The sequence below is a fragment of the Nomascus leucogenys genome, chromosome 23 (assembly GCF_006542625.1).
Source record: "Nomascus leucogenys isolate Asia chromosome 23, Asia_NLE_v1, whole genome shotgun sequence".
Lineage (NCBI taxonomy): Eukaryota > Metazoa > Chordata > Mammalia > Primates > Hylobatidae > Nomascus > Nomascus leucogenys.
In genome coordinates this window covers 12,458,783-12,580,678 of record NC_044403.1, presented here as the reverse complement: position 1 = coordinate 12,580,678, position 121,896 = coordinate 12,458,783, and the positions used below count along the sequence as shown (strand labels likewise).

At 38.3% G+C, this 121,896-nt stretch overlaps 4 protein-coding genes across 5 annotated transcripts in view; 1 reads left to right on the top strand and 3 right to left on the bottom strand.

Moving 5' to 3' along the window:
* Window positions 1-4,474: 4,474 nt before the first annotated feature.
* Window positions 4,475-10,231, top strand: SPX (spexin hormone). The gene is made up of 5 exons (XM_030804442.1): window positions 4,475-4,648; window positions 4,818-4,875; window positions 5,410-5,472; window positions 6,689-6,772; window positions 8,836-10,231. The coding sequence occupies exons 2-5, from the start codon at window positions 4,854-4,856 to the stop codon at window positions 8,892-8,894; spliced, it is 228 nt and encodes a 75-aa protein (XP_030660302.1). The 5' UTR covers window positions 4,475-4,648; window positions 4,818-4,853; the 3' UTR covers window positions 8,895-10,231.
* Window positions 10,232-14,701: 4,470 nt separating this feature from the next.
* Window positions 14,702-74,651, bottom strand: GYS2 (glycogen synthase 2). The gene is made up of 16 exons (XM_030804441.1): window positions 74,276-74,651; window positions 58,821-59,002; window positions 54,791-54,982; window positions 53,070-53,252; window positions 46,883-47,027; window positions 41,241-41,358; window positions 40,935-41,055; window positions 38,414-38,520; window positions 37,685-37,744; window positions 37,124-37,202; window positions 36,231-36,344; window positions 24,676-24,802; window positions 20,509-20,604; window positions 18,422-18,585; window positions 17,270-17,350; window positions 14,702-15,157 (listed from the first exon to the last, which is right to left on the bottom strand). Exons 1-16 carry the CDS (start codon window positions 74,394-74,396, stop codon window positions 14,936-14,938), a joined length of 2,112 nt encoding a protein of 703 aa, XP_030660301.1. The 5' UTR covers window positions 74,397-74,651; the 3' UTR covers window positions 14,702-14,935.
* Window positions 49,120-50,061, bottom strand: LOC100587510 (peroxiredoxin-4). The gene has a single exon (XM_012502448.2). The coding sequence runs from the start codon at window positions 50,001-50,003 to the stop codon at window positions 49,188-49,190; it is 816 nt and encodes a 271-aa protein (XP_012357902.1). The 5' UTR covers window positions 50,004-50,061; the 3' UTR covers window positions 49,120-49,187.
* Window positions 74,652-108,134: 33,483 nt separating the features above from the next.
* LDHB (lactate dehydrogenase B) overlaps window positions 108,135-121,896 on the bottom strand; it is a 21,710-nt gene continuing 7,948 nt past the window's right edge. Inside the window, exons 3-8 of one of the 2 annotated variants that reach the window (XM_012502371.2) lie at window positions 118,744-118,861; window positions 115,518-115,691; window positions 113,516-113,689; window positions 111,035-111,152; window positions 110,030-110,153; window positions 108,135-108,503 (exon numbers count right to left, since the gene is read on the bottom strand). In XM_012502371.2, the coding sequence (XP_012357825.2) occupies window positions 108,336-108,503; window positions 110,030-110,153; window positions 111,035-111,152; window positions 113,516-113,689; window positions 115,518-115,691; window positions 118,744-118,861 (876 nt within the window). In that variant the 3' untranslated portion in view covers window positions 108,135-108,335. Of the gene's footprint in view, window positions 108,504-109,194; window positions 109,777-109,920; window positions 110,154-111,034; window positions 111,153-113,515; window positions 113,690-115,517; window positions 115,692-118,743; window positions 118,862-121,896 lie in introns of those variants that run through there. The other variant, XM_030804605.1, reaches the window with a different exon arrangement.

Below are 121,896 nucleotides of genomic sequence, written 5' to 3'. Positions count from 1 at the left end.
AACCTAGTAATCAGATTTCACATGTGACTATTTAAAATATAAACACAGCATATTTCACTTCTTTTATCACTCTTTTTTGAAGGAAATTGCTACAATCCTTAGAAATGAAAATCCTAAAATCTCACATTTGAAGCATTATTATAATAGCATCCAGATAACCTTTTAGTCAGTTTTTATCTTTCTCCTCTCCTACGACAGTGGAAATAGAAAATTACACTAATGCCTCTAGCTTTTTCCTGCTTTGCTTTTTTCCTTGAAGACAGTAAATAGTTCTCAAGTTTCTACTCACATACTACTTTCTATATTCCATTCTCATTTACTAACCAAACCTCAGTTTTCCTGTCTGCATATCAGTGTCAAGTCTAAATATCAGTGCCCGAACTCCAATCTCTTTTCCAAGTATTTGCAAGTAGATAGCATCAGCCCTTTAAACTTCAATCCCAAATGAAACTTACCAGTTCTCTCCTCAGAGTCCCTGCTATTTCTGTCTAGCCATTCTTCCAGCCACACAAACTCTGAGGTTTAGTTTTCATCACTTCTTATACCCCTAAATCTTTGTTACTCAAAACGTCCAAGGGTCAATAGCATCTATCACCAACACCTGGGAGTTTACTAGAAATGCAGAATTTTGGGCCCCACCCCAGGTATACTGAATCAGAATCTGCGTTTTAACAAATTCCCCAGGTGATTCCCATGCACATTAATATCCGAAAACCACTGCCCTAACTGAGAAGGAACTGCTATGACCTAAATGTTTCTGTCCTACCAAAATTCACATGCTAAAATCCTAAACCTCAATGTGATGGTAGCGCATTTGTGAGATAACTAGGTCATAATGGTGGAGCCCTCATAAATGGGATTAATGTCCTTATAAAAGCATTCCAAGGAGTTTGTTTTCCCCTCCCACCCATGTAAGAACACAGCAGAGAAGACAACAGTCTGCAACCCAGAAAAGGGCCCTCACCAGAACCCAACCGTGCTGACTGGACTTTGATCTTGGACTTCCCAGCTTTCAGAGTTGAGTAAGGAATTTCCATTGTTTATAAGCTACCCAGTTTGTTGCATTTTGCTATAGCAGCCTGAATGGACTAAGAGAGGGACCATCTCTTTCTTTCATGGTAACTTAGTATGTGGTGGATACTCAGGTCCTTGTTCAATCTCTGCCTATGTATATAGATCTTTTAACTGAATATTGATATACTTGGAATCTTATCCCTCTTGCCTTCTAAGAATTTCCTTTTGCTGTTATCCTCCCTTTCTTCTACATCATGAATTTCTCCTTCCCTACTGATCATCCCCATCAATATACATGTCTTACAAATGGTTTCTTAGTTGTCACATCAATAGAAACCAACAAACATGGCTGATTTGGGCAAAACAAAGATTTTATTAAAAGGACACTGCAGCTGGCATCACCACTGCTGGAGCACTGGATGCTGGAACTTGCCACTAGCACTGTAGCTAAGACTACTCCAGAAACTCAATCTACTCCAGAAACTACAACCCCCGCTTCACCCGAGCACTTCTTCCATCCTGGCGTGAGATTCCCCATCTGAGCATGCTCATCTGATTGGTGAAGCCCGTGTCATATGCCCACATTCTCCCTGATAGGGAGGCTAGAAAAGTGACTATCTGGCATTTTCAGTTTGTACAACAGAAGAAACACTCTGCTTCCCAAAAAGATTCATAATTTCATAATTCATAATTCAGGGAATTTTAGGAATTTCCTAGAAATGAAAGGATTTGGATGTTACCTTAAGCCCAAAAAGTATAACAAATCTTCCATCTTATCTTTAAAAAAAAAAAAAGATTTCACAGGCCAAGTGTTCCTATAATCCCAGAGGTTTGGGAGGCTGAGGTGGGAGGACTACTTGAGGACAGGATTTTCAGCCCAGCCTGAACAACATAGTGAGACCCTGTCTTTAAAATAACAATAACAATAATAATAACAGTAAAAAAAAATTCTCATTTTTTTCCTTTCCCTTCTTTTGTGACATCTCTAAAAGAGATTGTTTATTCTTGGCTTTAATTTATCATATCTTATTCACTATTCAACCAACTCCAATCTTGCTTCTATCCTCAAAACCATCATATTCCAAATCCAGTGGGTATTTCTTGGAGCTCACGTTGCTTGACCTCCCAATACTACTGGATCTTCACTTGGCTTCCATGGCATCAGGGTCCCCTGGAATTTCTCCTTTCTTTCGACTCTACCTCAACCTCCTTTTCTGGCTCTTCCTCTGCTCATTCTCTGTGCATTTGTTTTCATAGCTCTGTTCCTGCCACTCTTCTTTAGCCCCATTCACTCTAAGTGTTGTGTTTAATCTCATCCCTTTACTGGTTTTAAAATTCTTAGAATTCTTAAAATTCTTAAAGCTAATCATTTCTGCCCCCCACCAAAAAGAAAATCTGTAGGCTGGTGACCTCTTTGCTGACCTCTATTGAGTTTTGCATTTCCAACCTCCTATTTTGTACTTGTACTTGGATATTTTTAATATACATTTTAATTTTAATATGCCTATATGGCAAGTGTTAATTTCCCTCTCTTAACTTGCTTCTTAAGAAGTTTCTCTAATTTCAGTAAATTACTTCATAATTTACCCACAGTTTTATCCATAAACCTAAGAATCATTCTTCATTTATTTTTTCTCACACTCTCATATCCCTTTTATATACAAGTTCTATATTTTCTACCTCCACAACATGCATTCCAAATTCATTTACAGCTCTTCTTTCCCTGTGTGTACCATCCCAGTGTAGGTCATCATCATCTTTTGCTTATAATCATATTTCCACATCAACTGGCCCATTTCTTCTTTTCAAATCTCATTTCAAAGCACCTCCCCTGTCACTCACACAACTCTGCCTCCATTGGCCTCTTTCCTAGTCCCCAAGCAAGCCATGCTCTTTGCTGTCCATAGATTTTGCTTTTCTTTCTTCTATTGAGAATGCCTGGAATACTAATTCCTGTCCCAGCTTCTCCCATTGCTTCACCTTATCCTTCAAGACTACCCTCTGTTTTTAACCTTCCCTAAAGTAGCCCACCACTTATCCTATCACATCACCTTGCTTACTTTTACTTAACAATTTAAAATATTCTGAAGTTACAGTAGTCCCTGCTTATCCGTGGTTTCACTTTCCATGGTTTCAGTTACCCATGGTCAACTACAGTCTGAAAATATTAAATGGGAAATTCCAGAATTCATAAGTTTTAAATTGTGAGTTTTAAATCTGAGTAGGGTGTTGAAATGTCTCACTGTCCGGCTCCAGCCCACCCAAGACATGAACCATCTTTTTGTCCAGCATGTCCATATGTAAACACCACTCTCCTATTAATCAATTAGTAACCATCTTGGTGAACAGATTTAAAAAAAGTATAATAAGGCATATACATATCAGTGGTTTCAGGCATCCACTGTGGGTCTTGAAACATGCTCCCCCACCCCACACACACACACCTGTGATTAAGGGGTAACACCTGTGTCTTATTTATCTATTCATCAGTTTACTGTGTACCTTAACTAGTAGGTAACTTAGATCAAAGCAGAGACCATGTCTTTTCAGTGCATGGATGTGACCCTTGAAATAAAAGGATTGTGTGTCTCATAGTAGGCACTCAATAAATATTTGCTAAACAACAGAATGAATTGATAATTAAGTGAATGACTGATGTCAAATTCCATTGAGATTCCCAAACCTTTTCGTACATCTTTAGCCATCAGTGATAGACTGATAGCTAGTTACCCAAGACAAGTTTTCTTACTTATTCTTTTACTTTTGATTCTGCCTTGGACTATTGATTGTTTTCATTAATAATAATAATAATAACACACTACTTTGGGCAGCTAGTAGGAAAAGCAAGGCCAATGATGCTGACACATTCTGAATGTCTCCTGGGTGATGCAATCAGTATTTAAACAAATAATTTCTGCCCATCGATCATTCCTCTACTTCCTGCAATGAAGCTCCCTGGAGGAGTCATCAGATTCTCAATCTTGCTTGAAGACTGACAAGATGTCCCTGTGGACTCCCAGACTCTACTCCAGATGGGGAGATGTCCTTAACACCAAGATTTTAAAAGCTCCAATTTCAGAGTAAGAGTCGAAAACTCACAGATAAAATTATAGTTATTTCAGGGTTCTGAAAAGATGCAGAACATGAAGGTAAGCAAAGGCTTTATTAACTTGAGACTTCTTAGCTATTTTTTAAAACGCTTCATAGCATTTTACCTATTTCATGTTTAATAAGGATTTTAGAGTTTAAAGGATATTTGAACGATATGCCTTTAGAATAACAGAATCATTTGATTTTACTAAGAAAAAAATTCACATATTTACTTATTCTTCATTTGGGTGAAGTAATACAAATAATATGTTTCTAAATGTTTTTTCAAGTGGACTCTTTGTGAATTAACTAGAAGGTAGAAGGGAAACACCTCCAGAAAACTGAGTATTAAAACAGAATATTGCGAGAAGTAAGGGGTCTGTAATTGTCCAGGCGTCAAGGAAGGAAGCAGAAGATCCTATTGGCAGAGAAATGACCCTTTCTGGTTGATCGCTTCATATAGGGACTCAGAAGTCTGGCAGCAACAACCTTGGCTCTTTTCCTGGTGTTTGTTTTCCTGGGAAACTCCAGCTGCGCTCCGCAGGTAATCAAATGCAAACTAAAAAAATTTAAAACAATGCGCACTGTGTGTCCACTCTGCTCTTTCTTTATTCCTTCTTGTTTTATTCTCTTCTTTTTTTCTTTATTTTGCTGTAATAGAGGACTGAGCTGCAATGTTTTATTAACTGCTCTTCCCTTCTCCCTGGCTATAGAGACTGTTGGAGAGAAGGAACTGGACTCCTCAAGCTATGCTCTACCTGAAAGGGGCACGTAAGTTCCAAATATTTTGCTCTTCCTACAATAACGGAAGACCCTTAGGAGTCATGAACAGATAGATGGAGAGTTACGGAGAGAGAATAATGTCGAGTTTATTCCCTTAAATCATCGAGGCCATCAAAGAGACTGGTAGGTGAGGGAGGGGTGGGGGAGGGGAAGAGTCCCTGATTACTGGAAATCCTCCATCCTTATTAGAAATTATCCATCCAAAACTGGAGGGTTGCTTGTCTTGGTCCAAATGGGGACTCGGGTTGCCTGGGAAATATCGCACTAACCCGACCTCCGCGCCAAAGCGCCCTTGCGGCGTCCGGTCAGGCGCGGGGCTTTCCTCCAGGTCTGCAGGGCTCCTGGCTCAGCCCGGGGTTGCGCTGGGAGCGCTGGAAACTTGGCAGCCCCGCGCGACCCTAACCTGCAGCAACCTGCCCCCTCCCCACGACCGGGGACTGCGCTGTGCCGGGAGGAGCAGAGGTTTAAGCCCGGGTTGTCCCGGGCCGGGCGGACGCTGAGCCCCGGGTCTCGTTTTCGCAGAGGGTCGCCGCTTCATCTCCGACCAGAGCCGGAGAAAGGACCTCTCCGACAGGCCACTGCCGGGTGAGTGACCAAGGGTGAAGGGCGCTAGTCCCGCGTTTTTGGAATAGGATGGGGCGGGCAGGGCTTCCTCCGCGCTGGTGCCGAAAGAAAGCGTCTCCTCACCGGAAAGACGCGGCTCTGAGGAGCCCTCAGATACAGTCCGCGCGAGCGCAGCCCGGGTTGGCAGCAGCGGCTCAATGCCGAGCTCCGGAGCTGGGAGCTTGCGCGTCCAGCCCCGCGCCAATGGTGGCAAGGGCGGCCGAGGCTGGCGCTGCGGCTCCCCAAGCCTTATTGGCTTGCGGCTGTTCAGCCAGCCCTCTGGCTGCCAGGGTGTGCAGAGGTCCCCAGGGAGTTAGGGCCTGAGGTTCAGCTCAGAGGGGTAAGGCGAGATAGGAAGAACTATGCAAATGCTTCTAGAAATGTATCTGCGCGTTTATGCAGCAACTTTACTCAGCCTCCTCTTAAACGCTGTTATTATTAAAATAAGAACTTACCTAGGAACTTCAAATGTATGCTTCTGTTGTACTAGAAAGAACTATCAAAGGTTCAAAATCAAAAGTAACATGCGGGCAGTTAAGGATGGGACCAGGGATTGTTCTTTTTCATGATAAACCTTTCCATTGTATTGTATTAACAAATAACAATACAATTCAATGAAATTGTAAAGATTGAAATGCTAAAATTAAAAAGTATACTTACTTGGAAAAATACCAAACACTGTTGAACACATAGTAGGTGCTTAAATTTTTGTTTAGGCTCTTCAAACATGCTGTGTAATTGAGCTTATTTATTTTATGAGGTTAAGATTCGTTTCTCAACTTCAGTTGCCCAAAATTAGAAATCGTGTTTTGTGCTGAATCAGAACAATTTTGTCTTTTTTCCAACTTAGATCTGAAATAACTTTGAATTCTTGGCAGATACTCCTTCAGTCAAATAATTACCTTATATTCGGCCACAAGGGTTAAATTATTATCTGAAATTCTCTTTGGCGTATAGTTTAAAATTCTCTTCCATACCCTGTTTGCAAACTTGACGTAACCAATTGTAAGTCATTTCCAAGGCAATTGTGACATGTTTCCATTTATAAAAAGTTAGTCTTCTGCGTAAGTAGTCCTTTGTTGAGGGGTCAAAATCTATTTCACAGAGGTTTTTCTAGTATTGCTGCATGTTAGAATAGGACTTATCTACATGAATATATAAATGCTAACAGAATCTGTATACATTTTTGTTTCTGCAGAAAGACGAAGCCCAAATCCCCGACTACTAACTATGCCAGAGGCAGCAACCATCTTACTGGCGTCCCTTCAGAAATCACCAGAAGGTACTAGCATAGTGGCCTCTTTCACCTGCATAACAGAAGAGCTTTGCTTACTTTCGGGATTCTGTGTTGAGTGCGACACCCCTCCCCCAGAATTTCTTGGCATTTGGCCCAGAGATTCTAACTCTGTACTGCTTGAGTGAGGCCCAAGAATCTCTGTCCTTAAGAAGTTCTTCCACATTATTCTGATGATTGGTCAAGTTTGAAAACAGGAACTTCAGAGCCAGTTAATAAAAGTTGAAATCATGAGAATGGAGATACCTTCCAGGGCTTAGATATAGTGGGAAAAGGGAAGACAATAAAACACCCAAAAATCAAGAGAAATGGGGGGAAGCAGTACCAGTGAAGGGACATTAAAAGGAGCAAGCAGAAAGGTAAGAGGAAAATCAGAATAAGAGAGTATCCCAGAATTCATTCAGTAGTTGATGCTACTGATCATTCTCCTCTTGAAACTTTCCAGGGATGGAAACCATCAGAATGTTTACTATAGCAGAATGGTTAGTGAGAATACAGAACTCAGGGGACATTAAACAGTGTGTCACAGGCCTTCCCCCCACCTCCTGCCCAGTGACACAGCTTGCTGCTGCTATTCCATATCTGAAACTTTGTTTACAGAATGTGATACAAGAAAGTAAACTGCAAAGTTAAGAGAAAGAAGGTCTGAGGCTCTGGAGAGCTGGCATGACTCTCAAAACTCTTGCAGTGAAAAGGTGTGAAATAGTTGAATAATGGGTAGAGGATGCTGTATCCAAGGTGTTTTTTTTAAAACCCAAGACATGGAACCCAGCGATTTTTGAAGTCAGTACGAAAAGAGCTCTGATGGAGATTGGTTAATAGTGACATTTTAGATTTGATTATTGGGAAGATGTGCAGAGCCAGAAAGGAAAGTGACCTATAATGGACAAGAAAGAGCTAAATTTAAAGAGGAGAGGTATCTTCATTAGCAATTCGAGGAAAGGATGTGATAAAAGGTCCCCATCTCAAGTCTTTTTTGGAAAATAAATATATATATTTTTTAATTATTGAAGCTTTCTAAGTGGATTGTCTCTGAAGACGAAATCACTAATTTTATTAGTCTAAATTGATAGAAAAGTTTTTGATTCCCATATGATTTATCAGATACTGATAAATCACTAGTCTTCTTTAGTATTTTTATTCTATACTACCTCAATATTATTTAGAAGGCTCTTATTTAGTGAATTACGGTTTCAGTGGAATTTATACAGGGATGCAGTTCTGGTTTTGTTTTGTTTTGCTTTGCTTTCTTCCTTCCCTTTAAAGAGAAGCCCATTTTCTGCAATAGTTTAAAGTGTGCTAGAAATTCAGGTTAAGATGTAACCCAAACATTCAAATTATATTGCAACTAACTGAAAGAATGTGCTTTTATCTGGAGGTGATCTTAGAAGAAATTAGTAGATGCACTTTGCCCCTGGCCGCTCCTTCTCCCTACCTTATTGTAACTTTTAGTCATTCTAGCCTATTTTTAGAGTCCCAGGAACCTGCTATTGTCTAACTCTTTAAGTATCCTCACCTCAGATGTGATACCTCATGCTCTAAATTTTCGCAATTCCACCCAGCAAACGAGTGCCTCTTCTTTTTATCTCATTTCCTCCCCAGAACTCTAGCTCCCCTAATAAAAGAACATTTGCAAATGTGTTCCCATGTCATCTTTCCCGAGTAAGATCCATTTTAACAGGAAATATAAAGAGACAGTCCTTTGATGCAAGTGAATTATTTTTATGGTGGGCATTTTAGACATAAGTCGATCTGTGAGAGCAAGACACATGGCTTTTGAGATTTTTACCAGATATACCATACTGTAGTTTCAGTCATTATAGAGGTTCAGATGTAAAATATGAATTCCGCAATGTGTCCCAAGCTGAGAAGAAAAGATTTTAAACTGAACAAATCAAAAGCCATATTGTTTAAATTTTCAGTAGCAGAGTCCATGAGTTAACATAGCTTAGAAGGCTTAATGTTTATTTCCTGAGATTCTCTTTGTCTTACCTTTTCCTCTATTAAAACACAGAGTGTATATTTATTTTAAACAATTTTTTTTCTTACAGATGAAGAAAAAAACTTTGATCAAACCAGATTCCTGGAAGACAGTCTGCTTAACTGGTGAAAATATACTAGATTATGTTTAATTATAGTTCTATTCTCTTTGAAAACATGAACCATGTGAATAAAACCTTTGGACCCTTTTATTCTGTTTATAATCTTAAGAACACACACAGATAGTTTTATTCTTTCAGAAACAAAATATATATATAGGATGCTTAGCTGAGAACAACGTCTTCTTCTTTCATTGCTTCAGGTCCTGTTTAGATGGCCAAAAATGTTTTTAGATCACTTTGTGTCTTACTCTTGAGTTTCTTAGAATATTTATAATTATAAGGCTGAAGACTAAAGTGTTCTTTCCTTTTAACTATAGCCAGTACCTGTCTTGATCTTAGTTGTGTGTGTGTTTTTTTTTCATTTTGTTACCCACTTGCATTTTGTTTTCACTCAGCAGAAATTCTCCTTCTCTGTTTTCCTTTTATCCCATCCCCAAGAAGGTGGGAGGAAGGTGAGAAACGTGGCAGCATGCGAAATAGGAGAGTACGACTCTCTATAGCTCATCCAGGAGTGATCAATTAAGAAGAGAAATTGGATGACTGGGGAGAAGCCCTGTAACAGGAACACTTCAGTGTGGTTGCTGAGAGGAGACAGTCATTGAGGTAGAAGGTTTGCCAAAAATCCAGAGCTCAGAGCTCCCTTTGTGCTCTTTGGGAATTACCTTGCATTCAGTTTAGAAATCTAAAAGTTACTGGGAAATAAGCAGATGGAGACACACTCTGTTGTTTACGTATTGGAAGAAGGGAACAAGCCAGTTTTGTTAAAGGTAACTCATTTTCCATGACCAAACAGACTCAACAGATTCAAGTACTCTGCTTACTCTAATTGACTAGACTCTAGGTTTTATTTGACATCATAGCATTACATAAATCACTCTGATAATGTAAGTGCACAGTAATATGCCTGATCTTCTCCTTTTTAAAAGCCAACTTGAGTTCAGTACCATCTGAATACACACACACGCACATACACCCACACACGCATGCACACATACTCCTGTGGCAAACATAATAATGTATTTATTTAGAATTATAATATGACCATCATGTTAATTGTTTTTTACCTAATCAGAGTTGTTATTGACAAATGTCATAAGTGGAAAGTACTAATTCTTATTGTCATCAGTATTTAGCCATTATTTAGTAGCTCAAGAATATCTTTATGTGAATGTCTCTGTAACTTGGAATTGCAATTTCACTGTGTTAAGTAATCAGAACTCTGCTTATAAGATTTATCTGTATCTTGTTTCATAATTTAATAATGAAACTAAATTCAAGTTAATGTAATGTTGATCTCTGTCAAAAAATGACTTGTGAGCATTAAAATATCTGTATGGCATTATAATAGGCACCTGTCATTAATTATGATTTGATTTGAAAGTAGACTTACTAGGTAGTGCTTACATCCGATTTAGTGAAAATTCTTTCCAAAAGCATTGTTCTTTATTTATACAGAGTCCTAACCACTTCACCATTAGGAGGGGTGGGACATTAAAAATTATTTACCCATCAGACATAAACTTGTACAAACTGACTATTCAAATAGTATGTGTATTCGAAGAACACTTTTAACATCTATCTTATGAAATAATTCTTCCTACAACTAACCAGAACAATCTCAAAAATGTCATACTAACCATTGTTTTAAAAGCTATCTCAATGATCAATAGCTGTTAAAATATAGCTCCAAGTATTCTAAGTACTCAAATTCCTTGAATGTTCTTATGTACAAATATGCTGATTAATTAAAAGGTCCCTATTCCCAATTTTCTATAACTTTCCAACTCTCTTATGGTGTCTATATTCTGTTTATTTCTAGATTTTTAAAGAACCAAAATGAACAAGTGATCATAGATCATAAAACCTTCACATTATATGGCTTACGTTTTAAAATTGGGAATTTTCTGCCTTCAGCAGATACATGCACTAGAATACCTCGATCTGCAGGGAGGGCTTTCAGCCAGTTTCTGCACAGTTCTCATTGCCCTTCTCTTTTTTGCCTCTATAGCCTACCTCGGCTATCTGGCCTCCATCCTGGGCTCCTAATTATTCTTTGTTTTCCAGTAGTTGCCTTCGCTCCCCCAATACCATCATTGTGTTCCTAAGAGAGGAGAGAAGAAGGTGAAGTGGAGCTGGCTTGTTCAGATTAGCCTCCAGCTTGCATTTCTTCTTTACCTGGTTATGATAAATGAAAATGTGTATCTTACAACCTTGAATTACATCATTTTATCTTGACCACAAAGAAAGGGAAGTTGGGAATGTAACTTCATTCTGTTCAGTCGCTTCATACTGGGCTGTAAATTCCTTTAGAAAGAGCTCATTTTTAATTTGATTTGATCCTCACAACCACTGTGTGAAATGGGCCATTTTATCGCCCATATTACTCATAGACATTTGGGCTCATTCAGTGAAGACTCTTTGGACCTCCCTAAGTAGACTTAAGTAGTCCCTCTCCTGAGTCTTCCTTGTACCCTGGAAAACTATTAGTATAATGCCTGTAACATTTATGTTCTCATCTGCATATGTAAAACCAGTTCTGTTCACTCTAACTCCTACCATGGAAGAGACGGTAGTGTCTTGATCAGTTCAGGCTGCTAAAACAAAATACCACAAACCGTGTGGCCTATAAACAACAGAAATTTATTTCTCACAATTCTGGAGCCTGAGAAGTTCAAGATCAAGGTGTCAACAGAATCAGTGTCTGGTAGAAGGCCCATTTCTCATGGATGGCCCTTTATTGCTGTGTCCTCATGTGGTGGAAAGGGCAAGGCAGCTCTCTGGGACCTCTTTTATAAGGGCAGTAATCCTATTCATGAGGGCTCTGCCCACATGATCTAATCACTTCCGAAAGGCTCTGCCTCCTTTGTGGATACCATCACATTGGGGATTAGGATTTCAATACAGACAGGCCCAACTTACGACGGTTCGATTTATGATTTTTCAACTTTATGATTGGATGAAGGCAATACACAGTACACTCCTTGACTTACCATGGATTTATATTCTGATAGGCCCATTATAAATTAAAAATATCAGTGGGTTGGCCAGGCAAGGTGGCTCATGCCTGTAATCCCAGCACTTTCGGAGGCCAAGGTGGGCACATCACTTGAGGCCAGAAGTTCAAAGACCACCCTGACCAATATGCCGACACCCTGTCTCTACTAAAAAGAAAATACAAAAATTAGCTAGGTGTGGTGGCACATGCCTGTGGTCTGAGCTACTTGGGAGGCTGCTGCACCAGAATTGCTTGAGCCTGGGAAGTGGAGGTTGCAGTGAGCCAAGATCACACCACTGCACTCCAGCCTGGGTGACAGAGCAAGACTATGTCAAAAAATAAAAAAGAAGAAGAAAGAAAAACAAAGAAAGAGAGAGAGAGAGAGAGAAAGGAAAGAAAGAGAAAGAAAGAAGAAAGAAAGAGGAAGGAAGGAAATAAGAAAATATCGGTGGGTTTATCCAAACACCATCCCACTGTAAGTTGAGGAGCACCTATATATGAATTTGGGGGGGCACACAAACATTCAAACCATAGAAGGTGGTACAATCCATAAAACGGGTCTTTCTCTCAGCTGATCAGGCACCACACACTTTTTCTATCATTCCTGTCCTTCAACTTATAAATAAATACATTCTTTAAAAGCAACAATTTTTTGAACTTCTATGTCTCCCAATAAGACCATTTATCTATGCAACTATTATGCACAAGGCACTGTACTAGACAAGAGCCTTCTAGTAACAATCATATTTGCTTCTCCTCACCAGCTTTTGTCAGTCTTGGGGAAAAGGATGAAGAAATGACTAGAGTGGAGGGATGGAGTCACCTGGCAGCAGCTGTCTAAACAGGGGACCAAGTACAGGATAGAAGGTGATTCCTACACACACTGTCAAAGCCAGGTGTTTGCAAGTCAGTTAAATTCCATGTGCCCTATCATTTGTACACACATTATCATCAAATTATTATTTCATTGAACAAAAAGCACTTACATCTTCAGGTATTTTACTGTGTAGGCATGTTTTCAATAACAGTCAAGCAACCAGTTACCAATCAAGAGTATCATTTGAATAGACACGTTAAGCTAGTTTACTGGGGATACATTTTCATGGTTATTGTAACAATGAATCCTCATTTATCACAAGATCTTTCTGGTACTTCAGCGAATGAGCCTACAATATAATTCCATCTCATATTTTTTCTACTCTCCAGTACAGAGCATTTCAAACTGCTTTGCAGATGCTCGGTTAATTGGCATCCACAGGGCATTTGTCAAAGTTTAGATTTTAGGTCAATTATTTCTCTTCTTTCTGGACATCTAAGTAAAGCAAATTTCCAGCTATCTTCCATTTTGGTCTGATTTGCTGCTTGTATCCAACAGTTTTCTACTTTTTTCTAGTTAATGGAGCAATAGGAGGGCTGGATTACAGTTTTCCAATGGTCTTGAACCATCTGACACCTTGTCATTGCTGCTACTCCATTTTTGTGATCAATAATCCAGCACTGAGAAGACCAAAACATTTTTAGAGCCTCTTCAGAACAAGGCCAATTGATATGTCAATAAAGGAACTCACTGTGAGTTAAATGGAACTCACAGTGAACAACTACTTAGTTAGAAAAAAAGCAATCCAAGAGTGTGATTTTTGTTTTTGTTTTGTTGCCAATTTAGACTTAATTACACTTAAAATATAAATCGGCTAAATTAATAATCATTCAACTGTGGCTCTATGCACATCACAGAATATGTTAAGAGACATTGTCATTATTACAACTGAATAGATGTTCTATTTTTTTCTAAATATTTTTTAAAACGATAGCTTCCCTAGGAATTATTCATAACAGCTGCTTCCCACGTTATTCAAATGTCTAAACAATTTTTAAGCAAGGCGTTATCAGTGAAAGTTGTTATTAAATATTAATGTATTTATTTACTTAGATTTAACAACTTATCTATGAAGAAACAGGGCATTATCAGTGAAAGTTAAGTTATTAAATATTAATGTATTTATTTACTTGGATTTAACAACTTATCATCTATGAAGATTGACCAAATTTTAAAAAAGACTTTCTAGGTCGGGCGCGGTGGCTCACACTTGTAATCCCAGCACTGTGGGAGGCCGAGGCAGGCGGATCACGAGGTCAGGAGATCGAGACCACGGTGAAACCCTGTCTCTACTAAAAATACAAAAAAAAAATTAGCCGGGCGTGGTGGCGGGCGCCTGTAGTCCCAGCTACTCGGAGAGGCTGAGACAGGAGAATGGCGTGAACCCAGGAGGCGGAGCTTGCAGTGAGCCAAGATTGCATCACTGCACTCCAGCCTGGGCGACAGAGCGAGACTCCGTCTCAAAAAAAAAAAAAAAAAAAAAAAAAAAAAAAGACTTTCTATTTAAACAATAGAAAAAATGTTACAGTAAGATGGTGGTACCATGCACATGGTAATATCTTACATTAATTACAACATCAATTCTAGATTTCAAAAGTGACATAAATGTGCATTAATATGCATCAAAATATGGACTTAGGATAGCTATGCACTCATGGATTTTGTCTCTGCAAAACTACATCTAAATCATGGTTCTGATGAATGTGAAAAATGAAAATAATCAGTAAAAACCTAGCTATTTAAAATATGTAGGTAGTGCACATTCATGGGTAAGATCAAGGTTTTCAAGGGGGGAAATGGGAAATTTGTGTGGTGGGGTAGAGAAGCTGCATAAATAGTAAGCAAAGGATTCTGATGATAATTTAAAAATAAACAGAGTAAGAGAAAATCCTTACCACTTAAATTCACCATTTTAAAAACACTTTTCCATCTTCTGCCTTTAATGAGTGCTCCTCCTCATGCCTAACTTTATGGGGGAAACAAGAGTTGGCGAAAATAACTTGGATCTTATTCTAGATTACAAAATTGTCATTCACTCAATTTCTTCCACTTTTTAGGCAGAGAATAAACTCCATTGTAATACTGAGAAGGAGAAAATGAAATTTGTGGCATTTTTATTTTAAATAATTAGTCTTACTTTGCTTTTTTAAATTAGCTCTTCTCAGCACATGTAGAATTCAGTTCTTATATTCACCATGCAGCTTTTTCTTCCCATGAGGAACGTGGCTCAGTGAAAATGGTGACTTGATATTTAACCGATCCCTTTCAGCCTCCTCTTCCTCATCGTATCTCTCATCCTCCACTTCGTCTTCCACATCACTGCTCTGAGGACTGGAGGACTGAGACCCTGAAGGAGAAGGTGGTACTGAGGAAGGCCTGGGATATTTAAATCCTTCTGTCTGCCAAAGACAAAAATAAGACATAAACATCATAACAATTTCTTGGTTTTCAATGATGTAAATACTATGCATGCACTATCAATTTTTTAAGTAGTTATCTATCTTTTGTAGTCTGGGTGCTATTAAACTTTGATTCATTTTGATTTTGATACCACCAATCTCAAGAGGGATTCATTCAATATATAGCTATAGCTCTTCTTTATTAAGTACTGAAATGTGCTAAGTGTTATACACATATTATTATCATCTCATATTTTAACAACACTCTGATAAATATGTTTCTTTCAGTACAGAAGAAAATGGAGGGTTAGAGGGGTCAAGTAACTTGCCCAACATCCACCGCACATAAATGGCAGAGCAAAGATTTGTACCAGGTCTGTGATGACTCCAGAAACTTTAATGTCAACTGCCACCTTACACTGCTGATACTGTTAGTCTCTAAGTCTCAAATTTGTTCAACAAAGCTTTTGGGTGTGCATAGCCTGGAAATGCCATGGATGGCCACCACTGGAAGGCATCCTGGAAGTCAGGTCACTTAATTGACCCTACAATTCCACCAGGTGCTGTTATTTCAGTTAATGAGAAAATATCACTAGACTTTAATTAATTTGCCCTTCTACTTGAGATACTGAGATAATTTATTGGATAAACACACACTGAGCACTAATTATGTATCAGGCACAACGATGCCACTAAAGAAACCAGATGAAAAAACATGATTGGAGTGCATGTGATTGAATGGGGAGACAGATGTGTAAAAGTGCTATAGCACTCGTCACTCTGTATTTCAATTACTTTATACATTATTATCGTGTCATGCATGTACAGTCATTTTAAGGTTCAAATACTTTACCTGTTAGCAACACAACAAAAGAACTGAGTTCTGCACTTCAGACCTAGCTTGAAGTAGGTGCTCAATGCTTATTAGATATAATAACTGGATAAATAAGTAGATAAGAAGATAAATGGATGAATATTGCTGAATTATCATTAAGTGGAATGACCACCTCTGAATAAGCTAAGCAATCAACTCTGAATGCTAGAATCATAAACATGAAAGTCAGAATTTGTAGCCTTAGGGTTTAAGAAAAATTTATCACCTTTTTTATGGGCAAATTTTACTTCAGGTTAACTTTCTAGATCTGTTCCTGTGGAAACCTGATATAGGTGGAATATAAGTCATGTTATTAGGGATAGTTGCTTATGGTAACAGTGACCCCTGATTGAGAAATTATATCTGAACTGAAAGATCTATAAATACTTGATGAGGAGCCAGAGTGTTTGGGAATCTCTGAATGACTCTTATAAGATGACTCATAATTGGGCATATTCCTTGCAGGGAGCATGAAAGCTGGTTTGCAGGGATTTACATGAGATAGAGGCTCCTGTGGGGCATGGAGCTACTAAGCTAAGGTGATCTCATTTGCAATGGTATGGGTCTTATCTTCTTGCACCTAAGCTGTCACCTAATATGTAGCGGGCCAAAGATGTTTAGCTCTTGGATCGCTATGTAGACTACTGCAAGGACTAATCCCACTAAAGAGAAATGCTTGACGCTACCCTGCTTCAAGTGGCACCTCATATCTTCTTCCTGCTAAGTGAATCTGATGACAAAAGTGGCCTATAGCAGTCTTATGAACATAAATGTCTAGTTGGATTTTAGAAGAAGACACCCTGGTGGGCATTGATGAATGGAACATAAATGCTCATCTAGTTCAATTCCTCCTGGGGTGCTGAACTCACTCTATTTTACTCTTGCCAAGCGGTCACCCTATATTTAAACACTTCCTTGGACAGCAAATTCACTTTCGATTAAAGCAGTCCAGTTTGTTTTTGAACAACTCCCCAAAGAATAAATGTCCATCATAACCATTTTAAGCATTAAGGCAGAGAAAGTTTTAATTCAGAGATGCGTCTCCAATGAGATGAATTAACTGTCTTGAGAGCTTTAAGACAGTCTGATTTGTGAGTTCCTCTCTCTCTCCTTTGGTTTGATTCAACATTATGAAAAAGTATCATAGCTTGTGTGCATAGCTGCTTCCAAATTTAAATGTATTATTTAAGCTTATAAAAAGAAATATAGCTTTCAAAAAAAATACATTGAATATTTACCGTTGGTGGTGATGCTGGTTCCACATGGAATTTATCTGGAAAAGCTCTGCTTAATGTCAGGTGCCTGGCATGCTGGTAATACTATTGATAGAAAGCCAAATCACAGGTGAATAAAAACCCTTAGATATCTCAATAATCAAGTTATTAAATAAGGCCTTATTCTCCTAGTTCTGAAACATATGTATTTTTTAAAGTGACAGAATCTATGCACTCTAAGTTTGAGACTCAGGAAAAAAATTACAGTTTATAGTTTTACTGTTTTTCAACCCATAGGCAAAGTAATACTATAAAATGCTGGGGAAGAATGCCCATACTGGTCATATTGGGCTCTGAATTGAGCATTAAGGTGACTGAAAACACTGGTTTCATTCCACAGAGAAGCAGTGTGGCATGGAAAAAAGATAGGACCTGAATCTTCAGATAAATTGGGTGTAAATCCTGCTTCAGACCTTAGGCAAGAAACATCACTTCTAAAAGCCTAGTGTATCTATCTTCATTGCAAGATGGAGATAGTAAAATTAATCATCCAGGTTGTAATGAGCACTGGCATTTGTGTGTGCAGATACTCAGCAAATGGCAGCATCTATCATTCAGCCAGGAGTGTTCAGCACTGGGCAAACAGACACATTATGTGAAGGCAGAGTCAATTCATTTATTATCAAATCACCACTGCTAAGCTATGTGAGCATCGAGGTGTTTATAAACCTATTGCATGATTGAGAGGAGGTATTTCCTGTACTCATCATTTTGAAAAACCGTATTATTCCCATTACTCACTACAGTTGAGAAATATGATTACCCTATTTCTCTAGAGAGAAACAAAGTAGGGACTTTTCTCTTGATGTTTTCTTCAACTTCATAAAATGTTTCCTTATACCAGTAAGACATCAAGTGAGGCAGTGACAATGGAATAGCTAGTAAGATCAGTGCTACATCCTGATGGACTTGCTATTATGAATAGACTCAAACTAAACATGAAGAAATACGTTTAGGACTTTGTAAACTCATTAAATTTTAAAAAGTACATGGAGACACTGAGATTTTAACAATTACAATATTGGATTAACGTTAGAGATTATGACTAGAATCAACATGTTTATAGTCCAGTGGAATTTTTTAAGTGGTCTGCTGTGTGTATCAAAACTTGCTTACTCTGCCTAAGTATCTCCAATCCAGAAGATCTGAGAGCCTCTCAGTTCTGTTCCTCTGGATAATCCTTTGGCGGCGTGACTGTTTGCAAAATCCATAGAGAAACTTAGTCAGCTGATTGCAAGAATCATCTGGAGAACGGAACCGCCTGTCAACGATGTAAATACCTGAAGAACACAAAAGCCAAAGCACAAGTAAGAGTAGGACTAACCTTAAACATTTGTTCTCCTGTGATTTACTAACTCTTTGGTTCCATCAAAAACCTATGCATTATCTAGTCCGACTCAGGAATTACCCCCACTTTATTCTTTTCTCAGGCCCTAATTCCCTTCTAATGGTTTACAACCATCACCGACATACAGCCAACAAAGTGGATCTTGCTGAAAAAAACTCTGGCAGTCTAGGGATATGCTGGACCAGTGATCCTCCATGGGGTTGCTCACTAACCAGAACTTCCAGGGCGGGGCCTGCATATCTGTGCCTTTTAGGTTCCCCAGTGTTCCCACTGTGCAGCTGAGGCTGAAAACCCCAGATCTAGCCTGAGGAAAGAGCAGCAGTACACCTATAAAAGAACGAGGGAAGGCCGAGGCTTGGTAGCTCACACTTGTAATCCCAGCAGTTTGGGAGGTAGAGGTGGGTGGATTCCTGGAGCCCAGGAGTTCAAGACCAACCTGGGCAACCTGGGGAAATCCCATCTCTACATACAAAATTTAGCCAGGTGTGGTGGTGTTCGCCTGTAGCCCCAGCTACTCGGGAGGTTGAGGCAGGAGAATCACCTGAGCCAGAAATGTGGAGACTGCAGTGAGCCAGGATCAGGCCACTGCACGCCAGCCTGGGCAACAGAGTGAGACCGTGTTTCCAAACAAACAAACGGAAGAATATATGACCCAGGGAATTGGCAATGTATAGGCAGAGAATATATCCCATTCTAACTTTTCTTGCTGCTAGGGAATATGAGCAGACAGATAATGGTATGCAAATTATTCTGCCATCTTAAACAATTTAGGTGAACTTTGCTAACTTGGCATGGGTCTTTAAAATATTAACAATAACAATAATAATAATAATAATAATAATATATGTACTAGCTAATGACCAATATATGCACTCTAAGACCATGGTTATTGTAATATCATTTCTAGGCAGTAGAAGGGATCAAAATTCAGGGGGGAAAAAAGATAAAGGACAAAGTTTGTCCAAGTTTTGCACTCTTTTTGCAGTTTGTCTCATGGGCAATATATTAATATTAATAGCATTCTTATGTTATCTGTGGGCCACATATTTAAAGCTACTTTTTTTTCTCCACTTTTAGTTTAGGTTCTGGGGTACACGTGCACATTTGTTAGATGGGTACATGTCATATTGCTGAGGCTTGGTATACAAATGATCCCATCGCCTAGGTGATTAACATGGTGCCTGGTAGGTAGTCTTTCAACCCACGCCCCTTCCCCCACTCCCCATTCAAGCAGTCCCCAGATGTCTATTGTTCGCATCTTTGTGTCTATGTGTATTCAGTGTTTAGCTCCCACTTATAAGTGGGAACATGCGGTATTTGGTTATCTGTTCCCGCATTAATTCACTTAAGATAATGACCTCCAGCTGCATCCATGTTGCTGCAAAGGACATAATTCTATTTATAAATCTACTTTTTTTTTTTTTTGAGATAGCCTGAGGCTCTGTCACCCAGGCAGGAGTGCAGCGGCATGATCTCAGCTCACTGCCTCCTCCGCCTCCCAGGTTCAAGTGACTATCGTGCCTCAGCCTCCGGAGTAGCTGGAATTACAGGTGTGTGCCACCGTACTTGGCTAATTTTTTTGTATTTTTAGTAGAGATGGGATTTTGCCATGTTGGCCATGCTGGTCTCGAACCCCTGACCTCAAGTGATCCACCCACCTCAGCCTCCCAAAGTGCTGGGATTACAGGCATGAGCCACTGTGCCCAGCCTAAATTGACTTTTAATTAAACAAGAAATATAAAAACATTAGTGTAATTATCAGGATAACTTTAGAGTTAGGCTCTGTAAAGACCCTGTGCTTTGTTTGGTTAGAGGTCATGTCTTCCCAGGATGGGTTAATGATGAAAAACCTCACCGTAAGCAGTAGGATCAGCCACGTGCTCTTGCATGAAACAGCCAAACCCGGAGAGATTCGTGGTCACACTGGGGATACCCATCACAGTGCATTCAGCTGCCAGGGGAAATAGACCAAAGCTTGGCTTCAGACCAGCACCTATATCCTTGTATGCACTCAGAGGAGGAAAAGGCCCTAGTCCTCCTAATAATAGCAATGTTCATGTTGTGTCAGTCACAACACTAAACTCTTAACATGTCTCACTAACTTATTTAATCTCTCAACAACCCTGTAAAGTGGGGCCATCATTATCCCCATCTTACAGCTGAAGAAATTGAGGCACAGAGAAATTAATAACTTTCCCACCTTCACAAAGCCAGAGTTCGTGGTATAGCTGGGATTTGAAGTCAAGCACCTGGCTGCAGAACCCTTGTGCAGAACTGCCAGGCTCCACTGCAGCTTCAATCCCAGCTGGGTTTTTTTTGCTTCTTTCTAGCCTGTGTTTCTAAGTACTTGCCAAGTTTATGGGGTAGGTTAAATGTGATTTGGATGCGACCAGCTTCTTCCCCCATTTAAATCTCCTTGGCACATATTCCTTCCACTGTCTCAGGAGCTCAATAAATGGATGATCTCTTTCGGTCCTCCCTCACCTTTTAATCAAAATCTGTTTTCAAGGAAATAACTGGTATGTCCTAAAAATTTTACTAGTCTCAAGGATGTCTGCATTTTTAGGAATTTATATTTGATAATGGAATTACCCTTGGTTGGTGAGTGGAGATGGATGAAAAAAAGATCTTCCCATTACCCATGAAGTAATACAATTTAGACAGCAACCTTATCTCTTGCTCTGCAAATATTTCCTCTTGGTTTAGCTGTATAGCTATGGAGTTGTGGTTTTCTAATTTTAGTGGTGGGTGGTGCAGAGGAGGAAAGTGGGATGGGGACTATCAGCCCTTTTGAGAGTCTGATGAACATTTTGGAACTCCTCTTCAGAAATATTCTTCTTTTTTTTCTTTTTACACAGTTTTATTTCCTCAGATTTCCTCCTGGACTCAGCTCCACCTTCTATGGGAGTTGGGAGTTGGAGAGCATCTCTTATTTTGTTTTTTAAAAAATTTTACCTTAAGTTCTGGGACACGTGCTGAACATGCAGGTTTGTTACATAGGTATACACGTGCCATTGTGGTTTGCTGCACGTATCAACTCATCGTCTAGGTTTTAAGCCCTGCATGCATTGGGTATTTGTCCTAATGCTCTCCCTCACCTCGCCCCACAACCCGACAGGCCCTGGTGTGTAATGTTCCCCTCCCCGTGTCCATGTGTTCTCATTCTTCAACTCCCACTTATGAGTGAGAACATGCGGTGTTTGGTTTTCTGTTCCTGTGTTAGTTTGCTGAGGATGATGAAGAGAAATATTCTTATACACATATGTATACAAAATTTTGTCTACAATGCCATGAAAGTTCACAGACCCTTAATGTTTATTAAATGGCCATCTATTCACTATGTAGTAAAATTCCAGGCTCCCATGAAGTTTAGTATATGTTCATTGAATTAATTTAATGAAATAAGTGCTTATATTTATTTGGCTCTCTGAAAACACATTTTGATGAATACTTTCTAGACTGAGTTAGATCTAGTAACACGTAAAAAGATTATTCTAAAAATATTAGGGAGTTATCTAATATGCTAATGTTAAATGTATACCACCAGAAGTCGCATTCTTTCTGTAACTATAGGTTAGGGGAAGAGTGACCAGCTCCCTTTGGTTAATGTAAAACACAGCATGACTCATTCACTATGGACTATTCCACAAACTCCCTTATTTGTCTATTCATAATATCCTTTGTAACATCTTCTTTGGCCTTTATCTTAAAACAGTAGATACATCTCTTCTATCATTTTGGGTTGTTAAGTTTAACTTTGCTCTATAAAATGACACTTTGGTGGACAGTCAGCTGTTAGTTCTATAACATTTTCTTGACCTGACAGAAAGGACTTCCCATATTGCCTCAGTCACTCATGCATTTGGCTGTATGCTCCTCTATCCATGATACTTCCAACAGTAAATTGTTTTACTGGAAATAAGAACAAAGTCAAAAACAAAGTGTTAAGTTCATCAGTGAAATGTGTGCTTTATGTATCTCAAAAGATAGATAGTATATTGCAAGCAATTTGAGATATTTATGTGGACATTTCATAAGTAAGAAGACACCATCTTCACAAAAGTAGGCCATTTTTAGATCTGCAAGAGAGATACCTGGAGGAGTTAGATACAAATATTTTCTATGTCATGTTTCAAGACAATCCTTTGTCTATTTTCCCCAAGAGAATTTAAAGTTTTTATAGCTGCTGGCAAATTATGCTTGGTGAAGCTAGAACAATAGAATAGGACCTTATGACCAAACATACCCAGCCCTCATGTTGTTCCTGCTGTAAATAATACAGGATCCTATTTTTGTAGAATTTTAAATTCTGTATTTTAATTCTAGGATAAAGATGCAAATAATAGAAAAAATTCTTCCTTTTCATAATTCAGCCTATTATTCCCCCCCAACCTTGGCCTCTGCTGCTCCTCACTTGAGCTTTATATCAATGATAACATTGAGATACAAAAGGCAACATTTACTATCTCAATTATAAATAAAAATGTTTTCTGAACTTTTTAAAAATCACAAGTGAAGAGGCCGGGTGTGATGGCTCATGCCTATAATCCCAGCACTTTGGAAAGCCGAGGCAGGTGGATCAGTTGAGGCCAACAGTTTGAGACCAGCCTGGCCAACATGATGAAACCCGTCTCTAATAAAAACACAAAAATTAGCCAAGTGTGTTGGCGTGTGACTGTAATCCCAGCTACTCAGGAGGCTGAGGCACGAGAATCTCTTGAACCCAGGAGGCGGAGGTTGCAGTGAGCCGGGATCGTGCCACTGCACTCCAGCCTGGGCGACAGAGTGAGATTCTGTCTCAAATAAATAATAATAAAATATAATAATAAAATAAAATAAATAAAATCACAAGTGAAATTTTATTTACATTGGGCAGAAAAATCTCTGATTATTAATAAGCGATGGAAAAGTTATTATTGTATTCTTTGCATTGGCATGTATTTAAAGTATTTGTGGCCGGACGTGGTGGCTCACGCCTATCCTAGCACCGGCCGAGGCAGGTGGATCACAAGGTCAGGAGATCGAGACCATCCTGGCTAACACGGTGAAACCCCGTCTCTACTAAAACACACAAAAAAATTAGCCGGGCATGGTGGCAGGCGCCTGTAGTCCCAGCTACTCGGGAGGCTGAGACAGGAGAATGGCGTGAACCCGGGAGGCAGAGTTTGCAGTAAGCTGAGATCGCACCACTGCACTCCAGCCTGGGCAACAGAGCGAGACTCCGTCTCAAAAGAAAAAAAAAAAAAGAAGTATTGGTTTCCCTTTTAATTAGACATTTCAGTACAAATACAAATTGATCGCTCTTGATGCTAATGGCAACCATGCCAGTTCGGTCCAGAAAAAAAAAATACATAGTAAACCTGAGAATCTACCATCTGTTAAAAAATAAAATAAAATAACAAAGGAGGGTGAAGAAGGAGGAGTTTCTGAATGGAACGATGTCATTGTTGACAATACCACTGAATTGCTAATCTCTCTTAGTACCTTTTATTTTGAGGCACAAGAATGTGAAGAAGACTTTTCACTGTACACCTTTTTATATTTGTTTCCCTAACCATGTGACTGTGTTACCTATTACATATTAAATACGTTCATTAAATTTTAAAAAGAACTATTCTAAAATAATTTTTAAAGAACAACATTGCTAGACTATTATTTGTTAATCCTACTTACAGTCAATTTCTCCTTCACACTAATAAATGGGGCAGATAGAGATAGCTAAATAACATACAACCTTTATAACACATTCCTTTTTCTTTGGAATTCAATGAGGCAATATCTCACATACCTCCTAAAATGTGCCCAAACAGTGGTATACTTATATAATCTTCATCCTTATTCTTATGTAATCATCTACAAACCATAAATTAATCCCTGCGATAAATCCAACCAAACTTTTTTAAAACTGAAGAATTGAAATCTTGTTAGAAATTTCATATCAACTTTGCATATTATATATATGCACATAAAATAATATACTAGCAAAATCCAAAACATTCCACACTCTATACATGACACATACCTGGAGTATAACCCCAGGGTTCATAGTATGATGGAAATACTCCAAGATGACAACCTCTAACAAACTCTTCATAGTCCATGGGTAGTAAGGGACTGGTGGAGGATAGAAACTCTGGGTGCAAAATCACCTACAAAAGGAAAATTCTAATTTTAAAAAAAAGAAAAAGAAGCAAGTGAAAAATCTCCTACAATTTGGTTATTTCAGTACTGTACTATAGAATCCTTATGTTCTAGATTCAGAAAGAAAAAAGAGATAAGACAAAAGAAAAAGAAAAAAGCCTTGGTGGTTTGTTCTCCTCTCTCCATTCTGTAAAAGTGTCTACGCTGCATATTTAACTTTCCCTCAGGTTCCAAGGCTTAGATTGAAGGATAAGGAGTTAGCGTGCTCATTTTTGCTCTCACACTAAACTATATCCTCCAGTCCAGCTTTGACACGCAATAAACATTATATTTGGCTATCTAATTGCTCTTGTCTTTTTACCAATTTGTTCCCAACTGGAGCAGGGAAGAGGGGCCTATGTAACAGATCACTCTTACATGCCTTAAGCATGAGTTATTCAAGTGAAATGGAGCTAAGGGACAGGGAAGATGTTCTAGGAATGCCATCTAGATTAAATCATGCTAGAGGACTTCATGCAAACCACCATCCTCTATCAACTAGAGGCCATCACCTCCTAACATACTTGCCTGCTTCCTTCTGTTCCACTAGGGTCTCTATTCAACACAACTGGATTGATCCTTTAAAAATGTCAGTCATTCCTTTGCTCAAAGTTGTTCAGTGGCTTCCCATTTTACTCAGAGTAAAAGCCAAAGTGTTTACCACGGCTTCTAAGCAGTAGAGTGCTGGTAAATATTTAAGAACCCAGACAGTGAAGTATAAATATATATTAGTACATAAATTTGTTGTAATTTTTAATGAGATAATATGATGTGTATACAGTTACCAAATGACAAAAGATGTTATAACATGTAGATGTTTATAACAACTTTATTCATAATTGCCAAAACTTGGAAGCAACACAGATGTCCTTCAGTAGGTGAATGAATACATAAATTGTGGTACATCCAGACAATGGAGTATTATTTAGTGCTAAAAAGAAATGAGCTATCAAGCCATGAAAATAAATAGAGGAAACGTAAATGCATACTACTAAGTGAAAGCAGCTCATCTGAAAATGCTACATGATGTATGATTTCAACTGTGTGACAATCTGGGAAAAGTAAAACTATGGAACCAGTAAAAAGATCAGTGGTTTCCAGGCGTCAGGGGTGAGGGAGGGATGAATAGGCAGAGTATAGACAATTTTTAGGGCAGTGAAACTATTCTGTATCACACTATGATGATGAATACATTTGTCAAAACCCATAGAATGTATAACACCAAGAGTGAATCCTAATGTAAACTATGGATCTTGGGTGGTAATTATGTGTCAGTGTAGGTTCATCTATTGGAACAAATATACCACTTTGGGGGATGTTGATAATGGGGGAGTCTATGCATGCAAAGGGGCAGAGAGCAAATGGACACTGCACTTTCTGTTCGATTTTGCTGTGAACCTAAAACTGTTCTAAAACGCAAACTCTATTAAAAGTGGATATATACAATACTCCTTATTGTGAATTCTATATAGTCAATTAATTCTCACAATTTGCTATTTTTATTTTTCCAAAATTTTGTATTCATAACCAATTTATGGTTTCAATTGATGGCTGAATGTAGCTCTGACATAAATGTTGGTTGATTTCCTTTGCTAATGAGTTGAAGGAGCTGAAATAACAGAGACATTTGTTGAAACTTCACGAGTTCATCAATAATGCAAGTGAATTCTTTGCTGGGTCAGATATTAGTTTTTGAACATGGAGAAAATATTTTTTTTGCCACTCACAATGTACAGTCTACAGATCCAGAAATCAATACGCAGCAAATGAAGCCATGATTTGTAGTGCTTGCCTATTTTCATTCTATAAATACTCCCACTACCACCAAGGCCATTTTTAAGCTACCAATATGATGCTGCTGAATTCAGAGACGGGGAAAGCAGTAGCACATCATTATAAAGCATTTGCACCACAAAGATCTGACAGATATAAAGAGACTCAAGTGCATAGGTCATAGTAATATGCAGTAAATAATTAGGATGTGATGAATTTTGAGCATTACCTTTCATTTAATATAGTTGACTTATTTTTAAATTTATATAATTTAATTTTAGCAATAGCTGTATTTAAAATTGGCTCACAAAGCTTCTGAACATTTAACTACTGGCTCTTGTGCACTTGTATGAGCCAGTTCTTGGCCCATACTGGAAAGGCAGAAACAAGGGCATGGACATTCTGTACTTTCTGTTCAATTTTGCTGTGAACCTAAAACTGCTCTAAAAATAAAGTCTATTAAAAATGTGTATATACAATACTCCTTATTGTGAATTCTATATAGTCCATTAATTTGCACAATGTGCTATGTTGCCCAGCACTTTTTTGGGGGGAGGGGCACATATTTTGCCCAACATGCTATTGTATCCTTCTGTTTCCTACTATTTTCTCCGTCTTTTAATTCAGTGACATCGCATTGGTAGCTTGACAATGGCCTTGGTGGCAGTGAGAGTTTTCTTAGAATGAAAATACGCAAATAACTACAAATCATGGCTTGATTTACCGTGTATTGATTTCTGGACTCAAGAAAGTAATGGAAAAATATTAATAGTTCAGGTTTAGCCTTAAAATGTGTTGTATCTATAGCCATTACATTGTGAGTGGCACAAAATATTACTAATGATGAGAACAGGGCTATAATTGGAAAGTTGTGACTAGACTGGCTATTTAACTTGCTAACTGTGTGAATGAATTATCCCATTTCTCCCACTTACTACAGTTATCACTGAGCTATTTTAATCTCTCAGCCTCACCCATACCTAAGGGGTTATTGAAAATAAGTGATATCTGATATAAAAGTATTGAGAATCCCACATTTACAGAAAGTTCCAAGTACAATATGAAGGGAATTCATATATTTTCAGAACCATTCATAAACTGTATTGTGGGAAATACACAAACAACAACATTCTTACATAATCTTACACAAAAATAAAAGTCAGGAAATTAACATTGATCCATCACTACCGTATAATTCTTAAACCTCATTTAAGTTTTTCTGATGATTCAAACAGTGATTTTTAAACCAAAGGATCCAGTTCAGAATTACATATTACATTTAGTTGTCACATCCCTCTAGAGTCCTTCAATTTGGGAAAGTTCATGGGCTTTTTGGCTTTTCTGATTTTGGTATTTTTGAAGACTATAATCTATTTATTTTGACGTATGTCCCTCAATGCGGGTTTGTCTTATGCTTCTTCATAATTAGATTTAGTTTACACATCTTTGGCAGATGTATCACAGAAGTGGCGCTGTGTTGTTTTCATTGCATTTTAATCAGGTGGTAAAGGTTTTCTATTTTTTTCATTAATGATGATGTTTATTTTGATCTCTTGATTAAGGCCAAGCCTTTTGGGCTTCTCCACTATAAAGTTATTCTTTTTACTCTTTGTTATTAACAAGTATTGAGGCAGTTATTTTGAAGCTGTGTAAATCTCTCATTCCTAATTAAACTTTTAATTAATATTTGTATTGGACTTCTGGTTCCTTATGTTATTCAATGCATCCTAATTCTTTACTATCTTTATTTATTTTGACACTCAAATTGTCCATGATTTGGCCAGTGGGAGCTCCTTCAAGTTTGTTTCTGTATACATTTAACAAGGCTTCATTGTTCCTTGAGCATTTCTTTGATTTTTGACACAAGAAGTTCCAGGCTCATTTTGTACTTTGCCTGTCACAGTTCTAAAATCAGCCAATTCTAAAGGCAGCCCTGGTTCCCTTTAGTAGCAAATGGTATTTAGCAATCAAGACCTGGCTACTAGGTGTGCTCATTGTCATTGGCCTATTACTTCCCGCAGGTGCTCTGAGTAGACAGAGATAAAGAACACACACACACACACACACCCCTGGTTTTTGCTACCTTTAATTTGCTACTTATTAGGTCAATCTTCTTCTGTGTAACTAATCTCTCTCCATACACTCCCTCACATGCACAGATGCCCTCCTCTCTCTGTTCTGGCTCTGACACTGCTTTAGGCTGCTCCTCTTTGTGTAGACATTTCTCAAACTGCTTGGACTCTGATGCCTTTCTCTGGACTTCCACAGCACCCTCCCTGTTCTAGTGCAGATACCTACCTTGTGTTGCCCACCAAATGGCTTTAGAACTGAATTGTTCTGGAAGGAAAAGGAAAGATAAAGGAAAAGAAGACAGGCCGGGTGCCGTGGCTCTCTCCTGTAATCCCAGCACTTTGGGAGGCCAAGGCAGGTAGATCACCTGAGGTCAGGAGTTCGAGACCAGCCTGGCAAACATGATGAAACCCCATCTCTACTAAAAATACAAAATTCAGCCAGGGGTGGTGTGCACCTGTAGTCCCAGCTACTCAGGAGGCTGGAGCAGGAGAATCGCCTTGAACCTGGGAGGCAGAGGTTGCAGTGAGTGGAGATCGTGCCACTGCACCCCAGCCTGGGCGAGAAAGTGAGACTCCATTTAAAAAAAAAGAAAAAAAAAAGACAGAGAAGACAAACTATTTTTACACAAGCACACTACGCTTCTCTTGTTTATTCATGAAATAATAAGTATACATTCCTCAGAAGAGATTACGTTGAAGAAAAACCCTAACTTGGATATGTAACAATTACTGTTATATTTGTATAATATTTTATATATTATAAATATACATATTCCTCATTTAATCTTAGTGGCATTGTGCAATTGGTAAAGAAGATAAGACATAAAGAAGGCCATTGAATTATCAATTTTAAATTGATTTTATCACTTTATAATCTTATCATATGCCAAGGATTAAAGTTAAAAAAAAGTCTGAAATCTCGTTTTATTGGAGAGATTTACCCCTTGGATCCTCAAGGACATTGCAAACATTAATTATATCTCAGCAGATCCGTAAGTAGGAGATAAGTTAAACTTAAGAATAAAATGATATGCAAACCCCAGTACTTAAGAATTCAATCACAGAAATTACAAAATGGCAAAGTAAAAGTGAATACAATATTTTCATTCATAGAACATGATTTGAGTTCCTATTATGTGCAAAGTAGCTCATTACAAAAAAAGACAAAAGACACAGATACTGTATCTGGGCAATCATCAAATTGGCAACCCGTTGTACTCTCTTGGCAAAGAACAAGAAAGGGGGATTTGAAAAGCATTGTGTCTACTTTAGCGTTTCCAAGCTTAGGAAAAGTTGCACTCTCCAAAGCCCATTTTGGAACATGAAAACACCATGGTTCATTTGTTTTGCTCCCAGCCAAACAGAATGACAGCATAACTAAAATAAGAAAACAGCTGCTCTGGCCCTAAACCAGCCAATTGCAGAAGCCCAGGGATGAGGAAGGGATATTAGAGGTCAGCTGAAGGTTATAAAGAGGATTAAATGAGATCCTGTATACAAAAGCCCCCAAGAAAGCTCCTGGCTCACAGCAGGCCCTACCTAGATCAGTAGGAAAAACAAAACAAGAAACAGAGACAAAGACTTGTCTGACTCTTTATTTATTCCAGGACAGAAGTAAGTTCTCAGGAAGTTAGTTTATTTTTACACCATGGCAGCCCAGAGCTGAGACATGAAATTTTCAGCCTGGGCTTTCCTCACCACACTACGTAGCTAAGGCAAAATGATAAATAAATTCAAATTCAAAATGATCTGCAATGTTTGCTGAATCAAATGACATTCATATCAAAAACTAATCAATGCACTCTGAGAGTTTAGAACCACTCTACAGAGTTCTTTAAGCAGGTGATTAAATAGGTACTTAAATCAGCACAGGCCTAAGTTATTGCCAAATTTTTAAAGAATTGTTAATAAAATATATACCTAATTCTTCATTGATGGGAGTTTCTCTCAGTGCTCTGAGTATATAGTAAATGTCAGGAAGGTGCTGTACATTTATTTTGTGTGTGTGTCTGTGACTGCCTTATGATAATAAATGAACATCTCAAAATATTCATGAGTTTAACTGTGTAGACATAAATTATGAGACAAACTTTCATCTCCACTCACCCTATGAACATCATGTGCTTTGATATCTCTGTGCCTTCTCCTCTACTTTTTTTCTCTGCCTGGTGAGTCCCCTTTCCTGTTATTTGCATGACGAATTCCAGATCATTAATCAAGATCTAGCTAACATGTCATCTCTTTTATAAAACGTCTTACCAAATCCTGCAGGAGAAGATAAATCCACTTTCTTCACCTCTCACCAAACTCTATTCACATCTGTCTTCTAAAAATAATGAGTTGCTGTCGTGTGTCAGATACTGGGCTAAGAACTAAAAGAAGCGAATACTTATTATATATTTACTATGTGCAAAGCTGTTCAATGCAGCACCTATTTATGATTGTTTTTGAGATAGGGTCCCACTCTGTTGCTCAGGCTAGAGTGCAGTGGCACATTCATAGGTCATTGCATCCTCAAACTCCTGGCCTCAAGTGATCCCCCCACCTCAGCCTTCTGAGTAACTGGGATTACAGACAGGAGCCACTGCACTTGGCCTATGTCTAATTTAATCCTTACAGTTCTAAGAGTGTGGGGTTATTTTATCACCATTCACAGATGAGAAGACTGAGGTACAGAGAGATTAAGTGAATTTACAAAATTGATAAGTGTCAGGGATTTAAATACAGTCCTCATGGACTTAGTCTGCTGCCTTCTTTATAGATCTGCCAGACCTGGAAATATAGCTCAGCTTTCCTTCTAGAGATCTTAGCCCCAGGAATCTTGACTGACAACACCAATTGCCTTCCCTCTGGATCTGTTGCAGCAGCTGCTCCTAACTTATAGGACTGGCAGAAACAAGTACCAGTGTGAAGTCATTTCTGCCCAACAGGTGCCTTTAATGGGCAATTTTTGTTTGGGGAATCCCTGTCCCTATTAATAGGAATCCATATTCAATTGCTCGTAGAATCAGACACCTGTCTGTCTGCCAATCTGAAACTATTTTGGTAAGTGGGAGGTACATATAAAGGTAAAACAGAATGGAAAGGTTGCTGAATACAGGAAAAAGTGGTATGTAGTAACATTAACACTAATATATTTAAAATAAGTTAACAGTAAACCAGTGTATACACACACACAACACACACACACATAAAATAGGCTTCATTTGTATTAAGAAATGAAGCACTGTAAAATAGTTCTGAATTTGTGTTAGCTGTAGATTGCACTGTTGAAAACTGTTTTTCCTATTTTTCTGTGTACATGTGTATGTGTGTTTTCCTTTTTCTCTTCCATTAACTGAAAAGCCATGTTGAGTGGTCTTGGACCACTGCTTTTCCCCTGTGTGAGGCACAAGTGCTGCTGCTCTGTGTATATTTTTTGTGTATTAGCCAATTTTTATTAATTCTTGTTTTTTTATTAAATGCATTGACTTTCCTTTCTAGGAAGGAAAGAAGAATGGGAGGAAGGAAGGAAGGAGGGAGAAAAGGAAAAAAGGAAGTGAGGAAGGAAGGAAGGAAGTGAGCAAGGAAGGAAGGAAGGAAGGGAGAGAGGCAGGGAAGAAGGGAGGGAGGGAGGGAGGAAGGACAGACTGAGGCATTTTTAAATCTGGGCTGCAGTCTGTGGCTCTTCCTACATCATCCTTCCTTCCTGCTCTCTCCTCATGGGTATATTGACCTGCAGGACCTGCATCTCCCTGCCTGTACTTGCTTTCGACCCCTTCATCCTTCTCAGGGCTTTCCTCTAATTAGTCCTTTGCATATCTAATCTCACCTTGGCGTCTGCTTCTCAGAGAACCTAAACAGAGACAATATGTATGAGAATGATTGCTGCCTCAAATAACTGAGTTCTTCTAGAAAAACGGACACATAACATTTTTAAAAACACAATTTATTGTAATCACTCCTATAACTATAGTAGATATAAAGTGTCTCCAGAATGCAGGTAAGGAAACAACCGTTCCTGTCTGGAGTAGAGGAATGTGTGTTAGGGGAAGGAGCAAGGAAATAATCACTTTTAGGTTGGAGCCCAGAAGAATTGTTAGAATAACAGATAAGAGTATTTCAGAAAGAGATGATAACATTAGGAAGGACACAGAGGTATGAAAGTGTTAAGTGTGTTTAGGAAATAAGGTACTTTTCCATTCCTGGAAAATTGTTTCATTGATGTAAAACACTTTTAAAACACAGATCAGCAAGGCATTCTTCATTTAGAGCTTCCAATTTCAAGGAACCTTCCAGCCTCAGTCTTCCCAAGAGCCAGGGAAGCATGAACTATTGCCAGCCTCATGACCCATCTCTCCTTTTCCCACTTTCCCTCATCCCTCCCTTCTATCTGCGTGTATTGTACGTAACATGTGCCAGGCAGCAGACAGATCCTCAGAAAAAGATCTATAGATTTAGATAAAAGTGGAACACAAAATGTTCTGAGAAAAACAGAAGTCTACAGGGAAATAAACTTTCCCTGCCTCTACTATTTCCTTTCCAGGAGACAGAGAGAGAGAGAAAGACCAGCTTAGGTTAAACTATATGAGAATGAGGCCTAGTTATCACTGACATACTCTGCAATGAAGTATAAGTCTCTGTGGATATAATAATACTAAAAAATCTAAGGGATAGATTTTTGTGTCTCTTAGAAATTATTTCTATCCCTTAGTATTATTTTCACCTTGATGGATACATTCCTGCATTCCCAGGGATGTAGCTCACTTGTTATAGGAGGTGTGCTAGGTGTAGATACTTCAGAAATACAGAAACACAAATGAGAAAATAAAAACCACCTATAATGAAAGTGGCCCCATTGTCCTATAGAAATAATACTCACGGGTGTTTAAATAAACATAGAAACTGACACTTCTGATCTTAAAACTTGAAATTTACATTTGTCTCATCTGAGTTCCTCCCTCAGGAAACTGATCCTCAGGTAAGGGACTGAAACTCACCAGATCACCACACCCAGACAATGAGATGCCAGACCCCTCATTCCTCATGATTGCTTCTTTATCCTTTCCTAATTCCTGTTTTACATTCCTTCCCAGCTTATATAACCCTCCCAATTTTAGTCAGATGGGGAGATGAGTATGAGGCTGATCTCTCATTCTCCTAGGCGGCAGCACCCAAAAAAGCCTTCTTCCCTGGCAATACTCATTTTCTCAGTAACTGGCTTTCTGCTCCATGAGCAAGGGGACCCAGATCAAAAACCTGGCATCTCAGTAACAATTCTATGGCCTAGGGCCATATATGTGCATATGGATATGTTTGATATAAATGTTCCACAGCATGGAACATTTTATAAACTGCTTATGTTATTTAATACTGTATCATGAGGTCTTCCTACAATTAAGAAAATTTCTCCTACCTCAGTTTCTGAAATATTTTTCTTTTTATTTTCTGCTCTTCCTTTCCCTGACTTTTCTTCCTCTAATCTTCTCTTAAATCTTGAAGTTTCCTTGGATTGACATATTTCTCTACTCGTTCAACCTAGTCTTTTTTATTTTTGTTTTTGTGTTTTTTTGAGACAGAGTCTCACCCTGTCACCCATGCTGGAGGGCAGTGGCACAATCGCAGCCTCTACCTCCAGGGCCCAAGCAATCCTCTCACTTATGCCTCCCTAGTAGCTGGTATTGCAGGCGTGTGCCACCACACCTGGCTAATTTCTTCATATTTTTTGTAGAGACAGGGTTTCACCATGTTGCCCAGGCTGGTCTTGAACTCGTGGGCTCAAGCAATCCACCTACCTCAACCTCCCAAAGGGCTGGAATTATAGGTGTGAAGCACCGCACCCAGCCCTCAACCTGGTTTTGAGTGTGTCAGGGTTATCATTCCTTGATGTCCACTGCTGCCCATGCACCAATATCTCTCCTTCAAGGTTGCCCTCATAAGCTCCAGGCCTATGTTTTCTCAGTGCCCATTAAACATCTCAAGTTCTATATCTCACATGTACCTCAAGCTCAATTCATCAGAAATCGAACTCAGTTCATGACATGACCCTCAAACCAGTTTCGGCGAAAGACTTGTTTTGATTTTTAGGAAGCATTGGTTAAATACTAAAGCCAAGAGGCTATTATTCTTGAATTTTCCCTCTTTCTTATTCCCAGTATCCATCAGTCACTAAGGATGACCTTTTCTACATGCAACCATCTCTCCCATGGTTTTGTAAAAACATCAAAGGGAAAGAGGGTGAAGGCCAAATTTATTTGTTTGATTTTTTTAACATGGAGAAATTTAAGGAATACTTATAGATAGCAAGAGAAGAAGCTAGTGATAAGAATGAAATGTACGATACAACAGAAGGAAAAAAGACAAGGCAAGTTTCCTAAGGATGTGGGGATTGAAATCTTAGGATAGTTGTAAGAACCTGAAGGAAAAAATGCAAGGATAGGTCAAAATCTATATGTGAGGCCGGCATGGGGGGGACACTGAAGGAGTTCATAATTTATTTAATTATCAATTAGGTCATCTGCTAAAAATGAAAGAAAGAAGTGAAAATGGGATCATTTGAAAGGATCTGTTGTGCCCATTTGATCTTAAACATTAGCGGACGGAGCTTAGTAGAGGTAAGCAATTATCTGTTTGCATGTTCATCTTTGTCTTCTATATCCAAAACCATGCCTGGAATACAGCAGGCCCTCAGTAAACATCATATAGTTTAAGCTCCACAGTGGCAGAAACCAGCTCTTATTCATATAAATGCCCTCAGCAAGTAACATTGTTCCTAGTCACTGTAGAAACTCAAGTCAAAAGAATGAATTGCTCTATAGAAAATTATATAAAAACATTATCAGCCACATTCTCTGAAACTGGAAGTTCCTCATATTATCCTCTTAAGTTGAACTTTATTAGAAAGAAACAAACACTATTCATGTTAATATCAACGATTCCTTCATTCAAATAATTCTTAGAATAATTGGTATCATTAAAAAGTAAGTAATTTCTGGCCGGGCGCGGTGGCTCACGCCTGTAATCCCAGCACTTTAGGAGGCCGAGGCAGGCGGATCACGAGGTCAGGAGATCGAGACCATCCTGGCTAACACGGTGAAACCCCGTCTCTACTAAAAATACAAAAAATTAGCCGGGTGCAGTGGCCGGCGCCTGTAGTCCCAGCTACTCGGGAGGCTGAGGCAGGAGAATGGCGTGAACCCGGGAGGTGGGGCTTGCAGTGAGCCCAGATCACACCACTGCACTCCAGCCTGGGCGACAGAGTGAGACTCCATCTCAAAAAAAAAAAACCAAAACAAAAAAGTAAGTAATTTCGTTATGCTTATTAGCAGTATTGTACAGTGGAAATAAATGCTATAATTATAGCTCAAAGCTATGAATATGCTTCAATTTTCAAGAATTATACCAAAATATTCATTATACTTTAGTTATCCAAGACAAGAAACTGAACCAATTTTCCTCTGAAACACTTAAAATATTTCTTGTAGATGTAAAAACAACTAAGGAAAGCTAATAAATTCTCAGAAAATATGTTTTATGTAAGTTTGAAGTTCCCCACATGAACAATTAGTTCTACCTTGACTCTATCTGTGCGGTTGTTGAAAAGTCCAATCCGTCTAATGGTGCTGAGGATGGGGTCGGTGGAGTCATCAATCATGTTGTGCGTGGTCACTGGGGGCAATGACTGTCGCTGAAGTATGAGAGGGAAGGAAATGTCAGTTGCGGAAAGAATTAATAAGGGTGACTAATTTCAACAATAGGTCATTGACATTTCATCCAACCTTCACACACCTTCAGTCTTTTGAGACGGCACTAATGATGATGACTAAGTCTTGTGTGTGTTTCAAAGGAAGATATGGGTTGAAGAATCTCCTTCGCATACTATGAACACATGAAGCTTTTGTTTTCCGCCTGCAGCTACTATATGAGAGACCTGGACTCCTTGATTGCTTCCGGGACTTATTTGGAATACAAAGGTGTCCTGAAGTCTTGACTTAAGATGAACTTTACTGATTTCTTTTAGCAAGGCTCCCCTCCAGTACCTGATTCTTCCCTATTATAACAAACATTTTGATGCAAGCCTAACACATTTGTTTTGTCTCTTTTGTAATAATTCCACTCAACTAAGAAATATTCTTTTCTCTAATGTGACTCAAATTCTATGTTTTGGAAATATTTAGGACGTTTTTGTAGTTACTAAATTATACACAATTTTTATATTGAATATATTGATTCAAAAATAATTTTGTAAGCAAGTGGAAAGACAAGTTTCATGAGATTTTTTAAAGGAGCGCTTAAAACCACTAATGAAAAAATGTCCAAAGTAATCATTTAAGCGACTATGTAAGAACGTCTTTTCTAGCCTCAGGTCTAAAAGTGTTCCAAATTAGCACATTCCAATAAATTAAAATACTGATTAGATAGAATTTAATAACTATGGGACATGGTGGGTGCTTTTTTCCTTATTACCTGAGTTGAAAAGATGGCTCTTTTCATAATTGTTAGATCATCTCGATCTAAAATATTGTTCATGTCAGGAATTTCTCCTCTGCAGGGAAAAAAATGTTAATAACAAAAGTAAAAACAGCTGGCACTAATTCAGTGATTCCTAAGCATCAGATTATATATTATATATTTCATGTATTTTAATAAATAATGTTGATTATTCTATTAAGTAAATGTATTCATATAGACTTAATATTTAAGTACATATTTAATACACATTGTCAATATATATTTTGAATTAAAATCTCATGAAGTCTCCCTCAGCTTCAGATTGACATATCAAGCCTTAATGAGTTCATCATTGAATTAGAACTTGCCTGCATATAAATGTGTTCTTATTTGTACAGCTGTTTACAAGTTTTGTCAAATGAAGGGTAAAACACTGTTCACATGACATAACACATTTTCAAAGGTTATTAATTCCTTTATATTTGGAACAACATTAATAAGTTATGATGTCTAAATTGTTAAGTTTGAATAGTGAAGCCTTAAGTGATTGAAGTACAAAGCATTTCAAGCACCTACCTTAATAATGCATCATAGAGTTTTTTGCCAAACTTTTCCTTCACAGAATGCGCAACATCCCTGTTTGACACAGAAAGATTTATCATTTAAACAGTACGACAATGTTTAATTTTTGTCATGATAATGCTGTTGTTTTGTTGACATTCTTTGAAATTACATTCTTTGAAATTACAGGTATCTTTTTTATAGTCTCTTCTATTATTTCACTACTTGCCAATTCAGCTTAAGTTGACATCTCCAGAGCTGAGGCAACAGAACACATGGCCAGCACAAAGAGCTTAAAATTTTTTTGCTTCATGATGATTGGAATAGGTTAGAGAGCAGAGAAGGGGAGTAGATGGAGGTATCAGTGTAACAAGACGGGAATTCGTTGATCATTGTTGAATCTGAACTATGAGTATACAGGGGGTCATATTACTAAGCTTTTTACTTGATATGTTTTTAGAATTTCACAATAAAAATTAAAAAATGTTTGACTCATCTTTAAAGATTTCTACAGGGCCTTGTTCCTTCAATGGTAGCTCATTCCAAAATTTGTGTAACACCTATAATGTTATAAACATTACGATAATCTAAAATAGTAGCACGATGAAAAGAGAGTCAAGTATTATTTGTCTGTAATAATCTTAAGGAAAAAACAAAGTTCAAGGCGATACATGAGATATCATTCACTTAAAAGAAATCTTTTTACGTTTATTGTTTGAGAACATTCACAGGACGTGAGATTACCACAGCTGTTTTCGCACTGCTTGTCCTTTCAGGGTTTCCACGTTGAAATTATTTGTCTTGGCAGGCATAATGAAAAACACCACCACAGTGACGTCACTTTTATGCATCTGATGAGGAATTAGAAAACACAACAGAGTCAACTATCAAAGATTTTTAAAAAGTATGATAGATGGAACTTAAACATTGAAAAGTAGAGTTTTAAAATATCAGTAGATAAAAGGTATAGTTATTTATGATTCACACAGAGATTATATTCACCTTCCTGAGACTTTTTCAGAAATTTTAATTAAAATCAAAATAAATTTTAAATTTTCAGTCAGTACTTGTCAATGAACAAATTGACTTTCAATCAGTATTTGTCAATTAACAGTTTGAAAATTCAAACAAAATATTTTCGTGCCTTTGGCCATCTAGAATACATAACAATTGCTATTGATGACACTGTGCTTTTCTGTGGTTAAAAAAATAGCATGAATGAGAGCTAATATTAGAAGACCAAAATTAGTTCTTTAAAATTTCAGATTGGAAGTTTAATGAAGATTTAAGCTTTGGTAAAAGCTAAAATAATATTTCAATTTTTTGCTTATTCATGTTGATTGATGACAGATTATTTACACTTTCTGCTAAATGTCTTGATTCTCATGATGTTATATTTTGGTTTTTAGCCCTAAAGCAAAGAAACAAGTACATGAAGAGCACTTTTGGGATAGCAGACACTGTGCTGGGTGCTTTAAATATACTACTAATAATCATGTATAATAGGCATTTCTCTCCTCATTTTATTAATGTCAAAAGAAAGGAATGAGAGGTTAAATATTTTATCTGAGTTCCTATAACAGGCTAGTGCCAACGCTGACATTTAAACTGCTGGCTTGGCATCTCTCAAAAGGAAATGACTTGTTAAGAAGCTATAAGAATGAAAGCATAAACTCAATTAAAATCATGAACCTCTATGAAGGTTTATGTGTTCTGGAAATGACTGACTAGCTCCAGAGTGTGGGGCACTTTACCATCTAGTACGCAGCCTCGGCCCTCCGGGGCCTGACATTTTATTAGGGAAAGCTACTGAAGGCATACAATAGGAAACTCACCCTAGGAACAGCCAATGTGCTATCAAAGAATAAATGTACTATGTGGAAAGAAAATTCCTTCTTTTAACTTATCCAGGTATCACAGTTATCTTTTATGTCTAGTATAATAGTAATCAGTCTTTTCTTCATATCTATAAATAAAGTGAATATTTAATAACTATATAAATGCATTTATTAATAATGTCCCTAAAGACTGTATATGTGATGTAGTTGTGAGTCCATTATAAAGCTTGTTGAATGAATATATACTAGGAAATATGAAGTAAGATTATTTAAGAATAAACTTTTTAGTCTTCAGGTCTGTTTTGCATAGTTGGATTTTATTAATGAATCGCTTGCTTATTAATGTGGCTTTAGTAAATTTTTTTAGCATATTTGGTATAATGTCTGTTCTAAAGCAAAAAATTTATGTCCAAGAAATAAAAATTTAACTGGAGGGTAGTACAGAACTCAGGAAAGTTTAGATTTTCTTATTATCTCATTAAGATTGAAATTCTACACTCTTCTCCTGTGAATATTTTCCTATTACTTATTCTATATTTGTATGTGATGGGATTGGAATATAAACCAATAGCTCCCATCAATAGCTATGACATAGTATCTTTTTTTATAGTTGCTTCTATTTATGCATATTGTATTGCTCGGTTAGTTGAGAACCCACTTTGTATCCCACCTTCCTGAGTAAAAAAATGATTTCACATTGTTGGGAGTAAGAACCTTCTTTTTCCTCCTTCATGCCTTCATGTGGTGTGACAGCCACTAGTTCAAGAGTTTAAGACTCTCAGTTGCAGGGAGGTGGTGTGGCTGGGGAGGTGAGTGAACAGAGTGTGTATATGTCTGCCCTGTTCTATAGAGAGTTAGTGCTGTCCAGTTTGGCTGCAAGCTGTGTGGCGCATGCTACTCTGAAGGCCTGCTTCAGTCGGGAGAGGAGAGTGATGGTCAGAGCTTCCTATGATTAAATGGCTAACAGTAATAACAAGGTTCAGTATTAGGATGCATATTGTCATGTACATAAGCCACATCTTCCATTATAGTCTTCACTGATTTTTTGAAAATTGCTATTTTGCTCTCCATTTACTTGATTTCTCTATATTTATTTTTCAATTGATTACAAACTCATGTGAGGGAAAAGGGATGTTATAATGACTTATTAAAACATAGAAGGGAGAATGGGATAAGCTTCATGAGATATATAATGGGATAAGCTTAAGATTCTCCAAAAAAAAAAACAAGACAACGTTATAGACAAATACACACAAGTCAACAATGTGGTAACTCCAATATGTAAATTGAAAGGCTGAAGCCATTTTTAGAATACAATTATCATTTATTCTCTTGAAAACTATTTAAGAAGCAAAAAAATTCTTCACTTCCCACAGAAGAAAGTTCTCCCTACAAGAGCGTTACATCATGTCCTAGAGCTTTCTTACCCTCAGCAGGAAATTTAGCCTAGATAAGGATTCTAGGAAGATGTCAGCTCCTTTGTTTGAAAACTCGTACCTCCCAGCAATGAAAAGGAACAAAGTCTTTTCAAGATCAAAGTCGAGATGACTAAAACAAAACAAAACCGTTTCAAATGAAATACAGCAACAGTAACAAAATGTACACACATAAATTCTGATAATGTACAAAGGGGGCTGGGAAAGATAAACATTTACTACTACAATTCTGTTTTCTCTCTACCAAAGATCCCTCATATTTGATGCTTCTTTTTTTTTTAATAAAGAAAATCATACCCATAGAAATGACCTCGAACAAAATCTTGGATTCTGGCCTTGTACATGGCATGTAGATTTTGAAACTCATGCACTGCTGAAAATTTCTTAACATTCAAGCCATTTGGAGTAACTACATCTAGAAAAGCAAAACAAAATTATTATGAAAATTCTCTTTTTGAAGGGAATACCATTGTAGAAAAAAGTATCTTTAAAACTATAAAGTTAGATGTTTATTAACATTCTACTTTCTGACTACCATAAAATTTAAAATTCATAAAACTTCCAGTTCATAAAAAATTCATAAAAATTCACAACAAATTTGGTCTATTGATTGAAATAGGAAATCAGAAATGCCTGACCAAAATAACAATGAGGGACTGGTACAATGAACAAGTTAATCAATAACAATAATAATAGTTATTATAGTACTCATTTATTGATTATTTAATGTGCACCAGGTGTTGCTCTAAAGGCTTAGAGTATAACTCAATCTCTTCAACAAACCACGGGAGTGAGAGCTCTTATCTGCATTTTCAGAGGTGGAAACTCAGGCACAGAGTTGTTTAAAGACCCCGTCCAAGAACACACGGCTGGTAAGTCGAAGCAGAATCCATGTAGTCTGACCCCACATACTGTTTCCTTAACCCCGCACTAAACTACCTCCTGCCATCTTGTTTTCCACAAGTGTATGGGACACCTTTTGTGCATTTGGAAAATTGGAAAAGGCAGCCTCTTACTTCTAATTTCTATTATTATTTCCATTTCTTACTTCTAACACAACTGATTCATTCTTCCCAGGAGATTTTGTTGCTCAGGCAGGAAGACATTCTTGGTTTTCCAAACATTGGTCTGTGACAAGAAAGAGAGGGACCACTCAGAGCATATGATGGAAACTACCTACTGAGTTGAATACATGGGTTATCAGATTTAGTAGCATAAAGCAAAAACAAGAAAAAAGAAGCTATGTTAAAAAAAAATGTAGCACAGGGCTATGAAGATTTTTGTAATTTTAAGAATATTTTCCAGCCTGGCTATCATGGTGAAACCTCATCTCTACTAAAAATACAAAAATTAGTCAGGCGTGGTGGTGTGCGCCTGTAGTCCCAGCTACTGGGGAGGCTGAGGCAGGAGAATTGCTTCAACCCAGGAGGTGGAGTTTGCAGTGAGCAGAAATCACGCCACTGCACTTCAGCCTGGGTGACAGAGCGAGACTCCATCTCAAAAAAAAAAAAATGAAAAAATAGAATTTTTTACAGTTAACTGGCTATTTTCTTCATATGGTTCCACAAAATCAATCCAGGCTTTTTGGTCATTTTTTGTGGAAAATAAAAACTTACTGATTTTTATGAGTTTTTATTAAGTAATCTGACATTTGTTACACTCTTTTCTATACATGGCCACAGTAGAATCAATTTTAAGTAGCCAAGGTTTCCAGTGAAAGCTTTCATGTGAATAATTCCTAAATGAACTATATAATGTGATTCATATAGTATGACAATTACATCTTAAAATGTATTTATCTTTCTGCAGCAATTACGTAGGGCTCACTTTGTGCCAGGCCCTATTATATTTCATATAGAATAATTTTTAAAAATCCCTATGAGGTTTGTTTTCACTGTCCCCATTTTACAAATGAAGAAACCGGCCTGCAGAATATTAAGTCATTTGCCCAATGTCAAGTAAGCACAAAGTAACAGAGGCTGGATTTAGAACCAAAGCAGCCTGGCTCAGGAGTTTCCACCCTTTTGATGCAGTGGTGTCATACAATTGTACCATACAAAAAGCTACAGAAGGCAAGAATGTATGTGGATACCAGCTTATTATGGATTGTAATCCTCAGCAATTTTCTAAATTGTTTCACAAACAATTATAAAAAAAAAGATCTGTGTCCTGAAATTGTCTGTTTATTAGCCTAAAGAGTTAGGCCAATGAGGTCTTCTAATATCCATATTTATAACAGAATAATCTCACATGCACAGGCCTATGTGCAGTCATATGCTGGTAAAATTTAACGAAGAGTACTCCAGGAAAAAGAGAGAAAAAGAGAAAGAGAGAGATAATTTTAGTATTTGCCTTTCTCCAAGGTGTAAATATTCCCATCATAACTGATTTCAAGCTACCAATGTAAATGCAGAGTTGGGAAGAAAAGTGCAGTAACACCGTTATAGTATTTCCATCCATGAAATATGTATATATATAGATATATAGATATATGGATGTTACTGCACCATTATATAGGTTATGGGTTTTAGGTCATTTGTATATAATGGTGCAGTAACATATAATGGTATTACTGCACCCTTATATACAAATAACCTAAAATCATAGTAAAATGGAGTAAAATAACTAGGAAATTATGTTAAATTAGTTAAATTAATTTGATTAGTTAATTTAATTTAATTAGTTCATATAAGTACATAAATTATTACATAATAAATTAGTGTATATAAGTTATATGCTCATATCACTTAAATTTTTAAAAAATCAAAATATTGACCTTGAAAAATCTCATTTTCACTTCCGTTCCATAATTTTTTCCTTTCCCTGGAAGCAACACTGGTCACTAATTTCTTGCTATTGTTCCCAAGTAGAAGACAATGTCAATGTTACCCACCTTTCTGATGTTAGGCAATGCCAACACAAAGGAAAAACGTTGACTAAAGGATGGTATTAGCTAGAGTTCATAATAAGGTATTAGCATGGGCTCAAAAATCAATAATTGCAACACCATTAATGACTATATTAAAGGGAAAATGACAAATTTTTGAAAGCAACATAGGATATTTAAGGCATATGTTGTATTCAGTTTTTTATCTGTTATTAGTAAATTTATCATACTGCCTTCTCTCCAATATTTTTAAGAAAATATCACCTTTTCAACATCTCAAATTATTTTGAGTCAAATTTATGGCAAAAGCATAACGATATAGTAATAAATATAGGCTTTTGCTAATTATTATACAGTGATATTTTGAAAAATATCTGGTCCCATGCATGTTTTTGACCCAGCCAATTTGCCGCTTGCTCTGTAGTTGCGCCTTCAGCATTAAAAGTAATGGCTGTAGTTAAACTTTTAATCGGGGAAGACTTCAAGAAAAATCAAGGAATACAAAGTCATAGTTAAACCATGCGATCCTTATTTTTTTTTTTTCAGAATGCTCTTGGGAAGGTTTATATGTTTAATGATCTACTAAAAGTCCTTTGACCTTCTTGAGCCACAAAATGTTCAGAGATTTCACAATTTCCATCAGAGCCAGCACATGATTCTACTGCAAGTCTGAAGAAACCCAGAATGCAGTGTTTATAGTTTCTGGTAGAACTTCCAGAGAAAGCTAGCTTGTGGGCACTCAGTAATAAATGAGAACTTGGGGAAAATCTAGACAGTGATCCACACAAAATAATAATTGATATTTTCTAAATCTTTACAATGTACCAGGCACTGAGCTGAGTTTTTTCCATATGTTAACTGTTTGAATCATTGCAATGATTCTAGATAAGAGAAAGGATTATCCACATTATGCAGATAAGACACAGAGAGCTTAAGTAACTTTTATAATGTCACACAGCTAGTAACGTATACTCAACATAAAATCATTTTTGGTACTGAATACAGGCAGTTAGGCAAAAAGCGCATGCTTTGACCACTACTCTGTAGCTATATTCTTAAGAAAACAAAAATTTAAGAAAATAGTATATAGAGAAAGCAGAACCTAGAATAGAATCTTGGAGAATGTCCACTTTGGAAAGTAAAAGAAAGTAGAAAAATGATTAGAGGCACCAGAAAAGATTATACTGGAAAGAAAGTAGAATGTGCAGTGTAATGAAAAATAATGGAAACAGATGTTCACCGCCTTTAAATGCTAGAGAATATAAAGAAAAATAAAAAACATTAGATGACCCTGAATTTGATGATTTTTGGAAATGCAATTTTAGGCCAGAGTGGGAGGTTGGAAGCCAGAGTCCCAGGGGCTAATGAGTAAGTGAACCTAGCAATTACGGTTTACTCTTATAAGGTATTTGGCAGCAGGAGAAAGGAGGAGATGGTATGATATTTGGCAGGGTAGCAACCTCAAGAGAAATTTTCATTTTAGAATAGGCAAAAACAAAGAAAGCATTTTTGTTAGCTCAGAGAAAGATACTGTAGACAAGAAAAAGGAAGATCCAAGAGAGAAATGAGCATATTGATGGAATAAACTCCCAAAAGAAGAATGAGAGTAAGAATCCAAGTGAATCCAAGAGAATCCTTGGGGAAAAAAAAAAGGCTACTATAGGTTCTTAATGCTGTCACTATTCAAATTAGTTGGGTTCTTGTCCTTTTTTTTTTTTTTTTTAATCTGGCACCTTGAAATACCTCTTCTACACATTCTGCCATCTGAAAGAAGGACAACTAGAGACAAGACCACAGGAATTAAGCAAGGAGGATATATTAATTAGGATGATTTCGTTGCAAGGAATATAAACCTACTAATGCTGGCTTAAGTATAATAACAAGGAATTATTTATTAATAGGATGCCGGAGTGTCTCATGGCAAATATGTAGCTGAGCCTTAGGAATGATTTTTTAAAGTGGTCAAAATTGGCTGGCCGCGGTAGCTCACACCTTAAATCCCAGCACTTTGGGAGGCCAAGGTGGGTGGATCACGAGGTCAGGAGTTCAAGACCAGCCTGGCCAAGATAGTGAAACCCCGTCTCTACTAAAAATACAAAAATTAGGTGGGCGTGGTGGCAGGTGCCTGTAATCCCAGCTACTCGGGAGGCTGAGGCAGAGAATTGCTTGAACCCGGGAGGCGGAGGTTGCAGTGAGCCGAGATCGGGCCACTGTACTCCAGCCTGACAGAGCAAGACTCCATCTCAAAAAAAAAAAAAAAAAAAAGTGGTCAAAATCACTGTGGAGAACCTCGAGTTCTCTCTCTCAGTCTGTTTTTGCTTCTTATAACAACTCAGTGTAGTTTAATCTTCTTTGCATCCGGTGCAACAGAATAGAATAATGAATAAAAAAACAGAATAAAAAAATAGCTCAAAACTATTGGTAGTGTTCCATTATATGACAGTGCATTCAGAGACTCGTTTGAATGGGAGCATTCTGATTGGCTCAGCTTATGTCAGATGTCTTCCTTTGGGCCAATCAGCTGTGGCCGGGTGACAGGGCCATGTCTTACGAGCATGAGTTCTTCACGTTGCAACCACTGGTTGGGTCTGTAGATAGTTCCTAGGAAAATTTGCAAGGAATCTGGGGATAGGGAAAATAAAACGTTTCTACCAATACAGCACCAATGAGGTAATGTTACAAGATGTAAGACTGGGTTAGTCTCACACAAATTTCTATTTTCTTGGCTTTCATTTTCTTAAAAGACAAGAGTCAACCGAACTTCCTTACACATACCAACTCATTATGACAACCCAGGTCATACCGAGGTTATTTCAAGCATAGCTCATTTATTCAACAAGCACAGATTGAACACTTAGCCATGTTCCAGATATAGCTTTGAGTTGGTTTCCCTGCAAACCTACTGAAATTGAAAATTAAAATACATAAAAAGAGCTGCGTGGTAACTGAATGCAATTTTTCCTCAAACTACTACTTCATAATGGAAAACAAAATCCTCATAGTCTAACATCATTTGGAACTGAAAGATAGGTGATCCAGGGATAATAATTACCAGGCTTTCTCTTCAGCATATGTTCAGCCTCTATTGCTGTTATTTCAGAAACCGTGGTGAACACGTGAGCGCAATGAACGGAAGCTCGCTCCATGCAGTACCGGTGGTAAATCTGCCTTTCCCCAGCCTCTTTGTCAATGTTAAACTGTTAGAAACAAAAATAAAACACACATTTGCTAACACTGGCCCTTCTACACAAGCTAAACAAAATCACACATTTCACCAATTGGCTTACTTCAAGGCTGTGTAAAATTTTATGACCACAAAAAAGTAATAAAAACTTGAATTAAACCCATTACTACAATATACATAAGGACTTACACTTTAAAAGACATTGTTTACTCCATTTCTCCTTCTAAACTGCTGTTTAACTCCCTAAGTAAATGATGTTTTTACCTTGCTGTAATCACATAGAATTCTTGAATTTTTGACGTTTTAATTACACTTTTACTTATCTACATCTTGGAATACTGAGCTAATGCCTTTCTCCAAAGTCTTTTATATATTTTCCCATAAACAATGAAACAAAATTGACATTAAAGTTGACATTGAAAATAAGAATAATTATTATAATGCTTAACTCACTGAAAGGGAACCTGAAAAAGAGAAAGACAAATGCTTTTCCTTGGTTATAGAACTTCCCCTTTATAATTGCAAAGAGTGTATAATTACTCTAGTTAGATATTGTGCAGATTATGCAATTATCTATACTTCTGGGTAGTTTAACTTAAAAAAAGTCAAATTCCCAGCAATCACTTAAGTAACTGGCAACAGTGTGGGCTTTTGCCATTTCACTTAGTTACTGGATGTAGTGTCTCACACAGCTGCATATGAAACTAGCAGTGTCTAAGACAAAAAGAATATGTAACGTTTCTGACATTATGTAAGTAGGGTGCTTTTCATAATGAAGATTGTCAGTAGCTCTTCAGCACTAGTGTCAGGCATTCCACTAAGCACAATAACATAGTTAATTCTTATAAACTACTGAGACACACATTTTGTCTTCATTTTATGGAGAAGGAAATTGAACCTTTTAGAGGTCAAGAAACTTGTTGAAGGTCACATTGCTATTAAGGATCTTAGTAGAACCCTAATTTGATCCCTAATCAGCCTGACTGATGAATGAATACAGTCTTGTATTCATCTGTTTTTATATCATTGAGACTTCAACTCTATCAACAAGTTAGTCCCAATAATTACAGCATCATAGAGAGAAAAATACTAAAAAGAGACCCATTAGAGGAATCTCATGATTAGAACAAGAAAACTCCCAGAGCATTCTTTCATGACTGTAATATTCGGAATCATCTCTCTGAAAATGTTTGAATCAGGTTGTATGTGACATGCTTGGATCAGCAGAAGTTTTCTTAAAAGCTCTATGTGGCCAGTCTAATTCATGAAACCAAATCTCTCATTTAATCAACTTTTTTGAGCAATTTATGTGTATCTATTAACTTTAGGAAACTTATAAATTAATGGAAAATGGATAAAAAACAGGTAGAAATGAAATGAGTATGTGTCTGAATAAGTTATAGGATCAAAGCAGCACTGATTCACTCTGGCTGAAGGTAGGCAAAAGTATCTCATACTACACAGTAAGTGTAGTCAGTATCAACTCTACAAATGTAAGACTTTCAAGTGCAAAGACGAAGACTTATTCATCTTTCTATCTCAAAATTGGTTGGATGAATAAAATGGCATTTGGACCAGGATATAAAAGTTTAATTCTGGGAAAGTTATTTTTAGCTGAAATGCTAGCTGCCCTAAAGAACAAGTATAGAAAATGCTATGGCATGTGCAGAAAATAGCAGGACATCTGACGTGACTGTAGCATTGGATGTAGAATGTAAGAGACAGAGGCTGGTCGGATACAATAGGGCCAGATCACTGAAATCCCTGAAGATGAGCCTAGGAATTTTGCGTTTGTCCTGTAAACAAGAAAAGCCACTCTGAAAGTGTTTGTTTAGAGGTATGGTAAAGACAGAGCCGATGTTTAAGAAAAATAACTCTGGAAAGAAGTAAAGAATGTTTTCTATCCCACTGAGTATTTTGTGAATTTCAAATGAGATAACAAATGTCAAATGTTTGGAAAAGTGCGTGGTATATGGAAAGTGCTCAATAAATTTAGGCATTGTTTTTATTAATTATTATTATTGTTGTAGAGAATCACACGTCACAGATAAGACAGCATTTAACATTTAGACATTTAGAGATGGGAAGATAGATTTTTTTTTTTTTTTTTTTGGTAATGAAACCATGAACTTTATTGAGAACTTTCAAGCATCATAACTTGAAGAAGTATTTCTCAATTCAGTTTATCGAAATACTTCAGCTTTCCAGCTGGATCTGGGATTATTGTTTCACTACCAGGTTTCCAGCCAGCAGGACAGACTTCTCCATGTTTGTCAGTGTACTGGAATGCTTGAACCAAACGTAGTGTCTCATCCACTGATCTACCCACAGGAAGATCATTCAGAGTAATTTGTCTTAGGATTCCTTTGTCATCAATAATGAAGAGACCTCTAAGAGTGTGGCCTGAGTCCTCTAGGTATACACCATAGTCCTTTGAGATCTGATGGGTCAAATCTGAAAGAAGTGGAATCCTTATTGGCCCAAGTCCTCCTTGTCTTCGAGGGGTATTAATCCAGGCCAAATGGGTAAACTGGGAATCAACAGAGCATGCTACCACTTCAGTATTTATAGATCTGAATTCTTCAAGTCTATCGCCAAAAGCGATAATTTCAGTTGGACACACAAATGTGAAATCAAGTGGGTAGAAGAAAAAAACCAAGTATTTCCCACGATAATCAGTTAACTTCAGCTCCTTAAATTCTCCATCGATCACAGCTGTTCCTTCCCAGTAGGGCGCTGGCTTGGAAATCTTCGCTTTGCTTAGGTGCAGGGAGTGGTCGGCGACCGATACCCGGGATGCCTCTCCCGGGTACACTTGTCCACCCGCGTAGAAGTGGCACTCCTCTTCGCGGGTCCGGGGCCTCTCCTCTGTCTCCCAGCCCTGCACAGCTCCAGCCGGCAGCAGGAACAGCAGTAGCTGCAGCAGAAGCAGCCTTCGGTGCCGGCCGTGGCCCGGAGTTGTCGCGGCTAGCAGCGGCAGCGCCTCCATGACCACGCGAGCGCAGAAACACGTCCCTTGGCGCGAGCGCGGCTTCTCCCGCCGCCAGGGAGCTCGGAAGATAGATTTTCTAAATGAGCAGGCTGAGTATGCACAAATACAGCGGCAGGATAGCAAGAGCCTGGAGAGCCCGTGAGAGGCCTTGGGGAAGTCAGGTGGGTGTGCATGCTTCTACCTTTCCCTCCTCCCATGGGGCACTCTTATCTTTTAGGTCTGTAGTATGCGTGGCCATTCCTGTGGCTTTACAGAAACCTTATCCGTTTACACATGTTGTCCACTCTTCCACATATTTATGATCATATCTTAAAATCTCTGTACAATAATTCCAACATAGGACATATCTGGACCTGGTCTTTCTGACAATGGGTTTTTACTTTCTTGCATTTTAATATATCTCATAATTTTTTATTGAATTCTGGATAATGTGTATAGAAAAACAAAAAATGGGTAAAGTACATATTAATCAATAAAACACAGCCCAGTGACACATGTGGATAACCCTATAATTGAAGTTGACTAGCTCAAAACTTGATCAGAAGAAAGAGTTTAAATCCACCAAATAATTGTCCATGGCTTCCTTCCCCATCTGCCAATCCCAAATGGCACTGTCCTCAGATTTCCATCTAGGAAATTCTGTTACAATTAAGAAAAAAAGGGCCAGGAGTGGTGGCTCACGCCTGTAATCCCAGCACTTTGGGAGGCTGAGGCGGGCGGATCAAGGCCATCCTGGACAATATGGTGAAAACCCATCTCTACTAAAAATACAAAAAATTAGCTGGCCGTGGTTGCGCATGCCTGTAGTCCTAGCTACTCAAGAGGCTGAGGCAGGGGAATCACTTGAACCTGGGAGGTGGAGGTTGCAGTGAGCCGAGATTACGCTACGGCACTCTAGCCTGGCGACAGAGCAAGACTCCGTGTCAAAAACAAAAACAAACAAACAAAAGAAAACGGGGGGTGGGGCGGGGGGCAAAACAAGAAAACTAAAGGCTTTAGGGGGAAAAAAAGCATTTATTATGTGGTCATTAGAGTCGAGAGGATAACTGATCTATGATTGGACTTTAAAAAATGAGTTTGGAGACATATTCTTAGAGATTAAAATCTTATTTTAAATAATGAATTTTACTAAAAACTTAAACCAGCATTAGAGTTTTTGTAATTGGCTACTAACAAAAATTGTTTTCAGTTAGCAGTAATTTGAGTAAAATCGTTCTAATCTTTCTGAATGTACAAAAGTTTAATTATTCTTGTTCTCATATTTGCCCTATTTTTATTTGTCTGAGTCAGAATTTACTGAAGCTGATCCTGGTTCCTGCATCAAAGATTACACTATGACTTCTTCCTTATGCTGAATTTTTAAAAACCTTTCATGTATATAATTTGGTGTTCTTATGTGTCACCCAAATTCTAAACTTAGTGTGAGCATGGGGGCTTCTGTTGTGTAAAATGATTATGAATTTAACCCAAAAGCTAGTTCTTAACTGCTTGTTGTCTACTAGTCATTTTGCTAGATAGAACATTTTACTAGAAAGATGGGCAGGGATCTGACTAAACTTAAGTATCTCACCCAGTGAGGGGCTTTAAACTAGAGAGATGTATGATTAAAGACAGTATGATAACTACTGCCCTTTCATCAAAAGGGTAAAATTGTAACATGTAAGTATATATTATAATGCATTTCTTCCTTAAAACCAAAGAAAAATATCCTATGTGTATTATTAGTAGCTTTTAAAATTATTACTATACAAGATTCAAGAATTCTGAAGTGAAATATTCAATCTGCCACTCTAATACTTTCTCTTTCACTGACGTCAAAGTGCACTCCTCTCCAGGAAGCATGGTTGTGGAGCTTATCAGCTTATCACAGATCACTGGTTTGCCCTTATTAGTCCACCATTACTATATACTGCTAAGAACCTCCCAGATCCCCAGGCTTTCTGAATTCCTTGGTGATTTTATTTTAAATGTACAGCTTATGTTTCTAGTTTGACCTTTAGATTAGGCTGACCTTTTTATAGGGAAGGGCTCATCAGGACCACTCATTGCTTTACAGATGTTAAAGTTTTTTAGAAAGAACTTTCTTGCCCTCTAAGTGTCTTTGGGACAGTAGTATAACTTTTCAGTGGCATTATTTGAGTATTATTTGTGTATTACACACACATACACATTCTGTTTTATAGAATCCTAGAACTCTTTAAGCTGGGAAATTTTTAAAATCAACTTTGTAACTTCCTAATTTTCCTGATAGCAAAACTGAACCTAGAGTACTACATAGATTTGATTGTTAATATAGACACCAAATCTGCAAAACCTCTGAATTTATACTACTCAAACATTTTGTTAATATTACTAACATGATGATATAAAATATATACTTTCATTAATCTAAATTGACATGAAAAATAGAAGAAATAAATCAAAACTGAATGACTTTGGCAGGTCATAGACTCAGGTAACCTGCTAAGATGAGCAAAAATAACTTGTTGTTCACCAAGAACCCATATCCCTGTTTGCAATAACTTCTGTTTTACTTGATCCCACAAAAATGCCCCCTGTGCATTGCAAAGTTACAGGGAAAATTGAACCTATCAACCTATAATGTGGCTTTTAATCAATTGTTTACTTGGAAGATAGAAGAAATAGAGGAAGTAAGTCTCATAGTGCAAGTTTGTATGTCTCAAATCTCAATTACCTACCTGCCACTCAGAGCTGCGTGTGGATCCAGGGTGTTCACAGCACTTCCATAGCCTTAGGCTAGAACAAGGGCCCAACCTTGCGCCTACACCGTGTCTTTACTCCTGCCATATCCCTCTGGAACTATTGTTCCAAAGTGGGACAAAAATCAGGCCTCTCACCTCTATACTCTAGTGTACTCTGAACAAAGTTGAACTATATGAGCTGTCTATCAACCCAAGGGAAGCTTTGTCATGAATATTGATTAGCTAAAAGGGCATTTCTGCCATCTGGTTGGCAGATGAAATGTACAGATCAATACTTATCTTTCAGCTTCAGCAATCTGAAAGAAGGGTGAATAAGAGGGAGGGAGGAAGGAATATTTACCTTATCAAGATGGTTGTAGAAATCAATATTTGCTGCACAGAGATACCTCCCAAGTAGTGTAGCGTGGGTTGTAAATATTGTGGCAATAGGAAGTTTCCTTGTTCGAGAAAGGATCAGTCCAATTCCAGCCTGCCATTCATGGAATTGGGCAACGACATGTTTACCATCTGCATGATCTGTCACCTACATTAGGAAAAAAAAAAGCATTCAGAAAAGTTGTTGATGAAGCTCGATTGTGATCATGGTCCACATCATAAGTGGACTTATGGTGTCTATAAATTATTTTGCAATTTAAAGGAGTCTAAATATAAAGCATGAATATTTAGCAAGGATAATACAGGATTCAGTGGCATGTTCATTAACCCCATATATTTTTATGTCTTAATCCTCTCAGTGATGGAGCAGATTTTTTGTATCCACAGAAGAATAAATACTAATATTAATAACAGGTAATGAATATTAATAAATAAATGGAATAAATGCAAAGTAGGCACTCAAAAAATATTTATTGACTGGACAAATAAATTCTTAAAGATGTCACTGAATAGCTGAATCAATTAGGACTACTCACTTATAAGCTTATTTTTAAAAAACTACTTAAATTTTTTTTTAATTGACTAGACGTGTTTATTTATAGTGCACATTTTGATATTTGCTAAAGGAATGGCCAGCAAGAGACTTGAAAATGTCTTCTATATTTGTAGTGGCCCACTTATGGAGAAGCAAATGTTGCCTAAAACTATATAACAATCATAATGAAAAAAATGCATATGAAGAAAAAGTGGCTTTTAAAATATCATTTTTTCTAATAAATAATTACTTGGATTTTCAATGACTTGAAAACTCTAAAAGCGTACCATGATTTTCATGTGTATATTTGCATATTTGATTTTGAGAAACAAAGATAAAATGCCATTACATCATTTTATAATAAATAATAATTCCATGTTTTAAATTTATCTTATTTGGGTTTTCTTTTTCTTGAAGCCAACAAAATTTAACTGATATATTATTAAGAATATGGAATTAGAGAGAAAGAGGCTAATAAAAAACATGCCTAGAATCAAATAGCAGCTTTGTAACACACTGAAGATCGGGGTCTAATTCCACCCCAGGGTCTAGTTCTAAATCAGGTGGGCATCCGTATCTTTGCCTTACAAAGAGACAGCTTATTTTGTTTGCCCTTACAAAATATTAACATTCACACTGACTCCAAGATGAGAGTTCATATCCTTAATAGAGACAATAGCAAAACACTGGCATTCAAGAAGGCTGAGAAGAGAATTGGGAAGTTTGGAGAGTTAACTTAAAACAGTGATTATCACATGTAGTGTACATCAGGATCACCTGGAAAGCTTATTAAACAATAGCTTACTAAGCTATTTGCTACTCTTAAGAGTCTATACTTCATGTTTTTCTTATATATATATATTAAGTATCATCTATATATGGGGCAATATAATTGGGTGTTTGATACACATCATGCCATTTAAATTTGACATGAGGTAAATAGTAATAAGTATCATTATTACACTCTTCCAAAGGCTGGCATTTAATTTGCAGAATGTTCAACATTTCCTCAGATTTCTTTCAATTGCATTAGGACAAGCCATAATGGCATCATCTCAAAATTTGCCTCATTTAAAGATCATGGGATTATTCTTGGGCACTGAAAGCAGTTGTGCTGCTCCTCTGTTGTATCACCATATAATAAACCATACCTCTTTTAAGAACCAGGCAGTTAAAGATCCAAATATCAGCATATCATTGGCTTCTCGGTCATGATAAGGAATGCCGACACTGCATGCTTCCCAGAGGTCACCCTTCCACCTGTCCAGATTCCAAGCTGAGTAGCCTATGTCAAAAAGTACCACATAAGGACTTCCTTCTATCAGCCATCTTCCAAAATGCACCTGTCATATAAAGAACACATAGCCATGTAGTGATATTAAATCATGCAAGACAGGACAATGTATTTGCACTCTGAGGATATAAACTTTATGTAGTACTCAATAGCAGATTAAACAAGCTACTTAGAAAAGAATATTGATAACATATAGCCTCTGCTGTTTGAGCCTCAAGCTGGAATGAGCATAAATCTATTCATCTAGAACCTCCAAATTCTTGCTCTTCATTAAATTTAAAAACAATGTATCTAGATCATGTAATCTCTGTCCATCTGTCTTCAGTTACTCTCTTGTGACCTTGAACTCACAGATCACAAGAGATTTAATATTATAGTCTCTGCTTTTATGACAGAGCCATGAAATGCTTTGTATCTCTGAAAACCTGGGTAGTTGGATATAATGGCTCCAGTGTCGCTTATTTTCTTTTATGGAACAGGACTAACAATATTTCCTGCTAGAAGAAAAAGCTATTTCTGTAGTTCAATATGTATGATTTATCTTACTATTCCTATCAAAAAAATTGATGCAAAATGTTTCCCAATATGGTTGCTGCCAGAGGTTTAACTAAACACATTGGCCTAGATACATTATCTCTTTAGCAACTCGAAGTATAATTCTATTACATTCTTCAAATTGACGTTGATTCCTAAATGTTTTATCTTCTGCAAGTTTTAATGAATTAGCTCTCTCATTTTTTTTCCAATTGTATGTATATCATCACTTGCATATCCAAGTTTTAACTTCCTTTTTTCGATATTTTTTACTCCATATTTCGATAGTAATTTACTTGTTCTTTTGTCTTAATTTTCATTTTATGTTTATTCTCCTATTACATGATATACAACCTCATAAACCACTTCAAACCCTTTCTGGAACTCAGCAGAGGCTAAGAGTCTTTTTGAATGTGGATCCAGGCTTCTCTAGAAAATAACATATATTAATATTGCTTGCATATTGACACTTATGACTCCACCTATGGCTTAATTTTGCAGGACTTCAAAGCCCAATTTGATCATTTCCTACCAGGGGTCCCAGGCATGCATGTGGATGCTTCTCACCCATCTGTTCCTTGGTCAACCTTGAAAGACCCTCATTATGTTTCAGTTGTTTCCATTATAATTTAGTGTTTATCATGCCACTGTTTCCTTTTAAGATGAAATTTTCCTGAGGCCCAAACAACTTTTCAATAGTTTTTCTCCTTGGGAAATTCATTGCTTCATGTATTTATACGCTGTGAATAACATGTAATATTACTATATAATATTTACTGACTGCCTAATATGTGCCACATGATACATAAGCTAAGATCATAAAGAAGAGCTGAAACTATTACACAAATAGAGAATGTAAGCCAATTGGTATTGACCTCCAGTCAGTTCTTGGCTGCAACATGAAAATATCCCTACACTAGAAAGCCATGAAGTCTTGAGACCAGTCAGTTCCATTGTGTTTCTCATCTACCTCTTCCTTCACAAGAACTTCAAATGCAAGCGCCTTCTAACATCTAATTTATTTGCATCCTGATAGTACAATAGGCATTGTTCTATCACATTTCTAACATTCTCTATGCTGCCCTCACTAAGAAATGTTTTCCGCTACTCTTTGGGATCTCAAGTTCCCTTGTAAATTATACATTCCACTCCTTAAACCTTGCACGCACCTCCTAGACACCACTACCCACACAGCATCTCAAGTGAAGACTTTGCCTTTTTTCACCCCCAGAAACTATATTCCTGGGGTGAGTAGGAAGGAAAGTTACTGATTTTTAAAATTCTACTGAAACTTTTAAAGCCTTATTCTTTATTTACATATAAAACACCTTTGAAATGTATGCTATCCAAAAATATTACCTTTCCTCGCTCAGCAAAGATAAGGTTACTTTTTGACCTTATCCTAAGCAACTTCAAATTCCAGATTTTTTAGCCTGCACACTTAACCTCAGGGTTACTTGACCTTATAGACTTAAAAGACTTTCATGTCCACCTGATTTCAGCTACTCAAGATCATGACTGCATTCTTTCCTTGTCAAACCCCAAATTATTTCTTTCCTAAAATATTCCACTTTAGCGTTCTGTTACCCAGTTACAACTCTTGTACTTCCATTTCTGTCACTCTGTTTCAGTGAGATCATCAAAAACATTGGGTAAGATTGTCCTGAATTCTTCATTAACTTGTATCTAGTATTTGCATTTATCTTTTTCCTTTTCGAGTGAGACAAGTGAAAAACGATTCTTTCAATATTACTTTGGATCTTGTTCCCTACCCCATTCTCAGCGACTTTATTCTCTTCAATCCTCCATGTATTCTGAGCTTTTAGCTTTTCCCTGTCTGCTAGGTATTTCCTTTTTGCAAATAAACACGCTCAGGTCTTACCCATATTTAATAACACACCAATTCTCAAAACCATGTCATTCTGCAACTACTTTATTATATTTTATATTCATAGAAAAATCTCATAATCACAACTTCTGTGTCTTTTTTCTTACCACTTATTTATTCCTCAACCCACTGAAATGAGATTTAACCTTCCTTTCTTCTCTGAAGCTGTACTTATCCATGTTACCAACGGCCCAAATATTACCAAACCCAACAGACCCTGGATCAATCGTTTGTTGACTTAATCCCTTCTTCATACTTAAAATTCTCTCCTTCCTTGACTTGACATCATGATTCCTGTTGGAGCTATAAAAAATTACCACAAGCCTAGTGGCTTAAAACAAATTTATTATCTTACAGATATTGAAGTCAGTAGTCCAAAATAGACTAAAATCAGTGTATTGACAGAGCCACATTCCATGTGTAGTTTCCAGGGAAGAATTTATTTTCTTACTTCTTTTTTTTTTTTTTTTTTTTTGAGATGAAGTTTCACTCTTGTTGCCCAAGCAGGCGAGCAATGGCACGATCTCAGCTCATTGCAAAATTTGCCTCCCGGGTTCAAGTGATTCTCCTGCCTCAGCCTCCCGAGTAGCTGGGACTACAGGCGCCTGCCACATCTGGATAATTTTTGTATATTTAGTAGAGACAGGGCTTTCACCATGTTGACCAGGCTGGTCGTGAACTTCTGACCTCAGGTGATCCATCCGCCTTGGCCTCCCAAAGTGCTGGGATTATAGGCTTGAGTCACCGTGCCTGGCCACTTTTTCTTACTTCTATAGGCCACCTATATTCCTTGTGGCCTCTTCCTCCATCTACAAAGTAGCTCCCTTCAACCTCTGCTTTCATTGGTACATCTCCTGCCTGATTCTAATTCTACAGCCTCCCTCTTATGAGGACCCTTATGTTTACTTTGGGCTCACCTAGATAATTCAGGATTATCTCCCCTTCTCAAAATCTTTAACTTAATCACATCTGCAGTATTCCATTTGCTATAAAAGGTTACATATTCACAGCTTCTGAGGATTAAGACTTGAACATCCTTGGTTCTACATCGTTAGCTTTGCTTCTACATTTGCAATCTCTAGCTTCTTTTAATGTAGATGCCCTAACATGCTGGCATTCCACAAGGTTTGGTTGAAAACCTTTACTCCAAGTCTAAACAAGTCTAAACATTTCCACTGAATAATTTTAACAACACTCATGACTTCAGTTTATGTACAAATGACTTCCTCAAAAACATGTTTACTCTATAGCTTCTGCTGAACTCCAAACCAATTATCCTTCCTCCTCGGTTTTCACAAGGTGTCTCAAATGAAATCCATTTAAAAGCAAGTTCCTCATCCTTCTCACTAACCTGAAATTTTTCGTTAAGTAAGTGAATGGTCTTCTCTTGTGAGTTCATGTTATTTACAGTCTTTTTTCCCATAAGTTTACTGAGAATTGCCAAGTGAAGTGTCAGTTCCTTTACCTGGCAGCCATGCTTATTCATTGCGTCCACTGCTCTTCTGACAGCATCATTTACAGGTTCACACTGTTCCACCTGAGTCTTCATATTATGCTCAAAATATGGACCTATCAGAAAATAGTTGTCTCCCCATTCATCTGCTGTTGTTTTGGCCTTTGTCTGAATCACAGTATAGATGCCTCCAACTGTTAAAAGGAAAAAAGTTTCTATTGTCATTCAGGTTAGCAATTCATTTAAAGTGATAAGGGACGGAAATGAGTTTAGATTTTTAAATTAGCATTTAGGATCCACTAAGCCCAAGGATTTATTTACTTTTCAAAAAGAATAGTATTTAACATATTGTTAAGGGACACCAATGAATGATTACTGCTTTGTTCAATTCTGTGCATGTTTTAAAGTCCCTTCTAGGTGCATGTGAAATAGCAGCAGGCTGGCAGCAGCAAAGAGGTCAAATACTTCAAAAATCTATATATAAAAGGATTAAAAATTAGACCTGGCCTAGGCAAGGTCTACTTGTTTTTGTTTTTTCCTGAGATGTTTTTTTGAGATGAAGTTTCACTCTTGTTGCCCAAGCAGGCGAGCAATGGCACGATCTCGGCTCATGGAATTTACTGGTCTTACCATGATCCCCATCATCCTGAAGCAGCTGGATTGATAGAACAGTGGAATGGCCTTTTGAAGTCACAATTACAATTCCAAATAGGTGACAATAGTTTGCAAGCCTGGGGCAAAGTTCTCCAGAAGGCTGTGTATGTGCTGAATCAGTGTCCAATATATGGCGCTGTTTCTCCCATAGCCAGGATTCATGGGTCCAGGAATCAAAGGGTGGAAGTGGAAGTGGCACCACTCACCATCACCCCTAGTGTTCCACTAGCAAAATTTTTGCTTCCTGTTCCCATGGTATTATGTTCTGCTGGCTTAGAGGTCTTAGTTCCAGAGGGAGGAATACTGCCACCAGGTGACACAATGATTCCATTAAACTGCAAATTAAGATTGCCACCTGGACACTTTGGTCTCCTCCTATGTTTAAGTCAACAGGCTAAGAAGGGAGTTACAGTGTTGCCTGGGGTGATTAACCCAGACTATCAAGATGAAATCAATCTACGACTCCACAATGGAGGTAAGGAAGCATATGCATGGAATATAGGAGATCCATTAGGGTGTCTCTTAGTATTACCATGCCCTGGAATTAAGGTCAATGGGAAACTACAACAGGCCATTCCAGTCAGGACTACAAATGAAGGTTTGGGTCACTCCACCAGGAAAAAACAAAAACAAAAACAAAACAAGACCTACTGAGGTGCTTGCTGAAGGCAAAGGGAATACAGAATGGGTAGCAGAAGAAGGTAGTCATCAATACCAGCTACAACCACGTGACCAACTGCAGATAAAAGGACTGTAATTTTCATGAGTATTTCCTCCTTCTTTTGTTAAAAACATCTTCGTGTATTTATACACTTGTACTTAGAAAATATCTTCATTGTATTTCCTTTTTCCTTATGACATAAGATTTATTGACTTCATATCAGCATTTAAGTATTGTTAACCTTATGTAATAGCATTTGCGATGGGGATTGGTGCATTTTCAGTTGCACAAAGGATAGTTTTAGTATGTTAGGCATAATTATGACTTATTGTTGTCTTTATTTGAAGATAACGTATGACCTCAGGAGATGTGTATAGGTTCAAGTTGACAAGGGATGGACTTGTGATGGTTAATACTGAGTGTCAACTTGATTGGATTGAAGGATGCAAAGTATTGATACTGAGTGTATCTGTGAGGGTGTTGCCAAAGGAGATTAACATTTTAGTCTGTGGACTGGGAAAGGTAGACCTACCCTTAATCTGGGTGGGCACCATCTAATCAGTTGCCAGTGTGGCCGGGATATAAAGCAGGCAGAAAAAAAACACGTGAAAAGGCTGGACTGGCTTAGCCTCCAAGCCTGCATCTTTCTCCCGTGCTGGATGCTTCCTGCCCTCAAACATTGGACTCCAAGTCCTTCAGCTTTGGGACTTGGACTGGCTTCCTTGCTCCTCAGCTTGCAGATGGCCTATTGTGGGACCTTGTGATTGTGTAAGTTAACACTACTTAATAAACTCCCTTTTATATCTGTATCTATATCTATCTATCATCTATCTATCTATCAATCTATCTATCTCTTATTAGTTCTATCTCTCTAGGGAACCCTGACAAATACAGTGAGCTCAGGTCCTGAGCAGACATTTTCCAAAAGAAGACATACAAGTGGCCAATAAACGTGAAAAAAATGTTCAACATCACTAATAATCAGAGAATGCAAATTAAAACCATTTGATACCTCCTTATGCCAGTCAGAATGGCTATCATTGTAAAGTTCAAAAACAGCAGATGTTGGTGAGGATGTGGAGACAAGAAAATGCTTATACATTGTTGGTAAGAATGTAAATTAGTACAAACTTTACGAAAGACAGTATGAAGATTTCTTAAAGAACTAGAAACAGAACTACCATTCGATCCAGGAATCCCACCACTGGGTATGGACCCAAAGTGAAAGAAATCATATTAAAAAAGATATCTGCATTAGTATGTTCAAAGTAGCACTGTTCCCAATAGCAAAGATATGGAATCAACCTAAATGTCTATCAGTGGAGGATTGGATAAGGAAAATGTGGTATATACATATATATATATTACTCAGCCATAAAAAAGAATGAAATTATGTCTTTTGTAGAAACATGGATAGAACTGGAAGACATTATCCTCAGTGAAATAACTCAGAAAAAAGTCAAACATGGTATGTTCTCATTTAGTGAGAGCCAAGTGGGAGCTAAACAAGAGTACGCACAGACATATAGAATGAAATAATAGACACTTGAGACTAAAGAAAGGTGGGAGGATAGGAGTACGGTGAGGACCAAAAAACTACGGATTGGATACAATGTTCACTTTTCAGGTGGTGGTCCACTAAAAGCTCAGACTTCACCACTATGCAACATATGTATGTAACAAACCTGAGCTTGTACTCTGATACAGCTTGGCTGTGTCCCCACCCAAATCTCATCTTGAATGGTAGTTCCCATAATCCTCATGTGTTGTGGGAGGGATTTGGAGGGAGATAATTGAATCATAGAGGAGGTTACACTCATGCTCTTCTCGTGATAGTGAGTTCTCACAAGATCTGATGGTTTTATAAGGGGCTTTCCCCCCTTTTACTTGGCACTTCTACTTGCTGCTGCCATGTGAAGAAGGACATGTTTGTCTCTCCTTCTACCATGATTGTAAGTTTCTCGAGGCCTCCCCAGCACTGTGGAACTGTGAGACAATTAAATGTTTTTTCTTTATAAATTACCTAGTCTCGGATATGTCTTTATAAGCAGCATGATAACGAACTAGTACATACCTCCTAAATATATATAAATAAATTTTAAAAATATAAAATAAATTACATCTGATTGGAAAGGCAAAAATTGAGCAAGTAAAATGTCACTTAATGGGGTAATTACAAAGGGTGAAGAAACTGGGCAAATGAATATTATGAAGAGGAATTTTTAGGCAGAGGTAATGGTTAGAGCCCAGGCCCAAAGCTGGAGTAGAGTGTGCAAGGAAAGACTAATAGGATTGAAAAGGATAACCAGGTAGGAGGACATAGGGAGGGCTAAGGGGAGGAAGACCTCCAGTAAACTTAGGCAGGATATTTCCCGTGACAGCGCTAAACAATAATCACATGTGAGAATACACAAATAGTCTGTCGATTACTTGAGCAATATTTTCTTCATAAGCTAGAGCAAGGGGATGACTCAAGAAATCCTTTGTGAAATCCTGGAGGTAATAAGATCCTGGCATCAATCTTCAACTCAATTGCAAAGAGAAATTTTATTACTTATGTATTACTTCTCATTTTTCACTGCTATCTTTCAAAACATATTCCATTTCATCAGACTACAGGTTTTGATAGCTACTATATTTCTTAAATGTATTATTCCAGTAACTTATACTTTACATAGTAAATCTTATCAATAGTCACAATCAATGGTCACAAGGTAGAACTGCATCTGGAGACATTAAGCCTGAGCCATGCAAAATATACTTTTTGGAAAATTGCCCTTTGAAAGGTGAGACAAAAAAGGCAAGTGTTGATGCTATTATATGGTACCGATAGGATTCATTAATTTATAAAGGAGAAGAGCTAATGTAACTCCAAAATGCAAGCAATTTTCATATGAGTCTACACAAGCTAATTGTCCTTAAGAATTTCATCTTAAAGGAAAAGTTTTTACTGTATCAAAAAAAAGTTTATAAACTGTCATTGAACAGAGTCTGATAATAAGGACACTATCAAATCACAGTTCAGATGTCATGTGCTGAGGACAGAACAGAACACATGAGGAGGATATATAAAACTTGGAAGCAGAAACTTCTAGACTGGACAAGAACAGACATGATTAACTTAACCATCAAACAACAAATCTAAGTTAACATAAATTGATGTCATCTACTACACCTAAGTATTTCCTCAAATTCTGGACAATTTTGGAAACCATCAAAATTATTTGTTGAGGAAAAACAAACTTAGCCAATTTGCAAGGGCAACTAAAATGAGGAACTTTTCTTTAAAGTGTGGGAGTCACATCTTAGCAACATATTTAAATATATCTAAGCTTTCTTCAAAACCACTATCCACAAAAATGAAAAATTTCCAAAGAATTTCTCCTTTCTGTAGACTTGTTTTCTTCATCTTCATCTTTTCCAGGAGAATATACCATAAGTTTCTGATGGTACACATTTATTAGATGTTTTATTTACATTTTTTATCCTTGAAAACTCTTTTTATTTGCAACTATGCATCTTGCTCAGAGATCTTAAAACAGCCTTGTTTGTTAGAGTATGTATTTCAAATTCATATATACTTTGGTAGATGCAAACATTTTTATTTGCTGAAGAACATAAGGGGGAAATAGACATTCTTTATTTGAAGAAACAAATGATTTGATTTGGGAAATGAAATGAAAAGAAAAACATAGTTAATTAATTTCCTACTTCTTTTACTCAGCTGAGGCCTTCAGATAGTCCCCCATATAGCCTTACAGTAAAATATGATTATGCTCTTTCAGTCTATTAGAAATAAAAACATAAAGCTTTAAAAATTTCAAGGGAAGGGGCTTGAAGATGACTGAATAAAGGCAGCTGATACTCGCCTCCTCCACAAAGAACCAAAATAGTAAGTAGAAAATCTCACATAAGAGAGAATTCTGGAATTCAACAGAGAAGTGACAGGAAGCATGTAAGGCAATGAAGGGGAGGGAAGCAAGGAAGCCTACCCAATAGGGATCCTCTGTGAGGCCGGAGAGGCTCCCAAGTGCGTGGAAAGGTAAGTGGTAAGTGACTGACTCCCAGTGGTCCACATCTGCGTTATGGACTCCAGGAATCCTAGCCACAGGAAAGTACCTTGACCATGCAGGCCTTGAGACTAACATAAGGAACTGCCCAGCGATTGCACAAAGGCATTGCTCCAGAGAAGGAGCTCTCACTGGGTCCCACCCCTGCCATCCCCATTACTGAGCAGCAAGGTGTCATTTTGAGAGCCCAGCCCCCACCAGATGACATCTTTCCTCAGACCACAACATCATCTGCATCTCCACATCCCTGAAGCTCTGCTGACATCCCCCACCCACAGCTGAGTGCTACTGCTGGCAGCTGTCACCAGGTATAAAGTGTGTCATTAAAAGTGGACTCCCCCACCCCCAGTAGCAGGGCTGCTACACATTTATAAGCTCCCTAAGAAAATGCTACCCCACTTGCAGCCACCACCTGGGGCTGAAACACATGCTCACCAGCCACCCATTTATGGCTGCTGCCACTGAAAGCAACACACCCTGCACCCCATCAAGAGCAGGGCAGCAATGCAGTTGCTGCTACTTCACTCAGGCATTCTGCTGGGGGCCTGAGGATCACTCCACTCCAGCCTATGATAGCCAGTGTTCACACACACCACTGAGTGGCCTGAGGTCAGGAACACCCAGCCTGGCTTTGCCTTCCTCAATGCCTAAGCAAGTTGTCTGGGAACCTGGAGACAGCCTTGTGCCATCCACCATGACTGGTACCTAAGCACCCCTCCCAGAAGCCTGATGATGGGCCTACCCAATCTGCCACTGCCATCACAACTGGCACCACCTGCATATGCCACCTGTGGGTCTGAAGACTGGCTCATTCAGCCCTTGCAGCCACCACCAACACCAGTGCAGACTGCTTGGGAGCCAGAGGGTTGTCCTGCAGTTGCTACAGCCATTACCCACATCACACCCACTTCCCAGAAGCCTGAGGACCCACACACCAGCCCAGCCTACTATGGCCACTACTGGCACCCAAGCAAGCTGCCTGAAGGCCAAAGAATCAACCCAACTAGACTCATTATCATCAGTGCCAATGTACACAGCCCTGGGGCCCAAGGACAGGAATAATAGGCCCGCCACCACCACTGGGGCCAAGGACTGGACCATTTGATGTTCTTGTCTCCAGCACAACTTCATCACCACCTTCACTAACAACTGCACCCTAAGCCACTGAAAAAATCACAGACCCTGCTGATAATGTTGGCGGCTGAAAAAAATAATATGAAGACTATGCTACTGTATGCACCTAGAAATCAAAATCAAAATGCCCTACTCAATCAACACCAAGATGCATCTTCAGGAAAAAGTCTTCCCCTACAAAAACAAATTTACAAAACTGGAAGCAGCAATCATTACACCAGATGCATAGATATCAATGCAAGAACAAAATAAACATAAAAAGCCAAAGGAATATGACACCTCCAAAGGAATTTAATAATAATTTAAATAATTTAAGAATTTTATAAAAATGTTTTATATGAGTCTCAAAAAAAAATGTAATCCCCAATGTTGAAGATGAGACTTGTCAGGAGGCCATTGGATCATGGGAGAGGATCCTTCATGAATGGCTTAGCATCATATCCTTGGTGATAAGTGAGGTCTTGCTCATTTAGTTCACATATCTGTTTAAAAGATTCTGGAGCCAGTTGTGGTGACTCACACTTGTAATCTCAGCACTTTAGGAGGCCAGGGTGGGCAGATCACTTGAAGTCAGGAGTTCAAAACCAGCTTGGCCAACATGGCAAAATCCCATCTCTACTAAAAATGCAAAAATTAGCCAGGTGTGGTGGTACATGACTGTAGCCTCAGCTACTCAGGAGGCAGAGGCATGAGAATCACTTGAACCTGGGAGACAGAGGTTGCAATGAGCCAAGATTGCACCATCGCACTCCATTGTGGGCAACAGAGTGAGACTCTGTCTCAAGAAGAGAAAGAAAGAAAAGAAAAGAAAAAGAAAGGAAGGAAGGAAGGAAGGAAGGAAAGAAGGAAGGAAGGAAAAGAAAGAAGAAAGAGAAAGAAAGAATGGAAGGAAGGAAGAAAAAGAAAGAAGAAAGAGAAAGAAAGGAAGGAAGGAAGGAGATGAAAGAAAGAAAGAGAGAGAGAGAAAGAAAGAAAGACAGACAGAAAGAAAAGAAAGAAAGAAGAAAGAAAAAGAAAGAAAGCAGGCAGGCAAGAAGGAAGGAAGGAAGGAAAGAAAGAAAGAAAGAAGGAAGTAAAGAAAGAAAGAGAAGAAAGAAAGAAAGAAAGAAAGAAAGAAAGAGAGAGAGAAAGGAAGAGCAGGGAGGCAAGAAGGAAGGAAGGATGGAAAGAAAGAAAGAAAGAAAGAAAGAGAGAGAGAAAGTCTGGGGTCTTCCCCTTCTCTCCTTTGCTCTTTCTCTTGTCACGTGATGTGCCTTCTCCTGCTTTGCCTTCTGACATGAGGCCTCACCAGAAGCCAAGCAGATGTGGGTGCCATGCTTCCCAAACAGCCTGTGGAAGCATAAGCAAATTAAACCTCTTTTCTTTATTAATTACTCAACCTCAGATATTTCTTTATAGTGATGCAAAAAATGGCCTAACACAACCGCTATTTCTTGCCATATAAAACATTAACTCAGGATGGATTAAAGCCTTAAATATAAAACTTAAAACTATAAAACTACTAAAAGAAAACATAAGGGAGACACTTCAAGACATGGCTTTGGGCGAAGATTTTATGGCCAAGACCTCAAAAGCACAGGCAACAAAAGCAAAAATAGACAAATGGGACTATATTAAGCTAAAATACATCTGCACAGTAAAGGAAACAATCAACACAGTGAAGAGACAACCTGTTGAATGTGAGAAAATATTTGCATACATTTGACAAGGACTTAATCTCCAGAATATATAAGAAAATCAAACAGCTCAACAGTGGAAAAACAAATAATCTCATTAAAAAATTGGCAAAGGATATTAATAGACATTTTTCAAAAGAAGACATACAAATGCACAATGGGTATGGGGAAAATGCTCAACATTACTAATCATCAGGGAAATGCAAATCAAAACCACAATGAGACATCATCTTATGCCAGTTAGAATCATCATGATTTAAATAAATTAATAAATAAATAACACATGCTGGCAAGGATGTGAAGGAAAAGGCACTCTTAGGCACCCTTGGTAAGCATGCAAATTAGTATAGCCACTATGGAAAACAGTATGTAGATTTACCAAAAAGCTAAAAATTGAACTGTCATAAGATCCAGCAATCCTATTACTGGGTATTTATCCAAAGGAAAAGAATTCGGAATAATAAACAGATACTGGTACCACACTGTTTATTGCAGCACAATTCACATTAGCAAAGATATGGAATCAACCTAAGTGTCCATCAATGAATGAATGAAGAAAATGTGGTGTATACACACAATGGAATATTATTCAACCATAAAAATATAAAATCATATCATTTGCAGCAACGTGGATGAAACTGGAAGTCATTACGTTAAGTGAAATAAGCCAGGCATAGAAAGACAAATTTTGCATGTTCTCATTGAAATGTGGGCACTAAAAAGGTTAATGTCATGTAGGTAGAGAGTAGAATGACAGATACCAGAGGCAGAGAAGGGTGTGTACGTTATGGGAGGAAGGGAGATGAAGAGAAGTTGGTTAATGGAAACAAACAGGCAGTTAGATAGAAGGAATATGTTCTGATGTTCAATAGCAAAGTAGGGTGATTATAGTTAACAACAATATATTGTATATTTCAAAATAGTAGAAGAAAGGTCTTGAAATGTTCCCAACACATAGAAACGATAAATACTTGAGGTGATGAATACCCCAAATACCTGACTTGATCATTATACATTATATGCATGTAACAAAATGTCACATATACCTGATACATATAAACACATTATATATCAATAAAAGAAAGTCAGTCTCATATTGGTTGAGGCCTGATTGTAAGTACATCTTTGCCCCTCCAGACATTTCCCTGTACAGTCTTCCTTTGAGGAGCTTCTTTTACTGCTATTACTTATATTCCAACACCATTTTAGCCTTTTTTTTTGTCCTCCCCAGATTTTTACCTCAGTTTTTACTGTTTATATAGCACACTTTGTGCTATAGTTTACCTCGGTTTTTACTATTTATAAAGCACATTTTGCCCCAAACTTCTCTCTTAGCCAGCTAGAATATAAGTGAATGCAATAGCATAGAGACAGGGTCATTCCTATTTTCATATTTGAGGTATAAACTGAGGGGATTTACATACACATATATATTTTTGAATCTGCAAATAAATAGTTTTATTCTGACATAAAAAAAGAAAACACTTAATATCATTAATGAATGATCGTTTTACCACAGCGTAGGTCATTGAATTTGAACTTAACCTTCATTTTTAAACAAGTACTTTGTATTTTATTGATCTCTATTTTCCTGGAACAACATGGGGGCTATGTTTAGTGTGAGGACAAAGTATCACAACTTTCGCCTGAAAGAAAAGATGAGCTACCATGGTACATATAACAATGAGGTGGTTAAAACTCTAAGTCGTCATCTGGCAACACTGCCAATTTACTAAAAATCACTATTTCAAAGAAGTATAGAATAGATATCAGCCAAAATAAGGATCTCTCTCTCTGCCTCTCTCTTGCTCTCTCTCTCTCCCCCCATCTCTCTCCACCTCTCTCTCTCTCTCTCTCTCTCTCTCTATATATATATATATATATATATATATATGTATACACACATATATACATATTATACACATATGGAGAATTTTCACTATTTTGTATATGCTTAAAAATTACAGACTTTGGAAGTCATATGACTATTTCAGTGTGTATGGCTACTAATCTGACCCTCCTGTTCCAAAACACAGTTGCAGAAGCAGAGTATGTCATTATACAGTTAGAATATCATTTTATAAGGATGCAGGTCTAGTAGGAAGGCGATTCGGTGCTACTTGCGACAAAGGTCAGCAAATATTTGTGTTCCCAGCACCTTTCTAGATCCTCAGTTAAAATCAAAGCAGCTACAGTCTTGGCAGTGGGGGGTGATACACTTTGAACAAGACCACCTGCACTACCTACAATGGCAGCTCCAAATATTTTATATGAAAGGGGCCTAGACATAGCATGCTGAATGAAAAGGAAGTGAGTAGACTAGTGCTTTCCTTGAAGCTGTGCAACCAAGCATAGTTTTTACATAAATTGTGTGTTTCACACGGTGTGATAACAGCTTGAGATGCCATTGACATGGCCCTCCGGCTTATTCACATCAGTAATTAGGGCAAAGAAATCCTAATTACTATGTATCCCATGATTGAAGTAACATTGATGTATATATATTTTTTCCTATTCTTCCTGTTTTTGTGTTTAAAAATGCAATTATGGGCTCATTCAAAGTGAAAGCTGGTATGACAATACATGAGCTAACTTCCTCATTTTATGAATAAATTTTATAAAGAAATAAGCTAATACCTACAGAGTGTTTATTAAATGCTAGGCACAGTTCTGAGTGATTTACAACGGGTATTTCTTTTAATTTTCACAACATTATTACAGGCAGATGCTGTTATCTTTATTTTATAGACGGAGAAACTGAGGCACAGAGAGGCTATGCAATAAATCTCAACATTACCCAGGTGATGGTGGAGTTGGAATTCCAAATCATGCAGTCTGACTTTAGAGCCCACAGGCTGTCGACAGCAAGACAGTAAGTAAAGGAATGGAGCAACAAATTGATGGATCTTTTTGCTTTCGCTTGTTTGTTTGGAACGGGGTCTCACTCTGTCACCCAGGCTGGAGTGCAATGGCGCAATCTTGCTCACTGAAGCCTCACTAGAACACCTGGACTCAAGTGATCCTCCTGCTTTAGCCTCTCAGGTAGCTAGGACTACAGGTGTGAGCCTCCATGGCCAGCTACAGAAATTTTTTAAATTTCTGTAGAAACAGGGTCTCCCTATGTTCCCCAGGCTGGTATCCAACTCCTGGTCTAAAACAATTCTCCCACCTCGGCCTTGAAAAGTGTTGAGATTACAGGTGTGAATCACCATGCTGGGCCTTGATGGATCTTTAAAAGTGATGGGGGGGTGGGAGAAAAAGAGGAAGAACAAAAATAGTATCACAAAAGATAAACATCATTAGGTCTTGGGAAGGATGGGATCCTTTTTATTCTGCTCTAGAGGAAAGCCATTTGGAAAACTTCTGTGTTAACAAAAAACAGCCCAGTAGCTTAGTATTAAACTTAGAGCAGTTGTTCTTTACGGCAATTACAGGGGCCTTCAGGAAGCTGATGGAAGTGTGAAGTCCTCTTCTCAGAGAAAAGTACTTCTATACACGTGCACCTAATTTTTAGATATAATTTCTGAAGGTTTAGAAACTCCTTGAGTTCGCTGATATCAAAGTCGTCACCTTTAGAACTCCTGTCTAGAATAGTGGACTCATGATTATAATTTCTTCCATAACCACTTTGACTATAGTTTTCTGAATTCTTCCCTGTGCCACTTGTACCATGTAATTCAGAGGTGTCGTGCCAAGACTGAGGAGGAAGCAGGTAAAGTATGTCCAGCAATATGTTGGCTTAGGCAAAAACAAATTGTTTCTAGTCCATTTTAAGAGGGAAGCATTTATTTAGGGACTACATCGCACAAGTCTTTACAACTCTTAAATTAACTTTCATTATGTGTGACAACATTTATTAAGCTTTTTAAATGATCCTAAATATCCTTAACATGATAATTTCTCCATAGTCTGTAATGTTTTGAGCAAGTCTGTGCAGAAGAAATGATTGTAGTTAAGACCTGGGCAAAGGAGAGAGTAAACATTTTTCCCCTCACATTTGGGCAAAACCTTCCATCCTTGGTCACACCACAGTCCAATTTCTCTACTCTCTCCTCTCCCTAAACTGGTAACAGTGCTTCTTCCAAAACACACCTGACTACCTAGCACTTCCCACTACTGTGTACAGAATTTCAATGACTCCCCATTCATTGTTCATAGTCTGGAGACAAAACTCCTCAAGGCTATTAACTCCCCCTGAGCTTCACAATCTAGTCCCTGCAGGTCTCTCTCATCTTCTCTCATACTCCTCTCCTTTTCCCTCTCTGAGACCCCCTCAGATCTTCGAACGGAGAATACTTCTGCGTCTTGGCATTTATAGTTCTCTCACGTAGAACACTTTCTCCCCTTTAGCTATTCATCCTTCAAGTGTCAGCTCAAACGTCTCGTCATTAGAGAGGTTTTTCCCAAACCTCTAGCTAACTAGGTTAGAAACCACTCCCCACTCCATGGTACACTGTATAGTCTTAGGACACCTGGTTCCCTTAGTCTCACACTCATCACATTTGACTGTATTGTATGTTCAATGGCTACCTTCTACAAATTTGTCAATTCTTGAAGATTAAGAATCAGTTCTGTATTCTTAACTCTATCTCCCTTGCCTCTCAGTGCCTGATACCTAATAGACACTTGATGAATCCTTATCGAATAATAAAATGGATTAATGAATAAAAGCAATAAATTTCAAGGTTAATATTAACAAATTAAAAAGGTTATTTTGAGGTCTGAGAATTAGTACCCAAAACTAACTGTGACTCTCTCATTTGTTATGTTTTTCACATTTCCATTGTTCATGGGCAAAATTCTGGCAGCAAGAGATTTTTCTCCTAAGAAATCTTTTGTTTTCTTGGATGTGAATACATTTCCTTGTTTGCCAGAAAACATGGTAAGATAACTGGAGAGTATAACATTCATTTTATTCATGAAGAAACTGCTATTCAGTTTAAGGGGTTCTTTTTCAGAAAGTTTCAGAAATCCACGACCTTTGACTGCAAGTACTGTGTTCTTTCATCTATAGGATATTTCCTTTGAAAACTGAGGTTTTAATATTTAATTCTTACATAATAGTAAAAAAATGAATTGGCCTTGGAAAAGACCTAAATCCTGGTCCTAACTCTGCCATTTCCTTGATCATTAAACGCCTCTATGAATCAATTTTCTCTGTCAAGTGGAGGAGTGGGATTCATGATCTCTAAGATACCTCATATCACTACTATGAAATGCAGGGAAGTAAAAATTCAAATTATTAAATTTAAAGAAGCTGTAGTGGCAATGTATTCTTAGGAATAAACACAATAATTATCCATCTATATGAAAATCTCTAACCATACCAGGCTATGATAATATTAAAATAAAGATATGTTGAAGATGATATCAACTCAGATAAATCACATTGTGGGGACCTCTCCACAAAAACACTTCTCTTCCCCTTGAAAGGGAAATGGTAGAAAATAAGTATTAAAGGCAGCTTAGGGGTTGAAAAACAAATGTATTCCTTTATTCAAAAAAAAAATCCATTGAGCATTTTCTATGTACCAGGCACTGTTCTAGACCCTGAGATCAGCACACATGCTACTGATTATAAGATCCATAAAATAACTTAGTTTCACTGGCATGTTCCTAGTGCCCAGGAAACAGTGCTCCCTTAATGTTTGTTAAATGATGAGAAAAGAAGAAAGCAGAAGGGGCTCTGCTCAGGTACAGGAACTTGTGCAGAGATCTTCTGGAGTGATTCCAGTGTTAAGAAGTCCGTTCCAGTTTTATCCACCAATAAGCTATGTCCTTGAGCTCCTGCCCACTCTCTAGAGAAAACTTTTATTTCAAGGCATACTCTGGGATTCACATGTAATAGAGATGGTTCTGTTCCCAGGAACTTTGGGCATATTTAAAAACTGGACTGGAAAAATCTGTGACTAGAAAAAGGACATTAAAAACAGGTACTCATTTCAGTATAAAGATATCTGAGGAAAAGAATAAAAAATAATTCAAAAAGAAACAACAGAAACAGGTACTCATAAAATACTTCACTTCTCCGTAATAAGGTTTCTGTCCTAGATTCTTTCTCACTAAACTACAGAGAAAAAGACTGTGCTTTGTTCTCTTATATGCATTCTGTCCACTTCTACATAGGCAAAATTGACTTTTAATTTTGATTTTATGAATGCATACACACGAGAACTTTGAACAGTTAGTATAAGGTGAAAAATCAGAATGCATGCCATATATAATGCCTTTAATTTTGAGATTATGCTGGCTCTGATTAGCCAAAAGAAGGAAGTAATGTATCACATTCTGGTTATTATTTCAGATCCTTTAGATTACTGTAATAGACATGTAATAATAAACACAAAATCAAAAATAAACATGTTATATATCACAACGCATGACATAATTTCAGATCCTTTAAATCACACAAGTCATCACTGCCATTTACCCAGCAATCAGTTGGCTTGATTCTTCAAAATCTTGAGGAACTCAGCCTTCAAAACCATTACTTTTTCTTTGCTAATGTTCCTTCAACAGTCTTGACACTTTTAAACTAGAGAGTATAAATCCACAAGGAATTGTTTTTATAATTTTACGATGTCTTTATTTTAAAAATCATTTACGTTGTGGTTCTCTACCTTGCCTTCCCTTAACCAGCACAAATGAGGTTATACCTCACTCGCAAATTGTTTTAATTTTATCAATTTGATTTTCTTTATTTTATAATTCCTACATAAGCATAGCATGGAAGAAAAAAATTACTTTCATTCTGAAAAGGAGCACAGTATTTTGCCTTTTGAGAAGCTCCTGAATTAAAACATTAATTCCGAGCTAATTGTGAATATGAAACATTCTTAAACATTTCATATAATCACTAACAGAATGTAGAGTTAAGGTTTCCAACTGGTTCTAAACACATATACATCTTCCTAAAATAAAATATTTAATTATACTATTTTGCTGAGAAAAATTTTAAAACAAAAAATGTAAATATTAACTTTTTATTTCTATTTTGCCATAATATGGATTTTAAATTTTAATTTAAATGCACATTCCATAGCAATGGCTAATATTTTCAACTTTCTCCCTCTTCAGCACATACACAAGTCTGTATTCATAGCCTGTTGTAATAGACGAGGTTAAATGTAGCCTAAATATACATTCCGTTTAAATGCTTTCCTCACTCACTGGCGATTGGTTATCACTAGAGAGTCATCTGTGAAATCTTACTGTACATTCCTCAGTCACCTAGTGAAGGTGTACTGATCCACCTTCAGGAGCAGTACAAACCTTTATTGGTCACTTCCCAAGCAACTTCAAAGAGCAGTAACTCTTCCACAGGAAGTTCTTCGACTTCCCACCGGGGAAGCCCACTCAGGGATGTTACCGACAGGGATCGGCCTCGAAGCATTCTTCTTATGGTCCTCTGAGACTCCTTTGAATCCCTGTTCCAATTAGTTGTAATCCCAGGAGAAGTGCACTTAGACACACAAAAGTTAGAATTGGCAGAGTTACCAGGCTTTGGTAGCTTCTCTTGGGAATAAACTAGTAGAATGAGATCTTATGTGCTTCCAAGAGAATTCCTGGTGGAAGGAGGAATTCTTCCTCCTCTTTCCCGTCTTTCTGGGCAGGTATTGTGAGGACAGTATCTGCCCTATCAGTATCTACCCAAACAATCCAGAGCTGTCAATAGAAAAATCCTCTGATTCAGGACATAGGAAAGCACCTCCTGGGATAGGCAGGGCATGACCCAAGTTCAGCCTTTTAGCCCTTGTCCTTTTGACCAGACTCCTAGATTCATACAGTTACTAATGCTTATTTCATCATTTCCAAAGTGATCCAATATTGGCAACTCCCCTCATAAAGTTTGCAGGCCTCCTTAGATTACATGTAGACTGATTGGGACATATTTTATGCTTTAAATCCCTTTGGATTTCCTAAGTATTCTTCTTTCTTTGGATTCCTATTTCTAGAGCTTTTAAAAAATATTCCTAGTTATTTTATTCTACACTTACAAATTGAATTTTTGTGATAGCCAGAGATCCTGATTCCCCCTTTTCTTACTTACTTTTCTTAAAACTTTCCCTATGAAAAAGCATAAATTTCAGTATGTCTTTGTGTGTAACATGAAAAAAATGTAATTTTGGCTGGTCAATAATCATCAGTCAATAATTTTAATGAGGTAGAAAAAATTAATCTTTGTCATGTTTGTACATTTCCTTCAAATATTATCAAATTGATAAAGGGTAATTCAGTCAATGTAAATGTTCAAACATGGGAAGAAAACTGCAAAAGAAATTAGATTCTAAACTATCAACGGGATCAGATTGCAGATAAATGGCTTATGTTTGCTTTTCCCTTGTGTTTCTATGTGTATAAATATATAGTTCCAATTTATTTACACACCCATACACACATAACCTATATTATACCTACAGAGAGTTGATGCATTCACAAGCAAGCTTAATTTTGAGCCATCTTTACAGATGTAGCTAAAATCAATATCTTTACATTATTATTCTCTAGAGCAGCAGAACTGAAGCTCATACAAAATATCCTTCACATTAGAATTACAATCAGAATTGTCAGTAATTTGCTACTTGATAATACTATTTTAGTACCTTTTATTAGGTTTTAAATCATTTTCTATATACTTGGTCTTATTGACTTACACTTATTTCAATGACTCAAGATGGGCAGAACCACATTTCATTATATTACATTAATAAATCTATGTAAGTCAAATAGATTAAATATGTCAGCCTGATGTGGTAGTACACACCTGTTGTCCTAGCTACTCAGGAGGCTGAGGGGGAAGAATCACTTGAGCCCAGGAGTTTAAGGCCAACCTGAACAACCTAGTGAGACCACATCTCTTAAAAAAAATAAATTAATTAAAACAAAAATAAATAAATGTCTTCTATGATTTTGTGACATATTTGATTCTTATCTTTGTCCAGAAAAGTACATTTAAGTACAAAGTTTGTTATCCATTTGTTTGTGTTGTGAGAAAAAGATTATATGGCTAATAAAAAAAAGTACTAAAATAGAAAACATATGAGCCCAAATGATCAAAATGATTGTCTCCCTTATAAAATGGTTTGCTTATGTTGACATAACCTCTGAGAGTCCTGCAAGTACACATTGCAGTAAAACCAAACCTAAGGACATGTTGACAGGAGTGAGAATGGGATGACAGTGTGATGACAGAGTTTCACGTTTGCAGTTTTCTGTCCCAGCAGCCTTGAGATTGGTTCATCCAGTGTCACACAGGCCACAGGAGCACACTGATCCATATTCTCCAGCTTACACGATAAGGCAAATTATTTATTTACAATCTGTTCCAGAGATCAACTGCTTAGTTGTGAGTTAGGCACTTGTGGCATCACTTGCCTGCTGTGTAAACTTGAGCCAATTTCTTACCTAAGTTTTTGTTTTCTTGATAAAATGGGGATGAGATAATCTATGTAAGTCACTTAACATGGTGCCTGGTACTATGCCAACCACTTTAGTAATCTCAGCCTTTTTTGTAACACATATGATGGTTTAGTAAAAGCTTTCCCTAATGGCAGAGGTTACCACTGAAAAGGAAAGGGTTTTGTAAAAAGAAGGCTTTACTTTTCTTTCATTTTTTTGAATGTTGTACCACCTGTATGTATTACCTGATCAAATGCCTAATTAGAGAAAACTTTTTTTCAGAAAAATGACCTTAAGATCAATTAGTATATTTTATAACATCCTAAATGAAAATAAGTAGGATGTAAAATAAAATAGGTAGTATGATTGATTTAATTTTGTGAAAATGTACTCTATACCTCTGTTCATGAAGTATATGTAATAGAAGGCTGGAATAGACATAAACAAAAGATGGGCGGCTACATGTAAAAACTCTTACAATAGTTGTCTTTAACTGGTTGTAATTATGATTGATATTTGTGTGGTATTTTTGTTTATTTGTGTTCTACACATTTTCTGCAATAAACATATACACACATACACACACACACATATATATATACACCATATATAGGATGAGTAACACAGTTTTCAAAAGTTTAATCATATAAATGAATTAAATACACATGATTTTTTCACACATTCACACTCATTATTCTGATTTTTTGAAATTTCTAGTCTGTAGTTCCCATTTGGCGTTTTTGTGTCAAGTACCAGCACTCTCAGCCACACGTCATCTCCTAATGATCCCTCATAGTAGACTTATTCTCTTGATCCTGTTATTCTCAACATGAGAACATCCTTTGCCAATTCTTTGCTTGTTAATGGTAAATATCATTTTCAAAGTTGTTCACTGGGTTAAGAGAGGTAAAATAAGTGGAACCATATGAAGTATATCCATGAGATGGATATATCTTCATCTATCCATAGTATCTGGATGAATTCCCTTTGTTCAGGTATTTGTGCAGAGAAAGGCAGTCATTTGTGCAATAAGATTTGAAGAGGAATCAGGGAAAGTTCTCTTCCCCCCATATCCCTGAACATTCTCCTATAATGTTTGTGCTAAAAGCACAAATTGATGAGATGAGAGCAGAAAGAGAACAGTCATCCAGACAGAAAGGGAGATGGGTTTTCTCCAAGTTGGGAGAAGCACTCACAAAAGTCCCTGATACCAAATTTTATACTTATGCTAACATTTTATCACCCGATGAAAAGAGGTGAGAGGGCAAGTAGGAACAAATGAAGACTTGTATTTGGTTCCCTTGGTAAGTATTCCAGCAGAGGTCACTAGATACATTTAGAAAACCATACATTTGCTTTGACAGTTTGGAATCTTCTTAGAAGTCTTCCAAAAAGCCTTTAGACTTCCAAGGCTTGACTTGCCTGCAGGTGCACATCCAGAATAACTTAGTTAACGTATTTATGGAGCACCTACTATGTGCTACTATTCTCGTCACTGAGAATATTTTCAATAAACAGTAGACAAGTCTTTGCCTTCATGTGGACACATAGACATTAATCTTGTAAACGAATTATGTTATTTCAGGTTCTGCTAAATTTCTGGGGAAGAAAAACTGCAAACAGTACTGAGTGCTATTGGAAAGAAATGAGTGCTTTAGGTGGGGAAGTCAAGAAAGACCCTTTTGAGGAAGTGATATTTGAATTAGGATATAAATGATGAGAAAGTGGCCACATTTGAAGACCTGAGAGAAGTGATAGCAAAGCCTTTAACTCTTACAGAAACAGAAAGAAGACCAATGTGGCTGAAGCCAAAAGCATAACGAATGAGGGGAAGCCTGGAGGGGATGAGGTCAGAGGAAAGTGGGAAATAGATCATAGAGAAGCTGGTCAAGAGCGTGGATTTTATTTTGGTTGTAGTAGGAAGTCATTGGAAGGTTTTAAGCAGGGAACTTTTTGCTACAAAAAAATGGAATGTTGAGAACTATAAGGGAGGATGCTTGGAGACTGAGGTTATGAAGCCTGCATATCACTCGTAAATTCTAGAATGTAAAACTTTATTCATTTGATAGATAATCCCTGTATTCTTCTGAATGTCATAAAAGCAGAAATGAAAGTTAGTTATTCAGCATTTAGTCTTTGCCTTTTAAGGTTAGAGAGAGTACCTTTGTTTTCCCACATAGTATCTCTATATAATTTTGTGTTCTTATCTGTACATTGCTTGTATGTACTTTATTATGTGTGTAGTGATGTTGTTACTACAGAAACTGGAGAATTAAAAGCCATACGTGAGGTACTGTGATTATGATTCTTGCTCTCATGAAGTTTACACTCTAGCAGAGAAAGCAGGTATTAAACAAGTAACTAAAGGACTTTGGGGGTGGTGAATGGAATACAGAATCTGTGAGAGCATGTAACAATAGAATTAACTCAATATGGAGTATTGAGAATGATGTCCCTGAGAAAATAATATTTAAATTGAGATCGAAAATGGGAAAAGCTAAGGAAGAAGTGTTCCTAGCAGACAAGCTAGTGCATGCAAAGACCAATAGAAATAAAGAATGTGGTAAATTCAAAAAACTGAAAGATCAATATATTTAGATTCAGCAAACTTGAGGTAGAAAGTGATATAGGAATGAATCTGGAGAAGTGGGAAGGGGCTAAGAATTTTGAATTTATCTTAATAATAAGGAAAAGCCATGATAGGATTTGCATTATTTTATTTCTTTATAGTTTTAACTTTTAAGTTGAACACATAAATAGCAAAGTGTAGAAATTATAGCCCAGTGAGTTAATACAAAGCAAACACTTTTGTGTAACTATTCAATAAAAAATTGGAACAAACAATACCAGAGTGAATTTTTTTCAGAGAACTGATTCCACGGTATGACGTATTTCAAATAGTGGATCATTCTAAAGATTTGCATTTTCCAAAGATCATTCTCACTGCATAACTGAGAATGAGTTAAAGGAGGGATGAAACTTAAGGTGATGTGTTTGTAGCATTATGGAGATGTATTATGTGAACATTTAACATTTAACATAATCACTAATTAAATGTCATTTAACATAATCACTAATTAAATGTCTCCTGAACATTTAATTACGTCGGCTAGACAAAGAGAAGATAGAAAAAAACAAGAAATAACACTTTAAATATCCTGGAATAATTTACTCAATGAAGAGACAGGATGGCCCAGACTGAGGACCTGCTGGGAGACTGTGTTTTTTACAGTCAGTCTTTTCAGAATCTGAGTGTCTCACTGGTTGAATGTGGTGAAGGGTTGGCACACACATTTTGACCAGAATCCCTACCTTATATACTGGCTTTAGAACCCAGCATCAGTTAAAATGACTCCAACGTGTCTAGACTAGAGAAGGTGGCTGGTTGCACTAGAGTGATGGCAGTGAGATTAGAGAAGTGAGTAGTGAGATATGTTTGAGGTAACAGTTTGTGGAGTTGATTGGTTGTGGGGAAGGGTCAATGCCTAGGTTTCTAGTTTGGACAACCAAGTGGATGGTCATGCAGTGTACCACAATAAGAAATATTGAGTGTGGGAGGGAAATAGATTTGCTTGAGAGATTAGAGAATGACTTCTGTTTCTGATGTGGTGAATTTGAGACACCAGCCAGATGCTCAGTAAGAAGTTAAATATTATGCCTACTAAGAACCTGAGATGAGAGATCTGGGACACAGTTGGTAACTGAAGCCATGGGAGTAGTAGGTTCTGAGGAAGAGCAGGTGCAGGGTGGATAGGGTAAACTACATGAAGCAGAGCTCCAGAAGGGTCAACTTTTAAGGCAGAGGCCACAATATGGTGCAATGAGTTTAGATTGGTACATGCAGTGTTGCCACAAAAGAGTCAAACATCTCTCAAAAGAGATTTCACATAAAGCTTTGGATTTCTCTTCAAAAATCAGATCTGGCCACTCTGGATTCTATTTGCACGGCTTCGTGAAATAATCAGCTGGAGCTGGGTAAATCTCTCCTGAAATCACCACAGTCATCTCAGTCTCTATGGGCCTACATTAACTGTCAGGTTTCTAGAAACACTTAAGCTCCTGAGTTAATTTTTTTTTCCATGCACATTTGGAGTTGCTGATCAGGAAGCAGCCAAAGACAAAGCAAGAAATTATCCTTAAATTAAACTTACAATCCAAGCTGACAATGCCCATCCATCACATTGAAGATTGTGAGAGAGATTTTTGACCCTGACTGTTGAGATTATCTTAGTATAGACTGAATTTTACCCATATACTCAGAAATTGTTTTTGGAATAGAGCTTTTGGTTTGTTGATCCCTCTTTTCTAATTTTATTTTAAACTCTTCTTTTGCTACACCAGACGAAAGGATTAGGAAAGGTAGCTATTGCTTCTCGGCCTTTTGGCTAAAATCAAATGTGGGAAAGGTAGCTATAGCCCCTATGGATAAAGAAGTAAACAAATAAGATTTTGGGTAAGAGAGAAAGCAGAGGGATAATATCTCTCTGGGAAGAGATCAAGTCATCCAGTGACGTTTAATCAAATGTGTTGCTTTGGTCCTTATCTCGTTCTGTGACATCCATGTACAGTCCTCTATTTTCCTAAGGAATTTTTAATAAAATCAATATAAAAAACATTTTTAAATAAAAGTTTACGAAACAGAGCCTGGAGAGAAAATGTGCAATGATAAGAGCTTACGTGCCAAGAGTGGAAGCCAAGGCTCGATGACACTTTGAGTATGCCAGGAGAGAGGGAGCAGAGTAAAATTGTTAAAAACTAGGGCTTTGGAGTCAGGCCAATCTCATTTAGAAGTGAACTACTTACTAGACTGTAAAATGGGGGTGATGATATTCACTTCATGAGGTTGCTGTGGGGATTAAATGAGCATGTATGAATGTTCTTTGTACAGTGTCTGCCAAAGCCTGCACTGGCTCAGAGATCAGGGATTCCAAACCAGATGCATGGAGTCAACCTGATGGCCAGCCAGCTCAAGCTGCTCATCTGCCTCCTGCAGGAGACCGTCAGTTGGCTGCCATCTGGGCTCTCTTTTCTCCACGCTCTGCTCAGGTGAGAGATGCTGATATGAAGGCTAGGAATACTGAACTACCGGCTTACTTTTCTGACATTCTCCACCAAATTTAAGATACGAAATATTGTCAAATATTATTTACATGGTGATTTTGTATGAAGCAGAAGCATATATACTATGCAGAGGCTTATAAAATATACAGTGGTATATACATATGAGTAAATGCCAAGTATTACAAGGATAAACAAGTCAAGTAATATAAGTGGCAATGTTAAACTTTTTTTTCCAAAATGGTATCATGAAAATAGTTGATGAAGCCAGGCGCGGTGGCTCACGCCTATAATCCCAACACTTTGGGACGCCAACTTGAGGCCAGGAGTTCGAGACCAGCCTGACTAACATAGAGAAACCCCGTCTCTACTAAAAATACAAAATTAGCCGAGTATGGTGGTGCATGCCTGTAATCTCAGCTACTAGGGAGGCTGAGGCAGGAGAATGTCTTGAACTTGGGAGGCGGAGGTTGCAGTGAGCCAAAATCACTCCATTGCACTCCAGCCTGGGCAACAAGAGTGAAACTCTGTCTCAAAAAAGAAAGAAAGAGAGAGAAAGAAGAGAGAAAGAAGAAAGAAAGAAAAAGAAAGAAAGAAAGAAAGAAAGAAAGAAAGAAAGAAAGAAAGAAGAAAGAAAGAAAGAAGAGTTGAGGAAAATTTTTTTTTAATATAAAGAGGAAAATTCTAGTGTTAGTACAGGTGTGGCACTAAATTAGTTTCTGTCGGGTGGGATGCCTTTTGGTAGTTACCTTTTTTACCTTCTGTGTTAATGCTCAGTGTAGTTAGGCAAACCTGAGAATCAGTCCTACCCCACCTTGATGAAACCCACAACACATGAGACCCCAAGTAACTCCTTTACCATCAAAGCACGTCAAATATCTCCTTGAGATCACATTTTTTAAAAAATTTAGCTGTTTCTGTCAACCTAATCTCTATTTGCATATGGAGAAGGCATAAAAGCACATTCTCACTAAACGCAAATCTGGATGTGGTAGTGTCAGACCAAGAGGAAAAGTCGCAACAGTCATAACATTACCCAGCCCTATTATTATCACAATTTTGAGGGAAAATTAGATATTAAGATTTAATGTTAAGTTATACTCACATTTAATGTTTTTGTAAGATTATATTTTCCACAAGACCAGTACTGGGTTCACAGTCACTATACTTGGAAGAGAAGTATTACTTTATGTGATTGGCTGTTCCATATGCACTTTGACTAGAAAACAAACGGTTCCTGTAACAGTTTAACGGTTTCCAAGGAATATTGTGGAATCACTTTCCTGATAAAAGATAATAAAACCCTTTGATGTTGATTTAGGGTGGAAAGTTGATAAAAAAGTAGAGGGATATTAGAAACTGTCAAGAGATTTTTTTTCTAAGTTTATATGCTAGCCCACAGATACCAAATATGTTCTATTTGTTTTAAGAAGCCTTTCTAACACAGTATGAGGAAAACAGGTGGGGGTGTAAATACATGCTTCAACATAGGATATCTTAAGGATTAAGAGCATTGGTTTAATTTGGGGAGTTGCCTGTTTTTAGATGTGTGATCTCCAGCAAGTTTCTTTAAATGAAATCAGCTTTTCGCTAAATGTATGCATAGCTGCCTAGTTAAAACCACAATTGAATTAATAAATCAATGATGAATTAATGAATTAGAGATGAAAGTAATGCTGCTCTTTATCCTACCCACAAGGCATATTAACATTATTATGGCAAAAAAAGGTTTTATTTTTTAAGACATAATATTTAGAACCTTTGGTTTTGCTAATAAACTCAAATGTATTTTATGAATGAAGGTAAACCTTAAGAATGCTTACTTTTTGGATTATGAACTATTCTGGTTTCCCATTCATCCTGGAAACATGGTCACCTGGCTGGAGAACAAAAATACCACAGATTTCTGGAGATCAGGTGTAGGCATGCAACTAATTTTCACCAAAGCAATGTGAGCAGAATTGATTCATGACCTTACTTTGCTTTCCCCCAAAACCTCATGATTTATAAAAAAAGATTTCTTCCTGAAAATATATTTTATAACATCGTAATAAGCTAAAAAGTAATTGATAAGTAAAGGGAAGGTTATTCCTGAGGCTTGACCCAGTCAAAAATGATTGAGCTGCAATACAAGCAGATACTGCTCAGGTAATCAACACTCCAGATGTAAGGCATGCAATCTCTTCCAAAACAACCAAGGAAGAGTTAAAAGTACGAGCAATATATTAGTATTATCTATTTGGCAATTAGCCTAGCAGTTCTCATCTTCAGGGGAAAGATTGGCAAATACATGTAGCAGTAGATATGTCATTAAAAACTGATTTTATGAGTCTTTAAGTCCTAGGACAAATTAACTTCTGGATTGAAGTCAAAAATACTGTTTGTTCTGAAAGCATTTATTGCATCAACTTTGCTACTGGCTAAAATTAGGCATTGTTGAGAAATAGGACATATAGTTTTCACAATATTACTTGTGGAAAATAGGAAAAGACCTTGAAAGTAGTCTTTAAGGTTTATTTTGTCTTCAACCATATAAATCTTAATTATGAGTTTTAAAATATCCAAATACTTTTATAAGAGAAAAAAGTCTACATATTTGAAACTGGGTGAATTCTACAAATGATGAAGAATGGCTTTTTAAGTTTTTACGAATTACTAGTTCAATACCTGCCACAGTTCATTACACCACAGGTGCTTTTGGAAGGTGCTAGAACATACGTATGAAATTAGGAATTTTATATTAATGGTGTAAAATATTAGAGATCACCTCAATCAAAGTGCACATTTAAAAATAAATATTTTTGTCTCCTTTGGGGAGGAGTAGTGCAGTTTGTAGAATAACAGGAAGACGAAGTTGTTATCTCTCCTGGACATCTGTTTCATTCTCTTTGGGTTTTTTTCCTGAGGGCTTCAGAAAATTATAATGGCTAGAATTTTACTCTTCTTATGATGGTAATTATTTACCAAATGATATTTTTGAAAAACATCCTCATGGAAAATTGGCCTCCTTATATCTGACCAGAAACTGATCATCTTCTGGTGCAATTAATTCATTCTCTAGAGTCAATGTAGCAGACAGAAATTGGACTCATTAAAACAAAATTCTATGAGGAATACTGCTCACCCGGTTTATTGGTGGAAACTCCAGACAGCAGAAGCTTGAGTGTAATTTAGGAGACTTTCACCCAGTTAACATATTTAATGCATAATAATCTTAGGAGAATTTTGCTAATTCAGAATTTTATGAAGACTACAGGATTAGTTATGTAAGAGTGAATTCACATTGAATAACATGAACAAGTTTTAAATAGTTAACTTAGGCATAATCTATGCAGCAAAACACAAACGATAGTTCCTTATTCATTCCTAGTTTCTTCCTTGCAAGGAATTGCTGAAAGCTCTGACTTAGAAGCAACTGAGAGAAGATTTTTCCTCACACCACTTCTGAACCTCTCTCTTTGTGGAGTTGCCCAGATTTTATTGATGCTTTTCCTAATGTTTCCTGGCAATCTGTCTGTCTCATGCCACACCATCCTGGGAATTGTTATTTTTGTTTCAGAGTCCCTCATTAGTGAAAGAGGCAGGGCAAGGATCAGACTACACCGGTCGCAGTCAAGAGATCTTTATTGGAGATATGGAGCGGAGAAGGAAGAGAAACGAGAAAAGAGAAAAGAAAAAAGAGAAAAGAGAAAGGAGAGGGGAGAGGAGGGGAGGGGAGGGGAGGGGAGGGGAGGGGAGAGGAGAGCTGCTGGTGTGCTGGGTTTTATATCCCTTGGGCCTACGTGGGGCGGACCCAAGGGAAGGCGGGAGATGCTTCTTTCTGAATGGCCCTCCTTTGGCGGGTTCAGACAGTGCCCCGTCAAGGAGGGGAGAAGAACCCGGAACCGGCGCCATTAAGGTATCCCTGTTACCTAACAATTAGTACTTCCAATTTTTTCATTCTGCATCTGGAAATGTTCACAGTTTATGCTCTGAGTTGTACTGATTTTCTCTTAAATATATCTCAAAGGAGTGCATTTTCCCCCACTACCTGTTCTGCCACTGAGAGGTGACAGAATGCTGGCGGTCCCTGCAGCCCTCGTTCGGTGCCTCCTCTGCCTGGGCTCCCACTTTGGTGGCACTTGAAGAGCCCTTCAGCCCACCGCTGCACTGTGGGAGCTCCTTTCTGGGCTGGCCAAGGCGGGAGCCGGCTCCCTCAGCTTGCAGGGAGGTGTGGAGGGAGAGGCGCGAGCCGGCTGGACTTCCGGGTGGGCGTGGGCTTGGCGGGCCCCTCACTCAGAGCAGCCGGCAGGCCCTGCCGGCCCAGGGCAATGACGGACTTAGCACCCGGGCCAGCGGCTGCAGAGGGTGTACTGGGTCCCCCAGCAGTGCCAGCCCACCGGCGCTGCGCTCGATTTCTCGCCAGGCCTTAGCTGCCTTCCGACGGGGCAGGCCTCGGACCTGCAGCCCGCCATGCCCGAGCCTCCCACCCCCTCCATGGGCTCCTGTGCGGCCGGAGCCTCCCCGACGAGCGCCACCCCCTGCTCCACGGCGCCCAGTCCCATGGACCACCCAAGGGCTGAGGAGTGCGAGCGCAAGGCGCGGGACTGGCGGTCGGCTCCACCTGCAGCCCCGGGGCAGGATCCACTAGGTGAGGCCAGCTGGGCTCCTGAGTCTGGTGGAGATGTGGGGAACCTTTATGTCTAGCTCAGGGATTGTAAATACACCAATCAGCACCCTGTGTCTAGCTCGAGGTTTGTGGATGCACCAATTGACACTCTGTGTCTGGCTGTTCTGGTGGGGCCTTGGAGAACGTTTGTATTGATACTCTGTATCTAACTGATGTGATGGGGATGTGGAGGACTTTTATATCTAGCTCAGGGATGGTAAATGCACGAATCAGCGCCCTGTCAAAGCAGACCACTGGGCTCTACCAATCAGCAGGACGTGGGTGGGGCCAGATAAGAGAATAAAAGCAGGCTGCCAGAGCCAGCAGCGGCAAGCCGCTCAGGTCCCCTTCCACACTGTGGAAGCTTTCTTCTTTTGTTCTTTGCACTAAATCTTGCTACTGCTGACTCTTTGGGTCCACACTGCTTTTATGAGCTGTAACACTCACTGTGAAGGTCTGCAGCTTCACTCCTGAAGCCAGCGAGCCCACGAGCCCACCGGGAGGAAGGAACAACTCCAGAGGTGCCACCTTAAGAGCTGTAACACTCACTGCAAAGGTCTGCAGCTTCACTCCTGAGCCGGTGAGACCACGAACCTACACGAAGGAGGAAACTCCGAACACATCCAAACATGGGAAGGAACAAACTCTGGACACGCCGCCTTTACAACTGTAACACCGCGAGGGTCCGCGGCTTCATTCTTTTAGTCAGTGAGACCAAGAACCCACCAATTCTGGACCCACCACCATGATCCAGCCACCTTTATCTATAACCTATCATCTGTAACCTTATTTATAAGGCAGCCTTAGCCTTCTGACTCCTTCTAACTAGACTTCCCCCTTTTTCTTAGCTCTGCCTGCCACAAACAAACACAGTCATTTCCCACATGGCAGCCAATGTAATCATTTCATAGGAAACTATGACCATATTTCTATTGTACTTAAAACATCTCATCTAATTTCATCATTCTTGGATAAGTCCACCACCACCAAAACAACCACTGCCCCCCCTTCCAACCTACCCAAAGGAAAACCCAAAACATCAATTCTGCTTGGCAATTCAAGTAATTTTATACTGGGAAGAATGGATATCTTTATGACTTTGTCCCCCCATCCAGGAATATGAAATATCTATTTATTATTGCCTTAGTTAATTTTTATTATTTTCTTCATATAAGATTTCACTTTTAGTATTTAATTTGTTCATAGATATTTTAGAACTTTTTTCATTAGTGTAATATGTGAAATGAGATCTTTTTCTTTCAAGACACAGGGTCTTGCATTGTTGCCCAGGCTGGAGTGCACTGGCACATTCATAATTTACTACAGCCTTGAACTCCTGGGCTCAAGCAATCCATCAGTGTCAGCCTCTGTCTGAGTAGCTAGGACTACAGGCTCACAACATCATGCCCAGCTAATTTGTTTTTGTTTTTGTTTTCTGATGGAGACAGGGTCTCACTATGCTGCCCAGGCTGGTCTAGAACTCCTAGCCTCAAGTGATCCTCCTGCCTCAGCCTTCCAAAGTGCTGGGATAACAGATGTGAGTCACCACACCAGACCCGAAATGTGGTTTTTTAATTTTAATTTTTAATTTCTCTTTGTAAAAGGAAAGTTGTTGATATTTACATAGTTATGTTGTATCTGCCATCTTATTGTATTGTCTTGTTAGTACTGATAGATTTTTAACAATGTTTCCTGGATTTTTTTTTTTTTTTTTTGAGATGGAGTCTCACTCTGTCACTCAGGCTGGAGTGCAGTGGCATGATCTTGGCTCGTTGCAACCTCTGCCCCCCGGGTTCAAGCGATTCTCCTACCTAGGCCTCTCTAGTAACAGGGATTACAGGCACCTGCCACCGTGCCCAGCTAATTTTTGTATTTTTAGTAGAGACAGGGTTTCACCATCTTGGCCAGGCTGGTCTTGAAGTCCTGACCTCCTGATCCACCCACCTTGGCCTCCCAAAGTGTTGGGATTACAGGCGTGAACTACCGCACCCAGCCAGATTTTTTTTAGGTAGGTAATCATCTAAAAATAGTAATTCTTTCTCAATGTTTATAACATGTTTCATTTTTGTTTGATTGCAATAACTAGAATATACCAAACATTGCCAAATAATAATGATACGCATTCATAAAAGTTTCCTGACTTTAATGAGACTGTTTTTAGTATTAATATTTTAGTATAATGTGTGCTATTACCTCTAAAACAGCTGTTATCGTATTTAGTAATTTTTTTATTTTTATCCTATTTTTACTTTTCAATTGTATTCATTTTTTTTATTGCTAACCTCAGATGTAGAGTTTAATTTTCAAAAATTTCTTAGCTCCTTCCTTCCTTCCCTCCCTCCCTCTCTTCCTCTCTTCCTTCCTTCCTCCCTTCCTCCCTTTCTCCCTTTCTTTCTCTCGTTCTCTCTCTTACTCTCTTTCTTCTTTTCTGTCTTCCTTTTTTTACATCCATCTCCTACGTGGATCCTTAGGCAGAGAGAAACTGTATGTGTCCTGATCACTTGATATTCCTGCACCTAACGAATTGCCTGACAAATTACAGGTACTCCGCAAATACATGGTGAAAGAATGGATGAGCGTGTCTCAGTAACTTCCTAAAGGGGTTGCTGCTCGTTCTTTATTGTCCAAGAAACAGTTTCTAATCTCATTTTAATGTATGTGCTCTGTGATATCCGGGTGGCTATTTGGTGCTCAGCAGTCCTTGACAGGGTTGGGGTTGGCGTTTCTTTGTTTACTTGTTTTTTGTTTTTCAGACGGAGTTTGGCTCTTGTTGCCCAGGCTGGAGTGCTGTGGGTGGCACGGTCTTGGCTCACTGCAACCTCCGCCTCCTGGTTTCAAGAGATTCTTCTGCCTCAGCCTCCGGAGTAGCTGGGACTACAGGCGTGCACCACCACGCTCGGCTAATTTTGTGTGTTTAATAGAGACAGAGTTTCACCATGTTGGTCAGGCTGGTCTGGAACTCCTGACCTCAGGTGATCCACCCGCCTCAACCTCCCAAAATGCTGGGATTACAGACGTGAGCCACCATGCCCGGCCCATTCTTTTGTTTTTAATTACTTTTTGAAGGGAGAGTAATTCACTCATTTAGATCCGATCTGAAAAAAAAGATTTTCCTATTGGGCAAGAACATAATATCTTCCTGCAGATTGTTACTAGTTTAGAGTGTAATAATTTCTTGTACTTAAATGAACAATTTTAAATGGGTTTCAGCCATGTTTGAGTACAATGGATATAATTCCTGACAGTCCTCTTTGACTTCTGCTTCTTCTCCATCTACACTCTTCATATCCAATCTAATAGCATCCAACATTTCTAGAGCACTCACATGTGCCAGGCAATGTACCAGGTGCTATAAGTCTATTAAGCATTTAGTCCTCACAACAATCCTGGGAGGAAAGTACCACTATTATGTCCATTTTACAGGTGATAAAACCAAGGCAAAGGTTAATGGATGGGTTCAAAGTCACACAGCTAACAAGGGTCAGGGCCATGACTTATACCAGAGGGTCTGACTCTAGAAGCTGCACTTCTAACTACTGCGGCCTAACCACAATGTTTACACTTAAGTGTTATTAATTTAGCTCCGTAAATATCTCTAGAATTTTCTCTACTTCTCTGCCACCACCACCCCAATCTAAATTACAGTCACCTCTTGCCTGAGCTGGGTAATGGTTTCCATGGATCCACTCTTGCCACTTGACAAATAAAGTGCTTTTTGAAAAATGCAAATCTGATCAAGTCATACTCAAACTCAGAATCCCAATTACCTCCAAATTTTCTTAGGCTAAGGATTAAGGCCTTTTTACCTGGCTTACAAGATATTGCAGAATACAGTACCTCTTTATGTCTGCAGCTTCTTCTTCACTCTCCTTTTTTCTCCTCTGAGCCCCAACCACACTGTCTTTCTTTCAGTTTCTTTTTTTTTTTTTTTTTTTGAAACGGAGTCTTGCTCTGTCACCCAGGCTGGAGTGCAGTGGCGCGATGTCGGCTCACTGCAAGCTCCGCCTCTCGGGTTCACGCCATTCTGCCTCAGCCTCTCGGAGTAGCTGGGACTACAGGCGCCCGCCACCACGCCCGGTTAATTTTTTTTTTGTATTTTTAGTAGAGATGGGGTTTCACTGTGGTCTCGATCTCCTGACCTCGTGATCCGCCCACCTCAGCCTCCCAAAGTGCTGGGATTACAAGCGTGAGCCACCACACCCGGCCTTCTTTCAGTTTCTTGATTAGACCATAGATCTTTCCACCACAGAGCCTTTGCACATGCTGTGCATTCTGCTTTGAAAGCTCTTCCACTTTTTCACCTTCAGATAAAATGTAATGCTCCCAGTGGGAAGCCTTCCATGATTCCCCAAAATAGGGCAAGTTCATCTATTAAAGGTTCTTGTTAGCACCCTGCATTTTTCCCTCATAAACTTAACACAGTTTGTAATCATATATACCTTGCTGTGTGATTTCACCAGTGTCTTTTTCCCCACTGCTCTTCACGTCTCCTTGCCTTCCACTCTTTCACTGACAGCTATCACATGTCCCAACACTCAATCAAAATTAATTACTAGATTCATGAATGAAAAAAATCTGTTTCTGGAAGTATAGGCAGAATTCTCCATACTTACGTACTTAAAAGCAGTATCAGGCAAATTTAAATCATTAAGCATGAATAAAATGTTGAAATGTCACAGTTAAAAAAAAATGGAGTTTTCTTATAAGAGAAAAGAGAGAATATTTGGAAAGTATTAAGGAGGGAAAAGAGAAGAAGGAAAAGGACAATGTAGAGACACATTCAGTGCTTCGCATCCACCCCCTAGCATGTATAAGAGGGTTGAAAATATTTTGTCAGGACAATCTCTTCCTTCCAAGAGAAATCCCTTTCTTCTGGAGCTGATGCATTTCTATCTTGAGTCAAGCATCTCCATATGTAACAGTATCGTTAGCAGTTAATTTTCAAGTTAAGGAATTGAGGAAGAGGAGGGACAAGATTAAGTTTTATAATGAAATCTATTTGTCAATTAATGTCTTGTTTAAGAGTTTACTAGGTCTAGGCCGGGTGCAGTGGCTCACGCCTGTAATCCTAGCACTTTGGGAGGCGGGCGGATCACGAGGTCAGGAGATAGAGAACATCCTGGCTAACACGGTGAAACCCCGTCTCTACTAAAAATATGAAAAAAAATTAGCTGGGCGTGGTGGCGGGTGCCTGTAGTCCCAGCTGAGGCAGGAGAATGGCGTGAACCAGGGAGGCGGAGCTTGCAGTGAGCCGAGATCGCACCACTGCACTCCAGCCTGGATGACAGAGTGAGACTCCGTCTCAAAAAAAATAAATAAATTAAAAAATAGTAATAAATAAATAAATAAAGAGTTTACTAGGTCTACCATTTTTCAGAAATTTAATAATTCCGAAAAATCATGATTTTCAAGCAGTCTAATATTGTTAGCATTCACTGCAGCTTTTGAGGTGCCAAAACAACTTCTGTTGCACCGCCACAGCTTTGCCTCTGAAATAGACTCTGTGGAAGTAAGTCCTTGCCACCTGACCCGGCCTTATCATCTAACCCTCAGAACCAAAATGTTATGCTCCAGTGGCATCACAGCCCCCACACCATGCTGTGATTTGCTTCTCTTCCAGTGCTGATATTGTCCCTTCTTCCAGGAATAGTCTGTTGCTTATTCTGTACTTGGGCAACTCCTCTCTCATCCTCTATGACTCAATCAGGTGTCATCATGCCAAGGATTCTTGATGTTCCCCGCCCTGTGTCCAAGTGTTCTTATTGTTCAATTCCCACCTATAAGTGAGAATATGTGGTGTTTGGTTTTCTGTCCTTGCAATATTTTGCTCAGAATGATGGTTTCCAGCTTATCCATGTTGCTACAAAGAACATGAACTCATCATTTTTTATGGCTGCATAGTATTCCACGGTGTATATGTGCCACATTTTCTTAATCCAGTCTATCATTGATGGACATTTGGGTTGGTTCCAAGTCTTTGCTATTGTGAACAGTGCCTCAATAAACATACATATGCATGTGTCTTCACAGTAGCATGATTTATAATCCTTTGGGTATATACCCAGTAAAGGGATCGCTGGGTCAAATGGTATTTCTAGTTCTAGATCCTTGAGGAATTGCCACACTGTCTTCCACCCTCCAAGGTCATGTTAGATATTTCTCCTTAATTCTCCTTTAATGCCCTATCTATATTTGTGACTACATTTGTCATACTTCATTTCATAATAATTTTCTGTGTTTGCATCTGTTTCTCCTTTCTACACAGCCTGATTAAAGTGGAATTGTGTTGTTTTCATCTTTGAGCTCTAGGCCCTAGCACACTGTTTGGCCATCAACACTCAATAAAAGTCTGCAGGTTTTGCTTGCTGCCACTTTTGTGTAGTTTTCTTTACTTAGAGTCCACCTTTTTTAGACATCATTTGAAACTATTTACAACTATCCGTAGGTTAGTGAGATGATAGCACAATTCTGAAGTAAGGTAAAAAAAAAAAAAAGAATAACAAGAACAGGGATAAAACTTAACCAAGAATGAGGTTAAGCTGAATATGAATTTAGCTAAAATTCCTTAAAAATCAGCCTCAAAATTTGCTCCTAATTTTCTATTAGTCCACATGAAACAAGATATTATTTATTCTATTCCATTCTCAATGTCGACCAATAAAATCAGTTTCTTAGTAGATACTGCTTTTATGTGCTTAGTAGATACTGCTTTTTTAAACAGAATTTTGGGTGTCCAATGCATTTTTATTACTAAAATTCAGATGACCTTACTATTTATTACTCAGTTTGAGGCACCTGAGGAAAGTGTTTAAAAGTCCTTTAATTTTATTTATTTATTGAGACAGGGTCTTGTTCTGTTGCCCAGGCTTGAGTGCAGTGGTTCAACTGCAGCCTTGACCTCCCAGACTCAAGTGATTCTCCTGCCTCACCCTCCCAGGTAGCTGGGACTACAGGCACGTGCCACCATGCCTAGTTAATTTTTGTATTTTTTGTAGAGACAGAGTTTCACCATGTTGCCGAGGATGGTCTTGAGCTCCTGAGCTCAAGCAATTCACCTGCCTTGGCCTCCCAAAGTACTGGGATTACAGGTGTGTGCACCATGCCTGGCCTAAAAGCCATTTAATTTTAAGGTGATATAAAAATACACTATTTTTTAAATTATATTTTAAGTTCTAGGGTACATGTGCACAATGTGCAGGTTTGTTACATATGTATACATGTGCTGTGTTGGTTTGCTGCACCCGTTAACTCATCATTTACATTAGGTATTTCTCCTAATGCTATCCCTCCCCCATCCCTCAACCCCATGACAGGCACCAGTGTGTGATGTTCCCCGTCCTGTGTCCAAGTGTTCTCATTGTTCAATTCCCACCTATAAGTGAGAATATGTGGTGTTTGGTTTTCTGTCCTTGCAATATTTTGCTCAGAATGATGGTTTCCAGCTTATCCATGTTGCTACAACGAACATGAACTCATCATTTTTTATGGCTGCATAGTATTCCACGGTGTATATGTGCCACCTTTTCTTAATCCAGTCTATCATTGATGGACATTTGGGTTGGTTCCAAGTCTTTGCTATTGTGAACAGTGTGCCTCAATACACATACATATGCATGTGTCTTTGTAGTAGCATGATTTATAATCCTTTGGGTATATACCCAGTAAAGGGATCACTGGGTCAAATGGTATTTCTAGTTCTAGATCCTTGAGGAATTGCCACACTGTCTTCCACAATGGTTGAACTAGTTTACACTCCCTACAACAGTGTAAGAGTGTTCCTATTTCTCCACATCCTCTCCAGCACCTGTCGTTTCCTGACTTTTTAATGATCACCATTCTAACTCATTGTGGTTTTGATTTGCATTTCTCTGATGACCAGTGATGATGAACATTTTTTCATATGTCTGTTGGCTGCATAATTGTCTTCTTTTGAGAAGTGTCTGTTCATATCCTTTGCCCACTTTTGATGGAGTTTTTTTGTTTTGTTTTGTTTTGTTTTTTGTAAATTTGTTTGAGTTATTTGTAGATTCTGGATATTAGCCCTTTGTCAGATGGGTAGATTGCAAAAATTTTCTCCCGTTCTGTAGGTTGCCTGTTCACTCTGATGGTAGTTTCTTTTGCTGTGCAGAAGCTCTTTAGTTTAATTAGATCCCATTTGTCTATTTTGGCTTTTATTGCCATTGCTTTTGGTATTTTAATCATGAAGTCCTTGCCTATGCCTATGTCCTGAATGGTATTGCCTAGGTTTTCTTCTAGGGTTTCTATGATTTTAGGTCTAACATTTAAGTCTTTAATCCATCTTGAATTAATTTTTGTCTAAGATGTAAGGAAGGGATCCAGTTTCAGCTTTCTACATTTGGCTAGCCAGTTTTCCCAGCACCATTTATTAAATAGGGAATCCTTTCCCCATTTCTTGTTTTTGTCAGGTTTGTCAAAGATCAGATGGTTGTAGATGTGTGGTGTTATTTCTGAGGCCTCTGTTTTGTTCCATTGGTCTATATCTCTGTTCTGGTACCAGTACCAAGCTGTTTGGTTATTATAGCCTTGTAGTATAGTTTAAAGTCAGGTAGCATGATGCCTTCCAGCTTTGTTCTTTTTGCTTAGGATTGTCTTGGCAGTGCAGGCTCTTTTTTGATTCCATATGAACTTTAAAGTAGTTTTTTCCAATTCTGTGAAGAAAGTCATTGGTAGCTTGATGGGGATGGCATTGAATCTATAAATTACCTTGGGCAGTATGGCCATTTTCACGATACTGATTCTTCCTACCCATGAGCATGGAATGTTCTTCCATTGTTTGTGTCCTCTTTTATTTCGTCGAGCAGTGGTTTGTAGTTCTCCTTGAAGAGGTCCTTCACATCCTTGTAAGTTGGATTCCTAGGTATTTTATTCTCTTTGTAGCAATTGTGAATGGGAATTCACTCTTGATTTGGCTCTCTGTTTGTCTGTTATTGGTGTATAAGAATGCTTGTGATTTTTGCACATTGATTTTGTATCCTGACACTTTGCTGAAATTGCTTATGAGGTTAAGGAGATTTGGGGCTGAGACAATGGGGTTTTCTAAATATACAATCTTGTCATCTGCAAACAGGGACAATTTGACTTCCTCTTTTCCTAATTGAATACACTTTATTTCTTTCTCTTCCCTGATTGCCCTGGCCAAAACTTCCAACACTTACGTTAAATAGTGGTGAGAGAGGGCATCCCTGTCTTGTGCCAGTTTTCAAAGGAATGCTTCCAGTTTTTGCCCATTCAGTATGATACTGGCTGTGGGTTTGTCATAAATAGCTCTTATTATTTTGAGATACGTTCTGTCACTACCTGGTTTATTGAAAGTTTTTAGCATGAAGGGCTGTTGAATTTTGGCAAAGGCCTTTTCTGCATCTATTGAGATAATCATGTGTTTTTTGTCTTTGGTTCTGTTTATGTGATGGATTACGTTTATTGATTTGTGTATGTTGAACTAGACTTGCATCCCAGGGATGAAGCCAACTTGATCTTGATGGATAAGCTTTTTGATGTGCTGCTGGATTCAGTTTGCCGGTATTTTATTGACGATTTTCACATCGATGTTCATCAGGGATATTGGTCTAAAATTCTCTTTTTTTGTTGTTGTTGTGTCGCTGCCAGGCTTTGGTATCAGGATGATGCTGACCTCATAAAATGAATTAGGGAGGATTCTCTCTTTTTCTATTGATTTGAATAGTTTCAGAAGAAATGGTATTAGCTCCTCTTTGTACCTCTGGTAGAATTTGGCTGTGAATCCATCTGGTCCTGGATTTTTTTGGTTGGTAGGCTATTAATCATTGCCTTAATTTCAGAGCCTGTTATTGGTCTATGCAGCGACTCAACTTCCTGGTTTAGTCTTGGGAGGGTGTATGTGTCCAGGAATTTATCCATTTCTTCTAGATTTTCGAGTTTATTTGCATAGAGGTGTTTGTAGTATTCTCTGATGGTAGTTTGTATTTCTGTGGGATTGGTGGTGATATGCTCTTTATCATTTTTTATTGCATCTATTTGATTCTTCTCTCTTTTCTTCTTCATTAGTCTTGCTGGAGGTCTATCAATTTTGTTCATTTTTTCAAAAAACCAGCTCCTGGATTCATTGATTTTTTGAAGGGTTTTTTTATGTCTGTATATCCTTCAGTTCTGCTCTGATCTTAGTTATTTCTTGCCTTCTGCTAGCTTTTGAATGTGTTTGCTCTTGCTTCTCTAGTTCTTTCAATTGTGATGTTAGGGTGTCAATTTTAGATCTTTCCTGCTTTCTCTTGTGGGCATTCAGTGTTATAAATTTCCCCCTATGCACTGCTTTAAATGTGTCCCAGATATTCTGGTACGTTGTGTCTTTGTTCTCATTGGTTTCAAAGAACATCTTTGTTTCTGCCTTCATTTCCTTATACACCCAGTAGTCATTCAGGAGCAGGTTGTTCAGTTTCCATGTAGTTGAGCGGTTTTGAGTGAGTTTCTTAATCCTGAGTTGTAATTTGATTGCACTGTGGTCTGAGAGACAGTCTGTTGTGATTTCTCTTCTTTTACATTTGCTGAGGAGTGCTTTACTTCCAACTATGTGGTCAATTTTGGAATAAGTGTGATGTGGTGCTGAGAAGAATGTATATTCTGTTGGTTTGTGGTGGAGAGTTCCGTACATGTCTATTAGGTCTGCTTGGTGCAGAGCTGAGTTTAATTCCTGGATATCCTTGTTAACCTTCTGTCTCATTGATCTGTCTAATATTGACAGTGGGGTGTTAAGGTCTCCCATTATTATTGTGTGGGAGTCTAAGTCTCTTTGTAGGTCACTAAGGACTTGCTTTATGAATGTGGATGCTCCTGTATTGGGTGCATACATATTTAGAACACTTAACTCTTCTTGTTGAATTGATCCCTTTACCATTATGTAGTGGCCTTCTTTGTCTCTTTTGATCTTTACTGGTTTAAAGTCTGTTTTATCAGAGACTAGGATTGCAACCCCTGCTTTTTATTGCTTTTCATTTGCTTGGTAGATCTTCCTCTATCCCTTTATTTTGAGCTTATGTGTGTCTCTGCACGTGAAATGGATCTCCTGAATACTGCACACTGATGGGTCTTGACTCTATCCAATTTGCCAGTCTGTGTCTTTTAATTGAGGCATTTAGCCAATTTACATTTAAGGTTAATATTGTTATGTGTGAATTTGATCTCATCATTATGATGTTAGCTGGTTATTTTGCTCGTTAGTTGATGCAGTCTCTTCCTAGCATCGACGGTCTTTACAATTTGGCATGTTTTTGCAGTGGCTGGTATCGGTTGTTCCTTTCCATGTTTAGTGATTCCTTCAGGAGCTCTTGTAAGGCAGGCCTGGTGGTGACAAAATCTCTCAGCATTTGCTTGTCTGTAAAGCATTTTATTTCTCCTTCACTTATGAAGCTTAGTTTGGTAGGATATGAAATTCTGTGTTGAAAATTCTTTTCTTTAAGAATGTTGAATATTGGCCCCCACTCTCTTCTGGCTTGTAGAGTTTCTGACAAGAGATCCGCTGTTAGTCTGATGGGCTTCCGTTTGTGGGTAACCTGACCTTTCTTTCTGGTTGTCCTTAATATTTTTTCCTTCATTTCAACCTTTGCAAATCTGATAATTATGTGTCTTGGGGTTGCTCCTCTCGAGGAGTGTCTTTGTGGTGCTCTATGTATTTCCTGAATTTGAATGTTGGCCTGCCTTGCTAGGTTGGGAAGTTCTCCTGGATAATATCCTGAATAGTATTTTCCAGCTTGGTTCCACTCTCCCCATCACTTTCAGGTATGCCAATCAAATGTAGATTTGGTCTTTTCACATTGTCCCATATTTGTTGGAGGCTTTGTTTGTTTCTTTTTACTCTTTTTTCTCTAAACTTCCTTCTCACTTCATTTCATTAATTTGATCTTCAATCACTGATACACTTTCTTCTACTTGATCGAATTGGTTACTGAAGCTTGTGCATGTGTCACGTAGTTCTCTTGCCATGGTTTTCAGCTCCATCAAGTCATTTAAGGACTTCTCTACACTGTTTATTCTAGTTAACCATTCATCTAATCTTTTTTCAAGGTTTTTAGCTTCCTTGTGATGGGTTCAAACATCCTCCTTTAGCTCAGAGAAATTTGTTATTACCGACTTTCTGAAGCCTACTTCTGTCAACTCATCAATGTCATTCTCCATCCAGCTTTGTTCCTTTGCTGGCAAGGAGCTGTGAGCCTTTGGAGGAGAAGGGGCGCTCTGGTTTTTAGAATTTTCAGCTTTTCTGCTCTGGTTTCTCCCCATCTTTGTGGTTTCATCTACCTTTGGTCTTTGATGATGGTGACCTATAGATGGGGTTTTGGTGCGGATGTTCTTTTTGTTGATGCTATTCCTTTCTGTTTGTTAGTTTTCCTTCTAACAATCAGTTCCCTCAGTTGCAGGTCTGTTGGAGTTTGCTAGAAATCCATTCCAGACCCTGTTTGCCTGGGTATCACCAATGGAGGCTGTAGAACAGCAAATACTATAGAACAGCAAATATTACTGACTGATCCTTCCTCTGAAAGCTTTGTCTCAGAGGGGCATCCAGCTGTATGAGGTGTCAGTTGGCCCCTACTGGGAGGTGTCTCCCAGTTATGCTACATAGGGCTCAAACACCGTACTGGGAGAACCAGTGCTCTCTTCAGAGCTGTCAGACAAGGACGTTTAAGTCTGCAGAAGTTTCTGCTGCCTTTTGTTTGGCTATGCCCTGACCCCAGTGGTGGAGTCTACAGAGGCAGGCAGGCCTCCTTGAGCTGCGGTGGGCTCCACCCAGTTTGAGCTTCCTGGCTGCTTTGTTTACCTACCCAAGCCTCAGAAATGGTGGATGCCCCTCTCCCAGGAGGCTTGCTGCCTCACAGTTGGATCTTAGACTAGCAGTGAGCAAGGCTCTGTGACCATGGGACCTGCTGAGCCAGGTGCGGGATATAATCACCTGGTGTGCCATTTGCTAAGACCATTGGAAAAGCACAGTGTTTAGGTGGCAGTGTCCCAGTTTTCCTGGTACAGTCTATCATGGCTTACCTAGGCTAGGGAAGGGAAATTCCCCGACCCCTTGCACTTCCCGGGTGAGGTGACACCCCACCCTGCTTTGGCTCGCCCTTCGTCAGCTACACCCACTGTCCGACCAGTCCCAATGAGATGAACCAGGTATCTCAGTTGGAAATGCAGAAACCACCCCTCTTCTGTGTAGATCCCCCTGGGAGCTGCAGACCGGAGCTGTTCCTATTTGGCCATCTTGGAACCATAAATACACTATTGAGCTTACAACATACTCAAAATTAACATACAGTAATAAAGTCTTCTTATATATCTCTATGGTTATTACCTAAATATAATACTTAGGTTTAACATTGACTTTTTAATATCAAAATATGTTCTGTTAATATACAATTTATTAAAAGTCTGCTTGTGTCAAGCACTGTGCTAGCAACCTTCTCTCCCATCCCCACCACATACTAATATTAGGGATAGAAACCAAGTGTAATAAATTTTTAAATTTTAAGTAAGCAGCTGGCAATGTCTCCTTGCAAAGCCCTTGGCTAATCCATATGTGTTATTTTGGTCACTGTTAAAAATATCCTGTGCATTGTTCTAAGAATTACGTAGCTGATTAGAAATGACCATTAAGTTTTCAGCATGACTTGAAAGCACCAGCTGCCTAGTGTCAGGTGAGAGTCACAATTTCCAGGTGGCCATCAAGTTTCTCACTGCTACAAGGGTGTGCTCAGCAACCATCAGTGTTTTGAGATGTGAGCAGCCAAATACGATGTCAATAGAACAAACAAGACACAGCTTGGGAAGTGAGTTTTCGTCACCTTCTGATTGTTTATTTTTTCTTTCAGGAGAAAAAATGTCTGTATTATGCAACACTTCTACACCTTAGGGTTTTGTACATTTATTAGAAAGTTGCTTTTACCCCAAACCATATTCATCTCAGAATAATCTTATCACCTTTATGTTTGTTCTTCTCTGATCCCTAGTAATAAAATTTATTGGCTATTTAAAAATAGGTTTAGTTAACTCTATCTTCTAGGGATGCAAGAATTTGTTTTTCCTCCATATCACTCAGCTAAATTTATTGGTTTTGACATTGTGAAATCTGTCTTTTATTCTATGGGCATAGATAAATTAATATAGATCATTTAAAGAGAATGATGGCCCTTCCATCACCAACTTCTATGGTTTCAAGTATATAGTTTACAAATCAAGAAACCTATGTCTCAATGCTAGACTCAGATTTTCCTGAAACACAATATCTAGTCAGGAACAGCCTGTTCCAAGGGCTTTTAACGGGAAACAGAATTATTTATTACAACTAACACTTATTATGTGTTACACAATGAAAATGTCTTATATAGTGTAACATGTAATAGAATCTCAAACTTTCCAAAGGGAAAATTACTTGATCTTGAAGAAGCTTTGTGAACTCTAACTTGTACAAACAATAGTAAATAGATGTTATAATCTAATGACCTGATTAGCATGGGTTTCTTTACTTTGTGATCTAGTCAGGAACTTTGGGGGGAAAAAATCATCACCAGAACATTAAGAGTGCTTGTAAAGGACATTTCATAAAAGAATAAAGTTGTGGTTGTTATTTTTCCACAGTGTACAAAGATAAAAAAAACAAAGAAACAAGGTGACAAAATTAATCTACCAGAATTTCTGAAAATTTCAAGGTCCTTGCTATAATTTTTGAATATGAATGGAATTTCTGACATTTATTTTTATAAAAAGTTTAATGAACAATTTGTTCAGCGGATCCAAAAGCCATAAATTATAAAAAGTATATCCTAAAATGTTCTCTTGCATCTGCTTAGGTTTTACCATGCTTCCTCCCACCAGCCACCACCCCCTTAACTCTAAAAAAGTCCACAGACTTTTTTGCTCTCTTATAGTTTCTTGTTGTTTATACAATAAAATATAAAGTACATTATTTTTCTCCCTCCATTTTTCTTCATGCTGCTCTTTTCATGGGCCAATACATCTTTCTGTAATGATATGTGAAGAGCATGCTCATTCTTATACAATGGAGTAGCATGCCATTAAATGAATAAGTATACTTTTTTTTTAACAGTCTTCTATGGATAGACATTTCCATTGTTTACTGTCTTGCTGTTATAAGCAATGTGGTCTGACTAAAGTAGAACATACATCAAGTTGTTCTTGTGCTAGTAGTAGGATTAATTCTCAAAAATGGAATTTCTGAGTCAAAAGGCACGTACCTTTTCATTTTGACAGATGTTGCAAAATTCCCATCCATAAGGGTTAGACCAATTTATGCTCTTTCCAGAAATATATGAGTTCTGTTACCCCACAATGAATAGAGTGCATTATCAAACATATATATATTTTTCCTATTCTCTTTGGTGAAAAATGGTATATCAGTATATCCTTTTAATTTTCACTTCTTATAAATGGAGTTAAGGATTTTTCACATTTAAGAATCTTTTATATATTTAATAACAATTTGCTTTATATTCAATGAATGTCTATTTATCTCTCTGATTTTTTTTCTGTGACATTTAAAAAATTAAGGCTAGGGCCAGGTGCGGTGGCTCATGCCTATAATCCCAGCACTTTGGGAGGCCGAGGTGGGCAGATCACTTGAGGCCAGGAGTTTCAGACCCACCTGGCCAACATGGTGAAACCCCATCTCTACTAAAAATACAGAAATTAGCTGGGTGTGTTGGCACAGCTTGTAATCCCAGCTACTCGGGAGGCTGAGACAGGAGAATCCCTTGAACCTGGGAGACAGAGGTTGCAGTGAGCTGAGATCATGACATTCATGGTACTCTATCCTGGGTGACAGAGTGAGACTCTGTCTCAAATAAATAAATAAATCAAGACCAGTCACAGTGGCTCATGCCTGTAATCCCAGCACTTTGGGAGGCTGAGGAGGGAGGATGGCTTGAACCCAGGAGTTTGCGAGCAGCCTGGGCAACATAGCAAGACCTTATCTCTAAAAAAGTAAAATTAGCTGGGCACAGTGGCACACACCTGTGGTCCCAGCAAATTGGGAGGTTAAGGTGGGAGAATCACTTGAGCCCTGAAGTTGAGGCTTCAGTGGGTTATGATCGAGCCACTGCAATCCAGCCTGGGAGACAAAGTGAAACTCTCTCCAGATTAAATAATAATAATGATAAGTTTAAGAATCTAAGGATACTTTATACAATAGGGAGGCTCACCCTTGGCCTGAAATATGAGTTGATGTTTTTTCTTCAATTTTTTGTTGTCCTTTGACTTTGCTTGTGTTATGTTTTCAGGTAAGAAGTTCTCTTTTTCAGTGGTTAAATTGAACCAATCCTTTCTCTAATGGCTCTAGATATGGAGAAAAAAGCTCCTCCTAACCTCAAAGTAATGACAAAAATGTACATATTTTCTTTTAGAATTTATACAGGTTTTTTTCTGCATGTAAATCCTTGATCTATTTAGATTTGTCCTGGTTTAGGGTATGAGGTGTATAGATTACATTTTTTTCTAGTCATGCATTTGGATTATTTATAATCATTTCCACTTAAATCCTGTCTTCTAAATTGTCTCCATGAAATGTCTCTCAGTTCACAAAGACTGACTTTTCAGAAACCCTAGGCACTTGGAATTGTACTACTATATTGTTTTTATGATAATAATGTATGTGTGTAGGGCTTGACAACTTATAAAGACATTTTCTACATATTATTTCATTTATATCTTTACTTATTACATTTTAAAGTAAAGAATCTGACACTCTGATCACTTGGATTTGGAGAAAAAGAGCTATGACATTAGAAATGTAACATTTGAGCACCAGTATAGAGCTCTGTCTCCTATAATAAACATATAAATGCCATATTGGTACACATGTGTAGTAGGCCATTCTTGCATTGCTATTAAGAAATACCTGAGACTGCGTAATGTATAAAGAAAAGAGGCTTAATTGGCTCACAGTTCTGCAGGCTTTACAGGAAGCATGGTGTTGGCATCTGCTCAGCTTCTGGGGAGGCCTCGGGAAGCTTATAATCGTGATGGAAGGCAACGCAGAAGGATGCATGTCACATGGCCAGAGAAGGAGCAAGACAGAGACTGGCAGGGGGAGGTGCCACACACACTTTTAAATCGCCAGATCTCATATGAACTCAGAGCGAAAGCTCACTTATCACCAAGGGGATGGCCCAAGCTATTCATAAGGGATCTGACCCTGTGATCCAATCACTTCCCAGCAGGCCCCACCTCTAACAATAGAGATTATATGTCAGCATTAGATTTGGGCAGAGATGAATATCCAAATTATAGTGACATTAATATGTTTTGTTGCTGTGAAGACCTGGACTATGTCCATTGTCTTCCCACCATAACAACTAGAAGAGTTACTTACACAAAACAGATACTCAATAAGCATTTGTTTATTGGCTAATTTAATGTGTTATGGCTTCCTCTAATAATTGTCTGCTTAATTTTACTCATATAGACCTCTTTGTTCCAAAATGGGACAAGAATTCCTGCTTTCTATTCATCTCTCAGTTTTCTAATGCAATGACTAGTATTTCTATGTGGGAGCTCCAATAATAATAGGAATCAGGTTGAGCCAGATAGTAGAATGGAAAAGATAGAGATTTTCCCTTGAAAGGCCCATATTACACCTAAAAACACTTCACTGTGTCAGAACTCAGATACAACTGGAGGCATTTATTATATAGCTGTTGGAAGACACTGATGCCAGGGAGTAAACAGTGAGATAGGTTCAATGATGTACATCTTATTCAGTCAGAGCCAGTAAGATGCACTGAGATATTTTCTGGAGTTTCTTGGAAAGCAGAGGACAGTATTCTATTAGATCTGAACAAGAGAAGATATGATTCGGGAATTGCTATAGACAAGTTGCTACTATATAGAACCTGAGAATTAAATAAATGTACACAGGAAAGAAGTTAAAGAGTTGGAGAAAAACTGCATACTTCTGATGACATCGATTTTTTTATCCTTGAATATGGTGTTGGTTAATGTCCACTCCATTCCTAAGCTTTGCAGCTAGTTGCACCAATAAATTCCACCTTTCTTTGTTTTAGCCACTGTGCAGGCAGGAATACTCAGCAGTAGATCCACAAAAGTACTTGGGTATCGATTTCTCTTCTGTAAAATAACTTGGACAAAAGTCACTTCCAGTTCTAAAATCATTTGAGATCAAAGTACCTTCATGGATAAACTATCAATGTCTGTCTCATTCAGTACATCATTTTTGCATTTTGGATATTGACCCATGGAATATCTGGATCCATGTATTGACTAGCCAGGTGTTACTAGGCATCTGCTCTGTTCCTAAGGAATGCTATTAATTCCATTTTTCATGTTTCCCCAGACGGTAAGAAAATAACAAAAGTGTTCCAACTGAATGTGTGAGGATTCGTCTTTTTTTTCTTGATTTTATAGCATCTTATTTTGTTATTTATCATTCGAGTATATGCCCTCAATTAGATAAAAAGTTATCTAACAGGTACTGTGCCATATAGTTGGAGAGTATGTCATTTAGAATTAATTGGTTAGCTGAGACAGATACTTAAAATAACAGTGATAGGAGTTTGTTTCCTCCTAATATAAAAAGCAATTTGGAGGCAGGCAGTCAATAGCTGGTATAGGCAGCTGCATGCAAACTGAAAGCCCAGCCTTCTTCCAGCTCTTGGCTCTGCCATCCCAAGGGTTCTGCATTTCTGTCCATGGTCCAGGATAGGTGATATATTTGAGATTGTGGTCTGCCCATTATTTTGGCATTAAAATGTCTTTTCTTTCGTATGATGGTAGAAAATGGGTAGTTTTTTCTCCATGTGCTTATTTGGCAAAATGAAAAGTTGGCAAACTTGTGTTCATGCATCTTAACCTACACACGTGTCTATTCCCCCTTTTAAACAAAGTTTAAACAATTCTAAACTGATCCATGAAATTCCAGGTTGGAACCTATTAGCTTATTGTAAATTCAACATTCACATAGAAACTGCAACAATGAACTAGAAGCATATATTAAATTAATCCTCCTCCTTACGTCTAGATAGTAACTTTGGAAATATGATATGAAAAAGGAATTTAATAACTGTATCCATCTCCCTTTCTGTAATATAGAAATAATAGTGTCCTCATAATATGCTGGAGCATTAAAGAATTTCAATATTGTTCTAAAAAGATATAAAAACTTGACAATAAGTTTTTCTGCGTTATAGTACACTGTGCTTGAGAAAGGATTTTTTTTTTTTTTTTTTTTTCCCCACGACGGGGTCTCGCTCTGTCGCCAGGCTGGAGTGCAATGGCGCGATCTCGGCTCACCGCAACCTCTGCCTCCTGGGTACCAGAGATTCTCCTCAGCCTCCCGAGTAGCTGGGACTACAGGCGCGTGCTACCCCGCCCAGTTCATTTTTGTAATTCTAGTAGAGATGGGGTTTCACCATGTTGGCCAGAATGGGCTCTATCTCTTGTCCTCGTGATCCACCCGCCTCTGCCTCCCAAAGTGCTGGGATTATAGGCGTGAGCCACTGCGCCCAGCAGAGAAAGGATTTTAAAGCTAATTGCCTAGGTTGAATCCTGATTCTGTTATTTAGTGGCTATTACCTGTGTGCCTCTTTATGTCTCGGTTTCCTCATCTGTAAAATGAGAATACATACTTTACTGCAGTGGTTCTCAATCAAGGGTGATTCTCCTCACCCCTTCCAGGGGATATTTGGCAAGGTCTGCAGACATGTTTGGCTATACCTTGTGGGCAGAGGTGTGTGACTGGCATCGGTTGGGTAGATCAGGGATGCTGGTAAACAGCCTACAATGCGCAGTTCAGCCCCCACTACACAGAAACATTCAACCCAAAAGGTCAATAGTGTTGAGGTTAAGAAACACTACCTTATAGGATAGTTGGCATGATTTAGATAAGTTAACATCTATGAAGCACTTGGAACAGTAAGCACTACTTAAATGCTTACTGTTAGTAAACTACTTAGCTACCATGATGACCAAGCTATGTGCTAAGAGTTTTACATAATTTTCTCGTTTAAACAACCCATATTGAAGAGGTATTGTTATCATCACTGTTTTAGAGGTGAGGAAAATGAGAATTAGGAGTGATTAAGTAGTTAACTTGACTAAGATCACAGTTAATCAATGATAAGGCCAGCACTCAAGTCCAGGTTTATATGACACCAAAACTCATGTTTTAAACACTACCTAAATTTGAGAGGTGACAGTGCGCTGGCAGTCCTCACAGCCCTCGCTTGCTCTCGGCGCCTCCTCTGCCTGCGCTCCCACTTTGGCGGCACTTGGGGAGCCCTTCAGCCCACTGCTGCACTGTGGGAGCCCCTTTCTGGGCTGGCCAAGGCAGGAGTTGGCTCCCTCAGCTTGCAGGGAGGTGTGGAGGGAGAAGCGCGAGCAGGAACCAGGGCTACGCGCGGCGCTTGCGGGCCGGCTGGACTTCCGGGTGGGCGTGGGCTTGGCGGGGCCCCCCCTACTTGGAGCAGCCAGCCGGCCCTGCCGGCGCTGGGCAGTGAGGGGCTTAGCACCCAGGCCAGCGGCTCTGGAGGGTGTACTGGGTCCCCCAGCAGTGCCGACCCACCGGCACTGCGCTGGATTTCTCACCAGATCTTAGCTGCCTTCCCTCGGGGCAGGGCTCGGGACCTGCAGCCCGCCATGCCTGAGCCTCCCACCCCCTCCATGGGCTCCTGCGCAGCCCGAGCCTCCCCGACGAGCGCCACCCCGGGCTCCACTGCGCCCAGTCCCATCAACCACCCAAGGGCTGAGGAGTGTGAGCACGTGGCGCGGGACTGGCAGGCAGCTCCACCTGCAGCCCGGGTGCGGGATCCACTGGGTGAAGCCAGCTGGGCTCCTGAGTCTGGTGGAGACGTGGAGAAACTTTATGTCTAGCTCAGGGATTGTAAGCACACCAATCGGCGCCCTGTGTCTAGCTCGAGGTTTGTGGATGCACCAATTGACACTCTGTGTCTGGCTGCTCTGGTGGGGCCTTGGAGAACCTTTGTGTCCATACTCCTATCTAACTGATCTGATGGGGACGTGGAGGACTTTTATGTCTAGCTCAGGGATGGTAAATGCACCAGTCGGCACCCTGTCAAAACAGACCACTGGGCTCTACCAATCAGCAGGATGTGCGTGGGGCCAGATAAGAGAATAAAAGCAGGCTGCCCGAGCCAGCAGTGGCAACCGGCTCGGGTCCCCTTCCACACTGTGGAATCTTTGTTCTTTCACTCTTTGCAATAAATCTTGCACTTGGGGTCCCCACTGCTTTTATGAGCTGTAACACTCACCAGGAAGGTCTGCAGCTTCACTCCTGAGCCAGCGAGACCATGAGCCCACCAGGAGGTACGAACAACTCCCGACATGCCGCCTTAGGAGCTGTAACACTCACTGCGAAGGTCTGTAGCTTCACTCTTGAGCCGGCGAGACCACTAACCCACCGGAAGGAGGAAACTCTGAACACATCCGAACATGGGAAGGAACAAACTCCGGACACGCTGCCTTTAGAACTGTAACATTCACTGCGAGGGTCGGCGGCTTCATTCTTAAAGTCAGTGAGACCAAGAACCCACCAATTCCAGACACAAATTGACCCCTACATATGACATGTAAATTTGGAACTCTTTTTAAAGGAAAGCTACCTAAGTTTCCCTGTAAATTCATATGTTATGCTATCTCCAAGTAGCCTGAATCTGAATAATCCAGACCAAACTTTCATTTTCCTTCATTATTAAAAAGAACTAATTCTAACAAAGTTTCCATTTTAGGGGTTGTTCCTTTTAAAATGGGCTTCCTTGTAAATGTCATATACATTGACATCCGTTACAACTTCTTCAGTTAAAACCTTAAAAAGATAATCGTATTCTCAGGACAACAACAACAAACCGTGGCACATGTTGCAACAAAGAATTTTTGTCTCATCCAGAGGGAGGAGTGTAGATGATGTTGGAATTTAGGGACATTTATGATGTGTGGTAAGAATGACTTGGCAGATTGACTGAAATCTTTCAGGAATCATTAAGGAAGGAATCCCAGAAATAGAAGCACACTACAATAGTTAATTTTATTTGTTCAAGAGCTCATATTGCAAGCATTAAACCAAGCATAGGCTTTGATTCTGTGAGCCCAAATTCACATACTGAAGAAGATCAAAGCAAACCGCGATCCATGTACATGGATGAAAACTAAAGGCTCAGAGTTAATCACATTGTAGTTTTTAAATTTCTACAGCCTAGAGCTCAGTAGTCACAGGTCTTTTAGGTCCTTCTGGATGTCCCACAGGGTATCAGCACTTTTCTTGAGCTGAGCAACCTCATCATCCTTTAGCTTCTGGTTGATAACGCTGGTTAATCCCCGGGCATTGAGGATACATGGAAGGCTCAGGAAGACTTCATTCTCAATGCCATACATCCCCTACCAGAACAACAAAGCATCGAGATTAAGACATGAAACTGTGAGTAAAAATGATCAAAGACAGGAGGCTGAGGTGGGAGGATTGTTTGAGCCCAGGAATTTGAAGCTTCAGTGAGCTATGACAGTGGTACTACTCTCCAGCCTGGGTGACACAGCAAGAACTAATCTCTAAAGGGGGGAAAAAAGAGAATAATCAAAGGTCCGATGTTTCAACAGAAAGAATTATAGGAAACTTGATAGGCATGAACTCATTCCCTAATCTAATTTTCATCACTTACCGGTCCACATTTCCCCAATGCTTATGTTTTGAATTAGGTTTTATACGTAGAATATGCAAACATACACTATGAGAAAATTAGATATTTGTAAGTAACAAGTACTTATTTAATTATATACGTATTTTATTGAACACTGCTCTTCCATTTAAATACACTTTAATAAATTTTGAAATATGAGTCTTCAAATTAAATTGCTTTTAACTGTGGTTCTTAATGGATTACTTTCTATGAAATTTTAAGTTGCTTAAAGACTTTTAGTTAGGAAGAACTTTCAGGTGGTAGCCAACCTACGAGGTCCTGGGTAAGTTAGAGACCATTAAAAGGCAAGATGCTTGGAATACCCAAGTATTGCTAAAAAAAAAAAAAAAAAAAAAAAAAAAAAAAAGAAAAAATACAATTTCCAAAACACTTTACCAGTTCGTGTGGGTAATTAATTTATTCACAGGGTCAATTTAACTATATAACTAATTATATTAAACATACCCTACTGTCAGTTTTTAAGCTTTTAATTTCAAAAATTTTGTGCATACACAAAAGTAGATAGAATAAACAAATTCCTATATATGTACCCAAAGACTCAGTAATTACCCAATTATTGACACACTTGATTTACACTGACTTGTGGCAAATGAGTCAGTTGTCTTACGAAATATTTTAATATAATTTTAGTTTTGTTTAAAAAATCATTAATTTCTATCTGTTTTGTGCATTTGCTCCACAGCTTTTGAATTAAACTGTATTTGCTAAGGTATCAAGTGCTATATGAAAGGCAATCTAGAGTTTAGCACACCAACTTAAATGAAACTCTATTACACTTACTCAAATGATCAATACTTTCAGAATGTGCTAAGATTCAGAGTTAATATTTAATTTGCAAAATTATATAAAGAATGACAACAATCTATTGAGTGTCTTAGATTCTGTAAGTTTTCTGCCCTTGTTGTCCAAGACTTCTGTTGGAAAATGAGAATAGTTTACATAAAACTTTGAGAGACCTGAACAGATTTGGACGAGGCATACAGTAGAATAGACCATCTGGTAACATGAATCTCTTAAAAAAAAAAAAAAAAAAAAAAAAAAAAAAAAAAAAAAAAAAAAAAAAAAAAAAAAAAAAAAAAAAAAAAACAACTTTGAGAGACAAAAAAAAACTTGAACTATGATTTTATCTGGTCTGAGCCTCTTTAAATGAATCTTTCTGTAGAATACAATGCTAGAAATCATATTATATTTTGTGGTAGTTTGTCTTACCTTTACCATTGTTGACACGGGATGAATCCTGGATAGATTTTTCAACATGGATTCAATAAGATCAGCCACACTTAATCCAATAGCCCAGTTGGTATATCCTTTTAGCTTAATGACTTCATAGGCACTTAAAAAAATTATAAAAGACATCACTGAAATAAGACTCAATCATTATTGAAACCAGACCTGACTTTGACTACTGCTCTGTCTCTAACTAACTATAATCTTGGGCAAATTATTTACCCTTTATTGCCTTAGTGTTCCCTTCTTGAGTGTTAAATGAATTAATATATATGTAAAATGCTTAAAACTGTAAGCACTACACGGTAAACACTATATAAGTGCTTGATAACTTTAGTTTATTGTATAAGTTAAGATTTATAAAGTCACTGTGGCAAAAATATACATTTTCCGATCATTGTAACAAATTTGTAAACACATTTCCAAACACATAAAATCAGGAAACAATAAAAGTGAAAGAACAAAATATATCTCAATTGTGAGGTCCCACTTGCCATTGTCACCTAACATAATCAACTAACTAATAAAAGGGATAACAGTATCTAAATTATTAAAATTGAACAAAATGATTCTATATTTGAGACGTCAGTTAGTCTTGTTATTAAAACTTAAACACTGTTAGCAATCAGCCAGCAAGTTTATTTATTTTGGGCAGTTATGAAACCAGTAGTGTCTAAGTTTACTTTTCTAAATAAATCAACCTTATTTGTTGAGAGGTAGCAGTTTGAAGACTCTTCTCACTTGTTAATTCCACATTTTGCTCCTGTTACCTCTACAATAGTTTCTCTAGAGAAAATATTTACTTTCCCTAGGGAGACTGGCATAACAAGTTTGACCAGTGTAAAAGTCTTATCAGTTTCAAAAGATAACAGCTGCATAATTACTACATTACGAGTTTATCTGAGCAGACAGCCATGGAAAATGTTTATAATTTTATTTAAGTAGAGTTGTAATTAATCATCTAAAATCAAGCTCCCTTTCACTTACCTTTCAACCACCATCTTATGCACTTCCTTCCAATTTTCACTATCATTGTCAGTTCCCATTTCTGGATTCAACTCCTGGAGAGAAACACCTGCCACATTCACGCCACTCCACACAGCCACTGTTAAAAAAAAAAAAAAGACATTGCAGATATTTCTTACATTATTTTTAAAAATATTTTCTTCTTTTAGTGCAATTTCACCTGTGATGCAAATTACTGAATACCAACTGGAACTGCTCCAATAAGTGACTCTCCAGTAGATTCCAGTAGAGTTCCCCCAAAAGGCTGACATTTGCCTTCAAATAGCAACATGTCTTTAACTTTCAAGAATTTTAGTGCAAAGCAGAATTGCTGTGTCATAGTTACAGAGAAAATAAAATTCTTTGCTTCTCTCTAGGTGTGTGAAATCACAGGGATTCTAGTTGGGGACTATGCTAAACTTTTGGTTTGAGGAATGTTTAACTTTTCTCCTCCATATTTTTCTAATATATGCTCCTTTATTCTAGAGTAAAGAAAAAAAATCCTAGACTAAGACCCAAATAAAGCGTAATTATAAAAGTGGGGTAAAAATTATAAATAAGGGTCTACTAAATTTAAGGGAGAAGAGTATCAGAAAGAACTACACAAAACAGGCCTTTGAATTGGACCTTAAAACCTAAGTTATATGTTCCTTGGAGACCTTTGGAGGAAAACATTGTAGACTCTGGAAATAGGAGCAAAAGTGTGGAGTAGAATCTACTATGACTGAAACAGATACGAAGGAAAAAGCTATTTATAAGCTTTTGTTACCTAGCTCATTCCTCCTTCAGCAAACACAATGAATGTAATAGCTCTGTCTACTCAAAGGGCCTAGAAGCAAAGATACCAGTAGCACAAACACACCTATGCCCTGATCCTGGTTTCTAACCACCATTCCTCACTAAAAGGAAACAGGGCTCATTAGGGGAACAGCTGATTCTAGTGCTGGGAAGGAGAAAGTTCAAAATGAGGCTGGTGCAACTTACTGTGCAAGACAGTGCTCAAAAATGATGGGACATGTTAAAAAAAAAAGACATAAGAGTCAGTTTGAAAAGCCTGGGACAGGGCCACACGCCGTGGCTCACGCCTGTAATCCCAGCACTTTGGGAGGCCGAGGCGGGCGGATCACAAGGTCAGGAGATCGAGACCATCCTGGCTAATACGGTGAAACCCTGTCTCTACTAAAAATACAAAAAATTAGCTGGGCGTGGTGGCGGGTGCCTGTAGTCCCAGCTACTGGGGAGGCTGAGGCAGGAGAATGGCGTGAACCCAGGAGGCGGAGCTTGCAGTGAGCCGAGATCTCGCCACGGCACTCCAGCTTGGGTGACAGAGCAAGACTCTGTCTCAAAAAAAATAAATAAAAAAAGAAAAGAAAAGAAAAGCCTGGGACAACCAGAGCATTACAAATGATAGTGACACAATATTTTGGGCATGAGATAAAAATCTGAGGCCACACTGATATCAACAAATGAATAAATAAAGAGGGAAGATGAAAAATTTGTCTTACAGTAGAATGCAACTAATACAGAATAAATGATGGAATTAGTAGATCATGTTTGACAACTATCATGGTAATTTATTCAACCACAAATCATTAATAGATGCTAAATTTAGCAGAGAAAAATTGATGAGGAGTCACACACTTTCCTAGTCAGCATCAAAACATCTTCCCACGAATTACTCATAAATTACAAAGGAAAAGTAGTAACTTCACAGAGTAACCTGGCAAAATACAACCTTAACTGAGTTATCACAGTGAGTGTCACCAACTGTTGGCCACACTGACATTACATGCCTTTGGATGTGATGCCATGAGAAAACTATAGGGTCATTTCTGTGGTATTTGCATGAAAAGTTCATAGCTCAACCTAATGATAAAGAAACAATCAGATGAGTCTAAAATGATGGGCATTCCACAAAATAACTCACCTGACTTTTCAAAAATGTCAAGATCATGAGAAACAGAGATAGACTGAGAAACTGTTCCAGAATGAAGGAGGCTAAGGAGATATAGGAGATGCAATGTGTGAGCCTAGAATGGATTCTGAATTAGGAAAAAAGCTTTAGAGGACACTATTGAGACAGTTGGTAACATGTGAATAATGGACTCTGGATTAGGTACTATTGTTTCAGGGTTACATTTCCTGATTTTGGTAAGTGTACTGTGGTTATGAAAAAGAAAACCTTTGTTTTGAAGAAATACACAGTAAAGAATTTATAGACAAAAAGGTGAGGGAATTGATTTATGATTAACTGATCAGGGTAAAGATAGATGATAGGTAGATAGACAGAGAGATGACAGAGTAAATGATAAAGCAAAATGGAATAGAATAGAAAAGTAACTACTATTTTTGCAACTGTTTTTAAGTACATCAAAGTCTGTAAAAATAAAATTTGAAATAAAATTCAAAATTCAAACTGGCAAAACCAATATCATAAGTAATTTTTTCTTTTTTTTTCTTTACCACTTGAGTCGCCATGTTCCCCCAAAATCCATCCATGGCAGCTGCTGGGATGAATGCCAAGTTTTTCAGCCATAAGGTAGCGAAATCTAGCAGAATCCAGATTACATCCACTTCCAATCACACGATGTTTGGGTAAGCCACTTAGTTTCCAAGTAACATATGTAAGAATGTCCACTAAAAATTTTGGAAATAATATATGTAAGTAAACCAAAACCAACTTTGACTGTTAGGCAGCTTGGGGTGCCCTGGCTTCCCTTTTCCCACTTCCCCATTCCCCAAATGAGATGTGGCCAGAAAGATGTAAATACTTTAACTTTTCATTGTTAGAGATAACAGGAATGAGAGAGACAAACTTTTAAGCCTTATATGAAGATTGCAAGACACGAAAAATGCAATACTGTGCTTTTATATTTGCATTATTATGTGAAACAAGAATATATAAGAACCTTGCAGATTAATTAACTTAAAGTTGAAAAAAACGAAACAGGTTGAACCAGGTTGTCAGTTAAGTTTCCCCCAGTTGTAACATTCCATAATTATAATGATTGTCATCCTAAACCAAGAAGCCTTTGATTACTAAACTACCAAATCTTGCTACCACAAATTTTTCTGGGCATGAGGTATTCTTCAGTAAACAATTGTGATAATACGTAGTATTAAAAATTTCTATTTAATAAAAGAACATCTATGTCAGAATCTTTGCTCCAGTGTGGCATAGCCTTAAAACCACAGAGATAAAACTTTTGCTGATCCAGATAGGATCCACAGCACTTGCAGGCTAAGCTGTAAAAAGTAAAAAATGTGCACACAAGGAAGGTGAAGAGCTGAAAGTTAATCCTGCAGCCTCCACCCCCACACTAATCTGTAGACAATGGCTAAGATAATTCAAGGACATTTGGGACTGGATAACTTTTCCTTGACAACTTTGATTCAGTGGAAGTGACTCCCTGGAAAATCCAGCTGTGAAGCTATATGTAGAAAGTTGCATAATCATTTAGTGATGCCTGCCTGAGGCACAGGATGCAGTAACTTACTATGTGCTAGCTACTTCTCATTCCTATTCTACATCTACCTGGCACATATATATTTATGAGAAGTTTTATATATAAGACTGAACCATTTAATGAACTCCAGTCTTGGTTTGCAGAGAGTAAAAATATGGAAATAACCTCTTTCCTTGCTGGCTCTCAACTCTCAATACCCAAGATACTGTGGGGATTTCCCTAGCTCTTGTTTCTCTATGTAAAGTGTGAGAGTTTCTTTACTATTTCTTTACTATCTAGTATTTATTTACTATTTCTTTACAGTTTCTTTACTGTTTTCTCAATGTACCTGCTATGCTCACCAACATGCAGTAATTTTGGTGGCAAACTATAGATAAAAGCAGTATATCAAATACAGCACGTTTTAGCTGTTAAGGCTAAAAAAGTGCATTCTTTCTAGTCAGAAGGCTTAATGTTCATTCTGTAGATGTTAAGTTAGCAAGGAAAGCAATTTTTAAGACAGAGCATTTGGTGTTAGCATATATTTGTCCATCAATTCAGTCTATTTCTATCTTTAAAGCAGAATTGTTTAATGGCTTTCTTATATGCTTCTTTTCAAAGTTGATCTGTTTCAATTCTGTATAATGAGATTTTCCAGAAAATAAAAGGTCAAATATGTTAAAATGTTTCTTACAAATTGAAACTATGTTCGAATGCTTCATTCTCCATCCCAGGATAATCTTTATAAAAAAGTTTTAAAAGCCTTTAGAATCTATAACCAAGCCAGATGAGGCAAAAACATGAAATTGCTTTACCTAAAACTCTTGTCACATTTTTTGAACATCTGGCCTGGGACAGAGGGCTTTGTTTTGCAAACACCACTATTTAGGGCCAGTAAAAGAAGACATGTAAACTGCTTCTGTAAATGAATACTGGGACTGATTTTAGTCCAAAACAACAACAAAAACAGCAAAACGCTGAACTTAACAGAACACAGACTTTAAGTTTTACAATAATACCTGGGTTGGAAACCACAATTATGATGCAATCAGGACTGTACTTGACGATCTGAGGAATAATGAATTTGAAGACATTAACATTTCTCTGCACCAGGTTGAGCCGACTCTCCCCTTCTTGCTGACGGACTCCTGCAGTTACCACTACAATCTTGGAATTGGCGGTCACAGAATAATCTTTAAAAAGAAAGGCAAAAACAGGTATTTTAAATACAACTCTTCATTATAACATAACCTATATGACATGCTCTAAAAGCCTAACCATACATAAGCTTCTAGAACATATATGTGAATTAAGTTTTCTGTATTGTAAGGGCTTGAAGTTCAATGTTCCTATGGCTTCTTTTTTCTCCCTTGAGCTACACTGCAATAATCCAAACATCAAACTGCCTCAGAAAATAAAGGAAATAAAGATGACCCCAAAGTATGTTTTTGGCTACGAATTCAATGAATTGTCAGGAATAAAATGAAGTATAAACAGTGACTCCAATAGGTAGACATCAAAAAAAAAAAAAACAAACCCAAAACCAATCAATTTTAAGTTACTTTTATCTTAAAAAGTTAAAATTTAGGAAGGGAAGGAAGGCACTGAAGTGTTTAATTTTGTCTGGAAACTAAAACTTGGATTTCTAATACTCAGTATTTTCAGGAAGCTTATTTGCTTTTTAGCACTGCAAGTTTCCCCGGAGATTTTATCTTTTTCTTATGGAAGTGTGTCCTTTTTCGAAATATACGGATATTGCGATTTGATGTGATCATTTGACTCAACAGCTATGGATGATTCACATAATTAAACTGGGTTACAGTGTGGCTTTTGATGGTTGGTAATACTTTGTCAGGTTCCTCTCTCATAAAATGGCAGTAATTATAGTCCCTACATTTCATCAGGTTGTTGCAAAGATGAAGATGAAATAATATGTGCAAAAGGTTTCACACAGTACCCAGAATGTTACAAATTTATAAATAATAGCTATTATTTAGTTTCTTCAAGGCATTGAAATTACTTTGTACTGTGGGGGGGAAAGAGAGAGAGATCAGACTGTTACTGTGTCTATGTAGAAAGAAGTAGACATAAGAGACTCCATTTTGTTCTGTACTAAGAAAAATTCTTCTGCCTTGAGATGCTGTTAATCTGTAACCCTACCCCCAACCCTGTGCTCCCTGAAACATGTACTGTGTCACCTCAGGGTTAAATGGATTAAGGGCTGTGCAGGATGTGCTTTGTTAAACAAATGCTTGAAGGCAGCATGCTTGTTAAGAGTCATCACCACTCCCTAATCTCAAGTACTCAGAGACACAGTACACTGCGAGAAGGCTGCAGGGACCTCTGCCTAGGAAAGCCAGGTATTGTCCAAGGTTTCTCCCCATGTGATAGTCTGAAATACGGCCTTGTGGGAAGGGAAAGACCTGACTGTCCCCCTAGCCAGACACCCGTAAAGGGTCTGTGCTGAGGAGGATTAGTAAAAGAGGAAGGCCTCTTTGCAGTTGAGATAAGAGGAAGGCATTTGTCTCCTGCTCCTCCCTGGGCAATGGAATGTCTCAGTGTAAAATCAGTGTAATGGATTGTATATTCCATCTACTGAGATAGAATACCACCTTAGGGCTGGAGGTGGGACATGCTGGCAGCAATACTGTTCTTTAAGGCATTGAGATGTTTATGTATATGCACATCAAAAGCGCAGCACTTTTTTCTTTCTTTTTTTTTTTTTTTGAGACAGAGTCTCGCTGTTGCCCAGGCTGGAGTGCAATGACACGATCTTGGCTCACTGCAAGCTCCGCCTCCCGGGTTCACGCCATTCTCCTGCCTCAGCCTCCCCAGTAGCTGGGACTACAGGCGCCCGCCACCTGCCCAGCTAATTTTTTCTATTTTTAGTAGAGACGGGGTTTCACCATGTTGGCCAGGATGGTCTCGATCTCCTGACCTCGTGATCCGCCCGCCTCGGCCTCCCAAAGTGCTGGGATTACAGGCGTGAGCCACCGCGCCCGGCCACAGCACTTTTTTCTTTACCTTGTTTATGATGCAGAGACATTTGTTCACGTTTTCCTGCCACATCCCCCTCTCCGAGAAACGCCCGATAATGATCAATAAATACTAAGAGAACTCAGACTGGTGCCAGCGCGGGTCCTCCGTATGCTGAGCGCCGGTTCCCTGGGCCCACTTTCCTATCTCTATACTTTGTCTCTGTGTCTCTTTCTTTTCTCAAGTCTCTCGTTCCACCCGACGAGAAACACCCACAAGTGTGGAGGGGCAGGCCACCCCTTCATTGTACCAATACTTTTGGGGTCTAAAACATACCGGTTCTCAGATACATATAAACAAGCCATTATAATACAATAGCCCAAAATGTTACATATCAAATGTGTAGAAGGTACGTGGGAGAGGGTTAATAGAAGTGCTACTTGAGTTTAACCTTGAGGATAAACTGGACCCAGAAGAAACGAAACTGCCAACACCAGATTCAGCAGGATGGGAAGACTAATTTTATAACAGAGACTGAGGGAGGAGAGAAGGACGATGAGCCATGAGGAAATGCAGGTTATATCCAAATTGAGAGCTGTGCAGGCCCTGCTAGAGGTTTTAGAATACAGACAAAGGTTTATAACAAGATAAGAAATCTTTAAAGAAAAGAATGCATTCAAACTTTAATTTTAGGGAAAGCATCTGTTTTAGGATAAAGATAACTAGTGTGGCAGTTTGGAGTGTGGAATACATAACCATTTTCTACATATACTTCCAATGGGAAAATGTCAATTTGCTATGTGTACATTTTAGCAGTAGCAAGTGAGTTTCTAGAAATGGATGAAAGAAAATTGGCCTATAGAAGAAACGTGGAAAAATAACCCAAACAATGTGATAAATCCAATTTGTTATTTCCTGTTAGTGACATTAGTGATCATTTATGGCTAGCAAACTCATTTTAGGTAGCTGTCCATTAATAAGCGAATATAAAATATATGAGAAATAAAAAGTAGAATACAGTAGAGAAATAAGAGCTTTTTGTAAAATGAGGAAAAAGGGGGAAACATTTTATAATTATGTAACAATTTTGCAATAATTTGAATTTACTAAACTACATTATAAATCTTATCAACAGTTATTGAAATAACTTCCAAAACTTCAACTTTTCCTACTTACAAATAAATCTATTATGCTGTAAGATGCATTCCAAATGTGTTTTGGGGCGCATGAAAAAAATATTAGCTCACTTTGGGCATTAAGTGAAATTACCTTTATCTGCCACAATTTTAGGTGTCTGAAGAAATAAGCTCCCATGCTGCAGATCCATCATTTCTCCTTTAAGCTTATCTTCCAAAACATCCACAAGAGCAAGTTCATCAGCCAGAGACTGTAAACGCAAAAACAGGCATTAGAACCCTAAGCCACCCTAGGATGCCTCAGCTCACAATCTAACCCAAGAAAGATCTTTAACATGGCTAAGCACCAAAGGTCTAAACATCTTGAGAATTTTACCGTGGAGTTAGATACTCAACGAGGATTCAGTTCACATGATACAAACTATACTTTAAGAACATGTAGACTTAAAGATTCATTAGGAAACCAGCTTAGTTCAAGAGTAGGCCTACTGAATACAAGTCTATAGTAAGGGGGAGGGAATGATGAAAACAAAAATACACTCAGGCCCAGAAACAACCTTGGGCAATGTGTCCATCCTTGAGGTCACCCCAATTTGGAGGCTTTCTGACAGGGTAGATTTGGCTTAAATTACCAGGAGTGTGTTTACTTTAGAGTAGGATTTGAAACCCAGGTTGAAGCTTGGAATCTTCAGGGTGGCTCTGATCCACTCAAATGTCTTGGTGGGGAAAGGAAGGCGTGTTTACGGACAGAGGAATCTAGGATTGGGAGGTTTTTTCATATGTAAATCACTCCAAATCTGTGCCTGAGACTTGCTAGTCTCAGATTTCGTTTGTTTTCTATTCCAATTGTCATTATCTGTCCCCCATTCAAAATACAATCTAAAGTAATGAATATACTATTTAATCTTGATCGGAGTCATAATTTTTTTTTCTTTTTTTTGAGGCAGATTCTCGCTCTGTTGCCGAGGCTGGAGGGTAGTGGTGCAATCTCGGCTCACTGCAGCCTCCGCCCACTGCAAGCTCCACCTCCCAGGCGCAAGTGATTTTCCAGCCTCAGCCTCCTGCGTAGCTGGGATTACAGGTACATGCCATCACACCTGGCTAATTTTTGTATTTTTAATAGAGATGGGGTTTTGCCATGTTGCCCAGGCTGGTATTGAACTCCTGACCTCAGTTGATCCACCCGCCCCGGCCTCCCAAAATGCTGGGATTACAGCCATGAGCCTGGCCTGGAATAGGCAGCGCTGGGCCTGGAATCATAATTTTTTAAATGTTCTCAGAATGTCTACATAAAAGTGAAAGAAAAAAAGGAAAAAAAGAGGTGGTTGGTCTACATGCATCTAAGCAACCATTCAGCTATGAAATTCCCTTATCTTATGGAAGTCATAATTTATAAACTTTTTATAAAGTGGTTATTCCTCCTATTGAAACATCACCAGAGTCCTTCCTTTTAGTGTTTTTATGGCTATTAGCAAAAATATCAGCTAAGTAGAACATATCAATACTGGGGCCCACTTAAAAATGCTGATACAGTCATTCCTCAATATACGATACTCAAGGGATTGGTTCTAGGACCCCTGAGTGTACCAAAATCTGGGCATAATCAAGTATACAGAAAGGACAGTATTCACTGGATGCAAAAGACTCTCCATATATGTGGGTTTCGCATCCCCTCAATAATGTATTTTCAATATACTTTTGGTTGAAAAAAAAAAATCTGCCTATAAGTGAACCGACCTATGTTGTTCAAGGGTCAACCTCTTCTAAGAATAGTAGTGTGATCAGCTACACAGGTGAGGGTATTAATGGAGGGGGCTGCGCGGAGCAGGTAAGTAACTGGAGTTCAGGAAGCACTTTGAAGAATAAGGTGGAGTAACCCAGGCAGCAGGGGCCACCAGAGGGAGATGCAGCAAAGAGCTGGGAGACAGCCAATAAGAAAAGTTGACCTACTTAGCTTGTTAGATTAAGCAAGTTTCGCTCCCTGGAAGACAATGAATAAACACTGTCCTCTGTTGCTAAAATCTAAGTGGCTGCCTGGTCTCATGAAGTGAGTTACAGTGGGGTTGCTTGTAAGGGTTTCTCTAAGACTGAAGCCTCCTGATGACCGAATGTGTCCTTAGCTCTCAGCAACCAAATTACTTGCAGATTTTTGAAATGACCATTCTGTGAGCTGGGGAATCACGTACAAAACATTTCCTCATTTCCATGTATATCAAATACTGGCATTAATTTTTATCCATTTTTCCTTAAACACATTTTGACACCTTTAAAGCTGCTTTTGTTCTTTGCAAGCTCTGATAAGAACACACAAAATTCTCATTTGTATTTTTTAAGTCCTAAATTAATGCAACATAACTTAATCGTAGCTATAATGGTTCTATTAAGGTACTGAGCACTGGGAATATCACTTTTATTTTAGTAACATCACATGTGTGAAATCAACAGGGCGAAACAATGTAGTGCTTAAGTAGAAAAGGATGTCACAGGATGTCAGATCCTGTCTCTCTGTTTCAGTGGGTGTAGAGAATTGCCTGAGAAGTGCATACTCGGCTGAAAAGGAAGGAAGAGATCCAACACTTAAATAATAATAATTGTAACACTGAATTTAGCTGCATCTGCAGCACTGAATATCCCCCAAATGGAGAGGCGTGATGTATGACTAAGTACTGGTGCTATTGTTTGGCTTCAATAAATCTCCCTCTGTATTCACATATTTTATACAATGAATTTACCATATATGTATTTCACTTAAGTTGTAACTATGTTTAAAATGTTTGAAACGGCAAGGTTTAGATTAACTGCGAAAGCAGTATTCTCATTATGGATCAAGGTCACTTAGATATCAAGAATACCACTGTTGAAAGCTTGCTTAATATATCACTAAAATGGCTTTTAAAAACGTATTTATTTTTACTCTACTCCTGTGACAGACTTAAAAAAAAAGGCTTTTAATCTAAAATCCTGTGTGGACCAGACACAGCCATATATTCTGCCTCTTTCTCCTCCCAAGTAATAAAGTACTACCACCAGTGCCTTAATATTTGATGGTTTCATTTTTATATCCAAGTGTTGGCCAGGCGTGGTGGCTCACGCATGTAATCCCAGCATTTTGGGGGGCCAAGGCAGGGAGATCACCTGAGGTCAGGAGTTTGAGAACAGCCTGGCCAACATAGTAAAACCCCGTCTCTACTAAAAATACAAAAATTAGCTGGGCATGGTGGCATGCACCTGTAATCTCAGCTACTCAGGAGGCTGAGGCAGGAGAATCACTTGAATCCGAGAGGCA

Excerpts from the sequence above, each read along its gene's own strand:
- SPX (XM_030804442.1), top strand. The coding sequence starts at position 4,854 with ATGCTCTACCTGAAAGGGGCAC. Across the intron at positions 4,876-5,409 it reads GCTCTACCTGAAAGGGGCAC|AGGGTCGCCGCTTCATCTCC; the intron begins GTAAGTTCCAAA and ends TCGTTTTCGCAG. Across the intron at positions 6,773-8,835 it reads CCTTCAGAAATCACCAGAAG|ATGAAGAAAAAAACTTTGAT; the intron begins GTACTAGCATAG and ends TTTTTCTTACAG.
- LOC100587510 (XM_012502448.2), bottom strand. The coding sequence starts at position 50,003 with ATGGAGGCGCTGCCGCTGCTAGCCGCGACAACTCCGGGCCACGGCCGG.
- GYS2 (XM_030804441.1), bottom strand. The coding sequence starts at position 74,396 with ATGCTTCGAGGCCGATCCCTGTCGGTAACATCCCTGAGTGGGCTTCCC. Across the intron at positions 54,983-58,820 it reads TGAATAAGCATGGCTGCCAG|GTGCATTTTGGAAGATGGCT; the intron begins GTAAAGGAACTG and ends TTTATATGACAG. Across the intron at positions 24,803-36,230 it reads ACCGCACAGATAGAGTCAAG|GTGATTTTGCACCCAGAGTT; the intron begins GTAGAACTAATT and ends TTCCTTTTGTAG.